Source organism: Equus asinus, chromosome 12 (genome assembly GCF_041296235.1).
Source record: "Equus asinus isolate D_3611 breed Donkey chromosome 12, EquAss-T2T_v2, whole genome shotgun sequence".
In the NCBI taxonomy this organism is placed as follows: Eukaryota; Metazoa; Chordata; class Mammalia; order Perissodactyla; family Equidae; genus Equus; species Equus asinus.
The window spans coordinates 10,023,159-10,167,337 of NC_091801.1; the positions used below are offsets into that span (position 1 = coordinate 10,023,159).

General features: G+C 38.5%; 1 protein-coding gene across 10 annotated transcripts; it reads left to right on the forward strand.

Moving 5' to 3' along the window:
* Positions 1 to 44,432: 44,432 nt before the first annotated feature.
* PEX2 (peroxisomal biogenesis factor 2) lies at positions 44,433 to 112,031 on the forward strand. 10 transcript variants are annotated; one of them, XR_011493111.1, is made up of 7 exons: positions 44,543 to 44,685; positions 56,104 to 56,247; positions 57,566 to 58,027; positions 59,067 to 59,231; positions 60,534 to 73,966; positions 88,500 to 88,597; positions 88,702 to 112,031. XR_011493111.1 is itself a non-coding variant. In XM_044765905.2 (4 exons), exon 4 carries the CDS (start codon positions 57,583 to 57,585, stop codon positions 58,498 to 58,500), a length of 918 nt encoding a protein of 305 aa, XP_044621840.1. In that variant the 5' UTR covers positions 44,526 to 44,685; positions 44,818 to 45,000; positions 56,104 to 56,247; positions 57,566 to 57,582; the 3' UTR covers positions 58,501 to 59,439. The 10 variants fall into 10 exon arrangements, 5 of the variants coding, with proteins under 5 accessions (XP_014709225.1, XP_044621841.1, XP_014709226.1 ...); XR_011493110.1 differs by having other exon boundaries at positions 44,433 to 44,685; positions 57,566 to 59,231; positions 88,702 to 111,419; XR_011493112.1 differs by lacking the exons at positions 60,534 to 73,966; positions 88,500 to 88,597; positions 88,702 to 112,031 and adding an exon at positions 44,818 to 45,000 and having other exon boundaries at positions 59,067 to 59,439.
* The last annotated feature ends 32,148 nt before the right edge of the window (positions 112,032 to 144,179 follow it).

The following is a 144,179-nucleotide window of genomic DNA, read 5'->3' on the forward strand; positions in this document are numbered from 1 at the left end:
AAATTACACACTTCTAAAACCTACTAGCAACACACAGCAAAAGGAAAAATTTAGAGCTTGGAGTAATTTACTCAATGCAGTCCACAGACACTGAATCTCATAATTTAAAATTATGCTGGAAAATTTTCAGAAACAGGTAACAGGAGACATGACAAATGCCTTCTCATATACAAAGACTTTTAATGTGAAAGAAGTGGTGGAAAAATGCTGCACTGCCTCAGAAACAAGTCTGATTCATTTGGCAGAAATTTCAAAATGGCAGATTTTCACCCAAGAAAGAAAAAATGTTTTAATAATTTAAAATATCTATTTATTTGCTTGAGATTAGTCGTGGCCTCTTTCAGTTGACGTAGTCACTAAAAGATGTGAAAGATATGATAGCTGTCTGTCAAGGTGCTGTAGAAAAGAGCTCCTCATCAACAGCTGAGGAGGAAAAAGCACCGCTAACATCCTTAGAATTCTGAATCTTGTGGCTTACAGATAACAACTGTATGAAAATTGTAACCTGTCTGGTTTTTCCTGTTCTTTCTTCTTTGAATTAAGAAAAATTGGATGTCTTTCTCAACTCAGAAGAGATTGTAAACGATTAAGATCCATTTGAAATGATTTTAAAATTGAAGAAACAAACAATGTTAGCCAGGATGTGGGGGAATTGAAATTTTCATGTAGCATTGATGGGAAAGTCAATTATTATAAACATTCACCAGGATCCTGTGGTTGCGTGTGAGCATTTCTTGGGCCCAACAATCACATTTCCAGGAATTCTCTCCGAAAGAGATATCACAGGAGGTTATCTCCAAGTTACGCACTAGAAAATGTTCACAATAGTCTTATTTGTAATGGCTATATATTTTAAACAACTTAATGTTAACTGACAACTAAATAAATTGTGCTCTATCAAATAAATTATAGCATATAGAATATCAGGTAACCATTAAATTTAATGATGTAAAATTATTTTTATCTACACACACCAAAAATGACAATGTCCATCGATGTCAAACAAAATGTTTCTTTCTGTGATCGAATATACATACACACATGGACACACATTTAGACTCACAAATATGTGTCCTGATTTTTATCTCTTTTCTTATACTTCTCTGCACTGATAACTCTGTTAAAAGGGCACTGTTATTTTTAATAAACAATTATGGAATTTTTAATGATTTTTTAAAAATGTTCATGATAGTTTATCTTATGGGAAGAGGATCTAAGAAAAGAAAGACAAAGGAAAAAGCTTTTCTTGATATAGTGAAATCAGCATACAAGATCAACATAGAAAAATCAATTGTATTCCTATGTATGAGCAATGAACAATGTGAAAGTGAAATTAAGAGAACAATTTCATTCACAATAGCATCAAAAAAGAAGGAAATGCTTAGGAATGTATTTAACATAAGAAGTAAATATTTAGTGAGCTCCTACTGCATGCTAGGCCCTATTCACACACTGACACACAAAACAGATTGAACAGATAGGGTCCCCCCCCTCCTAGAGTGTCTATGCAGATGATTAACATTTTTTAAATATTCCACATAACTTTGCAATGAATTTCCTCTACTGGTAATTTTCTGTGTTCTGTTAGGTGGTTTTCTAGAATTGTTGTATTAAAAGCTTGCAAGTTTTAAAATCTTCATCAATATGGCTAATTGCCCTGTGAAAATCTGGTACCAATAACACTCTTGCTCACAGTCTTCGAGCACTAACATTTTAAACAATAGAAAACCGAGCATACAACTCTACTTAAATCTAACAGTTCTTAAATAGTTCAAATTTTAGAGTAAAATTGATATCGAAGGGAATGATATATATTCTTAATTTAAAGAAAGAAATTTTTAAAAAACCCTGCACTACGACTGTTGTTCAGATAGTCCAAGAAGTAAAGATCTTCCTTGTTGAAAGCTAGAAATAATTGCCTTTGCTACTGAATTTTCCAGTAATCATTCCTCAAGTATGAAATGAGAAGGGTTGAGTCATACTTCTTTTCAAAACTGAATCCAGTTAAAAAACTAAATCAGATCCTTAAAAGAAAACTGCCCACCAAAAAGGAAATTGCCTTCCCTTACTTGAAAATATAGCAGTACGTTACCTCATTAAAATGCCAATATGTAAGGTATATGTGGTTGGTGAAGGAGACATAAAAAGCCTTGTCAACTCTGAGGTTAGCAGGCTTTGTAAAGTGACGCAGTCTAGAAGTAGAGGATTATTTAGAGCTCTAAAAGGTAAAAGGAAGGCCGTCAAAAATAAAACCTTCCTGTTAAGCACGAATCAAATTCCCAACTTAACAGACACATTCACAATCAAGCAGCTTCAAACGTGCAAGGAAAAAATCAAAGTCTACAACAGAAAAATCTGTAAACGTTTATTCCAACATCGAGTATACGACACATAATATTACTTAAGTCCCCAGAGATTTGGTTTAATATATTTTCCTATATTAGGGCTTGTAAATATAGAGGAAAGTAATGTGTTTTTATATTGCTTTTGGAATTATTCCCAATTACTACACAGCAATTTTTTGTGTTTAGAAACTATCTTTAAAATATACGTACCCTGGAATTATTATGCCAATAATTATTCTTACAAGACTTCTTTAAAAGATGAAAAAAATTGAAAGCATTTTGTGTAGATAGTCCACAAAAACTAACGGATATTACCATAACCACTATTTAAGAAATAAACCAAGAAGCAGACTTCTCCACCCCACCCATTTCAACTGCTGTCTACATAAAAGGAGTGGCTAACACAGACCTCAAAAAATAACCTCATGACCTTACCATTTTCTTACCAAAAACTGATGTGGCTTGTCTGAGAAGTTACATGTTGCCACTGTCTTTGGATACTCTGTTTTGGTTATTAGTAAGAGTTAGTCCCTTCATGCTTCTACCTATTGACACTTACTGTGCTACCAATTTCCTGCTGTGTCACTCCATTCCCTGATCTCCACTTCTGGACACTCTCCTATGTTATCTTTAAATATAAAAAATTATTTCTCTCCTCATCGATGGACATCAGCCTCCTAAAGTAGAAAAGGCACTAGAATTGGAACAAAGGCTTAAATTTTAACTTCCTGCCCCTTCCATGAACTGATGAACAAGGTATAAATATTCACTGCGTATTGGTTTCCTCATCAATACAATATGGTCCATATCTGAACTAACCTATCTCTCTAAACAGATTGTGAAAACAAATTGATACACCTTATACAAATGAGTGCTCTTTGAAAACAAAAACATAACAATACATATATGGCTTTTTTGAATAGCACAGCAATTTCAACCTGACTGTGGGACATTTATTCCAGCTTGTAAAATTCATTGGGCCTTAGGTGACCCTAACTGAGTCAATTATATAACACATCAGAGAAACAGACAGGACACACTGTTCCTTTCACCAATGTCTTTTACAGGCAAAGATACACACACACACACACATATCTGTATTCACCTATCAAGATGCTCCCAGAAAATTTATAAAATTTATGGTGACATTGAATTCCATCTATCACTCAAAATACATCAAAGCAGGGGCGTGAGGGGCCTCTGCTTCCACCTGTGATGGAAGAATTGATCCTGAACTAGGCATCTCCTCCATATCTAAAAGTTCACAAAAACATATATCATAGAGCCAAAGCTAAAGGCTCAATCTATAAAATTTCTAGAAGAAAATGTAAGCAAAGTTATTTGCAACCTTGGAGTAGGCAAGGACACTCAAGTTACTAACCATAAAAGAAAAAATACATATATTGAATTTTTTCAAAATTGAAATTTTGCTCCTCAAAATTCATCATTAATAAAATAAAAAACATGACATAGAATGGGAGAAAATACTCAAAATACAAACATCTGGCAAAAGACTTACATCCCAAAAATAAGTCATTCCTCCACCTCAGAAATAAGAAGACAAAACAGCCCAGTTTAAAAGAAAAAATTGGGCAGATGATTTTAACAGACACTTCATCAAAGACGGTGTAAGAATGGTCAATAAGCACAGGAAAAGACACTAAACATCTTACCTATGAAGAAAATGACTTACTTACAAACAAAATGAGGTATCAATACATAACTAAAATGCAAAAATCAAAATATTGACAATATAAAGTATTGGTAAAAATGTGGAGCAGCTAGAACTCTCATATATTGCTGTTGGGAATAACGAGTGGTACAATCATTCAGAAAACTGTTTTGCAGTTTCTCATAAGGTTAAATATATGTTTACCATATGACCCAGAAATTCCACTCCTAAGCATTACACAAAATAAATAAATATAAATATCAACAAAATATATGTATACAAATGTTGTTGGTACTCTTATTCATAATATCCAAAAACTAATACAACCCAAAGTCCATAAACAGGTGAATGGATAAGCAAACTATGATATAGTCATACAATGGAATACTACTCGGTCATTAAAAATGGAATACTACTCAATCATTAAAAGACCACTGATACAGCAACATGAGTGAATCTTGAAATATGATGCTGAGCAAAAAAAACTAGATAAAAAAGAGTCCATACTTCACGATTCCATTTATATGAAGTTCTAGGGCAGGAAAAACTCATCTCTAGTGACAGAAATCAATGATCCCTTGAGATGGAAACAGGAGTTGAGAATTAATTGCAAAGTGTTACAAGGGATGTTTTGGAGAGATACAAATGTTCAGTATCTTGACTGCGATGTTTGTTTCACTGGTGTACATATGCTATGTATACATTTGTTAAAACACATCAAACTGTATGCTTAAATGGGGTGCAATTTTTGGTATGTAAATTATGCCTTAATAAAGTCGATTTTAAAAGTCAGCAACAAAAAGTGAATTAAAAAAAGGAATAGGAACAGATCTTCGGAGATGACAAAGAGTCACCATTCTGCTATATATTAGACCCCTGACCAGTATGTATTAAATGGATTTATTGCACACAACCATCTGGAATGTAAGTAGGCAACCACTGTTCCTCACATTTTTTTTCCTGAAGATTGGCCCTGTGCTAACATCTGTTGCCAATCTTCCTCTCTCTCTGTTTTTGTCTCCCCAAAGCCCCAGTACATAGTTGTATATCCTAGTTGTACATCCTCCTAGTTCTTCTTTGTGGGATGTCACCTCCGCACAGCTTGATAAAGACTGTTTAGGTCCATGCCCGGGATCTCAACTGGCAAACTCCGGGCTGCCAAAGTGGAGTGTGTGAACTTAATCACTACACCACCAGGCCAGACCCCTGTTTCTCACATTCTACAGATTGAGACTAATATATTGTGATTCAGGGAGCCACAGAATTAGTCAAAATAAACACTTTTCATAGTCCAAAAGGCTAATAAATTATATATTACATATTAGAATTCAAGTAATTCCTAATACAGTGATGTCTGCATGGAAATTTTCTGCCTAGTTCAAACCCAATTATAAGTAATTACTTCTTAGATTTACCAAAACACTTAGATTGATATTGTGTTAAAAAAGAGTATTGCTTGAAATAAGTCAGTTCTGGGCCTTGGAAATCTTTCATTATAAAAAGTATCTTTAAGAGAATGGTATTTGTTAAATTGCAATTTTTAACTGTAGGCCCAAACTGTGAATACTTAAACATTGACTATTTTAAATATTTAATAGAATTGTCCATTATAAAGGTTGGAATAAACTTACTCTAATCCCTATGTAATAATCGAATATTTTCCATGTTTAATTTAATTTCTAGAAATTGAGAACAGAAAAATGAAGGCACGGCTACTGCAATCAAGGAGCTTATGGTCTAAAAAGAATAGAATGCACGTTCGCAAATAAATATTGTGAATGGCTTACAGAACATTCCGGATTTAGAAGAAAGCAATTTTATTCTTCCCCACCTATGTATTCACGTCAGCTTTCCTGACCTGTTTTGCTTACACATGGATGAAATTCTGAGCAGTTTCATAGTTTATTCATTCTGGTTCAGGTAAACAAAAATCTGTGTAGTCTAATTATTACATAAATTCTGAAATGACCCATAAAAGCCAATTGTGAAAATAGATGCACATTTCCAGCTTTACTAGTAATTTCAAAGAGAGAAACAGCTGCAAGACACAAGCAGAGAGAGGCCTGGAGGGTGAGGCTGTCTCCCCATGTCCTTTCCTGAGTCTGACACACACCTCTGGCCTAGAATAATCAATGAAATCTCAAACATATAGCATGGACCATTTAAATTATGAAATATTGTCATTTTATACCATGGAGGGTTGTATAGCTTACATGACATTCTTCATGGAGACACGCCCCATGAATTCATAGATTCCAGGTTTATTTATTATAAGTAAACAACTCTGTGGACTAATTCTTCCCATGCCCCTGAGGACACCTGAAGCAAGTCCTACAGCTTTTCACCTTAGATAATTAATAGTCCTCTCATCATTTATTCATATTAACAGTCTCATTTTGGTAATTAAAATGTCCAATCCAGCATAAGAATCAAAATTCTGAACTGTCAACAATTGACTTCTTTCCTCATCTAGCTTCATGTTACCACAGGCTGGGAAGTTTGCAGAGGGAGAGGTCTTTACTTAGCCGGCTGCTTGACTGAACCCCACTCCCCAGTCACAGTATCCAATCCCAAGATGAGGCCCAGGGAGAGAGGGACCAAGGGAAATGATCCCTTCTCACCAGGCTTCTGTGGCGGATTGGAACTGTCATCATAGAGCATTGACATATTTTGGGCTTCATGTGTTCAATGCTGACTCTTTCTTGGGGAGTGTTTAGCGGATTTCTTGGAGATTACCCCATTAGATATCTCCAATTGCAATTTCCATGATGTAGACAATGACTCTCCTTCTTCCAGAAATGTAAACTTTGAATCTCAGTCTCTGGGGCTTCTGGTGGTCTGTTCCTCCACTTGGTGACTTTAACCCCCCTCCCCTGGTGGCCTTTGTGGATGAAATCCTTTTTAAGGATTCCCCTAAATGTCTCTCTCCCATGGGTTTAACTCACAGGGAAAACTTACACAAACTTTCTTCAACTATGACGGTACCATGCACTTGCAAGGCAGTCTTCCTTCCCTTTGTCTTTGCTGCCAAACATGTGCTTTTAGAATTCTCTTATTGAGAATCAGACACCAGTTCCCTAAATATTAGGCATGCAAATAAACCTTGATGTTCTGCTCACTGGCTTGAGGTAAGAGTAAAGCACCCTCCTCCCCTTACCTAGTGAACATTTCCAACAACATAGAAGTATCTATACATTATGTAGCAGTTCATCTCATGTTTCAGACCTTTCAGTGGAATATGATTTTTTATATTGGGTTCAAATGTGCCTCTATAACTCTCATTGTTTCTGGTTTTGCCTTTGGAAATCACACAAAACAAGCTGACATTTCAGCCATAAGATAGTCCTTCAAAATATGTATCATATTTCTATGAGTATTTCTCTGTTTGAGCTCAATACCACCCCCAATACTTTCAGTCATTTCTCAAAGTTATAGTTTTGACTCCCCTCAACATAGTATACACTCACTTCTAAATCTATCACGTTCTGTCAATGTTCCTAAATGTAATGTGCCTGAAAACAGAAAAGTGTTTAACCTTACAGAATTGTTCCAAATACTATATTTCTAAAAATGCAATAAAAATTACGCTATTTTTTGTTAGATATGTCATACAGTTGACTTTTTTGGGCTGTTAACTCCCTCAATTTATTTTGTAAAAGGTTATTAAGTAAATAAAAGTAGTAATTCTACTTAATAAAGATAATGTTAAAATAAGCAATACTAAATGTCCATGTAACTTTGAGTTCTGCATTTCCAATATGAAGTTTTGTCCTGGTAAAACCATAGAATAAAATCTCCAGATATAAACTTTTAAAATAAGAAATTGAGGAAGGGCAGGTGTTTCACAAGTTGACCTCTCCCTACCTGGACACTCCAGCATGCAATCCTGAACCACTGCATAGTACTTCAGAAAAGAGAAATCAAAATTTCAAAAATAACGGTTTTAAGGATAAATCTGGATCTGAAGTAGGGTATGAAACTGATATGAAACTAAAATACAAGCAGATTTATCTATTACATCAAACCAAATCATACGCAAATTAATACAGACAATGGGACTATGAAACTCCTAAGACACCTCCCTCAAGGAACTTACATGATTTTTGAGAAGAAAAATTACATACATCTAAGACAGTGTGTATTAATATTTTGTCTTGACAATTTTGTGAAATGAGTGAAAGGAGGTCTTTAGAGTTTAAAGAAAGAAAAATCACCAACAGAAATTTCATGAAAGAGGTGGAAATTTATTCAGATGGATGAAAGAATGATTAAAGAATGACTAAAATTCAGATCAATGGTGATGATGAGGGTTATCACTCTAGGCGAAGCAAATCTTGTGTGCAAAGCTCAAGAGAACAGTATGTAAGGCATATCGGTGCATTACAAACAAATTATTGTGTTTGGAAAGAGCAGGTGGTGTGTGATATGTGGGAAATATGGGATGGGCCCGGAATATATGAGATTTTAAATGATGAATAAGGAGCATGATTCCAACCCTCAGAGCAGAGATAGTCATTCATGGTTTTGATCTAGACAGTGATATGCATACAGCAATGCTTTAGGAGGAGTAATCTAGCTGAAGTACACAGAACAGATTTAACTTGAGAGACTTCAGTTGGCAAATTTGTTGGTGAATTAGAATTAACAGTCAATAGATGAGGTGAAATAAGCAAGGACTGGTTAAGAAGTGTCATATCTAAGAGAAAATAGAAAAATAGCAATCTAGTAACAGCCTGAAGGTGGAACAAAAAAGAGAACAACTTAGAGAGATTACAAAGATAATACTGATGTCATTGACAATGATATAGAAGAATGGGAAGTAGGATAAACCTGTTAACTTGAGAGTGAAACTACCAAAAAATGTCTGGCAAGTGGTTTTAAATGTGGGGTAGAAGCTCAGGAGAGAGATCAAAGATGATATGGATTCAGGTGTAATCAGGCAACTGAAGCTGTGAGCCATGATGATATGATGAAGGAGGAGAAGAAAGAAGAAATACATGAGTCAAGCTTATGAAACAGAAAATAGTCAGCGGAGCACTCCAAAAAGGAATAAGGCCAGAAGCAAAGTATTATCTTGGACCCTCTCAAGCCAGGGCATGAAGAGAGAAAAGGCACAGCCTGCTAGATAGCACGCAAGTCAGACAATTCATAACAAAGCTTCTGAGACCAATCTAGTAGTCAATTACTATGTGATCAAACTGCTAAAGCCATAATCAAGGAGGTAAATCAGTGAGGATCAGATGCCATAAGATAGTCTTGAGACTTGGTTGTATGCATTGCATTGAGAGAGGAGAGCGGATTTTTCCCCCCTGAGGAAGATTCTCCCTGAGACAATATCTGTTGCCAATCTTCCTCTTTTTGCTTGAGGAAGATTTGCCCTGAGCTAACATCTGTGCCAACCTTCCTCTATTTTCTGTGGGTTGCCACCACAGCACGGCTGCTGACAAGTGGTATAGGTCCACCAGGGGAACTGAATCCAGGCCACCAAAGTGGAGCATGCCAAACTTAACCACTAGGCAACACAACCGGCCCCAGAAAGTGGATTTTTAATATTGCCAGACAGCAATGTAATGCCACAGACTCCAGAAGAGGTAAGTGTTCAAGAAAGAGTGTGTTTAACAGGGCTAAAGACCTAAGGAGATGAACGAAGATAGCCTATTGATGACCTTTCTAAACAAAATTACTATATATTGGAAAGTGCTTTCAAATTATTTCAAGTTTGTTCTATTAGTTGGCTTAATGTTTCTATTGTGGTGCAATTTTTGCTATTCACAAACCTTCTGTGCACCTCATCCAAGTCCTGATCAAACAATCAAAAATGCTGAATTGGTGATGTAGAAATTAATAACTTCATCAAATAAAAGTATAGCATAACTTCAGTGGAGTTTTAATTGAGTAACAATTTCAATATTTAGACAGTTACTAAAACTCATATTTTAAGGGTGGAAATGCATTTATTAATATGCTACCTTTGAATTTTTTGGAAAATTTAATATACATCTTAATAAATAGGTGTCAGAATATATCAACTATAGGATGGAATATGCTATCAAATGCCATCAATGAAAAATTGAATGACAGCTTTCCTAAACGTTTTTATAATTCCATAAAGTGTCAAATATTGCAGAATAGAAGAAGAAAAGTATTGTTCTTCCTTCTTTCTCTGCCAAGGGACAGTATAATAATCTTAAGGAGTTGGATAGTGTAGAAAATGATCTGATTAATTAACACTCTTCTATTTTGCTATGTATGAATGACCACAGAAAATCCTTGCCATTCTTCTATTTCTTAAAATTGTCATGATATTATTTTTCTTCCAGATTCAAAATAAATCCATTAGGGTTACTTGATCTCCTTACTTCAGAATATTTGTGTATAGCAAGAAGACTTAAGGGAAACTCAAGATTTAAGGAAAAGATATTTAAAATGAGGTGAATTATCAAATACCATGAACTAATACCACAATAACAAGAATTCTAAACACAATAAAATAATGGCCACCCCTTGACCAAGTTGATAGACAAGCTACTTAAGCAATTAATTATCATAAAACAGAAAACTTCAGATTATGTTATATAAGTGTTATATGTTGAGGAAAAAACACATTAGACTATTTAGAGGATTTATTTTAGACATATGAAAAACTAAACTTTCCTGTATACAGGAAAAGGTATATTTATTGAGAATGAGTGGATATTGATATTGGAAAATATCACACATCTTAAAAATGTATACTTGGAATCAGTGATGAAAATGTATTTACTTAGGGTGATGGTTAATTTTACGTGTCACCTTGACTGGGTCATGGTGGCTTATGACTCTGGGTGTGTCTGTAAGAGTGGTTCTGGATGAGATTAATATTGGAATCAGTAGACTGTGCAAAGCAGATTCTACTCCCCAACATAGGCGGACTTCATTCCATCCACTGAAGGCCTGAATAGAACGAAAGGCTAAGCAAGAGAGAATTTGCTCTCTCTGCCTGATGGTCTTCGAGCTCGAACCTTGGTCTTCTCCTGCCTTTGGACTCAAACTCAGACTGAAACTTACACCGTAGACTCTCTTGGTTCTCAGGCCCCCAGACTCAGACTGGAACTAGACCATCCGCTCCCCTGGGATTCCAGCATGCCAACTGTAGACACTGGAGCTTCTTAGCCTCCATAAACACATCAGCCAATTCCTTATAATAAATCTTTCTAGATAGATAGATAGATAGATAGATAGATCGATAGATAGATAGATAGATGAGAGAGAGAGAGAAAGCTACAGATCTTCTATTGTTTCTGTTTCCCCAGAGACTCAAACAAATATACCCAGTAATACTATTTTTTCCTCATTTCTTTCTTACTAACCCTTTAAAAGAAATTTTAGAGAAATTTCTCTTTGATTAGCACATAGTTTTCTTAGCAATTTCTCTTTCGATTAGCGCAAGAAAAAATCACATATGTTGTCTCCATTCCTGAAGTAATTTAATTAAAGTGAAACCTGAAGTGCGACTGAGAAGGAAATAGTGGAAATATCATATAATTTGGAGTCAGAATTCTGCTGACCTGAATTCCAGTCCTGACTGCTTCATTATTAATTTTCCTGGGCTTCAATTACTACATCTGTAAATTAATGAGTTTGGACCAAGTAGACGTTTTTTAGCTGCTCTTAGCAACACAACTCTTTCTTCAAATGAAAATTCATGTGGAAAAGCAATATATTTTACACGCCCATAAACAAATAAAGCAGAGAGAGAGTGCCCATCCAATAATCAAGCACCATGGGAGGCAAATTGAAAAGCACTGAAACAGCTGGTGCCACCCAATCCTACCATTGGGGAATCCTCAAACTGGTAATGTTTTATTAATCATAAAAGCAACATTTATTGACATCTGGGCTGTACTGGGCTGTACCCTTTACATACTTTATTTTATTTATTCATCTAAAACTGGAGGAAAAGGAGGTCCAGTTCATTAATTCACACAATCATCATACAGCTAGTAAAGGATACAGCCAGAATTCAAACCCAGGACAATTTGACTCCCAAGTCCATAGTGATTGCTACCAAATGAAGGGTTACCATTTGTTACATATTGTCTAGGTACTAGGCTCTGTGCTTCAGTAATACTCATAATTATCATTGACTATTATTATTCTTGTTTTACAGATGTGAAAACTAGGACTAGGGTAAGTTAGGTAACCTATTCGTGGTCACACTTTCAAAACTTATTTACGTCCCCCTTTTCTTTGACATCAGTAAGCTATTCTCCAGCAATTTTGAATTTTTCAAGCCCACCTACATTCTATGATTATCAGTAATAAGCGTTTGCTGTTGCCAAAGGTTGGATATGCATTGTGAAAATTTGGTCATGTGTGCGTGCACGTGTGTGTGTGTGCACACGGGTTTCAGATGTAAGCACCATTGTGCCTAAAGAAAGCACAGTTCTCTTTCAGGAACACACAGCCTCATTTCTTTGTAATAGTATCCATAGACTGCTCAAGAGTTTAATCATTAATATTACTCTGAGTCTGTAAATAAACTAATTCCATTAAAAATACAAAATGATTATCTAATGAATGGAAACATTTAGTATGAATTATCATTTTTTAAATTGGTAGACATTTAACCTTTGTTCCACATTTTCTATAAATATTAAAAGAATAATTCCCATTTTCAATATTCCAAACATTGAAGATTAACATTCTAAACCAAAATACAGTTAACAGCCTGAAGAAAGAATAGTTGGATCTCCAAGAGTAAACAAACATGTCAGACAATCTGAAAAATTATTTTTAGAATTCATAAATCAGAGAACATTTTTGTTTTAGATTTTTCCTAACTTAGAGCCTCTTCGGTTTCTCACAATGGAACATAAACAGAAAGTGGTCTTAAAGAGATATTGAGCCTCATATATTAAAAATAAAGTGCTGGACTTTATCCAGAAGCAAACTGGTAATTGTGTTAAAATGTGGATGCTGAAATCTCTCCCGAGCTGCCTCTTGAAGTTGACCAGGTCATGCTAGCGACTGCCAAAAATCCAAAATTGGCGCTTCTCAAGTCAGCGTATAGGGGTGGGCCAGCTGGAAAATTGCCTGAGAAGTTCCAATAATTTGAAAATCATCAACATAAATTTTCTCCCTAAAAAGAATGCTTCTTCTGGAGAAACAAAACCCTATTCCACAGGGCTGTTGACACATAGGTACTTTACTGACAGCACATCCAGGAACTGGCCTGAATTTATGCTTACAGGTCCAAAGTTGACACCCACTTGGAAAGAATGGAAATGAGCACAGCCCCATTTCCTAGCAAATAAGGAGTCTTAGTAAAAAGAGAAACAAAAGAAAATCAATATGTGTTTGACAAAGGGCTTAATTTTGGGTGAGTTCTCTCTCTGTGGTAGAATCTTTCACCAACGGTTCTTAAAATAGCTTTTGGTGGAAAATTACAGCGATTTCCAGTATAGTTGAGAGTGGAAATGAGGAAGCCACTAGTGTTGCCTAGCAAAGTTGCCATTAACTCTGCCAAAAAGACTTTACCAAAAGCAACTTTGTGACTTGAGCAAATTGCGCTGTACAGTATATTAAACACTAAACCAACAACATCTTTAAAAGGCCTCTTGAGGGTAGCCAAGATCTTTATCATTCAACTGGTAGAGTGCCCTATCGCTACAATCAGATTACGTAAGCTATTCATGGGACAATATCTTAGGGCACTCTTTGATCAGCTTGTTACCTCCTATCAGAGAATTCTTAACACAAAGATAGATTTGGGGGAGTTTTTTGTTTGTTTTTACTTGCTCTGTGATCTTTTCAACCCCAAGAATTCATATTCATGAAGCAGATGATAATCATCAAAGTTTTCTAAAACACTTCCCTGGAAGACACAGCCAGCCAAAGTGATGACAATCAGCCGAGGAGACAAAAATCTTCTGAGAATTATTATTCATATTCACTCACAAACTACATTTTAATGAAATGCTAGGAAACGGTTTTTATTTAATGGTTGGACATGCATTTAATTAACCAGAAGTGCAATTGTTTTTCCTATGAAGGAAGCAGTGAAGAATGTCAACAACATACCCATTTAATAAATTATGACACCAATGCATTAAAATGTTCTACAAACCCAGAAAAATAATAAAATAAGGCTTTAAGATAACATAGTATTTTCACATAAATCATGACAATTGATTCTTACATCAGTCGTCTGAGTAACTAGTAAGGAATGATTGGTCCAAATTTATAGATGAAGAAACAGGTATTGTTGCTTAATTGTTGGTATGAAGGGCGAGCTATGTGGATGAAGTCACCAAGAATGATGACACTAAGCAGTATCGGAAAGAAAGAGAACAGGGCAGGTGATGGAGTCATTGGAGACTGGGGGAGAGCAGCCAGAAGTAGGAGCCACAACATTTACATCTGTGGCTAATTTCATCATTTATGATAAAGTTCTACTTCTTTTTAAAATGTCCTGCTCTTGGGGCTGGCCCGGTGGCACAGCGGTTAAGTTCGCATGTTCAGCTTCTCAGTGGCCCGGGGTTCGCGGGTTTGGATCTTGGGTGCAGACACGGCACTGCTTGGCAAAAAGCCATGCTGTGGTAGGCATTCCACATATAAAACAGAGGAAGATGGGCATAGATGTTAGCTCAGGGCCAGTCTTCCTCAGCAAAAAAAGAGGAAGATTGGCAGTAGTTAGCTCAGGGCTAATCTTCCTCAAAAAAATAAATAAATAAAATGTTCTTCTCTTTCAAAAAGCTGACAGATTGAGCTGTCATTCTGCCTGATGTCCAGGAATATGACTTGATTTAGATCACAAAAATCTTGTGTATATGGATTTAGTGTTATTTGAGCCTTTGAGAACATTTTACTTTTGACTTCATGGTGCAAAATGCATTTAAAGATCAACCAAAAAATAAATAGGAAGTGCATTCACTCAGTAAACATTTATTGAGTGTTCTTTGCATAACTTGCCCCTCTCTTCGTCACACAGGTGTCATTTCAAGTGCTGCCTTCTCAACTATACCATGCCTGTCTGGCCAAATAGTCAGTCCCTGCCCCCTTTCAGTCTCTTTCTAGCTAATTCACCTGTTTACTGTCACTCATTGCACTTATCACTATCTGAAACTATCTTATCTACTTGTTTATATGTTTATTTCCTGTCTCCTGCTTGCCATCCACCCCCAACCAGAAGGTAAGCTCTTTGAAAGCAGAGAGTGTGTCCTTTTCATCAATGCCACATCCCCAGTGCCTTGAATCATGTCTGGAGGCTGTAAGTTCTCAATTTATATGTGAGGAAAACATAAATATCTACCAAAGATTACATAATATTTTATACAAAATGGTAATTTTGCGTATATCATTGCTGTTGATGCTCACAAAAATACTACATAGTGACCACCCTTAGAGTATACGTTTAGGAACATCCTTTTATAATTTCCCAAGCTCATAGTTCATACAACATAAAATCAGTGTTCACAGACTGCTATAATAATTGTTGAAAGACACCCATGTTCTCAAGATGTCTTCAGTGCCATACACTCACCAGATGGAGTTCTGGCTGCTTTGTTCATTCTATGTTCCAGATGTAGGAGCCCACAGAAACTTTCAGTGAAGTTTTGTTTCCTAAACAGTTTGAAACACTCAGAGCTACTAGAAAATCCACCCACTTAGCTCCTCCGATTAGCTCAGCTGCCCACGAATGCTAAAGCATGTTTCTACACACTGTTAGCCTAAAAACAATTAGCTTCTCTCTGAAAGATAGTATTTCTTAATCTATAAGGGAAAATCTATATTTTAAAAAGCATTGATACCCCACAGTTCATTTTATTGTTAAGTTTTCTTCAAGACAGATACAGTAATATACATTATGTACTTCAGAATTTATATATTTTTTCTGATTATGAAAGTTTTGCCAGACAGCTCTGTTTTATCAAAATATACTTCATGTTCCTCCTGTGTGCACAGCTAGATTCCACTTCCTAGTTTCACAAACAGTTAAGTGAGATTATATGTCTGAGATCTGGCCTGGGGATGAGGCACGTTTATTGGCAAAGATGTTAAGAAGCAACTCTAATGGGTAGAGCTTCGAGGACTTAAAGGAAGATGGAGCCACAAGACAGCAGGAGCCTGGATCCCTCAAGAGACATATCCAGTGAGGTATGACCCACTGGACTGTGACTTAAATGAGATATAAATTTCTAGTATACCAAGGCAGGGAGAGCTTAGGGATATTCTGTTACCTGGTTAATATTATTTTCCATTATACTATTCATTGTAGAAATTTGGAAATACAAAAACACCTTACCTATTCTCACATATTTATTATTCTAGGTGAACTTCAGAATTACTCTGTTGGGATTTTAATTGAAACTACAATAGATATATACATTAATTAGAATAATTCAACATAGTTATAACACTGTATGTTGCTATCCAGAATAAGGTATATGTATCCATTTATTCAAATTTTATTTTTCATCTAGGAACTGTATATTTGTTACATTTATTCTGAGGCATTTAGTTTATTGTTACATTTCTTCTTATCTGCAACTATAAGTGGAACATTTTTTATATCATTTTCTTTTTTATGGTTTCATCAAAGTTGTTTTATATATTTTGTGACCAGTCACATTATTATATTCTTCTATTCCTTCTAACAGTACTTTTTCTTATTGACTCTCTTGGGTTTTCCAAATATATAATCATCTTATCTGCAAATAATCACAACATTGCCCCTTCTTTTCTAATGTTTATGATCATTATTTCACTCTTCAGTCTCATTTATCTATAACAGTTCCAGAAAAATATTAAATAATAATGGTGAAATGAGGCACATCTGCCTTATTCCTGACTTCAGTGGGGATACTTGAAGTGTTTCATCACCAAGAACAATGCCAGCAACTGCTTTCAGATATGCATATAATTTTATTTAAGGAAGTATCATTCTCTTCCTGTTTTATAAAGGATTACTCTTCTTTGACCTGTAGTCAATTGTACTAGGCCATTTCATATTGTTCAACATTCTGCATTCCTGAAATAAGCCCTACTTGGTCGTGGCATATTATTCTTTTAATGTAGTGCTGGATTTTATTTTCTGGATTTTATTTACTGTTTTGCATTAATATTCATAAGTGAGATGATTTATCGTTTTCTTTTTTGTGGCGTCTTTGTCAGATTTTGGAGTGAATGTCATATGAGTTTTGGGTGTCTTTTTTTCAGAATTGGAATGCTTTCTTTATTTTCTATGCCTGAAACAATTTAAATTGCATAGGAATTACCTGTTCTTTGAAGGTTTGAAAACATTTATCCATGAAATTCTTTGGTATTTTTACAGGCAAGGCCTTCATTTAACAGCATAATAAATTCCTTTCATGATCATTGTTTTATTTAGTATATCTACATCTTTTGAGTCAATTTTCGTTATTTTCAATTTCTTAGAAAATTTATAAACTGGTTCCTAAATTTTTAAGTTGGCTATGCATTGTATAATATTGACCTGAAAATGGAAAGTTAATATTTTTTCAAACAGATTTTGTAAAGGAAATATTCTCAAAAGTATGTTTTATGGATGTTACTAGGATAACATAAAAAAAGGATCCATGATCAATATAATTGGGAAATGCTTTAAAACAAATATTAAAGATTTATTTTCCACAGGACTTCCCAGAGTCCTTAATATTCTTATGTGAATCTTGACTCTTTAAGAGTTGGGGGTAGACAGTGTATATAACACTTTTCATATTTGACTCCATAGTCTCCCTCTTTTCAAGGAGCATCTCACGGGATTTGTGTCCCCAGGTTCACACTTCAGGAAAGAGGTCTAAAGAAATCTGAAGAACAGGGTTATTAATGCTGAAATATTTCCAGGATTGATGAAAGTAGGATGTTCTGGAAGACTACTCGTTCTAGAAAACTCATAACAATACAATAAAAATATATAAACTTCAATGGCTCAGAAAGATACCTGGTTTTATTTGATTCAAACATTTTTCACGCTCATATCTTTGCTTGTATATCACTAAGAAAAATACCAAAGACCTTAAATATCATGTAAAAGATGAAGCTGCAATTATTTGAATATTTAGAAACACTCAAACAAACTTTGCCTTACATAACTAGGGACTTTGCACAATTTTTACTTATATTAGCTAAAATATTGCTTATTTAATCAGGAGGTCTTTTATATATTATAGATATCGACTATAAAATCAAAATTGTTTCTCTCCACAATATTACACTGTCTCCAACTTACACATGAAGAAATTTCATGTTCTATCTAAGCAAAGCCTTTGCGCAACTCTTCAGAGACTTGATCTTAGGAACTAACTTAAAATGGCATCTGGAAAAGTTTCAAAAAGCTGAAGAAACAAAAGAAAGTATTAATGTGTGACTACACCTTGTCAATTATATATGTAAATTCAAACAGAACATGCTCAGAAGCTGATAGTTTCTCATTTTCTGAGACCTATCATGGAAAAGAGACTATGGGCCCCAATTTAAGAGCTCAGCTCAAGGAACCCAGATGACAGAATGCATGGGTGAAACCTTATTGCATTTGAAAATTTCAATACAATTATTAGAAAATTGCTACAACCTCGGGCCTAGTTAGCAATCAATCAACAAACAAACTTGAACTCTATTGCCTACAATTGCTTGAGGAAATTCAGAGAGAGAAAAGCAATCCTTGACTATAACTCTTCAAGGTAATCCATTTCCTTATAATGGCTTCTTTTATCATTTTATTAAAAGCAGTATCTAAACAAAACAGTGAGCTTCTATTGGAAATAAGAAGCATAAGAGTTTGGCAGTGGTGTGCTGGGGCTGGTTTATACAGTTCCCAAGAGCCAGCTTCCCTTCCCAACTTCATCTTCAGTAACCTCATGTTGGAAGCTGGAAATGAACTGTGGTCGGAGCACTTACACCATAGAAACTGGCAAACACTACAAACCAGGACTGTTTTTTTCCCCAGAGAGTTGGTTATTAAACATTTACCAGCACACCACTGCTAATTATGCAAAACATATCAATAAGATCAATATCAACAACTATGAATTATGCTGTTTATGATAAATGTGAATTATACAATAAACTATGAATTCACTCATTCTAAGAGCTCCCAAAAGTTACATGTTCACACAATACTTTTTATTAGTTTAACATATTGAAAATTCTACCACAATTTATATATATTTTAATTAATAGATTATATGATAGACCTCTTTCATTATTATTTATAAAACTTTGAAACACATGCCAATATTTGACAGAATTAGTTAGCTGTCTTTGGTGTAAAAAGAAAATTTACCCAAATTTAGGATGTATTTGAGTGCTTTCATATGTGTTTTTCTAGTTATTCTGTTTCTATATTACAATGAATTTGTATATCTTAATGTTTGTCCCTAAATTTCTCAAAAATCTAGATCACAGACCTTAGACTTCAGTGTTTGGCACAATACTATTTATGTATTTGATCTAAATGTTTGACTAGATATTTGCAGGAGCCATAGATAATGTTTACGTCAGGAACATTTTTTAAAGTTTACAGAATTAAATGTATATTTATTCAAGATATTCACATTTCTGTGCACTAATTTGAATCATAAATTTCAAAAATGGGGGAATTTGCTCTCGGTGCTGGAATATACTTTCCTTCACGTGAAAATTTTCTTTCGTATGAAACGGTAATCTTATTTACTTTACAGCATGTTGAAAAACTTTGATAATCTGGTGCACCTACAAGTATCAAAAAGTGTCAAGGAAGATATTATTTTCTGAAATAGCACCTGTTGAAATTATTTATTTATCTAGCTCTTTCTAAACACACACATACACATCCCCCCTTACTTTTTAAAATCACGTAGCCTAAGGTTAACGAAGTAAAACTTTTGATAGAAGAAAATAAAGAATTCAAATATACCAACAGTGAGGGCTAACATAGCTAATAACTTTTGTTCTCACACTTGATCCTGTATTTCCTAGTAGCCAGAAAAAAAGGCAAGGAAAGAAGTTGAAAGTCTCATACGCCTTAATATTGGAAAAATAAAAATTTGAATTTTTCCAGAGAAGTGTTACTTCACTTGCTCAATTCATTGAACAAACTCATCCAATAAATATTTATTAATTGCCTACTACACTTTAGGCAGTACACTGATGCTGAGCATATAGAAATTAAGCAGCCATGGAAGGTGGATACAAAAATCAAGTAAATGGAAATGAGGATAGATGTGCCTCGCTGTAATGGATATAGAACACTGTGGGGCAGCAAATGAGTGAGTAAGACATTTAATCTAGAGGAGTGATTGTGAAAGTTTACACAGAAACTTCTCCCCCAAAGACTTAAAAATTAAATATATCTCTGTATGACAGGTATTTCAAGTAGAGAATGACACAAGCAAAGGACCAAAAACCAAAAACAGCAGGGCGTTCAGTGAACTTCCAGTCCTTTTAGTTCTGTTGGAGTACAGAGTGTGGGGAGAGGAACAGATAACAGGAGAAGAGAACCGGGGATATTGACAGTGTCTACTTTGAGAGAAAAGAAGCCTACACCATAGGCGGGAAAGAAGAGAGGCTAATAGGGAGAAAGAAGGGATTTCTAGACACAGTTTTCAATGACTGAGTTAGGAAACTAAAAGACCGAGAATGAGAAACTACAACAGAACCTTTTAGAGGGAGAAGAATCCAAAATTCTTCTAGACACAGAAAATTTCTGTGGTGTGGGATGGCCATGATGAAAATAGAGGTGAAGGTAATTAGAAATGAGGAGCTTATGGAATTGAGAATCTAAGATCTGGTTAGAATACCCAAATTACTGGTAGGAACTGGGGCAAAGGGGAAATGGGAAGCCATAACTTGTCTATGCTCTTTTTGAGTTTTAAAACGTTGCAAATTATTTGCTAATTAAGTTCTTTAACTTTTCCTCAGAAACTTTTGAATAAAATTGGTCCTGGAGGATGATGTACCTTATGTCCGTTTTGACTTGTTGCTCATGGCAAATTGCCACATGCCCTAGTGAGTGTTGGCACACTCCAGCGTAAGATGTACCCAGGAGGAGGAGAAGAAAGCAGCTCGGTATTTGCAATCAGACAAATGCAAGAGTTTGTTATGGGCCATGCACGGTCTGAGCCTCCTTACCTGTGTAATGATTGAAACGAACTTGACCCCCAGGTCTTTGTCTATTCTAGTCTTGCATCATCTATGACCTGATATATAAATAAATTAAAATGACTATTTCACATTATATCCTAGTTTTGCTCAGATGTCATTCCTTCTCTAACCATTTCCCTGATTCTGACCCTGTATTATTTCCACATAATGAAATCAACAGAGAAAAAAGGGAGTACAAAAGGAAGGCATAACCAGTGGCATATGGCAGCGCTTAATTCTTGATCTGGCACTATTTTCATGAGACTGTGAACCGCAGATAAGTTACCTAAATAAAAGCTATTCATTCTTTATGGAAACAATCCAAGTATGTTTCTTCATGTTTATTACAAAATAGTTTATGTTAGAACTTATTATCTAAACTTAAAACCACAATAAAGTCCATACTAATTAGAGCTGATTCAGAAAAGTTTATTAAACATAACATATTTATTAAACTTATTTACATATCACTCAAACTGGATCTCTTTGGGTCTCATGCCTGGTGCTTTGCTCCTCACATTAAACACTCCATAAACGTTTGTTAAATTAAATTAAAGGAGTTGCTTTTACTGGAGCTCACATGCCCTTCCATGATTAATGAATCGTCACTAAGTGAGAAATTAATGAGTGTGCTTTGCACATCAGGAAAAAAAATGTGTTCTGTTTTGGAGAGGGACAAAATTTCACAGCAGGGGAAGAAGAGCAGCAACTTCAGGAATTAACAAGAAAGAAACTTGCAATTACAGCTACTGACATGTGGATAAACTCAAATAGCTGCCAAAATCACTACCTATGAGCTAATGTATACACTAGCTTCAAATTAACCAATACTTCACATGCCCCTTCTCCATACAATTAGAAAGGAACAGAGGAATGGAAGAATCTATCCAGGACAGCTCCGAAGCAGAGACAACTCTCAAGTTCAGATTTCTCACGGCTGCCATATTTCTTATTCTCAGCCCTCATTTTTCTTTCTCTTTCCCATAATCAGAGAACCAGAGCTCACAGGGAAGTTCAGACAGCAAAACTAAGCTGATCTTAATGAAAAGAGGAGGCAATGAGGGATGGATCCCAAAGTGGGAAAAGAGGGTAATTCTGAATCTATATCTGTCATGTTAGGGAATTACAGCAAATAGAGAAATCTAAGCAGTCAGTCAATTAATGGCAGGAAGATCCTGGTATGACGCAGCTTCTCCTGAAGGTGGAACATAATTATCAGTGGGAAGCAGCTGCAAGCAATAAGAAGTCTGGATAAGTAAGCAGGAAAGGATGGGAAGGCATCCAGGAGTCTGGTATTAGGTAAAGTTGGGAAAGATTCAGAGAGAAGAATAAGTCATGGAGAAATTAAGTAGGAGACAGGTCACATTTTTATTAATTAAGTAGGGAAAGGTCACATTTTTGGTCAAAGTCCTGACAACATCACTTATTGCAACTGGGGCACAAGCCTGGGGCCAGACCTTACACACGGATGGCCTGATGCTGAGTCAGCATGTTAGTGTCCCAAGGCTCACTGATATTTCTCAACTATGAACAGAATTGGTCTTGGGTCTGGACCAGTGGAAAAATGATTGAGACAAAGTGCACTAAGTGTCTATCAAAGAGGAAACCCTCCACTAGTGCCATTTCCTTTTTATTTTCTTCCATTATTTTATTTATGGGCCAGAGAGGGAAAAATCGCACAACTAAAACACCCACTGTCCTTCAGCCACATACAGCCGGTCACATCAACATCTGACCACTTGGATTTTTAATGTAGCATATCCATTATTTGTTTTGCTGTTACTGATAGCACCATACTTATAAAATATGATGTGCTGTGAATAGATAATAAATACAGAATTAGAAGCCTTGGGAAACAATAAGTAGAATTAATGAAAGGAAGAAATAAGCAAGAGAACCTGGATTTCAGAATCCTGGCAAAGTAGCTTGAGGGCTCTCTCAGGACACTCAACTATCTCAACATATAGGAAGAAGTCCACTATTACTTCTCATGAACTCCATGGATGCTGCTGAGTGTGGACACTGGAGATGAAAGAGTTTGGTTTTTGTTCAGAAAAACTCACCAATTTACACATGCAAAGAGAGTAAAACAACTGGCTGAACTGGTTAGAAATTTGTGTCCATGTGTTCTTTACCACTTTCCTATTCCAAAATTACTCCTTCACCAATATCCTCCTAACCTCCTTCCCTTTTGGATTTGATAAAATACAGAACTCAAAAATTTCTTTGGAAGTCTGTCCTCATTGCGTATCAGTGACCAACAATCATGAATGGCTGAATGTTTTGGTCAAGGGATGTATGGGGGCAGAATATAGTTTTCAGATTTGACAGTGACTAACACTGACATTATCATATAATGGCAATTAAATATACAGATTCTAAAAAAATAGAAAGAATAATGATCTAATGAAACAAATTCCTCCTACCCTTGTCAATTAATCATAGTCTAACAAGTTTCTCCTTTGCCACAGTTATATCCACCCACAGCAACCTTCACATAGCCATGGACTTTTAGTATTTGAAAGTTTAAAAATCCATGTGAACTAGTTTTCTTCAATTATACCGGAATTTAGTTATCTTTTATAGCAAGATACAGTCATCATAATATTTTTAAACATTACAGTCTTCATTCTTTCCTGATTAGGACATGATTCTGTTATGAGGATTTGATTTGGTTAAAATTATAACATATGTTAATTTTATGACTCTCAACTCTAAAAATGGTGCAGAAATTTAAATCTACAATTTTTTTAAATACAGACTTGATATGAGATGAAAGAAAACTTGTTAAATTTTACATCAAAATAGCTGCTAAAAAGAAACTATGAACACATTTAATATAGGACGTAGTAACAATTAGTGTTCATTCCTGCCAATAGGTTATTTTCCCCATTTATGATTTTAGGTTTTACAATGTAATCACCAGGCCAGTAACAGCTAATCTGGGCATACAACAAAGTTAAAATGTTTTACCAGCCTTCTAAACATTTGTGCTGCTAGATTTCTCACTAGTTGAAAGCACCAAGACAGCCTGTTAGGTGGGTGAATATAGAGTATATTGGAATTGCACCATATGCTGTTTCAAAGAAACATCTGACTTAGCTAAGAACACGCTTTTGATTTATTAGTTGACTTCTGTGCAGACATATGTGATTTCATGATTCTTTTATTCGTGTCACACTTTTGATGCAATCAACCCTCATGTTCTCTTCTTTTCTTCAATTCCTGGGAGAAAATACAATCAATCACTGAGCAAAGATAGTAGAGGAACAGCCCTTTTTCTAATACAATTTTCCTTTTTTATCCTGCTGTTTTAAAATATATATTTTTGAAAGAGAAAATAAATGAGGTGATTTAGTGGTGATCTTCCACTGTGCACATTTTCAAATTTGGGCTGCCTTGATTTGTCGATTTTCATATTGGAAATTGATAGAAAATGATAAAATTCCTCTTACCTTTATACTAATTTGATCCTAAAAAGAAAAAGTTACAGTTTGTCATATCTTCCAGTAACTAGAATTCCAAAATAAAAATGAGGTTTGAAAGATCAGACAGGCAGTTGATACATGTTTCAGACGCAAGTGGCAAGCCCAATACTAAAGGCAAAGCAAACACATTTTATTATAAGTTAACACTTACTGAATACATCTTACATGCTGAGGAATATTAATGCATTTTACTTGGATCATCACAGGTAATGTTCCAAGTAACCCATAATTCAAATATTGGCCTTAGCCCTATTGTGCAGTCAAAGTAACTGGGTCTCAGGACATAAGTCACTGTCCAAGGTCACAAAGCTGGTAAGTTACAGGGCCATGATTCAGACATAGGCCACCTGGCTTCATGGCTTGCAATACTAAGTTGTTCTCTTTCTTACCAACTTTAAAACATGGTAAATCACCTCGACTCTCTTAGCTTTCATTTCCTGATCTCTAAAACATGAACAATATTGTCTATCTCTTCGACATATGGGAAGAAGAAATGAATGAAGAGTTGAGGGCAGTAAGGCATTGGCATTTATGGATCTGAGGAAACCATAAAGACTCTCTCTTTTCAGAGATGAAATTTTCTAAGTGATTTGCTCAGACAGTCTTACAACTAAGAACTGTCACTGAATCACCCAATTGTTTTAGAAGCAGCACTAGAACTCAGGTGCCCAGAACTACATTCTTTTTCCAACCACCTTGAAATGGAAGCTGATCATTTCTGCACCTTGAATACTGGTCTGAGCGGGCACTTGGTTTGATAGGAAGGCCAACACTCTGAATTGGAAGGGTAAGGCAAACTGTTACTACCATTAAAACTACTTATGGCTAACTTTCATGCTAAGCCATGAGGCAAAAGACAGCCACGGTTCAGAGATTCTACAAACAGACCAGACCAAGGGATGAGAGGGGACAAAGCATTAAAATGGGTATAACTATTCCCATTCTTCCACTTTCTAGGAAGGAGACATCCTCGGCTACTGGGTTGGTTTGTTCTAATTGACGTGATCAGCAGAGATGAAGAATTGAAGAAACAGAAGGAAAGGGAGAGATTTCTTTAAATAATGCAGAAATGAGATACAGATTCTGTTCCCTCTTGAACCACTGCAGTTAGGATCCAACTTTATCATTCCACCCAAACTTGCTCTGGTCCAGGTTACCAATGACCATGTGGCTAAAGCAAATGGTGGATTTCAGTCTGCCTCTGGCCTGACTTATCAACAGCATTGAGCACAATTGCTATTCTTGTCACTTAGCATCCCTTTCCTTGGTTTCTCTCCTCCCTCATTTGTTGCTCCTTCACAGCCTCCTCAGCTGGTTCCTCCTCTTCTCCCTGATACTTAAATGTCGGAGCACGCCAGGGTCAGTCCTTGTTCCTCTTTTCTACGTGTTGTAGCAGAAATAAAAGTAATAACAACAACAACAAAAAAAACCATGAGTGAGTTTCTAGCAGGGTAAACTAAAGCAAGTAGGCAAAAGTGAGGCTCTGACCTGGATATCAGGCTTGTTTGGGGAAATTTTGAAAATGCTTGAGAGGAGAAATGAAGACTTGGAAGCCAGCAATTGTCGGAATGTCCAATTAACAGGATCGTCTGCAACATGGTGCTTCTAACATACACAAAATGCTCTAGTAACAATACTGCAAGTGGGAGGGTGAAGGCTGAAAGAAGCCTGAGAACTCCAGAAAACAGAAACTGGATGAGGCAAACAGGATGAGGTTCAGTGTGGGATTATGTGAGCAAATGCTTTGTAGCAGAATGAAGTAACATCTTTCAGTAGGTCAAAATGGCTCAGGGAAAGACATCCAAAGAAGTGGCTCTCCCAAAGAAGAATGTATTCTCAAGTTACCAGCAATTTAGTCTAGAGAAAGGCACGTCTCAAAAAGAATCATGGGTGTGGCTATTGGCAAATTGAGCCTACCAAAATTAAATAGATACAAAGCTACGTTTTTGCCAGAGTTGTACTGTCACTAGCCTGGAATAAAACAGATTGTGACTATTTGTTGCTTAATATGTCTATTGGTCTCCTAACATTCAGAAGCAGAGCCTGAGCAAGTTACTCAGGCCCCAGAGAAGGCACAGTCTCCAATGCCCTCTTTAGGGGTGGTTAAGAAATATTAATCAGCCATAAAGCAAGATGAAATTCTGCCATTTGCAACCAAAAAGATGGACTTTGAAGGTACTATGGTAAGGTAAATGTTACACAGAGAAAGATAAATACTGTATGATTTCACTCATATGTGGAAGATAAACACATAGATACAGAGAACAGATTAGTGGTTACCAGAGGGGAAGGGGATGGGGGGAAGGCAAAAGGGGTAAATGGGCACATATGTATGGTGACAGGTGAACACGAGACTTTTGGTGGTGAACACAGTGCAGCCTATACAGAAGCTGAAATATAATGATGTACACCTGAAACTTATACAATGTTATGTGTGACCTCAATAAAATAAAATTTTTTTTAAAAGGAGGATATGGAGAAGGAAGAGGAAAGAGCTAAGGGTCATGGGAAACAGCAGAGAGGAAAGCTACTTCTAGGGAGGAGAACTGGAGCCTATCAAAGAACATTTGTGCATCCCGAGGGTAGAGGGCTATGTAAGTCCAGGTCCTCCAGATGCCAAGACAGGATTTAACATGAAACAATTTTATTAGGGAAAATTCCTACGTGAAAGGAAATAGGGAGGGAGCCAGATAAGGCTGAGAGAGCCATCAGATCAGGATACCAGTCTGTCCCTGACTGGAGGAGAGAAAGGGAGAAGGTTGGGTGGAAGTGCTCTAGACTGCTGTGCAGTTTAAGGAAAATTTAACAAAGCCTTGGGGGAGTTGTTCTTGGGCAAAAGTGGGAGTCCATGCTGTTGGGCCCATACATAGCCTGTCTCGGCCACTGTGGTCACTTCATTCACGTGCCCATCATGTCAGTTCTAGAGGGACAACACTAGCTAATATCGACTGGCCAAGCTGTTTTATCTACTGTGTTGTCTCATGCCTCCTCCATGGTGGATGCTTTCTAGTGGTCGTTAAGGGTGAAAATCCACTCCCATTGGTCAATTCACATGTCTCTACTCCAGACCTCCTTGTCTCCAATCTTCCAGTCTTTTCCCTTCCAGACCCCTGATGATCACGAGGCTCCTGGCCACTGCCCAGAAATCTATGAATATTTTCACCTAGGGCCATTTCTCCTTGTACACAAAGTGGATGACCAAGTGCACCACCCATAGTTCTTGCCACTAGGAAGATCTGCCTTCTCATTGTCTCTCAGAGATTCTCCCAAATGCAGCTGTAATAGAGTTGCTTTCTCTTTTTGGCATGAATACACCACCTAGCCAACTCACCCATAATTCAACAGTGGGCTTTTTCTTTCTCTTGCTATATATGAACATAGTCATTTGCCCCATAGGAATGTGAACTGTTTCTGATCCCCTTTTATCAATGCAATGGAAACTATTACATTTGCCAAATCAATAGCCACATTCTTACACCAGAGGCTTTATTGAACTGTTTTAGCAATGATACCATATCTAGCACAGCAGCTTCAACTAGGGTTACAACCATTAGATCAATTAGAACAGTAGTTAGATCTACAGTAGCCTGTAGCCATTTTCTTGGATCCACCAGGTCTCTGCAGGGGTCAGACTAAGCAAATAACTTGATATACGATAGAGAGCACCACGCTACATCATCTGGATCTTTAATGGTAGCACCTATCTCCACTGTCCCCACTGGGATAAAATACTGTTTTGATTTACTATCTTGGCAGGAGGTTAGGGGAGATTAGTTCCAGAGGTTTCCATTAGGCCTTCTTCATTATACTATTAATTACTCCCTAGGCCAGGGACCCAATGTAGCAGTCAATCCAATTCCAAGTATATCAATTCTGATTATGCACCAATGGTCACTGGTGGGTCCATGGAACAAGTGGATACACTGTGAGCTGGATATTAGTCAAGACTCCATTTATTACCTGGTCCCATAGCCCCAATCCAACAGGAGGCCATGATGACCCTTTGGTGTCTGCTTATCAATGTCAACTCAGACCCTGAGTCCAGTAGTCCTGGAATGCCTTTTTATTCTCCTTTTCCCAGGGTACTGTTACCCAGGTAATGACTGTAAGTCCCTTTGGGGAAGGATAGGAGAATTGTCATGGTATATACTTGCCATGGAGTTGAAGAGTCCTTCCTCTTAGGGACCCAGACACCTCATTAGTCAGTGGATTCTAGACCTGAAAATTGATTACCTCTGAGAACTGAGAAAGGGATCTTCATGTTTTATTGGGCAGGACTTCTTTCAGCCTCTTGCTCCTCTATCATTCTCTCTCTCTCTCTCTTTCTGTCCCTCTTCCTCTCCCTCTCTGCCTCTCTTCCTTTCTCTCTTATTGATGATAAGCAGCACCATTATTTGCCCCGGGGGACACATGCTTTATTTACCATCTCCACAACCTCCTGTGACCTTGCCAGTTTTTTACAGAATTGTGACCTTCTGGCTTCTGGTGATTAAGCGTCACCACCTGACTTCTACTACTGATGGGCCCCATTAGTCATCAATTCATGAAATGAGCACCACTCTATGACCACCTACCATCATCGCTGGCCCGCATCTCTTTCACCAGCACATTCCTGATGGTGGTCTGTCCTCCTGACCCTCTCATGGGACATAATCTTATGGTAGGTTTCCTAGCCTTACATAATACATACACTCCAGCATGCCCACTTGTCTCAAGCATTTTGGTTTCCTTCCTCGGAAGAGGAAAACTGCCAGGAAAATGCAGGCGTTTCTAACTTACTGAGAGTTTCGCATTGTTTTTCTAAGTTTCTAAGAGCCACCACAGTAGCACACATGCCCCGTGCTTAGCGTCTTTGCTAGGGTGTTAATCCTTATTTCCCAAGAAAGTGCCCCCAAGTTAATAAATTATTGCTTATTTAGAATTACATTCTGGCACCTTGGCCAAACACTCTTAAAAATCCAATCCCTAGTTATTGGCCTGGCAGCCAGGAATGGCAATGTGGGCTGAATCTGAGGAGGGCACCAGTTGCCCTGTGGGGAGAGGCTTCTGCAGCGTCTTCCAGCACAGCTGAAGGACTAGCCCCTGCTATGGAAGGGAAGGGTGGCCACCTCTGCATATCTAGAGGGTCCAGAGGATTTGTAGAATCAACATCCTCAGGGACATCCAGAGATCCCCGTACCCCTTCTCAGGATCCTGAGTTTTTCCTACTAAGGCTCTGACCTTCACATAACAGATCTACCTTGGCTGAGCATTCAAACATATCTGCCACTCTCACAACTAGTTCTTCTCCCTGTCATTTGAGACCTGCTCTTTAAATATGCTAAAACCACCCAAACTCTCTAATTTTTACACTTAGCCACTAACTATTTGTTAATGGCAGGTGATCTTTCATTATCTTTCTGCAGGGCCTCATTTCAATATAGCTGTAGCCAGCCAACTCCACTGTCTTTGTAGGCAGTGGTTACCCTGTTTTGATCACTTGTGACCACACCTAACCCTCCCAGGCCAATCTCTTATATCTTTAGTATGATGTTTGGGATGTTTGGGGTTGACTGGAAAAATGGTTTCAGTCTAATCCCGCTTCCATCTCATCTAATGGTCCAAAGCAGGGCCCGCTTCACAGGCATGTGAGCTGTGCATGACCTTGCACTCAAAAGGGCTCTGCTATTGCCATGATGAAATTCTCAATAATTTCATATGTGAACCTCTGTTTTGTAAGTGAAGTCCAACGGGACAGTGGAACATACACATGAGCAGAAGAGATACAAGCAAAATACATGTCAGCCTGCTCTGTTCCCTACCTCCCAGTTCACATGCAGTGTTCGTGATGTCCATGAACACAGGATTCCAGCGGACCCACAATAAGTCAAAGTTCAGAGTGATGGTGTTATGAAAAACACGAAGAACCAAGGAATCTCATCATATTCTTGTTTACTCATATTTGTTGCCCCTATTAGTGAACCACTTTAGACTGAAAATGACGACAAAGAAGCAAAGGAAAAAATAGGACAGCCCACATTTCCTTTTCCTTCCTTACTCATCAGTTAGCCAGAGGTAGAAAGTGTTGGTAAAATGCATGTGTGTCAAAAAGTAAAATAAAAACAGTTTAGTTAGTTTTGTGCAGAGTTTCCATTGTTCTGGTTAAAAAAAACAAAAAAGCTGCTCAGGTACAAGCTACAAAAAAAGCATCGTGCAATTGTGGGGATTTCACATACTAGTTAAATGTTCTATATTTGCATTTAAAATAGACATTGCACAAATGGCAAAATTCATGCTAATAATTTACACTTGCAATTTTTCTTTAGAACAACATTAAAGGGCAAATTAAAAATACCAGGGCAAGACAGAGACCAGGAAGGAAAGGAAAAGACTTTATGTTTTAGTACCTTTAGAGATACTTTTCCCCTACTTTTGAACGTGAGGCCCCACATTTACATTTTGGACCGAGTTCTGCAAATTATGTAGCTGGCCCTGGCCACCAGCTAGTAATTTGACTTCTTCCCATCTCACTCATTTATTATTGAGTGATTATGTGAAAAACAGGTTTTGGCTGCAGGTGCTCAAGTCCCAGAATGTGGCTCCCAGCCTCAAGATGAGGGGAGCTGAAGTGCAGGGTAATTTGTTCCTAGGGAGTGTGTCATGGTAACTAACAGCACCAATCCAGAGTCGTGGTGCCTGAATGCAAATTGTGACCTGCCACCATTATGATCCAGAGCAATTTACTTACTCTCTCTGTGCCTCATTTTCCTCACCTGTAAAATGGGATTGGGATCACAACAATGCCTACTACACGGAGTTGTTGTGAATATTGTTAGCACCATTGAATTGATTCCAACTTCTGTGTGACCATGTGTACTGCAGAGTGGAACCCTGCCTGGTCTTTTTGCACCATCTTCTCACCTTCTGGTGCTATATCAGATGATGCTCTACTGCTATTCATAGGTTTTTCATGGCCAATTATTTTTGGAAGTGTTTGGCCAGGCCCTTCTTCCTAGTTGTCTTTGTCTGAAAGCTCTGCTGAAACCTGTCCACCATGGGTGACCCCGCTGGTATTTGAAATCCCAGTGGCATAGCTTTCAGCATCACAGCAACACACAGCCACTACAGTATGACAACCAACAGACAGGTGGTGTGGTCCCCTGACTGGGAAATGAACCCAGGTCGTGGATATGAGTGTTGAATTTTGACCACTGGACCACCAGGGCTGGCTGGCATACAGGGAGTACCACATAATTATTAGCCATTAAGATTATTTTTAAAAATTTAAGGGAAATAGCCTATCCTTAATCAGAAATATGAGTCACCTGTACTTTATTATAAATTATCATTATTTTTAAAAATCATATATGACAACACAGAAACATTTGCCTTCACAAAACACTACTTAAACATACATGGATATGGTATACAATTTTGATAGGTGAGTAGGAATCCATCATGATTACCCCAAAATGAGCATCTTCTAGTCATCTTAACCTTATGATTAATGTGCTCAGAGACTGCTTCAGGTAATCAGCCAGTAGAGAGCCAAGCTACATTATTACTGCATTGTGTTTGAGCTAAAATTACTTGGAAATGAGGAGAAATTTATTTCTTAAATTATACGTTCATTTGGTAACTCACTAAGCAAACAGAAAAAAATAACTCACAGCAAAGCTAGCTGAAACAAAGTTGCCTTAATGTATCCTAGAGACTCACCAATGTTTGGACGCTCCAGCACACACAGATCATACATTATATTGATGTAACACAACTTGGAAGGTTCAATACTATAGAGAATAAAACCTGAACTTCGATAGAACTGGGAAGTAATGTTTGTAATTATGAAGACCTAAGTTCTCATTTCTCTAAACAGCTATGAAACTCTTCCATGTTCCAAATCCCTTTGGAAGTATGCGAATGTAAAAAGGAAATAAGTGCCCAGCCTCAATAATTAAAAATACCACTGCAACATTTATCTTTAAAGAGAGTTTTGCACACTAGGAAAAGAAAGATGTCAACCTGCTTCTAAGTAAAATAATCTTTAATTTAAAAAAGTTCTCACAAAATTATTTTATTAGAAAACCAAAGTATATATTTTCCCTTTTAGGTTAATTCTATTCTCCAGCAAAATATCCTGGGCATTTTGATGCTTTTACTCCTGTTCATGTTTTTATTGCCTTGTGGCTTTTCTCCTCTCCTGGCACACACGCTACCTAAGGCAAGCGTTTTCTCTTAAGTGTTCTATCCTCCCAAAGTGACTAACATCACGTCATATGCAGTAAAAATCTTGTTTCGTTGATAATCATTGGATTAGTAAACCTTATAAGGATGTTCCAACAATGATAATTTAAAATGATAGAATTTGAAAGGAGTAAATATAAACATAATCAATTTTATACTTTTTCTATAATAATGGTTAAAAAGAACACTTTGAAGTTTTTATATCTCTGTAAATTGTATGTTATAAAAACAAAACACTTAGAGATGGTATAGCATTAGGCAGCTTAATTTATATTCTCAGGGCTACTTTTCTCCTCAGAAGTTTTTGGAATCAAAGTGGCTTAAAGCTGTGCTTCTACAACTCTGGGTAATGCCAAAGCCTGGCTACGCAGCCCCTCCCTTTGACATTCATTCACCTCAACGTCTGGGTCAAAGTCAAAGCATCTATAGGCATGTGGCAATTCACTCTTAGAAATGTATACGTTTAGAACTGGAAAAGCTCTCAAAACTTATCTAGCCCACACTCTTCATTTTCACATAAGGTATTGAGGCCCTCATGAGCTCTACCACTAGCCCAAGGGCACTCAACTCAATTATGTGGTGGACATAAGTGATCCGGTCTCCTTAACTCCAAACCCAGTTCTCATAACTCTACAGCATCGCCTTTATTCAACTTTCAGGGAATTTCTATGACCCGGAGATAATCAGGAGCCATGGTTAGTTATTAGATCCTTCTAAAAGGAGCCCCAGGAGGAACAATGCCCTAATTCAGAAACTCAAGAAGAATCAGGCCTTCTGGATGCTTTCCAGACTGCTTAGAAATCCTGCGAAATCCCGGTGCACCTATACAAACCTTTATTCTACTCCTACATTTTTGAGAGAGACAAGAATATTGACTGCAGACCAGTCCTGAACCTCTAATGTAATAAGCGAACAGCTCTTGCTGGAACACCTTAGCATGATTTCAGAGGCTTATTTTTGAAGAAATTCTCTGCCGCTAAGAGTCACTGCAATCCTCCAGAGTTGGGAGCTGTGGGTTGGGGATGAAGCTAGGCATGGGATGCTGAGGTGGCTAAGGTTTATGGTATCAGGTTAAATTATTGCCGTATACTTTTTCTCTTTTCCTCACTGACTTCCTCTGTTATGGCAGTAAGATATACAGTACAAATACTTAAATACATGCAGAAAAGGGAGATATTTTACCTGGAAATGACTTCAAGCTTATTCCTCTAGGGCTGGTACAGGGTCTGTCTGACTGCGAGGTGGAGGCAGTATCCTCTCCTAAATTAAGAGATCAAAAATCACAAGAAGGAAAGCCAAATTGGGGCTAGGCTAAAAATTTAGGACTTTGCCTCTCTTATGGATATAATTATGTTATTGCAGAAAACCTGCAGATACAGAAAAAAGGGCTTCAAAAAATACGTGGAGGCAGCATAGGGGTCCACATGTTTAAGTGTAGGACTGGGTTGAAATGCAGTCATACAAAATTGGCCTTTAGAATCCTGATCCATTAAAACAGAAAGAAATCTTAGAGGACATGTCAAACAGATGAGAGATTAAGAAACTGTGGCTCATGGCAGTTAAGAGACCTTTCAAAGGTCACACAACTGTCAGAGACAAATCAAAGTCAGGCTTCATTATGTATTTCATATTTGCAATCGCGTGCTTAATACTGTTGTGAAACAGAAGTTCAACGCCTAAATTTAGGAACCAAAATGTAAACTGCTTGAATCTACGGACTGGAGAGTTTTGAGACGTGTCAAGGACACAGAAAGACTCCGGGAAAAGGGATTACATATTTTCCCTTTGTCATTATTCAACGAGCTCTCCATTCCTCCATGGCCACTGCTTTTGGCTAGGTATGAGCTGTGGAAACATTTTTCCTGGATTCATCTATTCCCTGGAAAGGAAACTCAATCTGGCTTAACAGAAAAAGTTCCTCTCCAAGTAATGATAAATTGTCTAAATTGAAAGCTCACACCATAAACAAATTTGAACAGTACAGACATCTTACAAAATTAAATTTCCATCTAGTGAATCTGAATGATGTTTTCAGAAGAAGAGAGGCTAATATTTTAAGCCCTGCTTCACATGACTTCCTTCCATCGTACTGTTTTTAAGGTCCACTCCCAGGTAACTGACAACACAATCATAATGATATTTTTTCTTTATTTCTGTACACTCTATTTTTAGTGAAATACTTAATGTGCTTTGAATGTAACCGCTAATAGTATTGTTTTTACAAGGAAATAAAAAGGCCTGCAAATTTTGATATTCATGCAGTTTCACGGAAACTAAATATAGACTGAACACATCTTTGAATGTGTTAGGAAATTTAACTACACAAAATGTTCCGTGTGCATTCCTATTTTTCTTTTGCACTTCACTGGAACTAAATTTCATATTTTCATACAACCCATACAATCACATTCTCCATGTTTCAAATTCATCAGAATAGTATCTCTATAACAGTTCCATTGTATAGTTTAAACTAAGATGTAGCTGATTTTAACTACTAGTCAAAAAACTCAAGAATCAACTTTTTTATTAAAAAGTATTCATAATCTGGAGGGCCAGCCCGGTGGCACAGCAGTTAAGTTTGCATGTTCTGCTTTGGCAGCCGGGGGTTTGCCAGTTTGGATCCCAGGTGTGGACACAGCACTGCTCAGCAAACCATGCTGTGGCAGGCGTCCCACATATAAAGTAGAGGAAGATGGGCACGGATGTTAGCTCAGGGCCAGTCTTCCTCAGCAAAAAGAGGAGGATTGGCAGCAGATGTTAGCTTAGGGCTAACTGTCCTCAAAAAAACAAAAAGAAATATTCATAATCTGGGGCTGGCCCCATGGCCTAGCGGTTAAGTTCACATGCTTATCCTCAGCGGCCCAGGGTTCACAGGTTTGAATCCTGGGCATGGACCTATGCACTGCTTCTCAAGCCATGCTGTGGCAGGCATCCTACATATAAAGCAGAGGAAGATGGGCACAGATGTTAGCTCAGGGACAATTTCCTCAGCAAAAAAGAGGAGGATCGGCAGCAGATGTTAGCTCAGGGCTAATCTTCCTCAAAAAAAAAAAAAAAAAGAAAAAAATATTCACAATCTTTTATGTAACTATAATCAGGCTCCAAACTACCTTTCTAATTTTATCTCCCCCTATTCCCCACCCTGCCCCAGCTCTAGACACGGTGTGGTGGTGTTTTCTCATCTGTGCCTCATGCTTTTCCACCTCTTTTGCTCAGCTGATACACTCCTTCCTCTAATAGCCAAACATCTAAATCCTACCAATCTTTGAGAGCCAGGTCCAGTGACTTCCTAGCACCCCAACATTTCCTAGTACCCCTGACCAGGAGGAATCTCATTTGCCTGTGACTCTTATAACCCTTCCCTCTCTTCCTGCTGCATCCATCACCTTTTGTCTCAGAACATGGATCTTTACAGAACAACTTATTATAGCAATTAAGAGTGAAAACTGTAAAGTTGTACAATCTAGGTTCAAATTTTGCCAATACATTATCTAACTGGGGATCTTGGGCATGTCCTTTAACCTCTCTTACCTCCAATTTCATTATTTATAAAGAGGAGATCATTATAGTACCTATCTCATAGAGTTCTTGTAATACAGCCATGCACCACATAACAATGTTTTAGTCAACAACTCACCTAATATATGACGGTGGTCCCATAAGATTAGTACCATACAGCCTAGGTGTGTAGTAGGCTATACCATCTAGTTTTGTGTAAGTACTGTAGGAAGAAAAATTTTTCTCTACCCTTCTAGGTTCTTCTGGCTGGTCTAAGGATTAAATTGACATGAGACTGATTAACAGGAGAAAAACAAAAGTTTAATAACATGTATACATGGGAGAAACCCAGGAAAACTGAGTAACTCACCAAAGTGATCAAAGCTCTCACCTTAAATAGCATCCTCAGCTAAAGACAAAAGAAAATGCTGGGAGTGGGGAGAGTCAGGGACTTCAAGGGGAAGGAAGGCAATTCACAGGGAGATAAGAAGGAGCAAATATTTGGAAAATAAGTGTTTCTTTGGCCACACAGAAACAGAGGGGAGCCCAACAAACACTATTTTCTAGGTTCCTCCCTGTCTACCATGCAGTTCATGTGATGCTAAGGTGATATCTTGCTTCCTGAGACAGGTTTTTTAATATGAACTCTTTTAGACAGTTAAGGGGAAGGTAACAAGAAAAACTTTGAGTCTTTTGTTTCTTAAAAATAATAAGTCTAAAATAGCCCTCCAGCTAAAAAGACACGTTTTGGGGTGACACATTTTGTTTCCCTTCAGGACATTCTATGATGTTTGCACAATGACGAAATCACCTAATGACAAATTTCTCAGAATGTATCCCTGCTGTTAAGCAATGCATGACTATAATCTAAGATGACACATTTAAAATGATTTGAAAGGTGCCTAACACCCAGTAAGTGCTCAATAAATGTAAGCCACTATCAACATTCTAATTTTATTATTATCATCATTATTTGCAGTGGAAAGAGCTCTCACTAGTAACTAGGAGATATACAAAGTTGCCTTATCATTCCAAGTTTTTTTTTTCCCTCATCTGCACTAAAATACTACTAATATCTTAGTATCAGTTATCTATTAATGCATAAGAAATTACCCCAAAACACTGTCTTTAAAAAATATTTATTGGGGGGCTGGCCCCGTGGCCGAGTGGTTGGGTTTGCGCGCTCCGCTGCAGGCGGCCCAGTGTTTCGTTGGTTCGGGTCCTGGGCGCGGACATGGCACTGCTCATCGGACCACGCTGGGGCAGCGTCCCGTGTGCCACAACTGGAAGAACCCACAATGAAGAGTGCACAACTATGTACCGGGAGGCTTTGGGGAGAAAAAGGAAAAAATAAAATCTTTAAAAAAAAAAAAAAATATTTATTGGGCCAGCCCCGGTGGCCTAGTGGTTAAGTTCAGTGTGCTCTGCTTCCGCGGCCACGATTGGGTTCCTGGGTGTGAACCTACCCCACTCTGTTAGTGGCCATCCTGTGCTGCCGGTCCACATACTAAAAAATAGAGGAAGACTGGCATGGATGTTAGCTTGCGGCAAATCTTTCTCAATAAAAAAAATATATATATATACACACATACTATCTTGTAAGGTCTGTGGGTCAGGAATCTGGTGCGGCTTAGCAGTGTTCTCTGGCTCAGGACCTCTCACAAGGCTGCCGTCAAGGTGTTCACTGGGGCTGCAGTCATCTCAAGGCTCATCTAGAGACGGGTCCGCTTCTAAGTTCATGCTCTGGTTGTTGGTAGGATTCAGTTCCTCGCAAGCTGTTGCACTGAGGGTCTTGGTTCCCTCCGGCTGTTGGCTGGAGGCCGCCCCCAGTTCCTTGACATATGGTCTCTCTATGGGGCAACATTCCATGTTGTGGCTTGCTTCATCAAAACAAGCTGGTAAAAGGGAAAGAGAGAGAGAGGGAGCAAGAGGGAAGTCACAGTCTTCTGCAACCTAATCCCAGAAAGCATACCCTAGCACTTTTGTCCCACGCCATTCAGTGAGAGAGTCACTAGGTCCAGCCTACACTCAGACAGACAAGATTACACAAGGGCATGAATACTATGAAGTGGGGATCATTAAGGGTCATCTGTAGGCTTCGTACCACAATTTATGAACTTAGCGTGGAAATTAAATGGGACTAACGCATCTAAAATTCACTGTAGAGTGCTTAGCCCATTGCAGATATTCAACTAATATGAGTTTATTCTCTCCTCCTTACTAGAATAATAGTCCTTGAAAACAAAGACATTGACCAGCGAGGCCTGCAGTACATTAGCACTCTGCTAAGCAGATATGGCTCTCACCAACCACCAGAGGAATAAATGATAAACAATACTGGCACAATTGTTCACAACTTGGCTAATACTGTCTATTTTCATAAAGTAAAACCTATGTACCTTTCAGCAGTGATTCACTGACAGTACAGAGTGCGGCAGGCAGAATAATGGCCCCCCAAAGACGCCCTTACCCGAACCCCAACAACCTGTGAATAAATTACGCAGCAAAAGGGACTGTGAAGATGTAATTAAGTTAAGGACCTTGAGATGGGAGATTGACCTAGATTATCCAGGTGGATTTAATCTTTAAACTCAGAGAACCTTCCCTGTCTGTAGTCAGAGGAAGCACTCTGACTGCAGGATGGTTAGAGATACAACATTGCTGGCTTCAAAGATGGAGGGAGGGGGCCACGAGCCAAGGACTGTGGACACCTCCTAGAAGCTGGAAAAGACAAGAAAATGGATTCTACCCAACAGTCTCCAGAAAGGAAGACAGCTCCGCTGACAACTTGCTCTTAGCCTGGTGAGAACAGTGTTGGACTGCTGACCTGCAGAACCATAAGAAAATAAACATATGCTGTTTTGTAAGTTACAAGTTGGTGGTAATTTGTTACATTACAGCAGCTAATAGAAAACAATACAAAGAGAAAATACTGTGAGTTACTCATGAGAGGGATCATACACAAGTACTCTCTAAATGTTTAATGAATGTACATGGTCATTCTATAATGTAAGATAGTAAAAATCATGGAGTTTAAAAATCTCTAGTTAAATATCACAATTATGAAACACTGGGCTATTTTTTAATCACTGTATTATAAGGAAATTAGCTATCATCAAAAGCAATGAAAACATAAACTATTGTGTTTATACTTAACAAACACTTACAGAATATTTCCAATGTGGTAGATATTATTATTGACACTTTATAAACATTACCTCGTTTAGATCCATTAACCCTGAGAGATAGTTACTACTATCAGCCCGGTTTTACAAAGAACAGGCACAGGGGTCACCAGCTTGCCCCTAAAGAGTGCAGAGGTAGTAAGTGGCAGAGCCAGAATTCAAAGCCAGGCACCCCGGCTCCAGAGCCCATGCTTTTAACCACCAGTTACACTTTTTCAAAAGTCGTAACTTTATATATTCCCAATAAGTTGCTTGAGATACCTTTTCAGACACAAGCAGAATTTTTTTAATTGTGTGTATTCTGGGTTATTTTTCCCAATTCATTCATTCAACAATTAATTGCCAAGAGCTTCCTACGTCTTGGGCATGGAGGAAAAGAGAAATGAATAAAACAATGAGCCGCCCCCTAAAGAGTTTACAGTTTAGTGACACGAGACAGACATGTAAACAGATGACAAAATAATATAATAAATTCATTTAAGCAAAACTCTCTCTTATTCCCTATCAACGAGTTCATGATTTCGAAGGAAAGACAAGTGCTTACATAAACAATTGTGATACCTCAAATGCTACAGTGCAGGCACCTAACTGGTGGTAAGATACTTAGAAAAAGGAATAATACTTGCAGAAACTGGGGTTGGGGGCGTGGGGGGACACTGGAGAGTATGAAGAAGGAGAGTAACCGAGGGATGAGTGACGTGTGGACTTTTGTCCTTTAGAAAGATTACTCTGGAAAGGAGGGAAGAGAGTAAGCCTGAAGAGTGGTAAGGCTGGAGGCCACAAATTTGTTAGGAGATGACAAAATGCAGAGATGATAAGGGTTTGAATTAAGGCAATGACAGCAAAGATTATTAGAAGGAGGGGGGACGACGGTTTGGAGTGGTAATGGAAGGCCTTGTGGCCAGGGAGCCAGGACACGCCATGGGCCTCCCTCAAGGAATAATAGCAAGAGACCAACGAGGAGTTAGAAATGATGGCTGTGTGAGTACTAGGCAGAGGAATGGCAGGGGGCAGTAATCAAAGTTTGTGCCCTGGTGCTCTTCCAAGGAACTCAGGCATTAACCGGGGGCAACGAGAGTCTGAACAAAGTGTCTAAAAAGTGTGCAATCAGATAACACTAGAAAGTAACACTGCTAGAAAGATGGAAGCCGGACTGGAGTGGGGAGGAAGCAGAGGCTGAGAAAGGAGATGGCACTGTGGTATATTAAAAGGAAAATTTTAATTTTCAGGTTTTATTTCATAAAGAGACAGAATTTATCTAAAGCAACCTTTTCTTTTTAGGACTCATGGTCACCATATCACCAAAGCATGTGTAGTAAATCCAAACGTTCAGAAATTATTTTTACCGTGTTGTGGTTCAGAGCACACAGAGGCCCTGGAACCTGACTGCATAGGTTCAAATCCTCATTCCACCACTTAAAAGCTGTGAGAAGGTAGGCAAGTGACTTCCCCATTCTGCACCTCTCTCCCTGTCTGTAAGTGGGGATAATAACAGTGCTTGTCTCCTAGCGCATTGCTGAGGACTAAATGAGTAAATGCAGAAAAAGGACTCAGAATAGTGTCCAGAACATATTACACATCCAACAAAATTTACCTGTTATTATCAACATTATTCTTCTATCCTATTATTCTATCCTGCTAAGAAATGCTGGATATCCTGCACGGCCCCAGTTAAGATGCGCTGTAGGCAGAATAAGGGCCCCTAAAAATGTCCCCGCCCCAATCCCTGGGACCTGTGAATGTGTTACTTCACCACGGCAAAAGAGATTTGGCAGATATGATTAAGGCTCTGGACCTTGAGATGGAGAGATTATTCTGGATTATCTAGGTAGGCCCAACCTAATCAGATTCCTAAAAGACTGCAATTAGGGAGATGAAACAAGAGAGGAAAAGGTCAGAGGAATCAGAAGGATGAGGGAGTCTCAACGCACCACTGCTGGCTTTGAAGATGGAGAAAAAGGCCCACAACCCAAGGAGTGTGGATGGCTTCTAGAAGCTGGAAAGATCCCTCAGTTGATAGCCAGAAAGGAACCAGGGACCTCAATACCATTACAGCAAGGAACTGAATTCGGTCAACAACCTGAATGAGCAAAATGCCTGATTCTTCCCTAGGCCCTCTAGAAAGGAACACAGACTGGGGACACCTGGATTTTAGCCCAGTGAGATCCCAGTTGGACTTCTGACTACAGAACTGTTAAGATAATACATTGGTGTCCCTTTGAGCCTCTCACTTTGTGGTAATTTGTTACAGCAGCAATGGTAAACTAACATAAGATCTACGATTAACTTTTTCCTAAAAGACTCAAATATATTGATTTAAGAACTAGGTAATATGCTAAAATAAATTTAACTTTTTAAAGTCAGCAATTTTAAACTATGTTAGGGGCATAAATCAGTGTTTCCTTTACATTTCTATTATTAAATTCCTTAGAACCTACAAGTCGCTGAAAGGCTAAAAGAGGGTATCATAAATAAGATGCTATTATAATTTTTTTCATCTTTTCTTCATATTTAAAGGTAAAGAAATACTCAAATTTATTTTTTTCTTAAGTTCTCATGATTAATGGATCAATTAAGTACACTTTGATTTTTTACTAATATATTTTCAGCCCACAGCCAAGTCTTAATAAGACTCTTCATTAACATGTCGGCAGGAATATATAAATTCTAGGTTTAAAACAATTAACGTGTTAAATTTACAGAGGTAAAGCACTTACTCAAAGGCAAAATATACTCTATCTTGGTTATTATCTACTTTTTCGCCGAGTCTGAATTGATACTCATTAGCTCAAAGAGAGTAAGGGCCATGTCTGGGTTGTTCACTTTTACATCAGCACTGCCTAGCAATACTGGCCCCCAGCAGGCTTTTGTTAAATGAACGAAAATAAATATATTTTTAAAGCAAGTATAAAAAACTGGAAACGAAGCTTCCCTGAAAGCTAGCTTACCAGCTCACTGGAAAACTGAAGAGATATACTGTATCCAGAGGGTAAATGATAAAAGCCAGAACTTAAGTATTTTCAACAGAAATCTTAAAAGTTCTGTATGCTTCCTCACATTCTTTATCAGATTTATTAAACATAATTCAAATTTCTGCATAGCCTGGTATGTTTATTATCAACAGCTATAGTGATGCTCATGTGACATAACGCTTGGAACTTGCTTTCTGAAAATCTCCTCTGTGTTTTTTTTGGTCCTTTTTCCTCCTTTCATAAAAATTAAGTGAAGCCCAGTAAATCTGTAGGCCCAGGTGAGACGTGCAACGTGGTCACCTTCCTTCATAATTGAAAGACTGGGTCTTCTTCAAAGAGACTCTCTTACCCTCTGGAACAGCACTATCCAAGATAAATATGATAACATAAGCCACATACGTAATTCTAAATTTTCCAAAACATTATTTCATTCTCATGTAATCAATATAAAACGGAATAGTTTACATTCCGTTCTTTTCATACTATATCTTAGAAATCCAATGCACATTTTACACGTAGAGCAGACTTCAATTCGGTCTGCTCGCATCTCAGGCGACTGGTGGCTCTAGCAAACCCTGTCCCCCTGCACCAGGGCGAGCTGTATGTCCTGTCAACTTGGAGCTCCTACCCTCTCTCACTGGTACTGTCGGTTCCAGTGGCGGCAAGGTGTTTTTTTCCTTTCACGAATTGAAGAAATCATCCTCCTCCTCTTCCTCAGGACAAGATCTCTTTAATGCACGCAAGACAACAAAATTCTAGGTATAAGTGATGTCAACTTGTACACCTTTAATGTAAAAACGAATTTGAACAGTACTAGAGTTCATGAATAAGTGTTCTTTTATCTTGTCCGTAATGTTTCATATTCTGAGTAACAACTCTGTTCCCCAGGACAATTGGAAAAAACAAAGCTTTCCCGGAACCCTGCTTCTCCAGGCTCCGCTTTGACCGTGGGTCTGACAGCACAGCTGCCGAGGACCCAATGCTCCCGGGACGAGGGTGCAGGCCAGAACTCAGATGCTCTCGGGACCTACTGTGCGCAGGCAGCTCCCTTCCTGCCTGCAGTAGGAGGGCACAAGGCCAGAAAGGAGCCCCTCCTAGGACCTAATGTGTGCAGGGAGCTCCCTTCCCTGCCCGCACTAGGGGGGAGCGAGGCCAGAAAGGGGCCGCTCCAGGGACCTACTGTGTGCAGGCGGCTCCCCTCCCCGCCTGCGGTGCAGCCTCGGAACGCGCCGCCCGCAGACGCGGCCGGCCATCCTGCACAGTGAGAAGGCGTGGGCCGTTCTCACCGCCGCCACAGAACGCCCTGGGGGCCGCCCCCGACGACCCGCCGCGGGCCCCAGCCCTCGGAAGCCCGGCTCGTCCCGGGGCGGGCGCCTGCAGTCCGCGCGCCCACGAGCTCCGGGGACTCCGCCCGCCCCGGCGCGCCGAATGCATCCAGCTCGCCGGGCAGGGCCGCTCTGCAGGGCGGGCGGCCGACTAGACGGGGCTTCCGGCGCTCCCGAGCCTGAGGAGGTCGCGGCCACCCACCCGCGGCCCCCAGCTCAACGGCCCCGGGCCCGCGGCCGCCCACCCCAGGGCTCCCCACCCCGCTCCACGGGCCGTCCAGCAGCCGGCCCTCGCCCAGGGCCAGCGCGGAGGCCCGAGGCGCGGCGGCGCCCGGCAGCCACCCGGCGGCGCTGGTCCGGCGGCCCGGGGCGGCGCCCGAAGGCGGGGAAAGCCCTGCCCCAGGAGAGCCCGGCTTCCCCGCGGCTCCTGACCCCACGGCCTCTTCACGCGCCGCGCGCGACCCGGCGGACGGGTTCCCGACTCTCCTGCCAATCAGATACGGCTGTCCCCCAACGGCCAGCCGACCAATCACCGCGTGCGGGGTCCTCCTCGGCTCCTCGGCTCTTCGGCTCCTCGGCTCTTCGGCTCCTCGGCTCCTCGGCCCTTCGGCCCTTCGGCTCGTCGGCGTTCGCGGTGGCTGCGCCCGCCCGGGCCTTCCGCCGCGCGCTGAAGCGTAGTTCTCGTGGGTTTAATTCCTCCTCTTCTTTTTGACACTTCCGGGTCCTGCGTCGCTCCGGAAGCTGCGAGTTCCGGAAGTCTGGGGAGTCCAGGTTCGGCCAAGAAAAGCCGAGCTTCCCAGATAATGTTTCAGAAAAAGTTGCGTGGAGCGGGGGCGTTCCGCAGACTCCGAAGGTCAGTGTCGGCCGAGAGCCGAGCGTAGAGCGGAGGCCCCGGGTACCCCTGGGCGCGCGTGCAGTTTCACGACCTTGTAATCGTCGCCCTTTGCTTGAGTTTCCCTGTTTATTGGCTTCTGTCTTCCTGCAGGAGACAAGTGCAAGTCTGATTTGGGGAAAGGCGATGAAGCCAAGCGAAACTCCTAAAAGTAGTCTTAGGATCGCACCGTTAGAAAGAGAAAAAGAAACACGAGCTAGGCTCGAGCTCCTTTGCATTTCACGAGGTGTCGTTCTGGACACAAACTCCGAAATCTCCTCCTCGAACTGGGCGCCGGTGAGATTTACCTCTTGCGAACGGCTTCAGAATTCTGCAGGATCCAGACCTTACTTGCTATCTGAGCGTTCGTGTTGTGTTATATTTGGCACCAGAAAAACTGCGTGTGCTTAAGTTTCCAACATTTTTGAAAGCCTGTGAACTTAAAAAGCAGTTTTAATTTTCTTGGGGAGCAAGAGCTGTTGAGAATTTTCTTATAAAATTCCTTGCGATGAGTTTGTTATATTTGACACTGATTTCTGATAAGGAGCATGAGGATGTGAGAACCATTAGCATTTTTATTCTGGGGCCTTAAATTAAAAGTCGTTGTTTACTTATTTCTTTGGATTCTGTTTTCCAGAAATACAACATTTAGTGAAAGAGGTTTTCACAAAATGAGACGGAAGTTGTTAAACCTTCATGCCTGTCAAGTTGTGGGATTCTGGGATGCCCCTTGAAAATTTCTTCCCTTGACAATTTCAAACAATTACAGGGAGAGTGGGGCTCCATCGCATCCCAATTTGTAGTCGAAACACCTTTCCCTAATGTGTTACCTTTAGTTAAATTTGAACAGAATAATCTTGGGACGGCTGACTTTTTGTGTTTCTTTCCCACTTATCTTCTCTCTGATCTTGCCCATATTATCAGTTACTTGTGTCCAAAAAGATTAGAGGTGAATGATCTTGAGCCAGAAGAGACTTGAAAGGAGTGAGAGAGTGTGGAATTATTGACAAAGTCAAAAAGAGAGCCCTTCATTTTTTTTTTTTTCTTAAAAAAAAAAGGAAAGGACATAGAAGCAACAGGACATAGTAAAAGAGAATGCTAGACTAAGTCAAGAGAATTGAGTTCTAGTCCTGACGGGTTTTCCTCTGACCACTTCTACCTCTCGGCCTTATTTTCTTCATTTTTAGAAATTAGGGTTTTAAAACTGTTCCACAGAAGAGCTCATGTAGAAATTTCCTGGAGCCACGCAGGGGAGAGACGAAGCACACAGACCCGGAGTAGTATTTCACAAGAGCAGCTATTTTGTGTGTTCTGCTTGAAAAACAGGGTTCTTGTTAAAATTAAATCTGTAACTTAGACTAGATGATCTGTTTCATTATAGCATTAAAGTTCTGTTTCTTAGGATAATTATTCATTTGTATTCAACATGCATTTATTTTTTAAAAAAATAAACGGTATATGTTCACAGCAAATTCATTACTAAAAGCCACAAACATGTCTATCTTCAATCTCATTTGTTTAATAAATACAAATTTCAAGTTTACTTCTTTATGATCAGAATCATAATTCTTCGTATTCTCTCTTCTCCCTACCCTTTTAGCCGTAGAATTTTTGCTTATATTTGAAGTTCGTAATAATCTTTGCAATAGGGAGGGCAAGTATTTTCCATTTTACTTATTTGGTAGCTGAACCTTAAAGATGTCAGCAGTCTTGCCCAACATCAAATTTCTAGTAAAGTTCTGAGTCCTAGCCCCATGTTTTACTGACAGTGTGACAGAATTTTAAGATTTTCTTTCCTCTTGCACTCCACTGTGCTCAGATTCTTATAGCACAAGGAATACATAGGCCACATGCACAATCTTTATTTCCACACAAAAGTTCTGCTTGGAATCACTCATTCCTTTTTTTTCTCCCTTGATTATCTAGGTTGGACAACCTAGGAGCAAATTGAATGTTCCCTTTATCTCTTTACTGTGAAATGACAGCAGTTTCTAAACATTCCATGTTCCTCTTCAGTTCCTTTGGAATGTGGAAGAAATCTCAAGAGAAAAAGCCGGAACTGCTCCATTGGCCCCGTGTCTGTGATTCTGGCACTGCCGATGCCATCGCTGTGATTTCTGTATGTGCAAGTGGAGGCGGGGAAGAGGATGTCTCGAACCTTCTGTCCTTGCCATTGTGGGCTGTTGATCAGCTTGTTCCCAGCCTTTTCCCATCTATGCAATCAAAATGCCCTTTTCTGTATTGCTTTTTATTCTATTTAATATGTTTTCTTTTTATCAGAGCTGTCCCTTACCTGCATGTCATACAGTGAGATAAAATTTTATCCAAGTTGCCTTTTCTTTCTTCCTACTATTAAAACACAAAACCCAAGCTCTCTAGAGTAATTCTGTTTTGATTATGCATAACCGTTCCCTTCTGGTGTCAGATGAGTTGGCCTTGCTCTACTTTGCATATACTAGTGTGTTTTCCTAATAGTTAAGTTCACACCTCACTTTTTCACCCACTTCTTCCCTTTGTTCAGATTTGACATTCTATCTATTTGAATGGTTCTCTGCCCACATGTACAGAATGTGGATGAGATGCATCCCAGGCAACGTGGAAACTTGACCACGTTCCTTTAACTTCTTTCCCCATCCACAGTCCTGAGAGCTTGACTGCCAGTCTGGTCGTATGAATGATCTTGAGGGAAAAAAATTTACTTTGAGCTCTGCAGGATTGAATTTGATCCAAGCTTACCAAATAACCATACTACTAACTTCCTTTTGATGTTCCACAATTTCTCTAGTGTTTACCAGAAATCCACTCTTTGCCAGCTTGACCTTAAACAGGTTGTTAATCGCAAGCCTTAATTTTTGTCTTCTTAAAATGGACTTGATCATATTTACTGTGTTATGAAGGTTAACTGAGATGAAGAATGTAAAGAAAACATATAGTGCCTCACGGAGAATATGTCTCACGTCGTACTGCCTGCTTTTCTACACTAATACCTCTGTTCCTCTGTGGATATTTCCATATTCTCTCGAGTGCCATAAAATGTGCAATTAAAAGTGTGTTCCAGTCATTTTCAAGTCCTTAGAATTCTCTTCTTAGGCAATTAAATCCTAAAGCCATTTTCTAAATTTATAGAGTACTTAAAGACCTAGTTGCTTCGTATGTTTCATGTGGCTCTTTTTTGGGTTCATCATTGGGATGAAGTTTTTGCTGTGGTTCCTAGCTGTGCTCTTAATCTCTTATACTCAGCCCCTTAGAATAGCCCCATCTGCATGTCCTGTTGTGCCATCCTGAAGTTTATGTCCATCTTTTAGGCCTGTCCCCACCCTGTCACTATAGGACACTGGTTCAGAGCATGGCTCTGCCACTTCTGGCTGTGCGAGTTTGCACAAGGCAGCTAATCTCTCTGTGCCTCGGTTTCCTTGTTGTAAAACAGAAATAATAAAAGAACCTCTTTCTTAATATTGTAAAGATTAAATGATTGAATATTTAATTTTGCAGAGGGCACTTAACTATGGTAGTTGCTTGTTAGCACTCAGTAGCCGGTAAATGGTATGAGTTTACTACAGATGTAACTCACAAGTTGGTTGAGATTGTCTACTGGAATGCTTTTCTGCGTTTTTCCACGAGTATTGCTTGTCTGTCTCACGTTTTCTGTTCTGATATTTCCACTTTCTTTAGCCTTTTCCAAACTCATGTTGAACATTACCATTTCTGCAGTTGGAAATGGCTGTTCTTTTATTTTTTTCTTCCTCTTCCAAGGTTTCCTAAAACAGTTCCTGTAAGGATTCTAGACTTTTTACAGTTGCTCTTTTTTTCCTTTAATTTTTTAACTACTGAAGAATATAGTGTGGCAGAATGACTTGTCCAGAGTCACACAGTCTTGTCTAGAATACAGAAGTAATCAGAACCAGTTTAACTCTCCTTCCCTCTATATTTGCTCAAACATCTGCTCCTTATTTTCACAATGTGCTTTCCTTCTTAAAGACTCAGAAGTATCAGCTTTCTGAAAGAGAAGATTATGAGTGCCATGCTGTTCTCTTAAAAACGTATTTGTGAAGCTAGGCCAAGGTATTGGAAATTCTGTTTTAAGGTTTAAAAAAAGGTATTTTTACATTAGTTTTAGATGCTTGAATAAATATTCTGTAAAAGCAATGGGTAAAGTGCTCAACTGTGTAACACTAGATATAGTCTTAAAGATTGTAGTATTTGAGTTGAGTTCCCTCTTCTCTCCAAAGTAAAAGTATTTCCCCTCTGCTAAGGCAAGTTACTTACCATTGTTCATCTTTTTGAGAAATTTATGCTATTTTGAAGTTTATCCTTAGGATATACTTTGGAAACATTTTTGTGTACCCACTACCACCCCCAGAAAGAAAAATTCTGTTTGGATTTGATGCGGATGGCATTTAAATTAAGAGTAATTTTTTTTTAAAAAAGAGTAATTTACAGGTCTAGTGTCCAGAACAGAATTTTAAAATTCCGTATGTTTTGTCTATATTCAAATGAGCACTATTGGGAGTTATAACATCAGACATCTATAAGCTATTGAAACTTAGTTTATATTTGATGAAACAGAGGAACAATAGACTAATGACAAATCACTTAACAAGTCTGTGGCAGAAGTGGGATTTGAACTTACAGTCTGATTTCTAGGTCTGTTCACAGTGCCAGAGGTCACAGTGTTCTAATGGGTCTCAGCCATAGCTTTTTCACTTTTGCTCGTGTTAGAAATGTGTTCTGGGAATCAGTGTCCTGTTAAATCCCTCTTTGATGCATGTCCCATTTATTAGTATTGATTTCAATACAATGGACAGTAAATCTATCTGACTACACAAAGGAAATAAAATAGTAGGGTGTAGGTTCAAAGCTTAAGATCTCCAGTTATAGAACTTTATCCACATCACCTCATGATATGAAATGTTGGTTTAAATTTTTTAAAAACCTAAAAGGAAAAAAATGAATATATGGGCTCATCCATTTTGATTGCTAGAAGCTTTAGGATAGTGTGGCAGCAGCATGGTCGTACTAAAAATTGGTTGATTATTATGGATCTAGAAAAGGACAGCCTGGCAGGGGCTGCATGGAGGGGTTTGCTACCTTAGAGATTACTGGGGAATCACATGTTTCTGCTGACAAAGTTTACAGGACTGTAAATTTAAATGTAAAAATTTTGTGGGCAGCATGCATTGACAAATATGCCTAATGGTAATACATCTCGTATGGAGAGTCTCGGAGCAGGTCAATAATAATGTGTATATTGATAGCAGCAATGTAGGAGATGTTACTTGGTATTATAGCTAAAAATCCATGTTATTCCTTTAATCATAATTACATTAATATTGACAGGCCCTTGACAATACCCACATTATTATTGAATAGATTTCTGTCAATAACATGTTTTTAAATAAAATATATTCATTCATAATTTGTACTATACTCAATAAAAGCTCTGAGTACGTCCTGAAAGATCCTTCCCTCTTTAGTGAGATCCAGTCATTTGTTTTAGTTTTGGAATGTGATATAGATGACAAAGTTTTATTTGGGAGGATGAAAAGCATAAAAGGAAAGCCGTGAGTTATTTAAGGGATAAGGTTATGTATGGCTGCTCTTACTCAACGAATTTTCAGGGTTTTTTTTTTTCTGTGAAAGAAAAGCAGTGTGACATGTCTAGTGATAAAATGTCAGCAGGAGACCTTTTTAGTTGTTTTTAGTGCTAGATCATTTTGTCTTAAACATATTTATGTGACAAGTTAATCACACTAACCCTAGTAGATGCTCTACTTTTTATCCGGTCTTGATTTTGCCTTAAATATCTTCTTCTTATAGTCTTAACTTAGTAGTATCTTTTGGTAAACGCTAATATTATTTACTGCCAATTGTACTTCTACTTAATTATTTTTATAAGTCTCTTTGCATGGCCATAAATGGTTTCCTCCTGGCTCAGTCTTTTAGAATCTTAAAGTAGTACTCTATAGTTTGGGGAGTGGAGAGGAAGAGGGTAATAGGATTGTGTATTAAAAGAATGAGATTTCATGGCAGAATAGAAAAAAGGGTTGCCTATTTTTGGCATTCTAGAAAAATCAATTTGAATTGAATCTGATGGTGTTTGTTTCAATTCAAAACAATCCCAACTTTTAAAAAAACATTAGCTTGTATTTTCTTTTAACTATTCAAGTTTGAGCCTACTTTTGTGAAACTGGATACTAACCTACAAGAAGCAATGATATGAGGATTGTTAAAACTTACTTAAATTCTTGAAAGTAAAGTAGAAATAGAGTGGCCAATAGTTGAGCGTGGATGGCAATCAATGTAAGAGTCGGGAAAGTACTGGTTTACCAAAAGAGTTGGGGATTTTTGATTTGAAAATGTGAGGACACCATAATCTTCTTTTTAATTTTCATAGTTCTCAATGAAGCAAGTTAAATTACTTTGACTTTTTCAGGAAGTTATTAGCACCTTAGTTAAGGCCCTTAAATTGTCTCAGGAGTCCTGTAACTGGGTCTCCTTGAACTGGAGTTTTTCTTTTCTTCAGTCTTATTGAACTCTGCCATCAGATTAATCTTTTAAAATGTATGTCCTTTTATGTCTTTTCTATTTAGTGATTATTCATTCCTAAAAAATCAGTGCAGTTTCCTTAAAACCGGGTCTTTTTACAGTAGGTTGACTCTTCAACCAGTCTCTCCTGCCAACACGTTCTACTCTAGTCTAGCAGATGACTTGTTTCTTTGCTCCAGATAAAAAGCACAACCACTTTGATGGGAATTAGATAACCAAGGACGCAGCTCGTGTTGGCACCCGTCCCCATATCTCCCGGAAAGACTATGGCTTGCGCATTTCTGGGATTCGCACAGTCTGTTCCTTTGCCTTCAATGCCATTTTTCTCTTTTTCTCCCTGAGGAGTTTTGTGATCCTTTATAGTCTTTTCACATTTTGAGATCCATTCTTTGCTTCAGAGATCAATGACTGGTCCTGATTATAGTAGCATCCTTTTTCTTTAAAAATGCTTGAATAATAGAAAGTTAACTGAGGGTTAAGTATTTGGATTGAAGCCCTGGTACCCAGAGAATGCCTGGCATTTGGTAGGCACTCAATAAATATTAGTTAAATTGAGTTGCCATTTGTCAGAGAATTAGAATTCATTAAAACACAAACTTCTTATGTTATATTAGAGAATATGTCCTTTAAAGGCATTTATGGTGTTTTCTCTATACTCTGCTTATTTGGGGCAGATGTTATTGTACAGCAGTGGAGGGGAAGAAGTTCCATTATCCGATTAATTGAACTTCAGGTTATTTCGATTTCATCAGTTTCTTCCACTCGTGGGCACTGCCCTTCTCTAAAGCCAGCATTCTAGAATAACTACCTGCCAGAATGGGAGAAGGGGAAAGGAGAAGGAACTGAATGTAGTGTGTTGGTAAAGAACCAAGGTGAGATGCTCATCTTGGCCTGCCTGTACCGTGCCCTGTTCAGTGAAGCAGCCTAGAGTCAGATATTATCACTGTGCGTTCCTGAGGTTTCTTTGCTTCCAGATAAAAGGCCCAACCATGTCGATGGGGGTTAAGTAACCAAGGGAGCAGGTCATGCTCGACCCATCCCCACTCCATCGTCTCCTTTCGGATGAGATGCAGGTTAAGAGTATGATGACTTCCACTGAACCATGTCTCTGCCCTTCCCGCCTGGCCCCCATGCATGCACACATAATGGTGATATCATGTTTACTGTTTAACTGCCACAATTATATTTTAATGGTGTAGTCAATATTTCCTGGAAAAAAATTCTTTTGCCACAGGTTCATTGAGGCATTAGTATAAGTAATAATGGAGATTTCAGTCTTTTGAAATGAGATTTGCCAAAATCAGCCAGCAGTCTTTTTCTTCTCGTGCCCATCCCTAGCCAAAGCAGCAACAATATAATAATAATACTGCTTTCCAGTTTCCAAACCACTTTCATAACATAATCTGGTTTAATCTCAACAACTTTGTAAAGTGGCTGTTATTTTCAACTTTTTGTAGAATCTGAGGCTAATGACATTTTTAAGATCACATAGCAAGTAAGTGACAAAGCTGGAACTTGAGCCCAGGGCTGATTGATTTTAAATCTGCTTTTTCCACTCAATGGCAGTGCCTAAGTAGGAATGTAGAGCATAGGAGGGGTATTCCACTTTAACGAACTAGGGTGTGTAATGGACAGTGTCTGCTCTGCTTACGACTAAAAGTCACAAAATTAGTAAAATGTTGGAAAATAAAACCTAAAACAAAAAATAGAGGGACAAATTATTCATCTGGAAGAGTAAAGGCTGAAGAGTTTAATAACAGTCTTTTAGTGTAGTAAAGAGTGTTACATAGGGAGGCAATCGGGCCCAGCTGTTCCTAATCTACACTGAGGCCAGGCCTGGGGAGAACAAGAGGAAAGACAAAAATGTTAAACTATAACAGAAGGGATAAGAAAGAATTTTTTGATAATAAGGATTGTTAAATACTGGATTGGTTAGAGAACGTGCTAAGTCTCCTTTTCTGGCAGCTATTAAAAATTCCTGTCTTGACTGAATGTTCTTAAGTATGATTCCTCCAGAAACGAGGCGTTTGAAATAGATGATTCCTCTGGAAAATCACTCCCTCTGACCGGTTTCTCACTCAATGTAAGTAAGGAACCTGAGGAAGAGAGAGCTTCCCTCACCATCCCGTTCATGTAGATGCTCTCAAAATATTCAGTCAGTACATTGATTAGCCGCCAAACTACTCATTCCATTGCTTATAGAGTCAACAAACGTTTCATTGGGCAGCTTCTACAAACGCATCTTTGTGGTAGATTCTGTAAGAGTAATAAGATATTCATCAGCCACAATCTGGAGCTGAGTGTGACCCGAGTATTTAAAGATACATAAATTGGCACAACTGGCCCTCCAACACAAGCCATATATTTCATCATAACTGAATAAAAGAAACATCCATCCAGTCCAATATTGGGAGTGGGGAGGGGCAAAGAGAAGAGACTCGTAGTGTTGGACTTAATATTGATGTTGCGTACAGTCAGAGCTTTGTGACAGTACTTTGGCAGTAAGAGAGCTTCCTTTATCTTGCCGGCCACAGAATATGAAATCTGGGGAAGATGCAGAGTTGTAGACACTGTTACAGTAGAAGTGTTCCATATACCATATTCTTATGAATGATTGTAGAATTTTGTATGAGGGAAACTGAGGCAGGTCACTTTGTAGGTGGCAGGTGCTTTGAGAAATAAGTATAAGGCACTTTTCTGTAACTAGTTTACAGAAAAGTTAGGGAAAGAGATGTATTCACATGACTGAAATCACAGTACAAATGTTGGAGGGCGCAAGTGGGTGGCACAGACAGTTGCTGTCAGAGTTAAAGATGCTTGTAATGGCAGTTGGGGATAGTTATGAAGATTTCATGGAGAATGTTGAAATAAAGTGGAATATGAAGGGCAGATAGTTGAGGGCAGTGGGCCTAGTTGGTAGGGAAAGTAAGTGTGTTAGGTACCTGAGAAAAGGCATAGAGGCAGAAGTGAAGGATTGTCTGGGATTAGAGGCCCACTGGTGAATAATGGGTTATCCAGTTACAGAGAGGGAGACAGAGTCAGGCTAGGTTAGGTCTGAGAAGTTTGTACTTTACCCCAGGGATAACAGTGAGGTAAAAAAAAGGTGATTTGGTGAGTGTGGGCAAATAATTTTGTAGATTTTGGCTTGTTTATGAGGTTTTAAAAATAATGTTTTGGGGGAGGTTTTGTTAATTAGAGAAAATTTGTAAACTGCAGAAAAAATGAGAAAAATAATCTTATTCATTGATGATTTTTTTGTGTGAATTTTGGAATTCTTTTCCTATTGTAATAGTTTGGAAATTTTATGTATTGTCTTCGAGATCCTGCGATACCATCTGCCTCTTATTGCCCTAGTTGCCTACCTCCTTGCAGACCTTGGTTGGTATCCTTAAGTGAGAGTCAGGACTAGTCTTTGTCTCTGCATCCCACGCACCTAGCAGGGCTGGGATGTATGGATGCTCATAAAGTTTGTGGACTCCATGAACGGTCTCTAAACTCACAAGGACTCCTTAATGGAAGAGGGAAAGCCTGAGTCAGCGCAAGATTTGTAACAGCCTCTAGATACAGGGATGAGAACTAACCAGAAATGAGTGGGAGGGCTGGCACGCAGTGTTGAGCTGTTTGGGTAATAGATACACCAAAAAGACCATGAGTTTTGCTTTGAAATGTTCTAGCCCAGTAGTTCTCAACATTACCAGGGAACTTGTTACGAATGCAGATTCTCGGCTCCCATTCCAAGCCTATTGAATCAGAATCTCTAGAACTGAGACACTGCAGTCTAACAGGTCCTCCAGGAGATGGTGGAGGACACTCAAGTTTGAAAACCACTGGACTAGAGCAGTGAGCCTGCAGGACTGTGGTGTTGAAGAGCACAGCGTGGAAATATCAAAAGCCCAAAGGTTTATGTGATATCAGTGAACATAACCAATGAAATGCCATCGTAGCTGGAGTAGGAAAACTGTAAGAATAAGATTATTTTGTTACAAAGAAGGTTGAAAGTTTTGGACAAGAGCTACCTGTCTTGTTTCGATCACTGCCTTCCTGATCTTAGCGTTTAAGTAGACCAAGTACATAGAGGCCAGGAAAGGGGAAGAACAGAGTGCTAAGGGACTAGCTGGAAGAGGCAGCTAACTCAATTGTGGAGAGTCAGGAGGAAGCGATGCCTAAGCCAGTACTTAAAGATTTAGTATGAGGGCCGCCCCGGGGCTGAGTGGATAAGTTCACACGCTCTGCTTTGGCAGCTCAGGGTTTTGCAGGTTCAGATCCTGGGCATGGATATGGCATCACTCATCAGGCCATGCTCAGGCGGTGTCCCACATGCCACAACTAGAAGGGCCCACAACTAAAATATACAACTGTGTACGGGGGGGATTTGGGGAGAAAAAGCCAAAAAAAAGATCGGCAACAGTTGTTAGCTCAGGTGCCAATCTTTAAAAAAAAAAAAAATTTAGTATGAGGTTTTTCAGTTAAAGAATGAGAGCAGACTGTTCCAGGTGGAGAGAACACACAGCAGATGTCCACCAGTGAACTAGAGAAGGGGGCGCTTTATGACTAGAGGCCAAAGCATTAGGAATAAAAGCAAGCTGTGGGTAGGTGTGAAGAAGCTTGTGTTTTAAAAGGATTGCAGTGTGGGAAATGCACTGAAGGAGGCAAGAGGTAAGATAGACCAGTTAGATGTAATCCAGGGGAGAGATGAGAGCAGCCTGAAGTGAGGAAAAGGCTTGAAAGGGGGATGATAGAGTAATGAATGGGTTAGAAAAATATTTTGGACAAAGAACAGACCTTGGGGACTGATTAGATTTGGAGAGAGGGAAAAGGGAACTCTGTCCTCACCCCCTCCTTTCTTTCCTGTAGCTCCTGGCTGGTCTGAGGCAAGGATTTCACAGAAGAACTTGCAGCAGAAATCCCCACTGCCATCGCTAAAGGCTGGCAACGCTTGAGGGAGCCACGGGAAAGGGGAAAAGGTGACATCCCCCAGAAGGCGGTGGGCGTGTGTGGGTGAGAAGCATTTCTGTCATGTGTCTGCTGTGAGAGGAAAAGAGCACTAAACAACCTGTTATTTAATAGTCGTTTTTATTTCTTCCACTTGAGCTTGTTGAGCGTGTCGTCTTCTGCCACATTATCTAGGTCATCCCAATTTCAAGTACAATTTTATTTTAGAATGCATTTTTCAGTCCTTTTAACTTCTAACAAATTACATTTAACATCTTCTTAGTAAAAATCATAAAATAGCAGAATTTGAAAAGACTTTAGAGTCCATTTTGTCTCCAGCCCTTAGTTTTGTGAGTGAAGAAACCAAGGCCGAGATTAGGTGAAATGACTTGTTGGGATCACAGCTGCCACACTGAGGTGGCACTGAGCTTCAGCAGGTCCCTCCCCCTCCCTCTGTCACTCCGTGTCCTTTCTGTTCCTGCATCCTGGATTTGCCAGTCCATTAATAAGATGTAAACCATCTAAGCTGGTCTATATACCCGACAACAGCAGCCACTGGGTGTTTTCATCACATTGGCCTGCATATAATAGGCATTTAATAAATGCATTTTGCACGAGTCAGTCATACCTAGCTAACCATTAATCAGCTTTTTCTATTTCATTTTAAAAGGTTTTTGTCCCTTTAGCACCTATTTGTTTCCTTAGTGCATTTATGAAATTATCTAATTATATATTTTTACATCCGAGTTTTCTTGTCTTAGAAAACTATGATGTGTACCTTTCTAGTACCTTAATAATGACATTTCTGCATTCATGTTGCTTTGTGCTAGTATTTTGTTCTCCTAACTTCATTTCCAGATATAAAACGTATTTGAGAAAGATTAAATGACTTGTTGAAAATATACCTTTGCAGTCAGTAGAAGTGCTGGAAATTAAACTGAGGTCCTGACTTACCATCCATTGCGATGTTCCACATGGTTCATCGTATTTATTAAGTTCGAATATTTCTCCATTAGTCATGTGATTATTCAGCCTTATCACTCTTAGCTTCAAGATTTTACATCTCCCGCTAAAATATCTCACCAGGAAGGATTACTTAGAGGTACATTTGTGAAAATAGGGTGCAACTTACTAAAACCTGTTCTTCTTTTGTTGAGGAGGGCCAACAAAGGATAGGAAAGAAAAGAAAGATGTAAGGGAGGAGAGAGAGAGAAGATAGAGAAAGAATTTCAAGTAACAAGTGACTATTCACTGTGCCATTTGACACTGCTGAAAGGCCATCTTCTCTGTGTCCTGTGTCATTTGTGTATCAGAGTTTTCCAAGTGTAAACCGAGCAGACAGTACAACTGTTAGATGATGCCTCTTAATTCTACTTTTTCCTAGAGACCTTCCGGGAAGGCATGGCTTCCAGAGAGGAGGGGACGAAGAGGACCAGCAGGGTGCTAAGAATCAGTCAGTTGGATGCGCTTGAACTCAACAAGGCCCTGGAGCAGCTCGTGTGGTCCCAGTTCACTCAGTGCTTTCACGGATTCAAGCCCGGCCTGTTAGCCCGCTTCGAACCGGAGGTGAAAGCATTCCTGTGGCTTTTCTTGTGGAGATTCACCATCTACTCCAAAAATGCCACTGTGGGACAGTCGGTTTTGAATATTCAGTACAAAAACGATTTTTCCCCGAACCCGAGATATCAGCCACCTAGTCGGAATCAAAAGCTCTGGTATGCTGTCTGTACGATTGGTGGGAAGTGGCTGGAAGAACGATGCTATGACTTGTTTCGAAACCCTCATTTAGCCTCATTCAGGAAAGCCAAGCAGTGTGTGAATTTTATGGTTGGACTTTTGAAATTAGGTGGGTTGATGAATTTCTTGATTTTCCTTCAGAGAGGCAAGTTTGCAACTTTGACGGAACGTCTGCTAGGCATTCGTTCTGTATTTTGCAAGCCCCAAAACATACGTGAAGTCGGCTTTGAGTATATGAATAGGGAACTTCTGTGGCATGGTTTTGCTGAGTTCCTGATTTTTCTCTTACCGCTCATCAATATCCAAAAGTTGAAGGCCAAGTTATCTTCGTGGTGTATCCCTCTCACTGGTGCTCCTAATGGTGACAGTACGTTAGCCACCAGCGGCAGACAGTGTTCTCTGTGTGGAGAGTGGCCCACCATGCCTCACACCATAGGGTGTGAGCACATCTTCTGTTACTACTGCGTGAAGAGTAGTTTCTTATATGACATGTACTTCACGTGTCCTAAGTGTGGCACAGAGGTACACAGTCTGCAGCCACTGAAGTCAGGAATCGAGATGTCAGAAGTGAATGCTCTTTAGAAACTAAACTTGTTTCCTCTGAGGAAAACTGTATTATGTTTATTAGTCATCCCAAGTATGCCATTTAAGTGTCTCTCAGGAGGGCGTGTGCTTCTCAGCCACGGGCTTCTGTTCCTTTCCAGGCATGACTAAATTCTAATCACTGGAAACCACATGCTTCTAAAAATATTATGTAAACAATAATGTTTTATTTTTTTAAAATATCATTGCCTTCACTTTGGATTGTCAAGAATAATGGACAGTTCTTGTCAGATGGCTACCATGAGTGGCTCCTTCATTTTGCTACTTCCTGGAAAGAGGTTGGACTCTAAAAATAAAAGAATTTGGAGACTCTAGGGAGAGTGTGCATTTATTTTCAGAGAAGGCATTCTAACTTTATAGGCAGGTAACATCAGATAACAGCATTAAGATTTGCTGGCCCAGTTGTGGCTTTTCTCTGAAGCCAATTTTTAAGGGGTTCGGTCAGCCTCATTCTCAGGCAAAATGATGGCCGCCCGAAGCTCAAGACATGTTCTACCAGCTTTCTGATCTCACTAGAATGAGAGCTTCTTGCCTGATTTTTGCAGCAAAGTCCAGGAGCTGGCTGTCATTGGTCTGCCTGGGATTATGTGAACATTCCTGAACCAGCATGGAAAAATACTGCTTCCAGTTGCCTAAATGTGGGTGACTCCCTTATGTATACCACATGAACCTCAGGGAGGAGAGAAGGCCATTCACCACAGGAAACTGAGGTACTGCTATGGGAATGTTGGATGCTGAACGGGTAAAAACAGTAGATCCCTACTCGAGTCTGCATTTACCTTCTTCATACCCAAAGTCTCCATGCAGTCCTTCATTTTACCAGTAAGCTCATTTGGTAAGCGCATTAATAGGTAACTGAATGGTTGTCTTAGATTGCTAATTGAAATTTAAAAGATTAAATAAATAAGGTCAATGAGATTTTGTTGTACCAGCAATTTTGTTATATTGTGTAGATAGTGAATTCTGAGAAGTGCCCATATTGTCTAATTTTAACACAAAAACGCAGTACTTTACATATATGCTAACTAACAGAGTTATCAATATTATAGTAGTTTTATTTTTTTCCCACAGATCCTACTGGCACTTAGTACAATATATGTTTTTTTAAAATTTTTCATTTTTATTTAATGTCTGCCACTCCCACTAAGCGATAACCCCCATGAGGTCAGAGACTATGACAGTTTTGCTCATCACTGGATAACCAGAGCCCACCTCTTAGTTCCAATGTACCAGTAGAGACATTGTGTTAGCCAAAGGACTAAACCTGACTCACAGATTGGGTTCTGCGGAAGCAGATGTTGAAAGGGGTTTGAGTGCAAGATACCCATTAGGGATCCACACCTGTGAAAGGAAATGGCAAAGTAGGAGTGGGCAAAAGAAATAAAATTGTAATGCAGGCCTGATGGCCTCGGCCCACTTGGAGAGAGCTCTGGAGCTAGTCTTGTCTGTCAGTGTCCTGGATTGGGCCAAAGTAGTCAAGCCTTTCTACCTACACCTGTCAGTCACGGGATGTGAGCTGATCTGGAAAGGGCATGACCTCAGGCACGGCAGCTCTCTGCTCCTGAGGCCAACCCTGAAGGAGCTGAAAGCTGGAGGCAGCCTGCTGACCCTGTTCTCCACAGCTGGGCAACAAGTCCATTCTTGAAGGAGGAGCGGGGTGGTCCTCGTAGTGTGTCCCACATCTAATACTGTCTTTCCATTGGTTTTCTTTATAGTTCCCCTTTTTTTGTTTTTCTTGCTTGTGAAGATGACAGGTAGTGTTCAACTTCTAGTCAGTGGGTTTATGACTGACTTGTACACTCAAGTGCTGCCTCAAAGAGCCCCCCTTGCTGCAGAGACCCAGGCCTGCTGGCCATGTTACTGTGACAGCCCCAGACTTCCATCCTGCCTCCCTGTGCGCTGCTGGGAGACTTGCTTTAACACTTGTGCTCCTGTTCCCACTCCCAGCAGCCTCAGGGCTCAAGGTTGAGGATAATTGGGTCATTTAGCTATAGGATATGTTTCCATTTTAGCCTCAAGAACCTACCCATCAGCTGTGAGTGACCCTTCTGGGAAAATAAGAACTCAGTCCTGACTGAGGTGGAGGAGGCAGAAATTCCTTTCTGGAGAGAAAAAAGCCACTTCACCAGCCATGGCACTTCGTGGCCAGCCAGGAACAATCCTGAGGTAAACAGCCTTCCCTGGAGGAGTGGGAGACCTAAGCAGGGGAGCATTACTGCTATGAGCATCCTTTGGACTCAGCACAACCAAAATGAGTGTTATAATGTCTAGCTTTGCTGGCTATTAACAACAACAGGGAATACCCCCAGAAAAGCTATCAGAAATAAGGGGGAAAAAACAGCTCTTAAAGAGCCCATGCCCAAATTCACTCATTTTGGAAAGCAAGCTAAAATCATCAAAAAGAAAGGTGCAGAGACCTTTGGTGAAAAGAGACTCACCTGATAGGCGCTAGCTGCATCTCAGTGAGAGATGAAACCTCTCCAGGGACTGAGACAATGGCAGCAGCTGTTATTGTGACCTGGTACAGGTGTGCTGACACAGAACCCGGCAGACGCCATTGGAATTTTTCCCCTGGTTTGTTAGCCCAGGGTCTGCCCCCACCCCCACTAGAGTACTGATTTAATCCAGCTCAGCCAGGGCAGGCAGCCTGCCCTATGGACTGACCCCACCCATCAGCAAGCCCTTGGGCAACTTGTGGGCGTGCATAGACTGAATGCCTGAATCATCTGCAGCCCAATGAGTGGGTCTGCCTCTGAATGGCAGGCCGTGCATGAGGAGCGGATGGAGTATGTGGGGCATTGGTAGAGTATGTGCGGCCTCTGCAGTGGAGTGACTAGGTCCACTTCGTGGGGTCAGACCCGCTCACAAGGTGGGACTGTGTTGATGTGTGTGGCCCTGTGGGCAGTGGGACTTGTCAGCTGCAGAAGACACGTGATTCTCAAACAGCCACATAGGGCATCAGCCCCACATTCCAAAGCCTAAAACAACAGGGTGCTTCTGTGCTTGGGACCAGCCCTAATCAGCTGCAATCCTGAGAGAGCTGATAACAGCTTTGCAGGCTGGAGGCCTACAGCAAGTGTGAGCCCCTGAGCCTAGCAACCAGCAACACTGGGGGCCAACTCACTTAACAGAAAAACTGCAACAGGAGTGTGATAATAGGCCTTGCAGCCAACTATACTGGGGCTTCCTATGCTGATAAAGTGACTGAAGGGTCCATAGCAGCCACTCACAGCTGAGAATTGCAAACAGCCAGCCAGGGGGACAGCCTGGCCTCCCTGGGCATCTGCCGTAAGAGCAACCCTGACCCAACATAAGGACACATGTAGCCCATACAGGGGTCACTCCTTAGAATATTTGGAACTTGTGACAAGAGGGAAGCACACTGCTGGCCTTCATAAGGCATCTCTTACATAAGGCCACCTTTCCAAGATCAGAATATGTAGCTGACCCACCTAATACATAGATATAAGTGCAGAGGAAGAAGCAAAATGAGGAGGCAAAGGAATACATTCCAAGTAAGGGAACAGGACAAAACTCCAGAAAAAGAACTAAATGAAACAGAAATAAGCAACAATAAACTCTGACAAAGTGTTAAAACAAGAAGTCATAGGGATGCTCACTGATGTTGGGAGAAGAATGGATGAACTCAGTGAGAACATCAACAAATAGTTGGAAAATATAAAAAAGAACCAATCAGAAGTGAAGAATACAATACTGGAAATAAAAAATTCGCTAGAGGCATTCAACAGCAAAGTAGATGATATATAAGAATGGATCAGCAAGCTAGACGAAAGACTAGAAGAAATCACCCAAGCTGAACAAATAAAAGAAAAAAGAACTGGAAAGAATGAGGACAGTTTGAGGGACCTCAGGGACAACATCAAGTGCACTAACATTCATATTATAGGTGATCCAGAAGGAGAAGAGAGAGACAAAGGGGCAGAGAATCTATTTGAAGAAGTAATAGCTGAAAGCTTTCCTAACCTAAGGAAGGAAACAGACATCCAGGTATTGGAAGCACAGAGAGCACCAAACAAAATAAACCCAAAAAGGCCCACACAAGACACATTTTAATGAAAATTAAAATGCTGCAAGAGAAAGGCAAGTGACATAAAAAATAAACCGCATAAGACTGTCAGCTGACTTCTCAGCAGAAACCTTACAGGCTAGAAGAGAGTGGCATGACTTATTTAGAGTGCTGAAAGGAAAAAACGTACAGCCAAGAATACTCTACCCAGCAGGTTATCATCCAGAATGGAAGGAGAAATAAAGAGTTTCCCAGAGAAGCAAAAATTAAAGGAGTTTATCACCAGGAAACCAGTTTTACAAGAAATGCTAAAGGGACTTATTTAAGTTGGAAAGAGAAGACCACAAATAGGAATAAGAAAATTATCAAAATAAAAAAGGCAATAAAGTCACTGGTAAAGGCAAAAATACTGTAAAGATAGCAGATCAACCACCTATGAAGATAATATGAAGGTCAAAAGAAAAAAGTGCTAAAATTACCTATTTCACTGATTAGAGGATAACAGATACATAAAAACACACACAAAACAGGATAGATATGATATAAAAACATAAAAAGTGGAAGGATGGCAGTAAAAGAGTAGTGCTTTTAGAAACAAACTAAAGAGGCCGTCAACTTAATATAGATTGCTATACACAAAGGTCGTTCTATATGAACCTCATGGTAATCACAAGCCGGAAACCTATAATAAACACACAAAAAAATCAAGAGAAAGGAACCCAAACATAATACTAAAGAAAGCCATCAAACCGCAAGGGAAGAGAACTAGAGAAGAAGAAAGTAACAGAGAAAAAGTACTAAAACACCAAGGAAAAAGGTGACAAAATGGCAATAAGTACATACTTATATCAATAGCTATGTTAAAAATGTCGACTAAATATTCCAATCAAAAGGCATAGGGTGGCTGAGTGGATAAAAAAACAAGAGCCATATATATGCTGAGAACAAGAGACACACTTCAGACCTAAAGATACTCATAAACTGAAAGTGAAGGGATGGAAAAAGATATTCCATGCAAAAGGCAAAGAAAAGAGAGCTAAGGTAGCAATATTTATATCAGACAAAATAGACTTTAAAACAAATACTGTAACAAGAGACAAAGAAGGGGACTACTGTAACAAGAGACAAAGAAGGGGACTACATAACGATAAAGGGAACAAAATAACAAAAGGATATAACACTTGTAAATATCTATGCACCCAACATAGGAACACCTAAATATGTAAAGCAATTATTAACAGACATAAAGGGAGAAATAGACAGTAACATAATAATAGTAGAGGACTTTAACACTCCACTTACACCATTGGATAGACCATCCAAACAGAAGATCAATAAGAAAGCATTGGCCTTAAATGACCCATTAGACCAGATGAACAGAGCAGATATATACAGAACATGCCATCCAAAACTGAGAGTACACATTCTTTTCAAATGCTCATGGAACATTTTCTAAGACTGGTTACATATTAGGCCACAAAACAAGTCTCAATAAATTTAAGAAGATTGAAATAACACCAAGGATCTTTTCTGGCCACAAGGGTGTGCAACTAGAAATCAACTACAGGAAGAAAATCAGAAAAGCCACAAATAAGTGGAAATTAAACAAAATGCTACTGAACAACAATTGGGTCAATGAAGAAATTAAAGGAGAAATAAGAAGTTACCTAGAGACAAATGAAAATGAAAATATGACTTGCCAAAATTTATGGGATACAGCAAAAGCAGTTCCAAAAGGGAAGTTGATAGCAATACAGGCCTACCTCAACAAACAAGAAAAATCTCAAATAAACAATCTAACTGTTCACCTAAAGGAACTGGAAAAATAAGAACAAAGCCCAAAATCAACGGTAGGAAGGAAATAATAAAAATCAGAGCAGAGGGCTGGCCCCGTGGCACAGCACTTAAGTTCGCATGTTCTGCTTCAGCGGCCCAAGGTGCTCCAGTTCAGATCCCAGATGTGGACCTACACACTGTGTGTGAAGCCATGCTGTGGGAGGCATTCCACATATAAAGTAGAGGAAGGTGGGCATGGATGTTAGCTCAGGGCCAGTATTCCTCAGCAAAAAGGAGGAGGATTGGCGGCAGATGTTAGCTCAGGGCTAATCTTCCTCAAAAGAAAGAAAATCAGAGCAGAAATAAATGAAGTACAGACTAAAAGAAATAGAAAAAACAATGGAACCAAGAGTTGATTCTTTGAAAATTAAACAAAATTGACAAAACTTTAGCTAGACTCGCCGGGAAAAAAAAAGAGAAAGCTCAAATAAATAAAATCAGAAATAAAAGAGGAGAAATTATAATGGACACCTCACAAATACAAAAGATTATAAGAGAATACTATGAAAAGCTATACACCAACAAATTGGATAATCTAGAAGAAATGGATAAATTCTTAGAATCATACAAGCTTTCAAAACTCAATCAAGAAGAAATAGAGAATTTGAATAGACCAATTACCAGTAAGGAGATCAAAACAGTAATCAAAAACCTACCAAAAAATAAAAGTCCAGGCCCAGACAGCTTCTCTGGTGAATTCTACCAAACATTCAGAGAAGACTTAATACCTATCCTTCTCAAACTCTTCCAAAAAATTGAAGAGGAGGGGAGGCTTCCTAACTCCTTCTACAAGGACAACACTACCCTCATACCAAAACCAGACAAGGACAACACAAAAAAAGAAAATTACAGGCCAATATCACTGATGAACATCGATGGAAAAGTCCTCAACAAAATACTAGAAAATTGAATACAACAATACATTATAATGATCATACATCATGATCAAGTGGGATTTATTCCAAGGGTGCAGGGATGGCTCAACATCCATAAATCAATCAACATGATACGCCACATTAACAAAATGAATAAAAATCACGTGATCCTCTCACTACATGCAGAGAAAGCATTTGACAAGATACAGCATCCATTTATGATAAAATCTCTGAATAAAATGGGCATAGAAGGAAAGTACTTCACCATAATAAAGGCCATATATGACAAACCCACAGCTCATATCATTCTGAATGGAGAAAAACTGAAAGCTATCCTTCTAAGGACGGGAACCAGACAAGGATGCCCACTTTCACCAGTCTTACAGTATTAGAAGTCTTAGCCAGAGCAATCAGGCAAGAAAAAGAAATAAAGAGATCCAAATTGGAAAGAAAGAAGTGAAACTGTCTCTATTTGCAGATGACATGATTTTATATATAGAAAACCCTAAAGAATCCACCAAAAAGCTTTTAGAAATAATAAATGAATACAGTCAAGTTGCAGGATACAAAATCAACATACAAAAGTCAGTTGTGTTTTTATACACTAACAATGAAGTAGCAGAAAGAGAAATTAAAAATACAATTGCAACAAAATATAAAACTATAATGAAAGTAGAATATTAAATTAAGTAGAATATGATCTCAACTATGAGATAAACAGGTACATATATATCTTACGTACATGTCCAGGTAATTCAATTTTATTTTCTTCTTTGTATTATTCTTTATGTCCCAAATTTTCTACAATGAATATGTAATACTTTTTAATTTAATTAGACCAACACAAGTTATTTTTATTTTTTCTTTAAAATCTCATGGCCAATTTTGTTTCAATTCAAAGGTAAAACATCTGTAGAGCTAGTAAACAAGTCTTTTAAATATGTGAATCTAGGAGACATAAGATCCTAAAAGCCTCAGAGTACCCATTTTTGCATTACAGTAAATTAATCCTGCCTTTAATTATAGCAAAGCGACTGTTGAAAAAGTCTGAATTATTTCATACATTTTAAATTACATATTAAATCTCTGACTCCATATAGTATATACATATTTTTAACCACTTAGAAGTATGAAGGCACCAAAAAGGTAAAAAGTTCCCATTCCCTTTTCCAAAGTATTTGTGTGGTGTTTGTAAATAAATGGACAGTAATTGTAAATGAATGTAGTTTCATTGCTTTAAGATGTCTAGAACTAGTACACCAGATCAAAATAATTGACACGAATATATCATCAATTCTCCTAAGCCTGTAAAATGACCATATTTCCTCAACTAAGAATCGAGACACAGGGTCTGACCCAGGATTTTGTATTCCTTCTAGACATGGACACAAAAATGCTGACATTTGTGAGGCATTTTTATGGTGTGGTTGCCAATAAGACGTGATGCAAACTTGAACTTCAGCTGAGAGTTTATCTAAATAGTCACAGTTATGAATTAGCAGAGCCAGAGGCCTTACCGTAGCTCTGCGAGGTGTCCAGGAGGGTCCCCTGGCAAACACAGCTCACAAAGGACTCAGGAAATAGCATCCTCTCCTGACAGCATCTGTTCTTGTAAATCCACATCAATTTGTAGGCGTACCTTTTTAATCAACAAAATTGCAAAATACTGCAGTTGTTTTCTATGAATGGAAATTATGGTTAATTCCTTTAGAAATGCTTAGCTCCAGACCAAACACAAAGGGCAGATAAGTTCTTTGATGGCAAGGGTCCCCATCCAATAGTGCGTGCAGTATTTCCTAGTGCCCTGTTTCAAACCTACTAGAATATTCTTCAGTTTCATTTGGATGACCCTCTTTCTCCAACAGCAAAGCAGACTGAGCTCGGCAAGGACAGAGGCTGTAGCTTTCTCATTTTTTTGTGACACTAGGGCCAAAAATAGTGACTGGTATGATACAGATGCTAAGTATATGTTTGAAGAAGGCAAGAGAGTTTGGGTTTGATCGTGAAGCCCCTCACAAATGTTGAGCAGACCAACCGATGGTGTTAGTGTGGGAAGATTTCTACATGCATTTCTGTAACATCGTAGAGAGGCAGCGGCTCGAGTTCGTCTTTGTAGTATATCTTAGGAGTGCCATTTTTAATTTAAAATGTTCTGTGGCTTTCTTGCTTTGAGGGAGAACACAGTTGGAATTCAGGAGCACAATAAGAGAATTAATAACTTTTCCTTGAAAATACATGCAATTTTGGAGCTGTCAATTTCAGCTATGTCTCTTTAAATACTTTTTCTTCCAGAATCCAACTGGGTAGATGAGATTTTTTTTTTAATTCCATTATAGAAGTAATAGCCCTGTTTTGGTGTTTTGTAAGCAGATAATATTCTGCTAGTGACTGTCTTTGCAGTAATGCATTGCTCTGAATTCTGAATTCTATTATTTTACATCTACAGCAGCTTAAAGTGTATTTTTTATAAACAGCAAACTTCACCTCATAAAAATTCATTACATAAGGGCATAAACAAGTGCTTTTCCTTCTAGTCATTGGCAGTAAGTGATTCATCAGTTTTCCACAGAAAACCAATTTCATTGCAGATGTTCTGTAATTTCCAATCTCCCTGAATTGTGGAACCATATCACACAATCCCAATGCCAGGAAGGTAAGGATTTTTTTTAAGGTCTTTGCTTAGTCTCTTTAATAGAATTGAATATCCTTTGCTGTCTCATCAGTTTTGTTTTAAAAAATTAAGTAATTGGTCTCCTATTCTTTTCTGCATATGTTGATTCCACACATGGATGGATAACTAGTAGAAAATTCAAAACCCACTGGTTAATTGATGTCTGAAAACAATAACATTGGCTCCTTTTCTTGAAATCAAATTAGAAATATTAAGAGAAACAAAATTTTTCGACATCTAAATCTTTTTTCCTCAATAATGTTTGCTTTCATGCTTTTCGACCCCACACTGATGGAGGAGTGTAGGGGCCTGTGGAAAACTGAGCAAATGTTCACCTTTCTACCAGCAATAGAACTCCTGAGAGTGATCTTTGGGAAAATTACCTCCACCAATGTTTGAGTTTAGTTTTGTCTAGTGTTTCAAAGTTGACAAATGGAAAACGGGCATTCAAGTATAAAATGTGGAGTTAAGAGGGAAGAAATGCCTGCAGATTCAGTGATGGTTGAAGGCCAGATAGGATAAATGAAAATTTCTCAGAAATGCTTACAAGGAAAAGGTTAAATGTCTCCTAAAAGCCTTAGGAAATTAAAGCCCAGTCTTTTACAAGACACCTCAATCTGTGGATTGAGATGTTGAATCAAAAGCATGATAATTAAATTTACTAATAATACAAAGTTATGAGGTATTGCAAGGGTGAAGTGACAGATTTTCAAGATAACCAATTAGATTCTGAAGCTGGTCCTTATTTACCCCTCTGCCCTCCACTGCAGCTCTGGTTACCCACATATTTCCTTTAATGAGTTACATAAGGAAGGCCCATGGACTTGTCTCAGCAGGACCATTCCTATGCAGAGGCCTCCAAGTGTTTTGCGAAGTATGAATATCTGCCCATGCGTCTGCTGTGGTGCCTGGAATTCCATCATTGATGGATGATGTCTAAGGGCATGTCCAAGGATATGTCTCTAGGGGCAGGGCATTATCTCTAATATGCTAAATCACATGGAATGTGCTGCACCTCTAGTGGCTTTCTTGCTGGCCCCATGCAGAGACTAGCGGTGGCCAGAGAGAGGGAAAAGTTGGCCCCTAGATATACATCCGTTAACTGTGGAGCCACCAATCCAAACCTACTCTATCTCCTCATTCCCTGCACCCCCGTTATTGTATGTTGTCTCTTTTTACTTACTGTCCTTCAAGTACGTTTAAACCGGCTTCTTTATACAAAGTGAAATTTGAAGTCACAGGAATGATTAAACATAGCCTCCCTCTCTGTTCAATTCAGACAGATGATTATTGAACACTTTCTTCAGGATATTAAACACTAAGAATCCAAAGATACATTAGACGCCAGAGTCTACCAAAGTAGAAGATGATGAAAGTAAATAGACAAAGGGCTTGGAGAGTATAGAGAAACAAGTCATTTATTCCATCAGGGACCTATAGAAGGCTTCCCAGGAAAGGTGACATTTGGGTTCAGTTTTGATAGGTGTATAAGACATCTTCAGGTGAAACAAGAGAAGGACATTGAAATGAGAGAAAAAAAAAATACTCTTGAGATTTGACACATGAGCCCTTAACACCCAAGTTCAGATGAGTAGTCATTCAATAGATCATCATCAAGGACCTAGAAGGTACCAGACACTGTGCTAGGTGAGGACTGAGGATGAAAAGACAGATGAAAACAGGACATGTTTTCTGCCCAGAAGGAGCTCACAGTTTTCCTGAAAGCTAGTTGTCACTGTAGAAAATAGCGTCCAGTCAGAGCAAGAGTTTGTACATGAGCAGGGTGAGGACAAGTTCATAACACAAGGCATCATTTAGAGAAGAATGCGCAGGTGGGTAATCTCAAGTGGGACTCACGTTTTCCAGGGCCAGCAGGGAGGGTTAAGGATGCCTCGGAAGACACAGGGCAGCAAAACGAGAGGAGCTTGGTGGAAGGAGACAGATCGAGTAACGAACAAAGTTTGGGTGAAACAACCCAGAAGTTCTTAGCTCTACTCAGTGGTCAGTACTCTTCTAGAATTTTTTTATTCATTGAGAAAAATGTTACATAGGCCACACCTCACAAAAGAGGCAACTAAGTAATTTACCCAAGGTCACAGTGCAAGTGAGACGTGACCTAAGATCTTTCCGACTCAAAATCCACCCTCTTTGTACAATACCAAACTACCTTTCAATTTTAATTCACAATTTCTTTCAGAGCCCATTGTTCAGCTAGGTTGTCCACACCCTCTGCATTACATTAATCTCACCAAAAATCAGAACTATATCAGAAAAAAAGGGTTACTCAGATGGAACTACCCTTTAGAGTATTGGCCATAATAGAGCAGATGTGGGTTAGAATATCCCACTTGGGTAGCTAAAACTATAATTGAGAAATAGGGAAGATGCAATGTATTCTTGAGACACTTGGTTATTTGAGATGAAAAGTCAATGTCAAGGATTTCTTTTGACCCAAGAAATGGAGATGATGATTCAGGAAGAGAGGGAGGATATTACTGTTTTCTCAGAACTCAGCATCGAGTCTGGCCCATGGTGGTACTCAACAATTATTAATTGAATGGATGTCAAGGGAAAGGTAAAACATCAAAGATGCTCATTTGAACCTACGTATTATCAAGGTTATTCTCTGGTGGTGCTGTTGTTAATAATCATACCAAATATTGTTGGGAGTATAGAGATATCAGCATCTTCTTATATTACTGTAGATGTATAAATTGTTTGGAGAATAGATTGGTTATATTTATCTAAAACTTTAAAATATGCCTCCGTTTTCACAAGAAATTATAATTCTATAATTTAATACTACTGATATATGCAGAGATGTTCATCCCTATTTACTATGGTAAAAATTAGCAACAACCAAAAATCTCCAACAGGAAATAGGTTAAATAAATCATACTGTAAAAGAATATTTAATAACATGATAAGATTTTCATTAAATATTCTAAAATAAAAATTGAAAATATTATAAACAGAATGTGCAATATTATTATATTTTCCTAAAAACAGAGAATTTGTGTGTATATATTTACATGTGTCCACAACAAAGGACCAGAGGAATTTGTAGCAAAATGTTGATAACAGCCATCTCTGGGAAATTTGAGTAGTTTTTATTTCTTCTATGTGATTTTCTGCATTTTTCCAAATTTTCTACACTAAATATATATTTCTTTCTTTAAAAAAAAACCTCAAGCAACAAAATCAGAAAATTATTTTCAAATTATATGAAAGATAAAGGGTTATTGTCCTTAATCCCCACCCTTCTCCCCAAAAAAGAATGAGTAAAAAGACATGAAAAGACGGTTCTCAGAGAAGCAAATAATAATGGCTAATAAACTTATAAAACTATGTTCGACTTGGCCATCAATCAAAGAACTGCTAATTAGAATAACACTGCACTATATGAATGTGAATATTCATTATTGGTGAGGGTCCAGTAACAATATATTTGAGGAAAGCAGCTTGCCAGTATGAGTGAAGAACCTTGAATAACTCATAGCTTTTGACCCAAGAATTCCGCTTCTTGGAATCTATCACAGGAAGCAGTCCGAAATGGGGGACAATGATTGATGTGCAAGTATGTACATCACAAGGTTGTGTGTACTCCTAGGATTCATGAATATATATATTCGAGGAATTACTGGAATAAACCTTAGGGAAGTGTATGTTGACTCGCTTGAGATGTTTTGACTGGGGCCTAAAGAGAGGGGGAGAATTTATGCCCTGGGGCCAAGACAGAGATGATGGAGAAAATGGCATAGTGTCTTGCTATATGTCCTGCTCACCTCGTGGAATAAGTATGACCCTGTGCGTTAGTCAAGATTCTCCAGAGAAATAGAACCAATAGGATTTGTATGTGTATACAGACAGAAAGAGATTTATTATAAAATGGAATTGGCTTGCATGATTTTAGAGGCTGGAAAATCCAAAACCTGCAGAGTAAGCCAGGAGGCTAGAGACCCAGGAGAGCCAATGCTGCAGTTCCAGTCTGAAGGCCAGAAAGCTGGAGAATTCTCTGTTGCTCCTGGGAGGCTGCTCTTTTTGCTCTATTCAGACCTTCAACTGATCAGATGAGACCCACCCACGTTAGGGAGAGCAGTCTGCTTTCCTCGAAGTCCACCAAGTTAAATGTTAATCTCAGCCAAAACACCCTCACAGAAACACCAGGATAACGTTTGACCAAATATCTGGGTACCCTGTGGTACCAGCCAAGTGGACACATAAAATTAACCAACTCATTCTGTCTCTGATGGAGGGACTGCCCGTGGAAGATAAAAGAAATGTTCTCAGGAAGATTCCTTTAGACACAGGCGGAAGCAATGTTACTCTGGGGCCCGAGGGACAAAATTTGACCAGAGTGGAGAAAGAGGCTTTCTGGAAAACATAGCAATGATCTGATGTGATGAATAACTAACAAGTCAGCACCGTTTGGATACCTCAAGCGTTTGCTGCTCTAGGAACTGGCAAACAAGGCCCCATCTTCAAGTGGAAATTTGTTACACAGTAATAGGTAACGAATACAGTAATACCTTACAATACTGAATCTGCTTTTAGCCTATACTCATGCCAAATGTCAATAAACTATGAAAGATTGCCACGTTAGGCAGAGTAAATATTATTTTGATTTTTCCTCTTCATGTTGACATAAAGTACTTTTAATTAAGTAACAATGATAGCATCCTAAATTTCAGTAATAGTTGGTGTACCATAAAAATGCACATTTCTAATCACTCAATAAAGCTACTTGAATTGAGATATTGTTTTAGTTTGTTAGTTAATTAGCTTGTTGGATCAAGCCAACAACAATGATTGATGGGAAAAAAGGGATTGGGTGGTTGTTGCTGCCACCGCTGCTGTTTACATCTTAAATGCCTGTCGCACAGAAGGCATTCTATGAATGAATATTGATGAATGGATTTCCCATAAATGAAATGCGAATCTATTTTTTCAAATGATGAGGTGTTTGTGTTTCACTGAGTTCATGGGTTTACTATGCCACTGATCTTTTGAATGTCTATTTTCCTCTATTTCTTATCATTTGAATTACACTGCTGTCATTAGGAATAGGTTTTGGTATACATAATTGCTACACCCATTGTTCTACTTTGTTAAAAACATTGACTCCTAGACACAGATCTGTTGAGCCTGTTTCCGGTCTCCAATGAGGACCATGAGTTGGAAGGTAGAGTGTGTTCCGAGACGTGCAGCAACCTTCTGAACCAGGAAACCAGATTTCTATCTTCCTGCCCTCCTATTTATCCTTTCAAGGGAGAGAAGCAACATTAGCTGTGTAACTAACCTGCTGGCTCAGGTTCCTCTTTGTCCTTCTTAGTGAGCTGTTTTCTTTTTTGCATTTTATTTCTACATTCTGAAGTATTTATTTCTACATGCTGAAGTATTTGAAAAAACTTTGATTTTTATCAACTTACATTTTTTTCCAAAAAAAGGTTATTTTCTTTAAAATAGTTGGCCAATTAATTTAATATTAAATGAAAACAAGATCTTTGATATTTATTGTTCTTACTTTCTTATTTCAGTGAAATATAGATACTTCATACCTGGACCTTTGTTTACAAAGTCAGGTCATACTGAAGACCCTCCTTTTGAAATAAAATTGATGTCCTAGATATAAAGTGTATCAAATCAAAGCAATTGAATTCAGAAGCACAAAACAAACACTAGCCAGCCAATTACGTACATTAGAAAATCTGGGGAATGCAGACATAGAATCTAGCCAAAGACAAGTCAGGATTTCATCTACAACCACTACTACTAGAATAATTAATTCAAGTAGGACTTTTAGCCCAAAGTTGATCTAGTACCTACAGTAAAATGATAGTCAACTATAGCAAACATTATACAGCTATGCAAATATTAAATCTTAAGGATTTGGGGGTGTCTTCTATTTTTTTCCCCAAATCTTTGTATTTCAGGAAACATTCCTCTTACAGGAACCAAACCAAGTTCAGCCTCTTCAACTCCAGCCATGGTCAGCTCTGCTGTGGTCAGAGATTTACTAGTCACAGCACTCATTTGGTAAGTGACCATCAAATTACAGGCTTGAAAGAATTTTTTGAAGAATTCCTTTACAAAATCTTTATCAATTAGGTATGCAGACTCCATTTTACCACTTCCAATGACTGAATTTATTGTCTCCCGAGAAAGTCAGTCATACTTTTGAGCAGTTTTATTTACTTAAAACGTTTACCTGCCGTTTCAAAATAGTTGTCTGTTGGTCATAATTCTGCCCTGTAAAGCCACAGGAAAAGTCTAATCTTCCTTCCCCCAGAGAATCCTTTATCCACTTAAAGTACAAACGAAACATGGCTGTCTTAGGTTTTTCTCATCTAGTCAAATGCCTATGGGGCTGTGTATACTCTCCCTCCAGGACCAACAGCCACAATGCAAATGGAAGCTGGGTCAAAGGAGTGGATGGGAGCCGGAATGCAGGCCACTCTCTACAGGCTACAGTAGCCACCCATAGGAGGGAGATGTCTTATATAATTTTTACGAAGTCATCTCATCAGGTCCACTTACCAACCTTTCCACCCGTAGGACTTAGTTTATCTGGAGAAGTCGCCTTCTTATTCAGACACAGACGTTATGTAGGTTAGAGGGATCTGTGCTCCTTACATGACATGACGTCAAATCTCCCCTCTGTGGCCCCTTCCTAAATTTTTCTGTAGCTATCACTGTGCCTACATCACTAGCTTCTCAAAGATGGATTTTTCTGAATCTACTTTTTCTTCTTAAAAGTTACATATGGATATGCAATGAATTATATTTTAACACCATCTTTATTATTCCACAATTTAGTTCATCAATAGCTCTTGTCTAATTACTGCAAAATTGAACTCTTTGACCTGGTTTTCAAAGACTATCATAAATTGGGTCTGACTTGAAAATTTAATGCATTTGGTTCAAAACTGAACTGATTATCGTTATCTCCAAACCCACTTCTTTACCACATTTTGTAAATTGCGTTACCATCTATCCAGTCACCATAGAGGAAACTTGGGATCACGTCTTGATTTCTGCTTCTCCTTCGCTCTCCCACTGAGGTCGTCCCCTGGGCCTGGTAGTTCTACATCTGCACTGTCTTGCATGTCCTTTCTACTCACTACTCTCCATTTCCACTTTCCTGTCTGAGTTTCGATTGTCATCTCTGACTTCTTTGTCTCCAGTCCAGCCATCCAATCCATCTTGTACAATCAGGTTTGCTATCTAAATTTCAAGATAACTGGGCCTCTGCAATGCTTTAAAGCCTCTTTGATGGTTTTCCTTGTATGTAAAAGGGAAAATATCTAATTCATATGGCATGGCATTCAAGAGTCTTTTGATTCTGTCCCGTTTGCTCTCCACAATGGGAACACCATCGACTCCCATAGATGTATACTTCAGAGGATTCCCGCTCATTTAGAACTCTGGTGCTTCCTACTTCTTCCCGAATGTGAGCCCCCATCATGGCTATGATAACCTAATTATCTTTGTTTCTAGTTCATGCCAGTTATCAGTGGCCTTAAACAATAATCATGCTTCATAATCAAGATAGAAACTACTAGTAGGGATTAATTTATTAAACTAGAAAAAGTCCCCTCAGAATGGCACTTTAAATTTTACCGTGATTTCTGTCTTTTTTTCTGTCTTTAAATGGCTGACATAAGTGTACCAATTCTGTTCTTAGTAGACCCTGCCTTGTTATAAATGACAACATCATGGTTGAGTATTAATTATTTGTACCTTTGCTTGTTACCTAGCACTTTGTGATTTTTATATACTTTCTTACTGCAAGAATATTTCTCCTCCTGTTCTGCAAATCCACAGAATATAGAATCCACATAAAAGCATAACCACATGCTTTTAACTATGTTGGCAAAACATTTACCAATCATTTTTCCTCCCAACTAAGTAACATCAGAAGATTTTAACCTGTAAAGAAGTTAGATTGGAATCTGTTTTAACTTTACTCCTAATATGTTATGTTAAAATATTAAGATACTGTAATGAAAAAATTTTAAAAATAAAAGTTCTTATCAACAGAAAGCTTAACTGGCTCCTTGTCATCCCAACCTTCTTGATAGTTCAAGTAGAGACAAAGCAGACAAAAAAAAAAACTCCTTAGAATTTAAAATAATTTAAACCCACAGATAGAAGGGGGACTGAGTCAGATATAAACCTGGGATACAGGAGGGTATCCAGATTTCCTAGTTTTTCAGGAGTGATATAGATCTGATGTCTCTAAGCCCAACGCCCTCTTGCTTGACCAATATATTACTTAAAAATAAATAAAGAATCAAAACCAACCAAAAGGGAGGGAGGATGCTACGCTGACATCATTCTTCTCTTTGAGAGCAGTTTCAAAGTTTCGTGAAGTAGTTTCATGGTTGGGGGTGAGCACAGGAGGAAAGGTTTTGCTACACAGTGACACATGTCTAGACAGTGAACATACTTTCTTAGAGCTTAAGTATTTGAGTTAGTTACAAAGTCCACACCTAAATGGCTTTGCAGTTTTCCTGGAGGATTCCAGCCTCAAGAAGGAAGAGCAGCTGGGCAGGTGATAGGTCCTGGGGATGTGCCCCAGCCAGACTGCTCCAGGAAGTCGTGGATAGGAAGTGAGAGGTTGGGAACTCTAGACTGAAGAAGACAGTGTGTGAAAATGAAACCCAGTAAGGCAGTCTGAGCCATCACAGATCAAGAAGGAAAAAAACCACAATCATTTCAAAATTGGTATCTCATTTCCTTTGTCCTTTCTATGGAGTGTGTCATTAATATTTATGATGTTTTAATAATATTTGCCTCATTTTGAAAAAGACAAGTCTCTAGAGTTGGTTTCCGTTGTTACCAATCGATGAGAAGACTGGGGTAGCATTTTAGTTCCCAAAGAAGACAATGGAACCACCTAATTGTGATTAGTCTGAACCGTAGCCTCAAAGTCTCTAAGAATGGGATCCAATCCATCTGTTTTAATGGCTGGCATTCCATTACCTTATCTGAACTCTAGCATTCTTCAAACTACAGATCAGGACCCATTAGGGGTCATTAAAACAGTTTAATAGGTTGAGACTAGAATTTTTGAAAACTAAAATAAAGTAGAATTAAGCAGAACAGAAAACAAATTTCCTCACACATGGAAAGGGTAATGTATTAGTCTGGATAAGCTAACCTATACTTGTTATCTAAGTGCCTTTAACACAATAAAACATTTCCTTTGCACTCATGCAAAGCCAGTTCAGGTTAGGTAAGCCGCCTCTATCTTACGATTCAGAATGTGTAACGGGTGGTCTCCAAGTCAGGGTGCCTCCCGCGGCAGTGAGGAGAGAGTGTCAGGGCCACACAAGATATATTTAAGGGTCAGGCTTGGAAGTGGCTTGTGTCACATCTGCCCACATCCCATGGGCCAGCCTTTGGTCATGTGGCCCCAGTCTAACTTTAAGAAAGGTTATACAACACGTCCTCTTGTGCACAAAGGAGAGAAAGTGGAAATGAAATTTCTAATACAGCACGCCATTTACAGCCACTCTTTATTGAGTTCAACATTTATGAGCTTCTGTAGGATGTCCTTTAGATATTTTAACAAACACCTCACCTTTCCTGGAATAGTAAACATCAAATTTTATTTTCTTTTTCTGAAAAGAAGGTACTTTCTGTCATTATTGGACCAAAAACAGAGGTTCATCTTTATGTATTTTGATTTTCCTATCAAGTTAATTACACAGACGTGTATTGAGCATCCAGTAGTGTATCAGGCCCCAAAGATGAATGTGACAGTAGTTCTTCCCATTTCTGTATGGTCTGTTTCCATATCAGCATCATTTCTTCAGCCATGTGCTCCTCTTGAGCTCCATCACAAGGCCTCAGATAGCCACACTTAGAGATTGTCTTCTGCCCTAAAAATAATTGGAAATATGCAAAATTTCCTAGTCTGAGGAAAAAGTTACCTTATTATAAAGAATTTCAATTCTGGTGAAGAATTACTGGTGGGCTAGACTCCTTGCTTGAGCTTCTGATTCCTTTTGCTGAGCCACTCTCTATGGCTTCTGTGTCCATGTCCCTTAGTCTTTATAGTATTGGTGCCTGCCACTGACTAGAAGCTGCTATGGACTGGATTGTGTCCTCTCCCCCCATTTCATATGTTAAAGCCCTAACCCCCATTGTGACTATATTTGGAGACAGGGATTTTAGGAGTAATGAAGGTTAAATGAGGTCATAAGGCTAGGGTCCTGATTCATAGGACTGGTGGCCTTATAAGAAGAGAAGAGACACCAAAGAGTTCTCTCTCTCAGCACACACACACACACACACACACACACACACACACACACGGAGGAAAGACCATGCGAGCACCCAGGGAGAAGGCAGCAGTCTGCAAGCCAGGAAGAGGGCTCTCACCAGAACCTGACCATGCTGGCACCCTGATCTGACTCTCAGCCTCCAGAACTGTAAGAAAATAGATTTCTGTCATTTAAGCCACCCAGTCTATGGTATTTTGTTATGGCAGCCCTAGTAGACTAAGACAGGTGCCTACCTTGGATCACCAATTATGGTACGTAAAGTGTCAAGGGCAGGTTCCCCTCACTTTCCAAGCTGAGTTCATTGCTCCCGTCTTTCTGTCATTAGAGGACCTTGCATACACACTGCGTACATCACACTCTATCGTCGTTACTTGTGTACACGTTCTCTCATCTACAAAAATGTAAGTTCCTGCAGGGGAGAGATCAGTGCAAAGATAAGGCCTAATGGTGGGTACACCTGAAATAAGAGGCAAGCATTATTATCTCCATTTTGCAAATGAGAAAGCAGGCTCTGATATGACTCTGAGGTCATACTGTGAGTAATCAGTGGAATTAAGATTTGAACCAATGTATGTCGATCTCCAAGGCGCATTTTCTTTTAATATTAGGTTGTAAACTTTCTCTCTTCCCTTTCCCCCATCTTGCCAATATTTTGGACTTGGTTCCAGAACACTAGCTCAGCTTCACCACTGAAGTACTTACTTCTCTGCTTTTTTACCATCTCTGCCCCTTCAATCCCGTCAGCTTTCTTTGTCCTAGGTCTTTAACTCATCGTCAACTACATTATTGGAGCTGACACCTTGATTAAACAATGCAATATTGTAGCATTGAATGCCTCTATTTTTAATTATTTAACAATAATTTCCTTAGTGTGCTAGTTATTATAACATAGCTAATGAATCAATTTAATTAGATATAAACAAATTTATTCTGTTTTCTTTTAGAAACTATAATCCGATTCTTTTCTTCATCATATTTATTGCTACAAAGTAATGAGCTAAGTCTTTTGTTAAATTGCTTAAATTCATTGGGTTTCTGTTATCAGGTACAGATATGTTTGCTGTCACAAGTCTTTAATTACTTTTCCCACTCATAGTAGTCACTCACAAGTAATATATGATATGAATTTCTTAAAGTATTGCAAAACAAAGAAGAGCAAAACATCAGGCTCCTTAAAAGCCTGATCATCATATTTTGATGATTCAGACAATGAACAGCAATGTAATAGATTAATAAACTTAAGAGTAATTCATATTCATTCCCTGACGTAATTGGCTTCACTAAGGAAAGCATGATGCCATTCTAAGGCTGAAAGAAGCCCTTGTAACTGAAGGCTTAAATATGCCACTTCAAACAAGTGCTTTATCTAAATTTGATTGACTGTCCTCAAAACATATGGCCTTAAAATATTCATGAGTCACTTTTGGTCTAATGCAACCCACAGCAAGCCATATTAGCTGTAAAAAGTACATTAAAAATAATTCTAGTAATAACCCATAGTATTATTTTCAAGAGAAGTCTTTTCCTGATCACTGATAATGTTGTTTGTCTTACTCTTTGAGTTAGTATCTTTATTTATTAAAAGATCTCTAAGTTTTAGCTCAAAGATCTTCTCACCACAGTGTTCCAAATAAGTTAATAGCCTGTTGTAAGAACCATGGGAACTAGACAGTATAAATTGAAGCCACCATTCCAATTAATCTTTGCTCAAATCTAGCTTTTAGTTTTTTTCCAGATGCTGGGATTAGGGGTTTCATGGAGAAAAAAGTCAAAATCCCAAAATTGCCAACTGCCCTGCTAAACGTACTCACTGTATTTGGATATGCCAAAAGAGTCCCATGGTTTCAGATCAGCTCCTAATGCAGTATAATATTAAATGAATGACAGCCTAGATCCATTGATTCTGGTGTTTTAAAAAAAAGTTAAAAGAATGAATATAAAGGGACTGGCATTGTTATTGACTTCTATTTATTTTTATAAGGGTTGTTAGTCCTAGGCCAGTTGCCCCAAAATTGCTCAGCAAGGTCTTAGGTGGCTTTCTGTTCAACCTGTGTGTTCCCATGGAATGCAATCTAATTGCAAATATTGCCTACCCATGAATCATGTAAACCTCACTCCATGGAAGGCCACATGTAAGCTTCCTCCACTAGGAATGCATTCACTCCAATTATCTGTTAGTCTAGGTTATTCGCACTGCTACCCTCATCCAGTCATTCAAACACATCTTTTGCGTGTCTACCAGATGGCTGCTATGTCCGGCATGGGAGAAACAGGTGAGAAAACATAGTTCCCACCCTCAATAGGCACACAGGATGGCGAACAGTTATTCAATGTGTCAGGAATTATTGTGTTTTAATCCTTACAACAACTGCCTGGTAGGGTAGGTGTCACCATCCGCATTTACAGATGGGGACAACAGCAAAAATAAAGCTGAGCCTCAGAAGGTTAGGTATCAGGTGCAAGGTCTCAGAGTTAATATGTTATAGAATGTCATTCACACCAAAGATAGATCCATCCAGTCCCCAAACCTATGGTCCTTTTCTTATGTTCTGCTTTCCTTTATCAGTTTAAATGTACAAAAATTTGCTGAATTTATTTTGTTTGTAAGTCTTCCTGAAACCATCCTTATTCATTATTCTTAAAAATTGGCATTTTACTATCTAGTATGCTGAATCTTTAATACATTTGATTCTTTAGCAGGAATAATACTATTTAAAAATATTTTAGGCACTAAAATACCATACAGAGTCTTGTGCCATAAATATGTTTTTACTTCCCCCACATGCAGAGAGAATAGGTCCACAGAGACCACTCCAGAATGAGCCCCATTCTTCAGACCAGTCATGGGGATGAAACAGCTGGGATTAGAAAGAGAGCGTGGTCATGAAGAAGCGTGGCCTGAAGAAGAGCCAAAAAAGACTCTTAGTCATTCTAGAATTTGAGGAGTGATTTTTAACACGCCAGGAAGAAGTGAGTCAATAAGGAAGAATGTAAATCAAAAGGGTACAAGTAAAAGGAAAAACACAGTCACTATTATGTAAATTGGAGGATCTGCTTTTGCCAAGAGGAAATTCTGGGAAAGCTCTCTCCTGCACATCAGCAAATTGCAGGCAAGTTCCCATTTGTTTTCATCCCTCTGTCAGGAGCAATTTTCCCAGACCAGTGGGGCATGGAGGACCAGAATGGGTTGGAACTCATCTTTGCTATGAAATTACTAAAGGGGCAAAGAGGCAGGGATTTTTTTTTTCTTCTTTTTCTTGAGCAATTTTCAAGACTGCCGAAAGAGTTGGAGTATACTCTGGGATAAGACTAACTCTTTTCTACACCATTTCTAAATTAAATAGTAGACTGGAAGCCAAGACATCAATTGTTTTTGATTTTGTCAATCTCCTATGACAATGGAAATTAGTTGCATTTTATTTTCAAAAAATGTTTTTCTTTAATTACAAAAAGTAATGGTTTGTGGGGTTTTTTTATATATAATGCATACAATTTGATATCTTTTACCTCTACGTAACTATCCATCTAAATATTTTCAATATTTTCCCAAAAATCTCCATTCTTTTGTCAGAAAATTACTTTAAAGTCTCAATTTATTTTTGTTATGGCCCCTGTATTCATTTTTTATTGCTGCTGTAACAAATCACCACAAACTTAGTGGTCTTAAGCAACACAAATTTATTGTCTCACTGTCCTCTAGGTCATGAGTGCAGTAGGAGTCTCACCAGGGCAAAATCAACCTGCTGGCAGACTCTATTCCCAGCTCGAGACTCTAGGGAGAATCCGTGTCTTGCTCATTCAGGTATAGACAGAATGCAGTATTACACAGCTTGCAGGACTGTGATCTCTGCTTCATTGCTGACTGTCAGCTGGCGGGTGGGGGGCCTTAGCTCCTAGAGAAGACCTCTCTCCAGTGCTTGCACATGGCCCCTTAGGTCCAAGAACCAGCAGTGAGGTGTCGGATCCTTCTCACACTGCCATCTCTCTCTGGCCACAGCCAGAAAATGTTCTCAGCTTTTAAGGCCCCATGTGATTAGATTGGGTCCACTGAGGTAATCCTAAATAATTTCCCTATTTTAAGATTGTTAAGCTTACTCACATCCACAAAGTGCTTTCTGGTTTGTAAGGTAATATATTCACAGTTTCTGGGGGTTAGGATGTGGACATCTTTGGGGCGCCATTATTCTGCCTACCACAGCTCCTCCACTGTAAATGAAAACTAGATTCCTTCAGATCAGCCAGCTTTCCCAGTAACTTAAAAGTTAGGATGATCCATTGCCTGAAATTTGTAATATTTCAAACCCAGAAGATACGGTACAGATGCACCTCCTTCCCTTTCTCACTGCCACTTCGTCATCTCTGCTCGCCCACTATCGTTTAATGTTTCTTCTCGCTTTTTTTGCCTATATGATTCTGTTCCTATTCTTACCGTCATGATTTTGCTTAACTTCAGGATGTTGCCCTTCATGTTTGGAGTTCTGGAAACCTGCACCGGATTTTCTCTAGACCCACCCTTCATCATTCCTGTAGACCACCCACCCAATGCTCAGTTATCATCGTTCCTGGACTAAAACCAACACATTTTACCCCCATTCAATTTTAACTGAGTCGCACTTTAGCACCTGCAGTATTTAGAATTCTTTAATCTTTAAATATTGAATTCTAAATTCCTTTTCTCTGACCCTTACTGTTGAGTTTCCACTGTCGGTACTGCACAACCACCAAATCCACTCTTTAATTCCATCCCACCTTCCCCGTCCAATTCCTCTCTACTCTGATCATTCATTTATATCAGACTCATTAATTTTTATCAGACCAACTGCATTCATTAATTTATCGATCGAGTATTTATTTAAAACCTGTTTTCTGCTAGACACTGTGTTAGTCAATGCAGATTTTACAGAGAGACTTTCCAGTTGTTCCTGATCTCACTGAGTTTGCAATCTGGGTTCACTCTCTTGCTACCCAGTCCAATTCCTGTGACAAGTTTCACCTGTTCATTCACAAGTGTTCAAAACTTTCTTAACTACTTAACTGTGTCCTAATTTCACTGTACGATCAGTTCCCCAACTATAGGTTCTGTGCTTGTCTAAATCGTTTAATTAGGCAAAACAATAAACATTAGATGGTGGAATAAATAAACATGAGCAAACCCTAAAATCCACTTTCTCTTTTTGAATTCCCTGACTTTCTGAAGGATGCTCTCAAGAAGGAGAGATGAGACTAAACCTGATTTGTTTGATGATAGGTACATATATCAGCCTTTGCTAGGCCAATTCCGCTCACTAATTCATTTAAATTAGTTAACTTACTTCTCTCTTTTTTTTTTTTACAGTGATTATTGCAAAATTTTTCTTCTTTTCTTAAGTCACCCACATATCCCTACTGACAACCTGTGCTATACATCGCACACAAAAAATAAGATCACCAATTGCAAACTCTTAATTTTTCCCATTTATTTCCTTCCAAATTTACTAATAACGACAGCCCCCACTTTCTAGGCTGACTCTGCCACCCACTTTAACCCACTTTATGGCCACTACTACTTCCCAAGTGTCTTGAAACTTGCTCCATCAATTATCTACCCTCTCCTTCATCTTCCATGCCTTCTACACCATGGGCCAGAAGTCTAATTGTCTCCTATCCTAATGAAAACTTTCCCATTCATTTCTTTTCTTCACTACTAAATTTTTCAGGAAAATGTTCATTACTTATGAACTTTACTTTCTCATATCTCCTTTCCTTCTTAATCCCTTGCGATCTTATGACTGCCCATAAAATATCATTGCAACAATTATTTAAAAGGTCATTTAGAATCTGTTGGTCACTTCTCAGTTCTCATCCAGCTTGACCTCTCTATAAAAAGACACTATTAATAATCCTGCTATTTTTGAAACCCTTCCTTGGCCTCATGACAATGTTCTACCTTTCTGACTGCTTATCTGAGCAGCCTTCTCCATTTATGACTGCTCCAGCTAAGTCTCATTCACTGACTACTTTCTTTCTGCCTATCTCACGTCCAATCCTCCATAATGTCTTCTCAGTCTGTGCTTGGTGCAGAGGAGACTTCCTCCGTATCTATGGTGTCATTGCTGGTTATTTGCGACTCTGTATCTCCACTCCTGATAACAGATGCCCCATATTGGATCTTGAAGCAAGCCTTCTCTCATCCTTTTTGCAGAGCTGAGTTAGAGTTCAAATGAAAGCTGGCACATCATCTTTCTAAATATTTTAAAATTATGAGTCAAGCTAACAAGCTGCTAGATAAAATATAACTGGCTCTTCTATTCTGAAAGATACTCCTCTATAACAACCTGGAAGGCCAGCCCCAAATTTTAACTTCTTAGATTTCTGGGAATTCCTCCCAAGAACATGACAGAAAGGAAGAACCATTCCTGACCTGTCACCTCTTCTTTTCTGTTTCACCTCCTGGCTCTAGCTAACATCACGTGGGGCCCCATGTGTAGGCGTGGGGACCCCCATACCTCAGGCGCAGGTCGTGACCATACCCTTGTAAACAGCTGTCCTTTGATCATCTCTTGGGCCTAAGGGAGGCACATCAGAGGATGAACCCAATGAAGAGGTCTGCACCAAGTCCAATCCCAGCAGTAGACATGAGCCCATTTGCTCATGGTGTCTAGGGTCTCAAGAACCCAGAGTTGATGTATTAATGCACAGTGGACTCAAGGGCACATCCATTTTCGACCTGTGGATTCCTCATCTAGGAGGAAGCATATCCAGCCCAGGGACAGAGTAAAGTCCTCTAAATCATGGGTTCCAGAGAAAGGATTCCTGTGCCAGGGCCTAAGGGCAGGACTGCAATTATTACTTGCCAATCGTCTCCATAATAATATTATACAGGTTTATCCAATTTTCATTTTTATTAGTCTGAACTTATCTCACCACGATTATTCTTCCTGTTCCTGGTCCCCTCCATGGTCATATATATATACATATATATATATATATACATATATATATATATATATATATATATATATCTCACATCTGCCTAGTCACACAGGCCAGAAAAATTAAAGTCATCTTCAATTTCATCACATTTCTTCTCCTCTCATTCAAAAGGAGACCTTCCTTCGATGGTCACCCAGCACTACTGCTTCATTCTCTGAAATGTATTTAGCCCTTTTCTTTTTTCCATTCCAGAGAATGCTTCATTCTCTGAAATGTATTTAGCCCTTTTCTTTTTTCCAATTCCAATTGCCCTAGCTGAGACATCCGTTCTCTTTCCTGAGTAGCCTCTCAACCAGTTATTCTCTTCCCAATCTCCTGACTCTCTAGTCCATCCTTCAAATTCAGCTCATCTTTCAACAGGTCAGAGAATGACACACCCCTTCTCCAAATCTTCATTGCTTTCTCACGGCCTACTCAATAAAATTCTTAGTATGTCATTAGATGTCCTTTACGTAATACCTCACACAGTCCTACTCTGGCCACACTAACCAACTTATCATGCCAACAACATCGAAAAACTTTTATGCTCTCTTGCTTTTCAAAACTTATCTCCCCTTCTTTCCGCTGATTTTCAGTCTATTCTATTCAGCTCAAAAGCCATCACCACAAGAAAGCTATCTTGAGAATACTTACGAAGTTAAATCAGCTCTTCCTCTACTTTTAACTCATCTTGATAACTCCTCTATCATTCATTCATCCTTTCCTCCATTCCTCCATCCATCCATTCATTCAACAAACGTTTATTGAAAACCTATTATGAACCAGGCACTCTGCTCAGTCCTGTGTGAGTTTCTGCTCTCATGGAGCTTAGATTAGTGGGGGAGACAGATATTAATCAAAAATCACCTTAAAATATAAGGATAAGCTGACAAGAACTAAGAAATGAGCTCTGTGAGAAAGGAAATTGTTTTGTGAAAATGTTTAACTACTTTTTCATGAGTTATTGAGATGAACTTTCCTGAGGAATTGACAGGTAAACTGACATCTGTAGATGAAGAGGAGAGAAGAAGCCTCCTAGGTAGAGGAGACTGAGAATGCAAAAGCTTCCTGGTGGGAGGGACCTTGGCTCATTTAAGGAACTAAAAGAAAGTCAGAGAGCAGAAAGGTAGGGTTGAATGACATGTGAGAGGATCTCTCGTGATAGGGAGTGTCCAGATTTTGTCTTTATTCTGAGAGAAATGGAAAACTTCTGATGAGTTTTATGCAGGGGAGTTGACACAGTTTTGTAAAGAACTTTCTGGTTGTAACATGGGAAATTATTGAGGATAACAAAAGTGGATACAGATTAACCAGTTATAAGACTATTGCAGCAATTCAGGTGTGAATTAGTGGCTTGGGTTATGGTGGTATTGGTACCGACCCTGATATCAGTTTCCCTACATTAAACCCAGCATACGTGGGGTTAAAACCAAAACACTCGTTCCCTGCTTACTCTCTGGCTTCCTGGCTCCAGAATCCACTGTCCTCCATGGAGACAGACACCGCCAAGGACAGGCACTTGGTTTCATTATCTCCTCCCCACACAGAGATACAGGCTGGTGAAAAAGCTGCTGATCAGCAAGGTCATGGGCTCTCTCCTCTCTGCAAGTAGTCTCAAGGCCAAAGACAGGCTGGTGGGAAAGCTCTGACCAGCAAGGCCATATGCTCCCCTTCACATACCTAAAACCCCAAATAAAACCCTTCCTTTTTGCTTTTCGGGGAGTTTGGGATTTCAGCATCAGCTGCCCTCTCTCCTTGACTAGTGCTGTGCAATAATAAAATTCCTGCTTTTATACCCAGTGACAAAGATTGTCTTGCTGCACAACAGGTTGAACGAAATCGCGTCAGGTTCCGTATCATTATCATTGGTGATAAGGAGAAGTGTACGCATTTGAGAAATACTTAGATCATGAAATCATCTAGACTTAGTGATGGTTTGACATGGAGGGTGAGAGAGAGGTGATGTCAATGTTTCAGGATTGTGCATAATGAGTGGTGGTGCCATCCACCGAGACAGAGAACACTGGAAGAAGATCAAGTCTGTGGAAGAAGATCCTTTCAGTTTAGGGAAACTTCTGTGTAAAGTACACTTAAGATAAAAAGAGAAGTCTGTGTTTGATGTCAGTTTGAGATTAGAGGTCTAAAGATTTCTTAGAAAATATATAAAATTAGAGGAGATAAGAGCCAAGGACCCATCCCTGAAGAATATCAATGTATAAACATCTTTAAGGTGTGAGTTGGTGTATGCAGGGAAGTGGGCTGGCATGGAGAGGAGATGCACCTGCAAAGGAGTCTGGGAATTTTTTCTGCTTTAATTTATATTTATTTGTACTCTGTGTGCCTCCCCCACTGAAAGTTCCTTAAAGATAGTGAGCATTTCTTCCTTATAGCTATAGTCCTTCAGTGTCTAAGGATACTGTGTTTATGATATAATACTTGAATTGAATGTTGGTGACTTTTTGACAGCCATTATATTCTTCCTGTGGAATAACACTGTGTTTTCAATCTGGAATCATTTATTCTCAGTTAATGTTTTTAAACTTAATTCAAAACTTCTTAAGCTCTGGTTTAGGATAATTACTTCCTAAAGAAAAGTTATAGTTTTCATCCATTCATAAGAGAATGAAGACAAGGTCATAGTAATATCTTTCTCTCTGTTTTGTTCATGAGCAAATAGAGTCTTCTGTACTGATTTTTAATGTGGCTGTCACAAAAATTTGAAACTATCATAAACTGAAAACATAAAGAAAATCTAATAAGATTAATTTTCCAGAAGTCATAAACTTCATTCTAGGTCAATTCCATTCCAAAATAACTCTGAAAGATGGTTTTTAAAACATTTTCCATAACAAAATGGTGTTAAGCTTAAATAGGTTGGTTTGTACATCTTCTGTTATGTCATTCTTTTTTTAGATAAATAGAAATTTTCTAATTGAGGTATTACTACCTACATGTCAAGCTAAATCCTAAATCTAGGGAAATATACTTTGAAATTAATAATGTCTACTTAAAATACTCTCTTGTCACCTTAACTTCCTTTCACAATTTTCTAACAATGATCTTGATATAAGTTTTCTTCTCTATTTCTAATTCTATTTTTTTCTGACTCCTTCCTCCAATTGCAAAATTATATGCAGAAGAAGATGCCTATTTAAAATCTCTAAAGCAGAAGGACATGAGTAATACTTTGCAAAATATTCTGTTGATGCCAAAGATTGAGAGTAACATTATATATGTTTCTTGAGTTCGGCTGAAACTTTTCATCTCCTTGGTAATTCTTGATCAGATTTATGTAAGAATGTAAATTATGTGTGTTCGCTTTCAAGGTTACAGTTCTCTGTCCCCAGAGTGGATCATTGACAAATGAGGTCAGCGTTTATTTCTACATCCCTGGCAGAAATTGATAATCACCTGTGTCTAGTGAGTAAGTGCCTATTTGCAAAAACAATAGGATTTTAAAAATTCAATCTCCCAGCATCTGTTCTACGTGTTCCTTATCCCGTTTATGTACTACTCTCATATTTTCAGGTCGTGAAATGCAGGCCAGGAAACTCATGGCTCATACATTGAATGTTTTGGCTAGGCACTCACTGTGTGAGTGTGAGAATATCGTTTAATTACAAGAAGTTTTTAAGAAGGGCAAAATCAAGAAGCTACACTAGTTTCATTATCTGTGGCACATATACTGAAGAAAAAAGACAGAGATTTTAATGGTAAGTGAATATTGACCTTAAATCACTGGCTCACAAATTAGACAATAATTAGAGACTTCCATTCATATTTTGCTTATAATTCACTTTCTAAGACTTGAATGGCTCATTGGTTTTTCCTACGTGAAATAATAAACATCTTGACAGCAATGTTATTATTCCAAGCTGTTCTGGCCTAGAAAGGACTAATTCTGCTCTTCCAAAGAATCTCTGATTGTCTCTACTCATCCAGGCTCTCAGGAGTGAATCTTATTGCAGAGATTAAAGGAAAACCTGAGCAAAGCAGAAGATAAGAAAATTATTGAAGAAAATATCACATAACATAAGATAATCATAAATATTAATAAAACAGTACTTTCCACAATACACGTGTGCAAGTCATGGGTCCTCTGAGGCAACAGAGCAAGTCTTGCAACCAAAAACGTCTAGATTCAAATCTTTTCTCCATGTGTTACCAGATGCTTTATCTTGGGCAAATCACTTTATCTCTTTTAGCCTCAGTCTCCCCATCCGTAAGTTGATTATAAGTGTATTCCTAGGGGCCGGCCCAGTGGTGCAGCGGTTGAGTTCACACGTTCTACTTCTAGGCCAGCCCAGGGTTCGCCGTTTTGGATCCTGGGTGTGGACATGGCACCGCTTGACAAGCCATGCTGTGGTAGGCGTCCCACATATAAAGTAGAGGAAGATGGGCATGGATGTTAGCTCAGGGCCAGTCTTCCTCAGCAAAAAGAGGAGGACTGGCAGTGGTTAACTCAGGGCTAATCTTCCTCAAAAAAGAAAAGAAAAAAAGAGTATTCCTGATAACTTATGATAGCATCTATGACTGTTTCAAGGATTAAAGCCAGAAAAAAATGCATAAATGGTTGGCACAGTGCACATAATAAGTATTCAATAAAAGTGACTGTTACTAAACAGTAAATTGAAACAGTTAAATTTTATAACAAGCAATTTGCACATTGTACCTAAAACTAAATGACAGAAAAGGGCTAAAAATTAAGGCCTACCCAAAGATATTACTAACAAAGCTAACATACAAACCAAAATCGCCAGTAATCAACAATACAGAAAATAAGACAAATAATGATGACTAGGACAAAGGAGGACAATAATCTGATTTTCCCTTTGAAAGAGTAAGTGTGACTATTATGTTGAAAATATGTTACGGTGAGAACAAGATGATAGTGGCAAGTTTATTTCTCCCTTATTTGAAAAAAATTCCAGAGGTAAGCATCCCAAAGCTGGTTTGCAGGTCTCATAAGACATTAGAGATCCAAGTTCCTTCTCCTATCCCTCTGCTTTACAATCTTTTGAAAATTGATTCCATTCTCAAAGTCACAAGGTGGCTACTGGATTTCTGGCCTTCACATCTACATTCCAGGAGGAGGAAGTAGAGAAGAAAGTCAACTCCCTTAAAAATCCTAACTGCAAGTCCCACCTGCCACCTTCCATTTACCTTTCATTGGCCAGGCTTTAGGGGCATCATCACACTGTATTTCAAATGAGACGGAAAAACATAGTTTTCAGACAAAACATATTGCTGTCCAACTTAATATCAGGATTCTGTTATTTAGTTAAAAAGGTGAGCCTGAATACTGAGTAGGAAATTAGTAGCCTCTGCTACAAATCCTAGTCCACGTAGAAGCATATTTGGAGTAACCTATACCTTTACAGATATAAGTAGAAATGACATGAAAACAAAAAAGTAAAATTAATAAATCCAAAAGCTTGCTTTTTTTTTTTTAAGGCAAAGAGAGAAACATCTAACGAAGCTCATCAATGGGAGAGAGAGAGAAAGTGAATGAGATTGAGAGGAAACATACAAAACAGGGAAAAAGAGATATGATATAACCAAAGTTATAGGGCAGATTTTTTAAGTATATGGAAATGTCACGCATAACATTAAGTGATAATAATTTTTAATATCTTGATGAAATATAAGATATTCATGGAAGAAATAAATTTTCAAAACTGAGTCAAGAAAAAAAATCTGAATAGATCAATAAACGTGAAATTTAACATCCTATAAAAGAATTATCTTCAAAAGGCACATGAGCCACTGTTTTATAGTCAAATTATTCAAAACTTTCAAGAAAAAAGTAAACCCTGTTCTTAACTATTCCATAGAAGAGAGAAAAACGGGAACAATTCTCAATTAATATAAATATTAAATATAACAGTGAAATTATTAGCAAAACCTAAGAAAAGATAGTGACGAAAAAATAGAACCATTTGTCTTCTGAAGACAGATGCAAATCCTAAAGGAAATAATAGCAAATAAGCAACACATGAAAAAGAGAGTCCAACTATGATTTAATATTAGGAATCAGTATAATTAATTTTCCTAATAGGTCAAAGGAGGAAAATCAAAGATCGTTTTGATGGATCATTCAAACGCAATTGATAAAGTGAATATCCATTCATATTAGAAATAAAACTCTCGGCAAAAAAGAAATAAAAGAATAGTTTCTTAACTTGATATAAACATTTATGGCGTCTTGATAGCTGTCATCATGCCTAATGCTGGAATAGAAAGTAATTCCATTTAGAGTTCAGAATAAGACAGGGAAGCTCAAATCGCTGTTAGTTGTCTTTCTGGAAATGCTAAGTAATGCAATCAGAAAACGAAATGAGGGCTAACAATACTGGAAAGAGAAGGGCAATTTCTGAAATCTTCAAATGATGTGATTTGTCCAAATGGAAAAAAACTCAACAGAATCGCCTGAAAAACCATTAGAATTAACAAGAGATTTCTTTAAATTGATGATGCAAATAAACTCAATAGCTTTCTTATATACAGTACCTATAGTGATGCTAGAATCTAAGTTCCTTGATAAAAAGAAAAAGTGTTGAGACAACCTCAGTGACCTAGTGGTTAAGTTCAGCACACCCTGCTTTGGCGGCCAAGGCCTGGTTCCCAGGCGCGGATCTACACCGCCCATCAGGGTCATGCTGTGGCAGTGGCTCACATTAAAAAAAAAAAAGAGGAAGATTGGCAATGGATGTTAGCTCAGGGTGAATCTTCCTAAGCAAAAAAAAAAAAGGAAAATATCTTTCTTCACCACTAAAAGTTAGTTTCTGATACGTCAGAATATAATGGAAAATAAAATCCATATCAAATAATAAGCAAAATATAAGATATCAAGGAATAAACTTCTCTCTATGGAGAAAACAATAAAATGTTTCCCTATCTATCTATAACTTCTGGGTAATATAATCCTAGATTTCAGCTCATCAATGTATATAAATTATAGGAAAATATCAAAATAATTCTTTCACAATTTGTTTATTTTTATTTTATTTTTATTTTTTTTAAAATTGGCACATGAGCTAACAACTGTTGCCAATCTTGTTTTTTCTTTCTTTCTGCTATTTCTCCCAAAATCCCCCCATCACATAGCTGTACATTTCAGCTGTGAATCCTTCTAGTTGTGGCACATGGAATGCCACCTCAGCATGGCCTGATGAGTGGTTCCATGTCCACGCCCAGGATCTGAACCAGAGAAACCCTGGGCTACCACAGCGGAGCGCATGAACTTAACCACTCAGCCATGGGGCCGGCCCCCACAATTTATTGAGATATAACTAAAATATAATCTAATAAAAGAAAATTGTCTAGTTTCAGTAATCATTTTGATGACTTTTGGTAAATAAGCAGAGTAGTGCAACCACCACCATAATCAAATTTTGGAACAGATCCATTACCATCCAAAGTTTCCTCATGCCGTCTTTCAATCAACCCAAACCTCTCGCCATAGCTTCTTTCTCTTGCTATAGTTTCACCTTTTCTAGAATTTCATGTGAATAGAATGATGCAGAATGTGGTCTTCGGCATCTAGCTCCCTTTGCTTAGTATAATGATTCTGAGATTCATCCATGTCATTGCATTTATCAGTATTCATTGCTTTTATTGCTTAGTAGTATCCCATTGACTGAATACACTATAGTCTGCTTATTCGTTGACTAGCTGACAAACATTTGGATGGCTTTAATTTTTTGGCTATCCTGAATAATGCTGTTATGAACATTAATAGACAAGAACTTCTATGGACATATATACGTTTAACTTTTATAAGAAACTACCAAACTGTTTTCCAAAGTGACCCTATGATGTTGAATTTCTACCAGCAATATATGAGATTTCCATTGCTCCATCCTTACCAACAGTCTTTTTAATTTTAGGCTTTCTAGTGGAGGTGATATATTATTTTGTCATAGACTTAATTTGCATTTCCCTAATGGTCAAAGATGTTGAACATCTTTTCATGTGCTTACTGATTATTTGTATATCTTCTTTTTTAAGCACTTATATATTTTTGACCTTTTGTTCATCTTCTTAATATCAAATTGTAAAGTTCTTTAGGAATTCTTTATACAAGTCCTTGGCCAGATATGTGTTTTGCAAATATTTTCCCACAATCTGTGGCTTGTCTTCTCATTCGTTTCCTGAACATTATCTTTTGATGAGCAAAAATCAAATTTTGATAAGCCTGATTTATCATTTTTTTCTTCTATGATTCATGATTTGGGTATCCTGTCTAAAGGCTTTCTCTTATATTCTCTTCTAGCACATGGTTTTTAGCTCTTACATGTAGCTCTATGATGCATTTTTGAATTAATATTTGTGTAGGGTGTAAAGTAAGGATCAAGTTTTAATTTTTCCCAAAAATACTGAAACAATTTATATTTAAACTTGATGAAATTATTCTAAATGTTATCTGAAACAAGAAACATGCAAGAATAGGCAGTAGTGTTCTGAAGAACGAGAGCAATAAGGGGGACATGCTCTGTCTGAAATGAAAAGGTGGGATTATACCACACAGTGAATTACATCATGGTCAAACAGGTCAGCAAATAGAATAGAAGGCCCTGAAACAGACCCAAATATATGTAACAATACAGAATATGATAAAGGTGGTAATTCAGATGGAATAGCCACAGTTAGATTCAATAAGTGATACTGGAACAACTAGCTTACTACTGAGGGAAAAAAAATTGATGACAGATTTTAAAAGAAAAAGATTATAGGTGTAGAATTATATAATTCTGAGAGTAAGGAAGGCCTGTCTAACCTAAGCATTCATTCACTCAATAAATATTTGTCAAACAACTCCCATGCATACCCAGGCACACCTTTCCAGGCACTGCGGGCTAGGCATGGGTGAACAGACAATGTCCTTCCTGCCCATGTGGAGCTTTAACATTCCAGACTGGGGAAACCAAGAATAAATGTGCCAACACATAGAGAAACAAAGTCAAATGATATAATACCAAAGAAAATCACTGATAGTTTGGGTGACTTGCCTAAGCTCACAAAACCAGAAAGGGACAGAGCCAGGATTCCAAACAGGTCTGTCTGATTACAGACACTATGATTTTATGTAGAAATATGAAAATTATGCTGAATAATATGCCCTAAATATAAATAGCAATTATCTCTTGTGGTAGGATTGTATACATTTTTTTCTCTACGTATCTGTGCTTTATTTTTCTCCCCCACAGGGCATATACTCCTTGTATTTAAAAAAGTGAATAAATACCCATATAGTACTAATGTGGTATTGTGCTGGACTCTTGCCTAAATTCTTTGCACGTAATAGTTCATTTAATCCTTATATGATAAAACCCATTTCACAGATGAGGAAACAGAAACATGGAGTTTAAATGACTTGCTCAAGGTCATGCAAGGGCTTTTCAAGGACTGACTACTTTTATAGAAGGTATGTTGAGTGTCTAGGTCAAGAGGAAAAGATCACTTAACTGCTCCTTCCATTTACATTGATTCCACCCATTGAATTAGTGAAATTTCATCTAATTATCCCCTACTTGTCCTCAGTCAGTGGGGCTCACACTGGAATCGTGCACACCGTGGAATCACCTGGAGAACTTGAAAACCAGTTAGATTCTCCCTTTAGAGATTCGGTGTAATTAGTGTGGTCAAGGCATCATACTTTTAGAAACTCCCAGATAATTCTCATGAGCAGCCAGGGTTGAAAACTGGTGTCCTAGGTGAAAGAAGGAAAGCATTCTGCCCCATAAATGTCCTTTCTATTTGATTGAATCTCTTTATTATTTATTACTTTATTTGATTTGATTGAACACATTGATGAATTTTTAATTTTTTTGATTTTTTATTTTTTGGTGAGGAAGATTGGCACTGAGCTAACATCTGTTGCCAATCTTCCTTTTTCCTTTCTTCTTCTTGTTTTTTCCTCCCCAAAGCACCAGTACATAGTTGTATATCCTAGTTGTAGGTCATTCTAGTTCTGCTATGCAGGACTCCACCTCAGCATGGCTTGATGAGCGGTGCATAGGTCCATGCCCAGGATCTGAATCTGCAAACCCCAGGCCATTGAAGCAGAGTGCACAAACTTAACCACTCGGCCACGGGACCAGCCCCCCAATTTTTAATTTTTGAAAGTAGATATTCATATTTTATATGGGTCTGCAAATAGTACAAACATTTGTTGAATAAAGCTTCCTGCTTGCACATGTCCATATACACATACAAATACCTACTTTCTAAAATCAAAAATTGATCAAAGTGTTCAAATATCTTTTGGTACTTGTTCCAAATTTAAAATTTGTTTTTACTGTACAGTTCGTGTAAAACTTTTATTTGAGAGAAGATATTCTCATTCTTTGACGAGGCTCTTGTTTTATCACGAATATCTCCTCAAAATTAGAAATATTTTTGTATCTTTTAATAGAGGAAAATCACTGATAGCTGAACATTATCATTTGGAATATATATATATATGTATGCATATATTTATTTCTTAGCTTACTATGCTATAGCATACGGTTTCTTGATGCTGTTATGTGAATTTCTAACACTCATTGTATGTTAGTGTTGATAGACTTGGGGACATATATATATGTAATTGCAAAAAATAAAGACCTGAGCAAATTATTAGGCAATGCAAGAACAAATCATTTTGCCCAATAATTTAGATATGTGGGAATTTTATGAGAATTTGGATTATTTACATAATTATTTCAGTTTTCTTCACTGAGTTTTTATTAAATTAGTATATAAGCATTTTAAAATTTTGTCTTGAGATAAACCATCTGTGAGGGATGCGAATTAGTCATGAATGCTTTACCTCTTGTATCCAGACAATTATTTAAGCTCTCTGCATTTTCTTTTTTGTACCTGGGACATTCTATAGAGTCATATGATGCTGCTAGTGTTGTGACCAAATATATTCATAATATTTTCCCAATATTGAGAAGACCTCATAAGTCCAGGGTCTAAATTTTTTCAGATATTATGTTTTTACTTTTTAAATCTACTCTAGTGATCTGAAATCTGTTCTTTTTTCAAATACTAGTGACGAATGATTTGTTTTAACTAAATTTCTAACTTCTCTAAAATGCCTCCCAATTTAAAGGTAAACATTATGAATACATATTGCTAGAAATTTTTATCTTAAATGGAGGCCGGTATGGGTGAGAAATAGGGGACAGGAAGGAAAATATTTAGAAAGTGAGGATATTTATTAGCCAAACTGTCTTCTTTTGTAAAAGAGATTCTAAATTTTAAGTATTTCAGGGTTGGGTTCTAAAACTATTCCATTTTTATTCATAGACAGAAAACAGGCCTGAACCAGGGATTAGGAAAGCTTATAGGTTATTAGGAAGGTCCTTTTTAGGGAAATCATAGCTATTAGTCTGCTGCTGAGAAAGTTGGGCTCCGTTCAGAGAATCTCTTAATTATCTCTCCTATTGCTGAAGCTGCAGTTAACATATAGGAAAGAGTGTTCTTCCATTTAATGAATTCTCAAATGCTATGGCATTTATTAAGGAAATATTTAAGTAGAGCCATTGTTCAGAGGATATTTGATTCTTTCCTCACTACCACTGCCCCTGCCTCAGCTTATTAGTTTCCTAGTGGGAGGTTGAAAGAAATCCACAAGAATATATTGTAGTCTCTGTCTGGCCTTATTCCTTACTTAACTTTGTACTTAACTGCCACAAAAACAGAAATAAGTTCGGACCCTAGTGGATGCTGATTAAGAAAACTCTTAAGCAGGATACAAGTTGGTTAGCTCTACTAAGATTCTATTTTCTTAGCCCTTTCACTTAATCGTTAATATGAGGAAAAGTAAAGTTCATGAGTATTCATTTCTTTTCAGCATGCATTTATATTCAATATGAACGAGACTTGGTATTCAGTTCAGGGATACACAGACGAAAAATACAAACTTGGATCTTGGCCACATAACCTTACAGTCTAGTCAGAGGGGAAGATAAACATGTGCTTATACAATGTTATCAGCACCATATGAGGGAGGCCACACCTGATGAGCACTCGTCTCCACTTGGGAGACAAGCACACTTACAGGAGGAGGCGTGTGGAGCTGCCTCTGGGGGAGACTGGATGAATATAATTGAAGAAGAGTAAAACATTTTAATGTAGCTGGGCTCTAAGAATCTTTGGAGAGGTGAGAGAAAGCAAGAGGATAAATAACATCTTTTGGGGGATAGTTCTAGAATAAAAGCAGAAAGCTAAGTTCATCCAGTTCTGAATTACATTTGCAAGAGAAATATTGAGCGAGGAAGTTAAGAATATTGGTAAGAAAGTGGTCAACATGGAGTCCAACCCGGATCCCTGAAGGCCAGGTGGAGCCCTTGGTCTTCAGAGACACACCTCTTCTCAGTCTGAAACAAATCTAACGACTGTCACAGCCCCAAAGAGGTGCTACTTGCCTGTTTTTCTCACTCTAATGATGCCTACCTGGTTCAATGTCATATGAGACGATTCAAGACCCTACATCTTGTTATATTGATACCTGCACTTGGGGTACTTATCATTGGGACTTTAAAGAAAGAGCAAAAAGGGAGTTGAATTTAATATAAGACAAGGGGGCAAAATTATATACAAAGAAACTATAATGACATAAAACTTAGTTCTACTAATCATTTCATGTTCTTCCTCAATAAATAAAACTCTTTCTTCAGGTAAGTTGGAAAAAGAGAAGGATCTCCTCTTGGACAGCCTACCTTTCTCTTCCCTTTTTGTCTTCCATTGTGACAGAAACTCTTCTCTGTGTCCCACTCTGTTCTTCTTCCACACAGGTCTGACAGGTCCTTGTATCTCCAGGTTTCATAAGGCTTCACTTGGAATCTTCAGATTACTTTTTGCTACTGAGATTAGTAAAGACCTGCTTTTTTTGTAATTCCCTTTGCAAAATTCATGCCACTATTTATTGCTGTTACCTCCTTCTGTTTGCTTGAGATTCACCTCCATTTTCCAACCCAAGCACTCATGAGTCATTCACTAGTATCTCTGTGTTCCTCCTCTGATGTGGAAGTAGGCAAAGTATTTTAAATTCTACCCTTATTTTTGAGAAGATCGACCTTCCAATTGGGATCTGGGGACTTAAAACTGATTTCCTACAGGATTCTCAGTCCATCGTTCAAGATGCATCTATGGTATGCAACACAATTCTGGAGGCTGACAAGTCCCAAGATCTTCAGGGTGAGCTGGCGTGCTGGAGAAGCCAGGAGAGCTCATGGTATATTTCCATTCTAACGGTCAGCAGGCTTGAGATCCCAGAAGAACTGATGTTTCAGTTAGAATCTGAAGGCAAGGAAAAGCTATGTTCCAGTTCAAAGGCAGTCGGACGGGAAGAATTTTCTCTTACTCACAAGAGAGTCAGCCTTTGTGTTTTATTCAGGCCTTCAACTAACTGGATGAGCCTCACCCACATGAAGGAGGGCAAGTTGCTTCACTCAGTCTATCCATTCAAATGTTAATCTCACCCGGAGATGAACCCATAGACACACCCAGAATAATGTTTGACCAAATATCTGGACACTCCGTGGTCTAGTCAAATTGGCACATAAAATTAACCATCATAACTGGTAATAGTAGCTATAGACAGATAAAGGCAGTAGCTCAGAGGGATGAGGTAGGTTAAAGAAGCTAGCATTAAGAAAGAATTTTTATTTAAAGACAGTAAATGTTAGTACATGTATATATGTTGATGGGTGATCCAGAAGAAAGGGAAACAATTGTGTTTCAGAGGAAATGATACAAATGGGAAGGCAAGCCACTGAATTGGTTCCACGCTGAGCTGATAGGCTGAGACCCTGCACTGGATTTGCATCGAAAGCCCATTTAAGCTCAGGACTCAACCTACTTTTCCGATCTCGTCTTTTATCACTCCCCATTTCACTCATTAAAAACCTCTAATTATTCTAAACACACTACATTGTCCATTCTTCTGGGCCTTTGCTCTGCCTTTAACCTCATATAAGAACACCCCTTGTTTAGCTCCCACATAGTGAACTCTACCTCGTTCTTCAAAACCCAGCTCAAATCTCAGCTCAGCTTCCTATGGGCAGCTTCCTCCAGCGTCCTGAGATCAAGCCTGTTGCTCCCGTCCTTGGTACTCTGAAAGTGCGTCACGTGACCGCTTGTAGCTCTGAGCACACTACATGGCAATGATTGTTTCTACATCTGCCTCCTCCATTAGACTGTCACCTCTTTGAAGATTGGGCAACAGATTTTCTTTTTTAATCCCATTATCAAGCACACCACCCACCATGGTGTTTGTTCTCAAATGTTATTTCACTGAGTGAAAATATGAGTAAAATGTAACTCGCTCGGCTGAATCTCAAGACATATTTACATGTAGAAACAACTTCCGGCATTTGATAATAACTCAGTCGGAAACTGCTATACCATTTCAGAACTTGCCTCTGCAAGCACACGAGAATATAAAGTGCAACACCACCAGAGCTGATAGGACAATGCCCCTAGGGTTCAGACCAGCACCTAAAGCGCTGCCTGATGACTCTCGGCAGTGTACAGGCCCTGGCTTTGTCCCCCAGTATCAGATGACTCCCAGAGATGGCATGAGCTTCCCTAGGCTGTTAGCAGTTCTGCTGAGAGGCTGTATAGTTCTCCACGGAGCTATGCAGAAAGAGGAAATTGAGCGATAGTGGCTAAAGGTCCTGCCCGAGGCTAATGAGCAAGCCCACATTTGAGCCCCAATTGTGTGTTTGAAGCGTAACCCTCTGTACTTCAGCAAAGCTGCTAATAGTTTAAGCACTTACAGTAATAAAACAGAAGATATAAACAATGCTTTTCCCTAGGAATAGGACTTTTCCAAGGATGTCAATTTTCTGCTACAATTTTTCTTCAATAAGTTGAGAGAACTAATGAAAGACGTTCTCCATATATATATATAAAATACCTCTTAGTTCTAAAGCTGATCCTAGAATACCATGCCCAATGTGAATCTTCAACTGCCTATTTGAGATTTATAGCCAATTTTGAATTTGCTGCTGCTGCTGTTTGTTTCCCATCCTATTTTTCTGGGCTAGCAAACCTGTAAATAGTTTACATGCAGGTTCAATTTTTTAGTCTATTTCCTTGTCAAATTCTCAGGCTTTGAGCCTTCTAAAATGGCAGAAGTAATCAGAATTGGACTTCGGCAATGGAAAACAGCACTTAGCAAAGGTGTTACTGGAACCCTCTCTCCCATCCCCTTATTCTCTTTGTCATGAAATTTTCTGCTGTAAAAAGTCCTTGGTATTTCAGAAATGGACTGTCCCTCCATTATAAGAGGTCTATTTAGTGACTCCACCCTTGTGTAGTGGCACAATCAGATCCTGAGTTTATTTCATTTCTGTTATAGTCAAAACTGGCTTTGTATATGCCTATATTTAATGGTTTTCTCTTGGGAACTAAGTAATTTATATTTTATGTGAAGTAACTTAATTTTATGATGTGTCTGGTATAAATAGATTTTTTTTCCTCCTCTACTCCTCTAAGACAATGACAATTTGATTTTCCATTTATGGTAACGTTAATGTAATCTCCTGGATTTAAGCACATCATTTCTGTCTAGTTTCTAGCAGCAATCTCATTTGCCAAGCATCAGACTGAGTGCAGTGTTTAATACAGGCCACCAATCAAGGAGCGCTTTGGCTGAGTAACCAATTAGAGATGAAGAGGAGAGCAAAAAATTCTCATGATGGCCTCTCATCTTTGTCACACTTCCAGTTGACAAACTGGCCCCCACCTAGCTTCATAAAAGTTGTAAGACTGTCTCTGCATACAGGCATAATGGCACATGTTAGATTTTCATTTAAGTTCTGTGAACCTCATCTTAGTAAAGGTCCTCATACAGTATTAGTTTAAAAGGCAGAATATTTCTTATAAAAAAAGTACCAAAAATCTTCCACTGCTTGTCATTAATGATACCCATAAATTCCTTCTTACTGCCAATATTGCTGTCAGTCAGGGAAATTAGCGCTAAGAAAAGTACTGTTCTCGAATAAAGGAGCCTGGGTCTGGAAGAGTTCATTCCAGCTCCATTGTTCTTAGGTACCACGCTGCTTGAACATAATAGCAATGAAACTGAATCTCTGACATCGTGCATTTTAACTAGCATATTTTGACATTCTGTTTTACTTTTTATATTCATGTCTAAGGGAGAAAAAAGAGGATACTTTCTATTTTGCACAAGAAAGAATATCATTTTTTAGAAGTCACTTTAAAAAGAGTTAGTCAAATTCAATTTTATAGAACCATATACACCTACAAAAAAAAATGCTCCAGAAATACATGACCTATGTAAGCTCATAGTTTTTATTTCAACTCTTTTTGTCCAGGCAAGATCAATCCATCTTCTCCCACTGACTCTGTAAAAAACCTCTACCGAATTTCTTTGGATCTTCCTGTGAAAATCAGGCTGGGCACAAGGAATTTCTGAATTCTGATTAAAAATATTTATGGGCTCTTAATGCAAATATTGGAATATCATCAGAACACTAATGATGCTCTGTACTACATCTTCTTTTCATCTAGTCTGACAGTGTAGCTTTAGAGCTTACTCAGTGCCTGGCTGAGCTAAGGACTCACATGAAAGCTGACTGGCTGAGTTTCAAGCTAAATAAAACAGAGGTGAGGATGTTGGGGGTGAAGGGTTGAGAAGGGGCCAGGGACATTATTTGGAGAATGTTTAAACCTGAGGGTTTTCTTACTCACAACTGTGCTCCACAAACCTTAGAACTCTGTTAGGATCATGCCCTGTGCTTGACCCAGAGAACTTTACCTATCATCCCAAGGTAGTGAAGCGATTTGAGACCATTATAGTTTCTCACAAGCATGCCTTGTCCACACTTCCATTATCTGTTCTTTGTCATTTTTCAAATGATGCCACCGCCGGACTGTAAATGCCTTGAAGGCACGGTCCTCTATGTTCATTTTTTGCATCTCTGGAGCTTAGTATAATGACTGGCATATAATAAGTAATGAGTATATATGTGTTGAATGGATGGATGAAGGAATGAACACCATGGCTAGTCAATAAGTGGCTCATGTTAATCCTACCCTTCAATATTGTCCTGAAAAATCTTTTGATTCTAACTGCAAATGAAGCTTAATAAGGTGTATTATAGCTTCAGACTTAAACAACACCCAGGACAGCAAAGACCAAACAGAACCTTTGTGCTAAGCGAAGATAGTTCTCCTCCTTCAAGGGCCTAGACAGAGGAAGCCTCATGTCAGGCTGCGTAGCTTGGCGAAGTGAGTATAGTCAGATTCCAGCCCTGACACAGCGCCTTAGCTTCGAGTCCTCGTGTAGCGTGCAACCTGGAGGCCCCACAACGCCTCAGGGGGATTTACCATAGAACACCGCTTCCCCAAAGCCCCATTTGCTGGTATTTATAACTCAGCAGACAATTGTTCTTTGCAGATAGGATAATGATTTAATGTTAATAGATCCTCAATGGCTGTTTAAACTATTGTACCTATTGCTATCCTAAGCTTATGATCTTTAAATTCCTAATGTTTTCCTTTACAAATAAATATTTGTGCTCTAGAGCAGTTTTTCCAAGGAAGTAATGGAAAACATTAAATAGGGATTCTCCTCTGATTTGCCATATGAGACTTCTTGACAAGCCACCATGCTGAGAGACAGTCAAAATTAAATGCTAGACCTTAATAATGAGCCAAGGGGCAATTCATTGAGATTTGCTATAAAATTAGCCATGTTATAGATTTAAGAAAGCTTGCAAATACCTAGGAGCAAGCAGTAGGTCACAGTGAGGTGTCTCATTCTTTCCTGATCACCAGCGCTCCCAGTTTGTCCTTGGTTCTTGGTGTACTATGTTGCAGAATATTGCATTGAAAAACAAAGGAGGGGGCTCTCCCTGTAATCTGAGAGATTTCTAATCATTTCAGACAAGTACAGCAGACACACTCTGCTTTTGGTCACATGGGCAAGTTAGCCCAAGTCAAAACACCAGTCATTTTTTTTGTTTTTTTCTTTTTGTCTTTTTTAAAGATTGGCACCTGGGCCAACAACTGTTGCCAATCTTTTTTTTTCTGCTTTATCTCCCCAACGCCCCCTGTACGCAGTTGTATATCTTAGTTGCAGGTCCTTCTAGTTGTGGGATGTGGGACGCTGCCTCAACGTGGCCTGACGAGCGGTGCCATGTCCTCACCCAGGATCCAAACCCTGGGCTGCTGCAGCGGAGCGCACGAACGTAACCACTCAGCCATGGAGCCGGCCCAAAAGACCAGTTTTTAAGTACTTTAACACACTGTACAAGAAGAAAATCGTGGAGAGATGGCCTTGTCATGTGGAAGTGTCGCCTGCATAATTCAAGGGAGTGCTGACATGCAGAGTAACTTGGAACAGGTCTCAGCTAGAGACACGATTCTTGAGTTAAGTTGTCTGTGTAACCTATGCAAAGAAATCAAAGTGATGATGAAAACAATCTAGAGAAAGAGAGAACTTTTGTAGTGCAAGATGTGCCCAGATGTTTTTGCAGTAAAGCCGACTTTAGTTTTTAATTTAAAAGAACACTCAATAAATATATGGTAATTTTAGAGAAATCAAAAACAAAGAAAAAGAAAAAAAGCAACAAATACACAAAGCAAACCAAAGCATCTGTTGTCCCAGAATCTAGAAGTAACTGCTAGGATAGCCTTGGTCATTATCATTTTGGGATACTTTTCACCCATCAATGTATGTTATTATAAAAGCTAGTTCAACCACTGCATACTGTTCATAATTTGATTTTTAAAATTAATAATATACCACACATATTTTTCTATGTGAGTAGTTAAATATTCATCTATAGCACCATTCGTTGCTATAGTTGTTCTTGTATAATATTCCACTCTTTCTCTCTGATGATATATGATCATCATGTATTTTTAATCAGTACACTATTTATCGCTGAACTTTCAGATAGTATCTGATTGTTCGCCATTATAAACATTGCTTTAATAAACAACTTTGTAGTTCAATCTTTGAGTATAAACTTTATGTTTTCTTAAGATAAATGTAGAAATGCTAGATCAAATATTATGCATATTGTAGCAGACAATTTGACCTGCTCACCAAAATCCATGTTCTCTTCCTTCTGGACACAGCCAGGCTATGTTTCCCTACCTTCAATGAACATAAATGTGACCATGAGACTGAGTTCCAACCAATGATTTCCCGTGCAATAATGGCCCACACAAACCTCCTGAGCACACTTCTTCATACCCTTTTCTTTTTTCAGTTGTTTGGAATGACAGCGATCCCTAGTACCAGGTTGGAAGCCATATATTTAAAGTTGGCAGAGCTTCTGTTAGCCTGGCTACCCAAATGACTGTGTAGAGAAGGGCTCTACCCACGTGTTCACTGACCCAACACTGTAACATGTACAAGAAATAAACCTCCGCAGCGTTGGAGCTGTTATGTATTTTGTGATCTACTTGATACTCCAATCAATACAAACATTTTAAAACTTTTATTGTATTTATTGTCATAACGATGTTGAAAATAAATGATTTCCTAATTTATTTTACACAGTTGGCAATCAGGATTTTATTATCTTTTGAAAATTCTTTATCAAACAAGTGAAATATATGTCCTTGTTCTAATTTGCATCTTCTAATTATTAATGAGGTGGAAGGCTTTTTCATATACTCGTAACTGCACTTGAAATGAAATAATGAATCTTCTTTTGTAATCACTAATCATCCTAAAAGTAGTGGTAATAGTAAGATTGACTTTTAGCAATTTGGAAATTGGAAAGTATTGCAAATAAGCCACCTAATTTTACAAAGAAATAAGAAAAAGATATTATTAACTTATTTGAAATCATCCTGTCCTAATAAGGAGTTAAGGTGATTAATTTATTAATCTTTATAAGACTTGAAGCTTAACATAATAGCATAAGTTATGGGAAAATAAACTTCACTTATTATTATTGACTCATGACCATTAAGCCTTTTATTCAAGGCAGAACTGAAAATTGAATATAAAGTACAACTTTTACAATTAAAAGCTTTAAATTAAAAGGAACTTTAAAGCACATATTTGCTGATTGTTTTTCATGTTCAATAGTTGTGTTGTCTACTTATTACAGAACACATATGCACAAATCTCTCAAAGAAAATAGTAGCAAAATAAAATTTTTCACAAAAGAATTGAATTTTAGTTAATCCCCCCTTCTCAGTATTTCCTGGTACCTGATGGTCTTCCTTTCACTAGGGCAGTGAAACCTGCTGCCCTGTAGCGCCCAGAGCCTCAAGGCACAACCAAACTGTGACTTTGAAATAAACTTTCAAAAACCTAGCCCTGAGGTTACTAAGGATTTAAAACACTCAAATGAGGCCAGAGTAAGACTTTCCCCCTGCTCGCCGAGTCCACATCTTCTCCTGGGATGGGAGAGCGTCTGCAAGGAATCAAGGGGCTCCCTGAGCACCTGCGGGTCCCTGAGAAGGTCTGGGGGAACGCTGAGCCTTTGCGATCACCCCACACCAACCTTCACTTGGGCAAGGGTGACAGCATCTTGGTAAACTCAGAAGAGCAGAAAGTAGAAGAAGTCCATAACCCTTTTCTAGGGACTAGAAAGAATCCCAGAGTGGAGTTGACTTTATAGAATATCTAGGTCAGAGGTCACAAGTGGCACCTGTGGTAGGCAGAATAATGGTCCCCCAAAGATGTCAAAATCCTAATCTTGGACTCTGTAATTATGTTAACTCACATGGCAGAAGGGAATTTACAGATGTGATTAAAATTAAGAGCATTCAGATAGGAAGATTATCCAGCATTATCCACGTGGGTCCGATCTAATCTCATGAGTCCTTAAAAGTGGATAACTTTCCCCAGCTGTGGTCAGAGAGAGCTGTGACAATGGAAATAGGGCCAGAGAGAGATGACATTGCTGGTTTTGAAGATGTAGGAAGGGGCCCATGAGCCAAGGTATGTGGTTGACCTCTAGACGCTGGAAAAAGCAAGGAAATGGAATCTCACAAGAATCATCAGAAAGGAACACAGCCTGCCAATACATGCATTTTAACCCAGTGAGATCCATGGCAGACTCCTGACCTACTGAATTGTAAGATAATAAATTTGTATTGTTTTAAGCCACTGAGTTTGTGATAATTTGTTACAACAGCAATGGAAAACTATTATGACTGTCCACAGGCTAGATATGGCCTGTTGCTGGGAAATTTTGCATGAAATCTTATTTCCACTTTCTTGAAAACCAGAAGATCTATGAACATTGGTCCATATTTGCACACAAAAGCAGTCCACTAGAGCTGAATGCTGGTCTGCCTCTTCCAACAGGACAAGTTCCTCAGGTTGTTACAGTTCCTACAACACACCTACTACAGTTGTCTATTTACCCATCAAGCTACTACAGGTATTTGATTGGCAGCATAGGTCTAGGCACATAGACTCAAAATAACCCTACCTAATTTACCAGACCCTTAGTATTATTTAAGGATAGAAGAATAATTCCATTGTGAACAAAGAATATCTTGGAGATGGTAAAGTCCATAGGCAGTCCCTCTGAGTTTCCTATGCCAGGAGAAGAGTGAGGGGCCCCAGCTAGGAGTAACAGCTGAAGGAGTCTTGTAGTCAGAAATAAGGGACAATGCAGCAGTAACCTGTGAGAGCAAGAACAACTAAAGATAGCAAGAATGAGGACACCTCATTGGGTGCCAGCCCTTGCCATTTCCCCATGCTTTGGCTATATATAAATAAGCTTCTCAGAATTTAGGATTCACAACACTAGGGAAAAAGAGAACCCAAATTGATTAAGATTAATTTTACTTCAGAGTGATGAAGGAGAGTATAGTAAAATACTTAAACAATTAATGAGGTACAAAATGCAATCATGTAAAAGAAGGGGCTTATTAAACAAAGGTTAATGAAAATAGTTTTGAGTTCATCTGTTATGTCAAAAAATAAAGCACAAGAATAAAAGTGGATTATTATGATCAATGAAATTAAGAGCCAGTTTTTTGAAAAGGTAAACAAAATTGACAAATCTTTAGCTAGACTCACCAAGAAAAAAAGAAAGAGGATTCAAATAAATAAAATTAGAAATGAAAGAGGAGATGTTACAACTGATACCATAGAAATGCAAAGGATCATAAGAAACTACTATAAACGATGATGCACTAACAAATTGGCAACCTAGAAGAAACGGATAAATACCTAGAAACATACAATCTACTGAGACTGAATCAAGAGGAAATAGAAAATCTAAACAGACTGATTACTGGTAAGTAAATTGAATCAAAAACCTTGCAACAAACAAAAGTCCAGAACCAGATGGCTTCACTATCGGATTCTACCAAACCTTCAAAGAAGAATTAATACCAATTCTCTCAAACTCTTCCTAAAAATAGAAGAGAAGGGAATGCTTCAAAATTTGTTTTGTGAGGCCAGCATGACCCTGATACCAAAACCAGACAAGGATGCCACAAGGAAAGAAAATTATAAGCCAATATCCCTGATGAACATAGATGCAAAAATCCTCAACAAAATATTAGCTAACCGAATTCAACAATACTTTAAAAGGATCATGCAGCACGATCAAGTGGGATTTATTTCAGGGCAGCAAGGATGATTCAACATTCACAAATCGGTCAATGTGATACACTGCATTAACAAAATGAAGGATAAAAAGCATATGATTATATCAATAGATGCAGAAAAAACATTTAACAAGATTCAATATCCATTTATGACAAAAACTCTCAACAAAGCAGGTATAGAGGGCATGTACCTCAACATAATAAAGGCCATATATGACAAGCTCATAGCTAATGTCACACTCAACAGTGAAAAGCTAAAAGCTTTTCCTCTAAGTTCAGGAACAAGACAAGGAAGCCCACTCTTGCCACTTTTATTCAACATAGTATTGGAAGTCTTAGCTAGAGCAATTAAGCAAGAAAAAGAAATAAAAGGCATCCAAATGAGAAAGGAAGAATAAAACTGTCACAATTTGCAGATCACATAATATCATATCTCTATAGAAAACACTAAAGACTCTGCCAAAATACAGTTGAACTAATAAACAAATTCAGTAAACTTGCAGGATATAAATCAATACACAAAAATCTGCTGCACTCCCATACACTAATAATGAATTATCAGAAAGAGAAATTAGGAAAACAATCCCATTTACAATTGCATCAAAAAGAATAAAATACCTAGGAATAAATTTAGCCAAGGAGGTAAACAACTTATACATTGAAAACTACAAGACATTAATGAAAGAAAGTGAAGAAGCCACAAATAGATAGAAAGCTATTTCATGCTCATAGATTGGAAGAATTAATATTGTTAAAATGGCCATACTACTCAATATGCATATTCAATGAAATCCCTATCAAAATTCCAAAGGCAGTTTTCACAGAAATAGAAAAAAAAACCCTAAAATTCGTAGGGAACCATAAAAGACCCCAAATAGTCAACACAGTCTTGAGAAAACACAAAGCTGGAGGCCTCGTGCTCATTGATTTCATGCTATGTTATAAAGCTATAGTAAATAAAACAGTATGATATTGTCATAAAAACAGACACATAAATCAATGGAATAGAATCAAGAGCCCAGAATTAAACCCACACACACATGGTCAATTAATTTACTACAAAGGGGCCAAGCATATACAATGAGGAAAGGACAGTCTCTTCAATAAATGGTCCTGGGAAAATTGGATAGCCACCTGCAAAAGAATGAAACTGGACCACTATCTTACACCATACACAAAAATTAACCCAAAATGGATTAAAGACTTGATCTTAAGACCTGAAACTATGAAATTCCTAGAAGAAAACAGGTGATAAGTTCCTTGACGTAGATCTTGGCGATGGTTTTTTGAATCTGACACCAAAAGCAAAAATAAATGAGACTACATCAAACTAAAAAACATCTGCGCAGCAAGGGAAACCATAAACAAAATGAAAAGGCAACCTACTGAATGGGAGAAAATATTTGCAAAGTATATATCTGCTGAGGGGCAAATATCCAAAATATATAAAGAACACATAAACTAAATAGTTAAAAAAAAATCAAAAAAACGGGCGGAAGATCTGAATAGACGGTTTTCTAAAGAAGACATACAGATGGCCAACAGGTACCTAAAAAGATGCTCTACATCATTAATCATCAGGGAAATGCAAATCAAAACCACAATAAGATATCACCTCATACCTGTTAGAACAGCTAGTATCAAAATGACTAGAAATTAAAAAGTGTTGGCGGGGATTTGGAGTAAAGGGAACACTTTTGCACTGTTGGTGGGAATGTAAATTGATGCAGCCACTGTGAAAAACAGTACAAAGTTTCCTTAAAAAAAATGAAAATAGGAGCCGGCCGGGTGGCACAGGGGTTAAGTTTGCATGTTCTGCTTCCGCAGCCCCGGGTTCACTGGTTCAGATTCCAGGTGTAGATCTACACATTGCTTGTCAAGCTATGCTGTGGTAGGCGGCCCACACATAAAGTTGAGGAAGATGGACATTGGTGTTAGCTCAGGGCCAGTCTTCCTTAGCAAAAAGAGGAGGATTGGCGGCAGATGTTAGCTAAGGGCTAATCTTCCTCAAAAAACAAAAAAAAAAAAGTAGAAATAAAAATAGAGCTACACATAATCCTACAATTCCACTTCTGAGTGTTTATCTGAAGAAAACGAAAATACTAATTCAACAACATATATGCACCCCCATGTTCATTACAGCATTATTTACAATAGCTAAGATATGTCCATGAATGGATAAATGGATAAAGAGATTATGGTGTATATTTTTGTATACAATAGAGTGTCATTCAACCATAAAAAAGAATGAAATCCTGCCATTTGCAACAACATGGATGGACCTCGAGGGCATTATGCTAAGTGAAACAAGTCAGACAGAGAAAGACGAATACCCTAAGATCCCTCTTATATGTGGAATCTAAAAAAATAATTTAAAAAAATGTTTTAAGTCTAAGCTCATAGATACAGAGAACAGATTGGTGATTGCCTGAGGTGGGGTGGTGGGGGAGCGGGGTGGGAGAGATGGGTGAACTATTTTTGAGTTTTTTTGGTTTAAATAAATTGAATTTTTTTTAAAAAAAAGAATAAAGGTGGTGAAAATTATATGTAAACCACTATACTGAACTGAAACGTCCCATATGTCATCATGAGACAGTTTTTTCCTATCTTTCATACCCATCCTCAAAAGAAGATATAAAAAATATAAAACTTTAGCCCACTCCTCTCCTTCTTTACGATCAGGATCAGCAGACGACAGGAGTCAATTATCAGATGTATTAAATCTAAAGTCATCCTATGTCAGGAAGCATTATAGTGTTGTTTTAATATTGGAAATTAAGTTCAGTTATCACTTCAAAGAAATTTGTATTCCCTGAATTCTTATATTTGTGACAGATTTTTTCACTAAGCTTTATTAAAATAAATTTTATATACAATACAATCCATGTGAACAATTTAAGTGTACAGCTTGATGAATTTTGACCAATATACATACCCTTGAAATCATCTCCTTAATGAAGATACAGACTGTTTTATTCACACCCAGTGAAGATATAGAATGATTCATAAAGTTCTTTCATACCCATCTGAAGTCAATCTCAGCCTCTCACCCTGGGCATTTCTATCATAAATTCGTTTTGCCTCTTCTACAATTTCACACAAATAGAATCATACATTGTGTAGTCTTTTTTGTCTGTCTTCTTTCACTCAGTATAATGCTTTAAAAATTCATTCATGTTATTGCATGAATTTGCTCCTTCTCATTGCTGAATAGTATTCCATTCACTGTATGAATCGAAACAGTTTATATATTTATCTATTGATGGGTTTAGTTTGTTTCCACTTTTGGGTAACTATGAATAAACTTACCACGAACATTTAGGTTTAAGATTTTGGAGATATGTTTTCTTTTCTCCTTTGTTAATACCTTGCCTTATTGCATTGGCCAAAATTGCCATATCTTATGGTAAGCATATGATTCACATTACAAAAATTCGCCAGGCCATTTTTTAAAGACTTTGTATGAATTTACTCTTCTAATAGCAAACAATGAGTGTTTCACTTGCTCCACATCCTCATCGACACTTGGTATTGTCATTCTTTTAATCTTAGCCATCCTAGTGGGTATAAAGTAGTACCTCATTGTGATTTAAATTCACATTTTCCTATTGTCTGATGATGTTGAGAATCTTTTTATGTGCTTATCCTCCCTTTGAAAATCTTCCTTTGTGACACTTTTACACAAATATTTTGCCTATTTTGTATTGTATGGTTTTCTTTGATTGAATCATAAGAGTTCTTTAGATATTCCTGTTACAAGTTCTTTATTAGTTATGCATTGAAGATATTTTTTTTCCAGTCTGCATATTGTCTTTTCATTGTCTCAGTGGTGTCTTTTGAAGAGTAGAACTTTTTGTTTAACAAAGTCTGATTTATCATGTTTTTTCTTTTTCTTTTGTGGTTAGTACATAAGAAATCTTTGTCAACCCCAAAGTTGCAAAGATTTTCTCTTATGTTTCTTTCTTTGAGTTTTATACTCTTAGCCTTTGTTTAGGTATGATTCATTTCTAATTAACTTGGGCATTAGATATGAGACAAAGATCAAAGTTTTTTCTATATCAAAACCAATTGTTCCAACACCATTTTTTGAAAAATCTCTACTTTCCCCTTTAAAGTGGACCTTTTTGTCAAAATTAATTGGCCATATATGTGTAATCTATTTTAAGACTTTTTTTTCATTGTTTTATGAATATCTTTATCTTTATGCAAATATTACAGTCTTGATTATTGTAGCTTTAAACTTTGAATTGAAGAAATATGAGTCATCTTTGTTCTTTTTTGTCAAAATTATTTTGACTATTCTGGCTCCTTTGCATTTCCACGTAACTTTTAGACATAGTTTCTTAATTACTGCTAAAAGGTCTGCTGCAATTGCTTATGGAAATTGTTTTAGATTTAATGGTCTTATTTGGGGAGAATGGACACCTGAATGATATTGTGTCTTCTACTCTATGAATGTGATATATCTAATTATTTAGATCCCCTTTCATTTTGCTCAGCAATGTTTCTAGTTTTTAGCGTAGAAATCTTTAATTTATTCCTAAGTGTTAATTGGTTTTGATTCTCTTTTAAGTAGTATTTTTTAAAATTTTCTGTCTGTTGTTAATGTATAGAAATGATATTGATTTTTGTAAATTGGGTTGGAATCTGATTAACATTGGTGGTTGTGTGTGTGTGCGTGTCTGTGCTTGTGTGTGTATAGATTTCTTATGACTTTCTAAATAGGCAATTATGTCATCTGCAAACAGAGGTATTATATTTATCCTTTTCAGTCTTTATGTATTTTTTCTTGCCTTATTGCATTGGCCAAGACTCTACTACAACGTCTAATCTAAATGATGAGAAGGGGCATGCTTATCTCATCCCCAATTTTAGGGGGAAAGCATTAAATATGTTGGCTATACATTTTTCATAGAGGTCCTTTTTCAGATTAAGGAAGCTATATCCTATTTCTAATTTGCTGAGAATCTGCATCATGAATATATATTTCACTGTGACTGAAATTTGCACCTGCTATAAATCAGTATATATGTAGCTTTCACATTTAAACACAAGTTGTTCATAGTTTGGCTTTTAAGCAAGATGATCTAAGAAAAAGTATTGAGTTTATGAGATGATGCTGCCTCCATCTATTCAGAAATGGGTAAAACAGTAAAAAGTACATTATCATCATCATAATCATCTTCATACATATTAAGCAAGAAATGTCCCCCAAAAAAGAAGTGTATGTATTCCAAGAATTTTGTTCCTCCAAAGGGGATTATAACTACTTACCTTTGTATAATATTTCACAGTTTACCAGATAGTTTTTACCTATAAGATCTCATTTGATCCTTCAAACCTCAGAGATAGGTTAAGCAGGTATTTTAACCATATTCATTCTACCATGAAAGAAATAAGGGCTTATTAAGATGAAATAAAACACCATCAAAGATTTGAAATTTCAACTTGGGAGTTTCTACTTGAGTGCACAACTCCGTACTATTCAAACTTTGCAGTGGTTGTAAGTAGTAGAAACAAGATGGTTACTACAGATAATGACATGCACTCTCCTTATTCTTAGCATTTAGGGGGATTATATATCTTTAGAGAGAATTTAGGACTTAAGTGACAAGTGCTGAAACATAGAATTCCTTTGAATAAATTTCTACCTAGGTTATAAACTCATCCCCTAATAAATATAAGCATCTAAAGGGTCTGATTCTTAGCCTCTTGTACATGCCACTGCATATAGCTCTGTGCCTGGCAAACGGGAGGCCACAATAAAAATGTGAAGATTAACTATCACGAATACTACATGCTACTGCTTCTTCTGTGAGGACATGTTGAACTCAAATCCCATCAACAGGTTTTTAAATCTTATAATTATCTTTCAACACAGTAAAAATAAATAACAAGAAATAATTTTGCCCCTCAGGAGTCATGTTCTAACTCTAAAGTTTCTCAGTAACTATCCTCTACTGACTTCTAAAAAACAATATGGAATGATTCTCACCTATTTATACTTTACTTAAAATTAAAGAACCAAATCTGATTTTTAGGTATGTGTATATACTATATGTGGCTTTAGATTGTTGTGATATACATGTTATGTCATTAAGATCTATAATATATGGCTAAAGAGGAAGGATCTAGATTTCAAATGTGGATCATGACACAGTAAAAAACACTAAGCAACAAGACAGTATTAAATGGTCTGTTTGTTTATGTCTCTTTTCTACTAGACTGAAAACTCCCTGCAGGCCACGGCTGTGTCTGGTCACAACTGAATTATTGTCTAACACATGGTAGCACTAAATAAAGATTTGGTGAAAGAATGAATGGAATGAGTGCCAAAACTGAAAGGTACCAGCTCGAGTTCTGAATACAACTACTTGTGCTTTTTCAATTTAATGCCAGAAGAGCTTGAACATAAGAACCCATGCTGGGGAGCAGGACATTTTTCTATTAGATGCTTTATTTATCCCTACATCTTTCAGACAGGCAGAGGGAATGTGCTCCAGGAAGGAGAGTGGGATGCTGGGTGTCAAGTCTCCAGGGTTTAATTCCCAACTCTGAATCTCAGTAGCTTCAAGGCCTTGGGCAAGTCACTTAACCTCTGTTCCAAACAGAAATAATACCACCTCCTCCCAGGAGCACACCAAGGCAAGTTTGATTGATGGCTAAGCTCTTGGAGTCTTTGATGAAATGTGCTGAATGGCTGCCAAGTATTACTACTGCTAATAATAATAATGTTTTTCTAACACAGTCCCACAGAGCAATATAAATCGGTAACAAGGGACAGATTGCTCCAACAACGCAAATTGTGACCGATTCTTTTTGAAAGAAGGATGATAGGCTGAATTCCACAATGGTATCGTTTTCTGTACTCTGTTCTCTCCTTATTTATAAGGAAAACAACTTGTCATATGTCTACATGAGATGTTTAGGCTTCTTTAGAAAGGAGAAATGAAGGAGACAAATTGGAACCAAGCACAGACACAGTCATATTATGGAAATATCATGTTTCTTGGGTAGGTTGATGATCTATATAAAAAAAATAAAAAATAAAAGGGTGACTAGTAAGGCAGGAATGTTGTCATTTGTTATTTCATCAGCTACATGGTTTTATTGTATCCCAAAAGAAAATTTAAGGAAACTCTAATCCATCAATTTAGTTTCAGAACATCTATTTCTTGAAATAGAAATATTATTCTACATACTTAGGAGCTTTTTTCTTTTCCCTTACAATATCTAATATGATTTAAAAATAAGATTTGTTAGATAATTTTCCTGGTTGTAAAATAATTTATATTTACTCTGGAAAATTTGGACAAAGATGTAAAACATAAGTGAATAAAAATTGAGATGCTGCTATAGTGTAGTAATTAAAAATGCATTCCCTAAATAGACTGCCAAGGTTCAATTCTATAACTGCCATTGTTAGTTTGATCAAAACTCTTAATCTCTGTGTATTTCAGTTTCTTCCTTTTCTAAGTGTGACAACAATACCTATCTTCCTGGTTGTTATGTGAATTAAATTAAATTAAATTAAAGTAGTACATGTGAAACACTTAGAAGAGTGCCTGGCACAGAGAACACTGTTCAATGAATTATTGCTATTATGTAATTGCTCATAATCTCTAAATTTAAAGACAAGTCCTTTCTATGATTATAAAATTTTATATTATGTATATAGCTTCTTTTGCAAAATTGAGATCTGTTTGTGTCCCCCCAAAATTCCTATGTTGAAATCTAATCCTCAGTGTGATGATATTTGAAGGTGTGCCCTTGGGGAGGAGGGTGGAAGCTTTGGGAGTGGGATTAGTGCCCTTATAAAAGAGACTTCAGAACGCTCTCTCATCCTTCCTCCGTGTGAGGGCGCAGAGAGGAGACAGCTGCCTATGACCAGGGAAGCAAGCTCTCACTAGACCCCGAATCTGCCAGCATCTTCGTCTTGGACCTACCAGCCTCCAGAACTGAGAAATAAATTATTGTTTAAGTCAGCCGGTCTATGGTATTTTGTTATAGCAGCCCAGACAAAGACAAGATCATACTGTACAAACTGTTTTTAACCTGCTTTTCATCACTTAGTACATAACAAGAATTTTCTCATGTCATTAGACATTTTTCTACATTTATGGCACGGTCATTTAGGAATGCAAAATTTTCTATGCATGGATTTGTCATAACCAAAAGGACCAGCTTCTTGTTGTCAGCCATTTACAGTGCTTCCAGTTTTTGTTTTTATAAAGAATGCTGCAATGACCAACATTCTGTGCATCTCAACAACTTTTAAATGATGGATTTGGGATTTATCTCCAGAAGTAGAATTTCTGAGGAGCAAAGAACATACATACTTCTAAAGCTTTTGATATTAAATTATCCTCCAGAAAGCCTGGGACGGTAGTATATATGTCATACTAATTTAATGTTGTCTTATTAAATCTCCTTAAACATATGTTGTTTAGCCCTCCATGAGAAATGCCCAGGACAGTCTTTTATTTGAAGTCAAGAGGCAGAGGAATAAATGAAGAGAGGAAAATAGAATAAAAGAGTGTGGATGACTTCAGCATTTTTCCAAGATTGATTTTTACTGAGACGATCTACGGGTATGCGTTTCAGATTGATAAACCTTGGTAAAAACTGACAATCATAGACTCTGCTCCTCTACTCTATTTAGAAAAATTTGTTTTCAAACCTTTCTGTTATTTTTTCTCTTTTTTCTGCTAATACATGATATCAAGGCCATTTTGAAATAGCCGTATCCTGGCATAATTTATATTACATTCTTATAATTTACTCATTTTTAAAAATCAGTTAACAGAAAGTCAAGCTCTCCTTTGGCGTTTGTTCCATCCCAGTAAGATGTAAATCTCTAGAGAAATACTGATGCAAATAAAAGATAGTTTCTGGTATACGCTAGGACTCTGACATCAGCTTTTATTTTTCTCTTCGCCAATTCATGCTTGCCTAACCGTTGGCATCTTCACCTTCTTAACCTTGTTTTTTATTCTCTGGACTGCCCTCCAAAAGGAGGATAATCATTTTTAAACTAAGGTTACAGTCATTGAATCTAGAAAGTAAGCAATATAGGGATTCAGTTTGGTGGAAGGAGAAAAGAGAACGGAGGCTCAGTTATTCGAATAAAGACATGCCCCTTGATGTTAATGTATCTAGTAGCTATGTTTAATAGGAACATTCTTCATGTATTGCAATGAATGGTGTACATCTAAATTCTACATATAAAGCTGTAATTTCATTGAAGGAGTCTAGTGACATTGATAAATTATGTCACAGGTAAGCTGTACTTGAATTACAACTTTGATTATTTACACTTGAGTCTACGTTATTCCTATATTAAACCTGTCATAGCACTATCTTGTTCCGGGCCTGCTAACAGGACCACGATGATAATTTATTCCAACAGTGGGTCAGATGGAACAGCATCACAGCGTCACTCAACCACTTCCGAGAGAGGTGAGAGTAATGCAGGGTCTGGTTCAAGTGTGAGAGGCAGAAATTACCCAGAAGCTATTTTGCAAACTGTCCTACGTAGGGAAAAGAGAGGTTCCGGGTGTCTCGAGGGAGCAGGATCTCTAACCTGCTAACCTCTTAAAAGTGGTAAACTATCTCTGTGATTCTCTCTGTCTCTTCCACCTTCCCCCTCTCATTATTCTTTGGTTTACAAACACCTCTGCATTACTTTGGTAACAAGAGGGAACCTCGAAGATTTATTTTAGATATTCTTATTTTGAATTTATGTGAGCCTGTGAGCAGACCTCATTCCCTTTTAACAAAATCGCCTGGTTTGTGACTTGTCTTATATTATGGGCCCCAGGAAAAAGTAATCTGGTCTGGGCACATGTAGTTGATTGAGAGATTCTGGATCCATTTTATTTATCGAATATTTCACTTATAGGAAATTTTTAGGTTAAAGTTATCCTTACTTTTTAAAGAATAATTTACAGCACAAGAGAAATTAAACATGATGTTTTGACCTGAGTTTATAAATTGTAAAGCTCAATGCCAGATAATGGTATTGTTGGGAATGCCTCCTACTTGCTAAGGATATTTATGTACCTTTTCAAACACTCTCCCATGAAGAAGCTGAAAGAGATGGCGTGGGAAGGGCTTTAATTGGATATTAATCACAGCTAGTATCTGAGGTCACCACGGACCCCAACTAATTCACAAGACTGCCTGAATGAAGTTTGTTGATAGAAAAAGGGAGACACTGGGCATATGTGAGCCTACTAGCTATATGTAAGTGGATACTATTTTGGAATCAGCTTGTGTACAATGCTAATACAGATTTTGTAACAAATAAGTAGTCTTAAAGAAAAGGTACACAAGACTAATGTGGTTTCTTGAGAAAGAACATGATAGAAGGAGAGCCTAGAAGGGAAAATACAAAAATGAAGATAATAATTGGGTTAGGTAATTGAGATTATTGATGCTTCTTACTTATTTTAAAAAAAGCAAGGGTTCCAATTTTTGTTCAAACAATAAAGAAAAAGCTTACCCCATCAACCTACTGAGGTGCAATCTCCTAACAGGACAGTTGCTTTTTATAAACTTTGCCTGTGTCCATTCATCTATCTTTAAAAATAGATATGGTCAATTAGAAAAAAGCCACTGTATAAAGTTCTAGATTTGTAGAAAGGAATATCATACTTCTGTACCATATCTTACAGTTTTCAAAGCACTTTCAAGAAAAATTTCAAAAATGTTACATGCGAATTGGATTCTTACTAAAATACACTGGAAATGTTATTCTTAAAAATCCCCTGGATCTATTTTCTAACCTGAATTTAAAACTCTATAGTTTATAAAATGAGATAAGTCTTACAGATGGGCAAGAAGAACAATCAACATTAGCTCTAGATGGTTAATGTGATTTATTGTTAATATGACCAACATTGCAATGTTGATCAAATGGTTAACTTGTCTGTAGCCACATTATTTACATTTACTAACTGGGGCAGAATACTAGAAAAATCCTTGGGATTTGGTGAACAATTCCCTACTCAGCCTCTTAGTCCTTTAATATCAAGGCAATTCTTTAAAAGCACAGTCTAAAGTGTCAACCTGACCTCATGTTCCCATGAGGGAACTTCTAATAGACTCATGCCTGTGGCCTTTCCCACACACTCACTGACTTACTCCTTCTTATGGGATTTTCTGACTGGCAAGTTGGAAGAACAACGAGGTAATTCCAGGTTCTCTTTTTGAAGCTGCCTGTCTATGGAAAGTCTATATTCTGGTCTGTTCTCTCTGTGTGCTAAGCTTCTTGGGTCAAGAGACTCCTACAGGGGTGTCCTGTGGTGGCCCAGCTCACGGTGACCATGTGGCTAAGTATAAATATAGAGTGAAAAATCAGGAAAATGCATACCTATGCCATATCCTCCAACTCAGCTTTTACCAATAAGAAAGCTAACATTTTGGTCTTTATCCACTTCCTATGGCTACAGAGTGTTGTTTATTGGTGTTTCAAGAGAAGAAAGGAGTGATGCACAGTCTATTAACCTTGAAAGATAGACATGAGGACCGATATTTAGGGACCAAAATAACACGTGATCTTTGCTTCTGATGATGCAGCTAGAGATTTATTTATTTCGCACTTTGTAGACCCAGGGCTTCTATAATTGTATCTCGTTATTTTGAGGAGGCACGTTTGGCTGTTTTTTTCAGTAGTGCAGCTAGTTATTAGCCGAGACAGACCCTGGGGAGCTAACTGTTCAAGCTTTCGTGCTCATGACGTTGCTGCTGCCCATGAATCTCACAGGGGCAGCCTGGCCTAGTATTCCAGGGGAGGCCCAGAAAAGGATTAGAAGATCATGGAAAAAGAGAGTCCTTTTGTCAGTTATCACTGTGCAGGCTCTGTAAGCACTGGTTGAATGGAATGATTTAACGTCATTGTATTTTGTTTTTCGTCAAGGCCTTCAAACTAGGGCTTTAAATTTTAGAAGCAGTTAAGTTTTGTTTGAGCAAGAGAGCTTCATAGCAGGCATAGGTAGGAATCTGAGTCAATCCTTTCCTTGATCTGCATTTAATGTCAAGGGGGTGAAGTGTGAAAGGCTCACACCCTGGATTCGCATGGTTTGTCTCAAAAGAGCTCTGCCCAATCCATTGTCTTCAGGTGACTGGATTCTGGCTCGGAGGGCTGGCGACTGCATCAATGAACAGCCTGCCCCCCCATAAAGGAACACTTATTAAATAAGAGATAGGCCATCTTTGTCTGAGGTCAAGAAGCAAACTAATGAAATTTATTCAAACCCAAGAGCTAAGAAGGCAAATGAAAAAGATCTGTGCCATGCCAGGAATACTTTGTCCTCAGAAACCAAGATTGTTCAGATAACAAGGAGGAACTGAACTGGTTTAAAAGCTATCAGAACATGATTGTTGGGAGAATTAAAGAGAAATAAAGAAAAGTTGGTTAAGGGGAAGACAGAGATTTTCTTAGGGGCAAGGTTAAGCTCTTACAGAAGAGGGTATGCCAATACGAAAAGGACAAAGAGATCCTGGAGGTTAGGCTGGGCAAATATGCAAGGGGAAAGGTGATGTACCTAGGTTTAGCTGGCCTTCTAGACAGGATTAGAGAAGAGTCTTTCAGTTATTACTTGATCAGAAAGGGTGATTGGGGTTCAAAGAAAACTGCCAGAGGAAGGGCAGCAAGATCTTCAGAAGCTCACTGGAATGATTCTTCCAGAAGGATCCTGGATCCAGAAAACCAGGGGGAGGCACACCCCTAAAGCTACAAATAGTCACTCCCATGAGACTTGAATCAACTGTCAACTAGTGGTTTATAAAAGTCTGATGGATATATCAGAAAAGAAAACTAGAGTATCACGTTTAAGGCATTAATAGGTGGACGTGATGCTGCTCTGGTGATTGTAGGTGGTATCCTTTCTCTCCTGAGGTGAAATGCCTGGGAAATGTATGAATAGGAGAAGGTACAGGGAAGGTAACACATAATACCTATTGCCATGTATCACGTACTAATCTCAGAATGTTACAAATGAGTTTCTTCAATATTTACAATAATCTCACAAGGGAAGGAATGTTAGTACTCTCATTTTACATATAAGGAAACTGAGGCACAGTAATTTCAAAGATTTGCCCAAGGATATTTAGCTAGGAAGTAAAGTAACTAGGATTCAAACTTATGCAGTTTAGCTCCAGAATCTGGTTTCTTAAACACAATGATTTACTGTCTTATATTGAAGTTCAGTGCTAGGTTAGATGGTCATCTGAAGAGAGAATGCTGCCTGGCTGGAACCATTTGATGTGTGGATGGGGTGGAGGAAGTGGACACATTTGTTTGAAAAGTGCATCCTTTTGGCAGACTTGTGGTTCATTGAATTCATGCTTCTTACGGGACAGGCATGCTGGCGGTTGTGGAGCAAGCCTAAATCTAGAGGAGGATGTTGGAAAAGCAACAGTCTGAAAAGGAAAGTGGAAGATCCAGCAAACAGAGTGAGCTCTTCAGGGGGTAGAAAAAGAAAGGGACAAGTTTAAGTTAGTTGTGAAAACACAACTGAGTCTCCCTGGAATGAACATGGGAATAAAGAGAACCCAAGAGACACGTTCCACTACTCCAGAAAGACTTATGGCAGAAGAAAATATTTTTGTTGATGTTCACGTTTCTGAGTTATTCAAGATCTGATGAAATCAACAGCAAGGAAAATCCAGGCTCTGGGGAAGGACCCATGGCAAACGTATAGAGCCTGACTGGGCCTTGAGGGGCACAGACTCTCAAAACTGCATCAGCTTTGTGCAGCAATCTGCTAGAGGTGACTCTCCAGGTGAAACAAAACACATGAAATCTAAGAAGTAGAATTCATGGGCATTAATTCCAGTATTAGTAGCAATAGGAAATGCTAGCTCATAAAATTAGAACGGATAGGGCAGTGAAACTACTCTCTGGTATTGTAATGATGGAGGTATATCATTATACATTTGTCCAAACCCACAGAATGTGCAACACCAAGAGCGAATCTTAAGAGAAGCTATGGACTTTCAGTGATTACAATGAGTCAATGTAGGTTCAATCTTGGTTAAGAGTGTACCATTCTGGTGAGTGATGTTGGTAATTGAGAGGCTATGCATGTGTGAGGACAGGGGGCAAATAGAAAACCTCTGTGCCTTCCTTTCAATTTTGCTGTATGTCTAAAACTGCTCTAAAAGAAGTCTTAAACAAATAGAATAGAGACTGTGTGATTAGACAGAAGCCATGGCATATTCAGCATTAGGGCGCTGAATGGTCAAAGACAACACAAAGTCAAAAGATAAGGTCAAAGCACAAGGTCAAAAGATAACACAAAATGAGATTAAATACGATAGCAAAGCAAAGCAACCTAAAGAAGACTTGGGAAGTTTCTAAATTTTGCAGCAAGAAAATATTATTACAAGTCTGCTCTCTGAGAGAGGAGACTATGCATAAGTGCATTTTCCCTCCAATACAATATATGCCTGCCTCAAGCTCAGAGTGGGAGGGTCCTCACAACTGGCTTCAGGTCCTCAAGCCATACATTCCATATAATTGTATAGGACTTGTTGGCAACTAAATCGTTCACTGCTACTGAGTTTCTTCCGGTAACTGTTAAAAGGTCTAGATTTTTACCAAGTACTGGTTTTTAAGAAAAATGTTTTACTTGTGTAATGGCCTCAAAGCCTGGAAATTTGCTTGTGTTTCAAACTTTCATGGGTGGAGGACTAGTGCCAGGGTAATCTTTAGACCCTTAATTTTGGCCAGTGAGAGGTATTCCCATGAAGTGGAAAGTGGAGGGGAAGCCATTGGAAGCCGGAAGCTCAGAACAACAGTGGTGGCTTCCCATGGCTTCTGGGGGTTCCACTCAGAATTATCCGCTTGGCTGAGGCTGGGATCATTTGTTGTGACTTCCCTGTGAGTCACACTTTGACATTTCCTGAAAGTGGCCTTCTGCTCTCAGCTCCTGCAGCTCTACAAAAGGTTGTATAAGTTTCTATTTCCATAACAAATATCTCTTTAATTGAATTAACCTGGAATGGCTTCTGCTTTCTGATCAAATCCTGATTGATAATACCGGTGTCAAAATAACTCCAATTCTAAGGCCTACGGGAACTGTACTACCATACAAGACCAGCCCAAGATGCAGGTAATGAAGAAAACCCCAACAACTCTACTCAGGCATTAGAATAAGCCACGTTTGGTTAATAATGACCAGAATAAGAAAACTTGGTGATAGGGATACTTTTCGGAATTTAATACATTTCTCTTGAACTTAAGGAAGCTGAATTTACTTTCTTTTGATTCACCTAACATTTTTTATCTTTGATTTATTTAGAAAAGTCCAGAAATTTAATTTTTGATCATTTCTTCCTGGAAATTGACAGGGTATTTATGTTAAAATTCTAGACATTTTGTTAGAATGATGCTCTGTTATTGGGAATACTTTTACATTGCCGTTTGCACTCATTGCACAGCCTCTGGTGAGCAAATTGTATAATGTGGTCAGGCATCTTTAGAGATAGGAAATGGTTCTGTAAGCTGAGGCTTCGAGTTAACTTAATGAATGTTCTCATCCAATTCAGAGTCTTACGCATACAAAAGTTTAATTGCCCATGGAACTTCCAGAAGGGTGCACAAAGAAAATGTAGTCCATATATAGTATATTAGTTTCTTAAGTGGTGTGCAGGCCTATCTAATAAGCTACTTCTCCCAATGGATTTCCCACATGCCAGCTGATCATATAACTCTTAAGCCAGGGCAGGTAAGTTGGGGAAGGCAGTGATGTCTCAAACGCTACCCTCTGCAAGAAGAGCGTGCATCGGAGAATTCATAGCCTCCATGTTTCAAGCCTTCACGTTTCCATTTGGGGTCTTCCACTAAAATAACGTTCTAGACCTCTAGTCTTCCTCGCCTTCCCTTGCCTAGATCAGTCATCTGGATGTCTCTCGTTAATTCTACCCCTTTGTAGATGCAAGGAGAAGAACTTACTGGTGAGTTTGGGAGAAAGAATGCTTCTGAGTTCTTTCTTTTTGAATCCCGTGGTCCAGAGAGTCTATCACAAGGTAGGCTCTGACTCCCGTGAGATATGGAGTTGTCTAGCTCTAAGGGCATCTGGGTGGCATGTATCTCTACCACTTCCGGTGTGAAGCATTAGGAAGGCCACTGTGGCCATTTCTCTAAGCCAGGTCTTCACCATAGTGTTATCAGTAACATGACTGAATTTTGTTCTTAACAACGAAATTTTGAACTTAACAACGAAAATATTACCACCACATGAGGTAATTCTCTTCGATGGGAAGACATGCTGCAAGCATCAAGCTTTTCTATTATCTTATAAAGAATATCTGGTCCATTTTCTGGGTGCCGACTAGATGCATCACTCCTCAAACTCTGTTTAACTGCAAGCCATAGTCAGAGATACATTTTACATTGTGATCTTGTACATATACGGAAAACAACAATTTTCATAAACTCATTTTTTTATTAAGTCTCTAATATTTTCTATTCTCCTTTGTGTTTTAAAAATGGTCATGTCCCCTAAATAAATTTCCTGCCCTGGTAATAAATCACAAACTACAGATGAAAAATGCTAGACTAGAGCATAATATGTTCGTGTCCTGGGAAAGAACAGACTTTGAGAACACGTTCTAGATAGAAATGTTACATAAAAGAAAATAGCGTTTCGATTTTCTCCAAATGTTCATAGTGATTTTCTTTGCCCTCCAAAAGAGCAAGCATTCTATGAAACTCAGAGTTGAGTCTCCTTAGGGAGCTGATGACAATCCTGAATGTAGTATTTTCTCCACCTGCTGGGTTCATGGAATTTCCAGAGCGCTAGAATTTGCATCTAGTCACCCGGAAAATGTTGCTTAACAGCTGCAGATCAGCATCTCCAACTGGATCGCACGTTCCTTGAGGGCAGAGACCATATCTTCTCTTTCTCTTATAGCCTTCATCCACATTTAACGTGGCAGACATAGTGCCTGCCTTCAAGGACTACATAGGCTACTTGAAGAGAGATCCTAAACTGCTGTTATTAAGAACTTTTGTCGTGTAAAAAGAGCCAATTTTTTTACAGACTCATAATTGAAATTCTGAGAGTAATGTGGAAGTCGTTGAAATCAAGTGCAATTAGTGCCAATTTCTGGCATAGGTAAATTCTGAATTGACTTGTAAAAGATTGACAGATGATTGAGCGGGTCTCTGTAGGGGCTTTACTTTCTGGGTCTCAGCACATCACCTGTTTAAGAAAAGCAATTTCATTGTGAAGGACTCAGACAGTCTTTTCCCTCGATATGTGCTTTGAACCAATTATTATTCAGCGCCAGAAAGAACTAGAGCTGAAACTCATCTGACGTCTTGGTACAGCATCACTAATCTTTCCTGATCGAGGAGAAAATAAAGAGTGGTTTGTAATTTGCAGGGCTGATCTAGAGAAAACAGTGGCATGGGGTGGCCTTTAACAAATTACTTAAGTAATTGGTTGCTTTGGGGTAGAGAAAAGGAACCAGAAACCCAAAAGCATTATGTCCCCAACTAGCCTGAGCCTGAGAATCTAGAGTAGGGCTCACATTTGGCCATCACTGGTCAAAGAGTAAGTAAAACTACTAAGTATATGCAATAATTGTCATTCAAAAACTAATTACCTTTGGGGCCAGCCTGGTAGCACAGTGATAAAGTTTGCACGTTCTGCTTCGGTGGCCCAGGGTTCACCAGTTCGCATCCTGGGTGTGGACCTACACACCGCTTGTCAAGCCGTGCTATTGCAGGTGTCCCCACATATAAAGAGGAAGATGAGAATGCAGGTTAGCTCAGGGCCAATCTTCCTCAGCAAACAGAGGAGGATTAGCAGCAGATGTTAGCTCAGCGCTAATCTTCCTCAAAAAAAACCCAAACTAATTACTCTTTACTAAGTACTTGGTGCATCGGCATTGCGTCTATGCTATATAACTCAATCTTGACAAAAACTCTACGAAAGAACTACAACGTTCATTTCATAGATGAGGCTTGGAGCCTACTTATTTCACGCAGCTGGTAAGTGGAAGAACCCAGACCTGTCCCATTTCAACTCCTGTGCCCCTTATCAGCAAGGCCACTACCTCCAAAGAGTTGAAATTCTCCGTAGTTTAGCTACACATTTAGAATCTTGCGCTCTGGAGACTAATATGCCTGATACATGAGCCCCGTTTCACAAATAAAACGCATTTTTATATAGTCTCATTCGCCATATCAAGTTGTAGGATCATAGTAAATGACAGTTTCCTCATCTGTGAAATGGGAGCATTAATAGTATCGACAGCTACTAGAGTTGTGAGGGGCAATTGCTTAAAATATTTTAGAAAAAGAAAGGTGCCTTCGTTGGAGGTATCATGCCTTTGTCAGCCTTCAGCAAATGTGAATTCAGAGCATGTGAAAATGATATTACATGTTACTGGGTTTATTTTAATCTTTTCTTCAAAATCTGAAAGACTTTACAGTAAAGTGTTTTCCCCCTTCAGTGCACTTCCCCCATCTTTCTCTGATGAGAGATTGCCATTTTCTCTTGAGAATACAAGATATTCATCCAAAAAAACAAATATTGCCTCAGCACAGCTTTTCAAAACATTTAGAAAGTGTACTAAATTACCCTTCCTCTTACCATATGCCAGAAGATTTTCTCTTACCCTCCCAACTAAAAGTAATGTGTCTTAAGTCCTAACAGATTCACAGGCTTAACTCCTATGACTAATATCGGGCAGGCTCACCCAGGGTTTATTCAGGATCAATGTGACCAATGAGTTTGGCAGCTGGTAGTTGTCCTCCTTTCTTCTAATGCTGTAAAAATAACATTGTTGCCGTTATTACATCATTTCAGCGTCTCCAAATATGTTCATCAGTCTGACCACTGTGGAATGTTTTTGTAAAAAAATCTTTCTGCTTCGCAAAACGTTAGTCGACATCTGAGCGCTGGTGAGTTCCCAAAACACAAATCTCTGTCTCCTTCCTCACCTCCCCCCGGCCAGCTGATGGAACAAGGAATAGTCAAAATATTGGGAGAGATTGGCGTTGCCCACATGAACATCAAGTTTCTCCTACTGATTAATTCTTACTGTCCTGAATTAGCAACGCAATATTGTCCCAGGCGCAAAAGCCGCCAGTAATGGTCTTACTTTTGTCTTAAAGACACCGTGTCTGAAGCTTAATGGCAGCGCTAATCCTGATTTATTCCCCTAAATGCCAAGTCTGGAAGGAAAGGTCAAAATGGTCAGTGGGTTCCCCTTATGGAGAGCTCTGAAACAAAACAAGAGGTAACATGGGCAGAAGATGCGAACGTAGGATGGCTTAATCTCGCCCTCATTTACTCAGACAGTTCACTTACAGCTCATCTGTCACCCAGGATCACCGTGAGCCTTCCTGGGTGGCTTCTGCCTTAGTCCCTGAAAGATTTTGTTCATTCTTTCCCTTTGGAGCCAAGCATCTCTTAAAAAAAATTGCACTGCTCGTGTTCCTAAAACCTCAAGATTACCTCCCCCTTAAAACCATGCCAACTAGGAGGGGCCTCTCCTGTCTCAATTCCCTCCTTCCACAAAAGTTTTCTCTCTCGTTAATCTTTTACATTCAAAACATTTTTGGCATACTAGACCTGCATTTAATTAGTACAGACACTTGGAAGACTAAGTGTCCTGGCCTTACAAGGAAAGGAAGGAAGTAAGAAATGTTTCAGGCCCGAAGATCTGGCACACTGAAACCGAGCAGCTTATCCCCATCATCTCTCAGCTATGGAGGTTAGAGGGTGGAAGCCACACTAAGTTTATAGACTATTTGGAAGCAACCCCTATTAGGATTAGTGCTCTACCTTGTGTGAACAGGAGAGTTATCAGACTCTGACACCATGAACCGAAGCTGATCCAGCTTTCAGTGTTTGAGCAGTGAAAGAGGTACCTTTAAATCCTAGCACTGCACATAATCTAGTTTACTCTTGGTATCTTGTCTCCATCAGCCCGCCAACCTCGATGCCCACCAGTGACCTCAGTGTTGGATGCTCTCTTTTGTGATTTCATGCTTCCCGTATACAGCTAACCTCCTCGCTACCTCACAGACATCACCAGGGTATGAAATGGACCTTGTGCGTTCTCCCAGGAGTGCAAAGGGAGCTTTCAACACCAATTGTTCCAGTGCAGCCACATTATTCTCACAGATGTCCAAAGTGGCATGAGCATATGCAATAGTTTCCCTCTGAGATAAGAGTTGCACCATTGTGATTAATAGTCACATTTCCAGTTTACGATATTCGAGGATATCTTGGGAATTCAATAACACAGAAAATGGTCCTGCCCTCTTTCCACCTCGCCATTTAGATCAGATCATCTCCGCTTCTCTCCTATATTTTAATACAAGGGAGACAAAAAGCCGCAGATACCACTTTGTTTTCAAAGGGAAAAAAATAAATAAATGTTCTAAAGACAATATTTCCAACATTAAAGATCATGTAGGTATTAGTTAAAGTTTCCTTTAAGTACAATATCTTTTGGAAATCTACTTAAGCTGTATTATTCTCTACCTTCCAAGATGTACAGCTGTTAACAAGGACTATCTATAATTTAGTTGCTCTCCTGCAGTTATTAACCTAGAAACACTTGCCCCATTAGAACCAGATACATAGACAATCTCTAGTACTCCTCCCCTTAAACTTGCTTGTTTTTGAGTCGTCATTTGAAAATGTGTTATTTCATTTAACATTTACTCTTTTCTTTCTTTCTGGGAGAGGTCGGTTTCCATTTTCCTTAGCCAGCTCTTCTGTGGCTAATTTATGGCAATCAGGGCACAAGATTTTTCACATGAGCCTTCTTGTACAGGGTCTATTGTGTGTATGCACATTTTTAATTCCCTCTCTTCGTCAATTCCTTTCTTTTATTGCCTTTTTGAATTCTGCCTATGTTTCAATGCATTCCATAAGAAATACACTGTAAAGATATAGAAAACAGAAACATTTACATTAAATTCATCTAAGCAGCTTGACTATAATTTTCATACATCCACATGGCCCCATCCCCATCCCTTGACCAAACCCCGTGGCCCTACCATGTCTTACTAACAGACAAGGGGTCCTTTATTCATATAATATATCCTGTTGTTCCTTTACATGACTTCTGGGTGACCTGGGTACTACAGGAAGTCTTGATCCTGCCTAGGAAGGATCAGAGTGAAAACCATGCTCTGTGTGTGTGGGGGGGAGGGGGGCATGCACATGTGTACATGAGCACATGCATGCATGCATGGATAATATGTTAGAGAGTGAAAACCCAGACCAGTGAGGCAGCCCCTAGAAAGAAAAGTCATACTGCAAATACATCTGGAGCCTTGGTATGTGGGACTCTCGAGGCAGAGGGAAAGAAAGAGAATAAGCAGGATTTACTAACTGGTCTCTTTGCCTCCAGTCTCTGTCCTCCTTCCGCTCTCCTCCACACTGTAGCTGCCAGAAAATAGAAATCTGATCACGATAATCCCTTACTTAAAAGTCTTTAATAGCTCTCTGCTAACCCACAAGATAAAGTCCAGACTCCTTAGCATGATATATAAAGCCCTTCACTATCTGGTTCCGGCCTTCACGGTCAGTTTTATCTCCCTCCACTCCCCACGAAGCTAGAGCCATACAGCTTTGCTGTGTTCCTGGAACGTGCTATGAGAAGCAGGGTCTTTCCTTTATTCAGGACCACTGTGGTGAGAAGAAGCTTCGGGAACTTTGTACCTCTAAGAGTTTTGTTTCTTTAACCAAGGGCTTAAGTATGAGCTAAGCATCTTGCTTATTGAAAAAGATTACTTGATAGAATTATGCTGATGTGGGGTGCTGTTTAAAGATATATCCGTTCAATTTTACTTACTAAGACCACTTGGTCCCATTAAGTGCTCCTTAAAAGTCTAAAATGCACGTGGATTTAGTAAGGTATTATTTGTTATTAGTTTGTTGTGCTCTGCTCGGCTCACATTAAAGTAAATCACCTAACATTCTACCTTTTTGAAGCTTATTGTGTGTGTGTGTGTGTGTGTGTGTGTGTGTTAATATATGCTTGGAAAATTCCCCTCAGCAATTCATCTAGACTGTCATGAAAATTAGAAAATGTGGTGACAGATTTCACCCATTTTTGGAGTACTTTGGTGAATGCGACCATCTAAAAGACTGAGATCGGGACTTCACACAGGGTGATCTGGGTCCTGCCCTCCCAACAAGTAGCTGCAGGACCAGGCCCCAGGTTTCAGTTCTGCCTGGCTTGAACTCAAACTCTGGTTATGGAGTACTGAGCAAGTCTCTAAATTTCTCAAGGGGGAAGCGGCTACCCTGTTTCTACTTTACCCACTATGCATCAGTTCCCAGTCCATTGCAATCGCCCCTTCCTACCAATTTCTTTACTGCTAAGGCCGTCTCTGGGCATTTCTAATCACCAAATTCAATGAAAAATTTCAGTCCTTATCCTGCTGGATTTCTTTATACCACTTAAGATGATTGATCACTGTCTCCTCCAAACTCTGCCATCCCTTAGCTGCTTATTCTCTTTATACCCTTGGCAGTACCTTCTCTTTCATCATCATGGATGCTTTCTTCTTCCTACCTGTTACGTGTTGGTTTTCCCTGTGGCTGAGTTCCAAGCCCACTACTCATCTCATTTTCACCGTTCGTGAGCCATCGACTCTTGTGGTTTCATCCTTCATCCAAACTTTTCTGATTCCCAAATCTTCCTCTCAAGCTTAGACCTGGCTTTAGGCCTTCATCCAAACTCCTGCTGGATTTCCCACTGGCCACTCAACCTTAAAAAGTCCAAAATAGGGGCCAGCCTGGTGGTGTAGTTCTTAAGTTTGCACACTCCACTTTAATAGCCTGGAGTTTCCAGGTTTGGATCCCAGGCATGGACCTATGCACCACGCATCAAGCCATGCTGTGGCAGGGTCTCACATACAAAATAGAGGAATATTGGCACATATGTTAGCTCAGGGACCTTCTTCCTCAAGCAAAAAGAGGAAGATTGGCAAGAGACATTAGCTCAGGGACCATCTTCCTCATCAAAAATTTAAAAAATACAAGTAAAAATAAAGAAGTCTGAAACAAACCTCTTCATCTTCCTCTTCAAATAGTTTTTCCCAACAATCTCTGTCTAAATTGATAGTTCCAGTTATTCAAAGTGGAAATACGGAAGTTATTCATCACTTCTTCCTAGTGTCCCTTTTTGGATTCTAATCACTTTTTAGATTATTGCCAATTTTGACCCTAACATATTTCAAATCTGTCTTTTTCCTTCATCCCTATGATATTGCCCATGTTTTGATGGGTATCCTCATAGACTCCTAACTAATTTGATTACCTCACAGCTGGTATTCCTGCCTTCAGTCTTGTCTGTCTCAAATTCAGGCACCACGATCCCAAGAGTTCAAATCTATTTAAAATTTTTCAATGGCTCTGTCTCTCCTATAGGACAAAACTTAAGAGCCTTGACATCTCCTATAGGGCCTTCCTTGATCTGGGGCATGACTATTCCTTTAGGTTCTTACCATCTACACACTCTCTTTCACATCACATTCAAGAAAATAAAAATCCACCTGGCCCAGATGATGATGTTTCTCACCTCTGTACTTTTGTAACCCTTTCCTGTTCAATCCTCTTTGTATGACTGTGGCAGAAAGTAATGTTCACCAGATGTTCAACATCTTCTTTTGCCCTTGCACTTGAGTTGGGATATGTGACTAGTTCTGATCAATAATCTTGAGTGGAGATGAGGTATATCATTTATAAGCCAAGGCAGATAAGTGTCTGTGTACCTTCTCCACCTCTTGCTCCCAGCTACACGAGAGAACTCAGAGACATAAAGCTGCAAGTTGGAAGCCATGATCCCTGAGTCGCTGTTGGAGGAGAGACACCATGAAAAGCTGTCTAATCTACTTTGGCCTGTGTTGTAATTAAGAAATAAGCCTTTTCTGCTTTCCACATTTGATTCTTCTGTTTAGTTGGTGTTGCTATGTTGCTTATCCTATGGAGACTGTCAGATTTTGCCTTCAAGTTCACATTCAGGAATCACTGACTCAGGAAACCTTTCCTATCCCTACTCAGACTGGGTTAGCTGCATCTTCCCTATGATACCCAAATTGTGATTTTAATTGTTATGGTACTTGCTTGGCAGTAAAAAGTATGTGATGATGTGTCTAAACCTTCTTCCTTAATTGATTGTGCTCTCTTTCAGGACAAAATCTTCGTCTGCTCTATCATCTAGGTTTGTTGTACAGATTAATGAGTTAATATGAATAATATCTTGAGCTGTACCTTTACAGAGTAAGTGGTCGATAAATGGTAAATAAAATCACCACTATTATTGTCATTATTAGTATTATTATCGTTATTTCCTCAGCACCTATCAAGATGTCTGTCACATGGCACGTGCTCAGTACAAGCAAGAATGAGGCAGCTTTGTGATGTAATTCTTTCCTATATTAAATTGGACCAACGTTTTCTCTACTTCACAGGCTTATTGTAAGGAACAGGGTTAATTGTTCACTGTTAAACACAATACTATATACGTCATTTTTATTCCACTTTATGCAAATAGAAGTGAAATTTCATGTATTCTTCCTCATTTAACTCTTTTCTTTAAGGAAGACTTGGTCTTAGTCTTTATCCATAACCATCTCTAGTATATTAAGTTTTGGGGGTTTGATGCACAAGAAATGTAATACTGAAATAAAGATCTTTGATGCTCAGCTATGAACATTTCTCCAACTTTTAATTTTTTAATAAAGTTTAAATAATTTTTAAATAAATTCTTATGGGCGTATAATGTATATGTTATATATATATTACAACTCCTTATAAACTGTATCTACAAAGGCATCATCAAGGTCATAATCAGCTAGAGAAACCTGCAAAATCTGGTATTAAGATGAAAGATGGTAGCATGTTCTACTAGTTTTCTTTTGCTGCTGTAACAAATTATGACAAACTTAGTGACTTAAAACTGTGCGAATTATTAGACTTCTGAAGGTCAGAAGTCTGACATGGGTGTCAGTTGGGCTAAAGTCAAGGTCTGACAGGACTGCATTCCTTTCTGGAGGCCCTGGGGAAGGATCCTTTTCCTTGCCTTTTCAGCTTCTAAAGGCCACTTACATTCCTTGACTCACAGCCCCTTCCTCCCACCACTCCATCCTGTGGATTCTGTCATCACATCCTCTGCTATCGGCTGATCCTCTTGCTTCCCTCTTGTAACGATCCTTGGGATCACATTGGACCCACTCAGATAATCCAGGCTGATCTCCCCATCTCAATATCCTTAGTTCAATCACATTTGCAAAGTCCCTTTCAACATCTAAGGCAACGTATTCACAGGTCCAGGAATTAGGACGTGACATCCCTACTACGCATTTTAGTCTACCATACTCTAAATTTTTTGTACATTTGAGTATTAACTTGAAATTTAAAATGTAAAGGAAAACAATTATTTGTACATGTATTAGGTGTAAGTTTAGAATATAAAGGAGAACAAAGGAGGAAAATGGAAGAAATACAATTTTAAAGTTTTTGTTACACAGTTTTATATATTTAAAGTGGCCTTAAAGAAATCATTGTCTTATTTTATTATTTTTTTAATTTATTTTTTGTTGTTGTTGAGGAAGATTCCCCTTGAGCTAACATCTGCTGCCAATTTTCCTCTTTTTGTGTGTGAGCCATTGCCACAGCATGTCCACTGACAGATGAGTAGTGTAGATCTGCACCTGGGCACCGAACCTGGGCCACCAAAGCAGAGTGTGCTGAACTTAACCACTAGGCCACCACTGCTGGCCCGCGAAGTCATTGTTTTAAAGTGTCATTCCCAAGCACTCCGTATGTACATGTACACAATACTAGAGCTTTCTTGTTCATTTTCCTTATGCAAAAATGATTATACTCTCTCGATAATGACACGTTCAGTTACTTCTCTCCACTAGAATGCATGTCCTTGCTGAGCCTGCCTTCTCCCTCCTGTATTCTCTGTGTCTAGCCTACCCCTGACTAGAGCAGAGGCCCAAGAAGTTGCTTTGCGGCTGACGCTGATGGTAAATCTTTGTAACAACTATCACATTCTTTATCACTAGCAGAATCCCAATTTTGCTCACTTTTCCTTTTGTGAGATATTCAAAGAAAGAGTTCTTTTCTATACCCTGGGGGTGAATTTTAATTAGCCCAAGACAATCCTGGTAATATTACCCTCCACTTACTAGCAATTCATTTAAGAATGGGCATGTGATACTTGTAAGCATGAGAAGTTCACTATGGACTTTCTATGAAAGTTTTTCTTCCTGACAAAGAGATGTGCCAAGAGAAACTGCCATTTTTCTGAGTCTTGATGTGATTGTGTGAGGGGGGTCCCTGGCACTATGGCAGCATCTTGAAACCATGCAGTCATAGAGCAAGGGGTCATCAGGAAGAAAGGTAACCTGATGAGGATGATATTGCAGGAAGATGGAAAAAACATAGGCTTTTGGTGTAATTATAGTTCCTGAATTAACCAACCAGGAGCTTCCATACCACTAGACTTCTTACTGTATACAACAATAAACTACCTTATAAGCCACTTTCATGTGCAGATTATGTTTTATGCAGATGAAAAAATCTTAACTGATACATTTGTTAAATGAATGAATGGATGGATGGATGGACAAGGTGTTATTGCTTATCATGCTACACAATTCTATACTTCACTTTCCTCATTTGTAAATGAGGGAGTTGGAAGTGTTCTATCTCATATACCTGCCATTTTTCATTGTTTCTAAAATTTTTCAATCAATCTACCCTTATTCAACAGATACAGAATAGTAGCTCTCTGGCCATAAAACTGTAATCCAAAGCCAGATTTCAAGAACTGATATTTGAGAAGCTTTTATAAGCAATGTACTTTCCACCCACTCCAAATTCTCCCCTTGGATCAAGTTAAAAAACCAGAAAATTCTATATCACATCTCATCAGGTTAGCCACCAAAAGACTTGCCTTCATTAAGATTCATTTTAATGCTACATCCTTTTCTTTAAATAAAGGTAAATTTTTGCTAACTGCATAGCAAATTGCACGTATTGTTGATAACATTGAATTACACCGTGGCTATCGAATCTGAGATCCCCAGTTGAAATATATCTTTCAGTCTACAGTGCTAGGAAAAGTTTATTTCCCCTAAGGACATGTTCCTTCTTGTAAACAAAAAGAAAAAACCTTAGTGACAAATTTGAGGCAGAAACAGCCATTATTTTGGCTTTTGTGTTGGCAGACATGTCCTCTTTTTCAATTCTGCTTTTATTTTACTGTTTTATTATTTTTTATTGTAAAAGGCCTTAAGTAAACAATTGGTGGAAAAGCCAATGTGTAGTACACATTTAAATGAAAATTTTAATGCTTAAAATAATATTGTAGGCTTCTATGAATGTTATTTTATGTAGCTGCATGGCTAAAGTAAACATTGTGAGACAAAATGTATATAGTTTGTAAGAGCCAGGACAGAAAGCTGCCTTTCTAATCCCCCAGAAAACTTTTCTTTAGTTCAGATTTTCAAAAATGACATTTTTGATTGCAAAAGTAATATTTACCCAACAGATTTTAAATATCAAAAATAGAATATTAAAACATTTAAAATAAAATTACACATACTCTCTCAGGCAATAATCTTTATCATTCTGTGTCTGTCTTCCTAATGTTGTTTATACGTCTAAAACACATATATATGTTTGTTAATAAAGAAAGTCATAAGGAGTTGCATAAATGGTGTTTTCATGTTTGACACCACTTAATTTTTTAAAATATTTTCAATATACTTGAATAACGTGATTTTAATGACTAAATAATTTTCTGTTTTCTAATTTTTAACCAGTTTCTCATTATTGTACTGAATAAAAAGTAGATAGGTTTAGTAGATTAAATCTTAAAAAGATGGTATGTACTGCAAACCTTTAAGAAGCAGAAAAAGTAATAATATACGGAAGGGAAAAGACATAAGTCTTAATCGGGCTATCTAGAAATAAAACTGAAAGAATTAATACCTACTGTGGCACTGACATTGCAACAAGTAGCTTCTTGTAAGAACTGATTAAATCTTACAGTAAAATATTCTTTTTCAATGGGAAAGACTGTGGAGCTGTAAATAAATATCTTTCCAACATTATAAGACACCATAGGCATTTTATCTCACTAAAATGAATGAAACCTCTACTTAAAATACATTATCATACTTCCCAACCGTACTTAACTAAAGATGAGATGAGGATCAAGTAAACCTTTTTCAAAGTGCTCTTCAGTTTAAGGAATCTCTTACTGGGAACTAATCTTCAAACCAGGCATATCTGATAAATCTGGACGGTACATTCACCATTAAAGGCAGGTACAGAGGAGTTCTTTCCTAAACTATAGTTATAGCTGGTGCTCAGTGGGTAGAATAAATATTTGGTTTTATGCCCCATTACTCCTACATAGTGATGTCTCCACATCCTTTACTGCCTCTGATAACCTTTCCAGAAGAATTTTTGAATATATGCTTTCGTTGAGACAGGAACTCTGAAAGTAATCTCCAGAAATCCTAGCCTTTGCTAAGTGTGTGTGTGTGTGTGTGTGTGTGTGCGGTTTGTGTGTTTTACCAGAAGGAGCAACAGATGAAATGCAGGAAGAATTTTATTAGAACCCCACCTTCTCAAAGTCTGACTATTTATTTCCCTTGGGAAAAAAGAGGGGAAGAAAGAATGCTTGACTGGGAATGTATCACAAATCATGACCCTACTCCGCCACATGTAAACTCTTGCTTTAATCATTCCTCACATTGCCAGATTAGAGAAAAACAAAATCAGATGTAAAGCTATTCTCAGAATTCAAGTGTAAGTTGAGTAAATTTTATGTTCAGTCTCTCACTTTGGATCTGGAACACTAATAGTAATGGCATCTCAAGTTAGCTAGGTAACACCTAAGAAGTCACCGCTCTCATACAATTGCATTGTTTATCTTTGTGTTTTTAAGACAAGGTTGTGGCAGATATTCCAACACAAAGTTCACGGATGGAGAAGCAGAAAGACAGTTTATAACTCGAGAGACCCAATGTCATAGGACTTTAGAGCTAGGATCTAGAGTTACAACTGTTCACATTTTGTTCAGAATTCTTCCTTAGATTAAATTTCAGGAAACTTGTCTGCCTCACAAAACATATTCTTTTAGTTGTTCCAAACAAATGCTGAGGTTTGGATGGGCCCAAAAAATGAAGCCCCTCTGTCTGTTCAACTTTTGAATCCAGAGTCAGTGTCTGATTGGGCAGACTGGGAAGTTCAGACTTGACGAGAAGTTATTCACACGCATGCAGACCAAAGCGCTTGCTCTCTTCAGACAGGCACATCCTAAAGAGAAGGAAAAAAGGAAAGATGGAGCTAGGCATGCCTGCTTCTTCCAGATCCACCAGCTTCCTTCATCCTTCGGAAGGAGTAATGAGGGAGCGGAGAGAGACCTGGACTACTACATTAATGATGCTTCACCCAGAGAAACACAAAGCCAAGGGCAAAAGCAGTTACTCTCAGCCTCTTATGACAAGTATTTTTCATGAAAAATTTTGAGGACTATTATATTCAATAGGTAATATAGAGAGCTAGAAGCAAAAATGAAAATAGCAACTGATGTAAATGAATTCTATATTCTCTCAATAATCAATGACCTATGTCAAAGAAGTAACCAGAATTTTTTCTGTGGCCATTACTATAGTTAGTAGTTATGTCTATTGTTAGTAGTTATGTCTAACAAAGAATAGTCACTCAAAGAGGAATGACATATAGTAAAAAGCTCCCTTTTTATGGTGAGAACTACGAAACTTATCAGGAAACCCAGCTCCAGCTTTGATGCTCAGTCATAACAACGCTTTCAGCCTGCATGCTTAGTACATTTCCTCTTCGTCGCTATTTACATTTAAAAGTCTTATCCATATAAATAAACAGTTTCTACATGTCTGTAACAGCATTAAAGAGAAAGGGCTGAAAAGGTTTCTACCGCCTTTAGAGAGTGTACTTGTTATGATCTGATGTGAAAATAATGCTATGTGTAACAGTCTTACTCTCAGGGGTGGGGTCCTAGGGGAAATTTCAATACCATGAGGCTGCCTCACCAAGAGTCCTAGGGATGGTCTCAATGTTGGTCCTCAAACAAAAGCCATAAGGGCAGACACAGAACCGCAGCCACTAATGTGAAACGGAGCAGCGTGACATATAAGCAATTTTAGAGAGACAATGCAGGGTGAAAAGAACAGGATTTTATTTAATTTGGTTAGATTTGTTCTCTTTTCTTAGGCAGTCTGAAATAATTTTTATAAAGAGGGTCAAAAATGAGTAAATTAATTAACCAACCATTTTTAACTAGCCCAAAGAGAGATTCAGCTTTAGTCATGACGTAGGTGAGACACATTTTTAGCAAAGCTTCCAACTCTTCAAGCACATGAAGCCAGTTGCTCCCTCCCCCATACTAAGAATGGAGACTTTTGTTCCTCATATTGTCCTTCCTTAGGCCAACGACTCCCTGTCTGCCTTACCTGGAGAGCTGGGCAAAGAACTGGCCTCCTTCTGCAACATTGTATTCATTTATCCATTCATTCAGTCACTTTACTCTGAGAGTCAGACATACTTGGGTTCACTCTGCTACTTAATAATTTTGTGAACTTGGGCAGATTTCTTGCCTTCTCTGGGCATAATGAGTGTCCAACTCACAGGGCTCTAGAGAAGATTCCATGAGAAATTTCACGTAAAGCATGAAAGCTTTTCTTAGAACAGAGTGAGCATCAATTTAGGTAAATTATCACGTTCGTAAAGATTAACCACAATACTAAGCCTTGTGGATTCAGAGGTTATTGAGAAATTGTCCCTCCTTCAAGGACAGCAGACTGGCTAATCATAGCAGTATGTCAAGCAGTCTAAGGTAATGGAGAGATTGTCAGCCCCGAGACCGTCAGTCTCTCTGGTGCACTGCTTAATTCCCAGAATCTCGAGCAGTGACTGGCCGTCATTATGCAGAAAATACTCAATAAGCTCTTTTTCAAAACAAATGCATGAATGAATTAATGCCTGAATTATTGGACAAATGAATCATAGAGAGATACACATACTACTATGGATACGTTAATAAAGGATCAATTCGTTCTTCAGGGTAGAGGGAATAAGGAATAGATTTTTTTCTTGATAAGAGGGGATAGAAAGAGCAAAGGCTCTGTTCGTTAGTTTAGAGTGTGGGCTGGGGAAGAAAAGACTTCTGAGGTAGACCTTTAAGCCGGAGTGGAAAATGTCCAGGTTGTGTAATTGAGGCAGGATATTTGAATTCAAAGATGTAACGGGATCAAAAGTTCAAGGGTAAGAATGTAAATGGCATTTTTAAAGGCTGGAGGGAACATGGGCATATGGAGCAAAGATAGGGAAAGAGAAGAAGAGGCCACAGAGGCAGATTTGAAACATACCAAGATGTGCTGCTGTGAATTCGAAGGCATTCGGACTTGATCCTGTAAGCAATGGGGAACCACGGACAATTTCTAAGCAAGGGAGACACATCTTAGGTTCTGACAGAGCTTTTGTGTATAAAAGTTTCTGACTTCCACCATGGAGCTTTGCCCCCCACAAATTCTGTATCATAAATGAAAACGCTCTCATTTATCCTGTCTGTATAAGTCCTGCCCCGAGCATTTGTACATGAGACATTTTTCCATTTTATCTTGCAAGATCGAATGCCATCAGCTTTGAAGTAAGCATGCTTTCTTTCAAGTTGCTTGGTATGCTTAATTCTGTGGTTACCTGATAAAGTACCCAATGTTGTAAAGTTTAGAGCTTATTTCTTAACATTATAGATAAATCAAAAGAAGAGCGATCATAGTTTTGAATGGGAGTTCATCAACGAAAGGTTTTTCCAAGAGTCAAGGTTTAGGTACTGAATATAATGCCGTGAATCCATTTTATACCCATTATTAAATGGGAAAAAAATATGTATCTGAGAAGAAAATCCAATTTAAAGACTTCAGAGATGTGATATCTCCTTAAAATAGTGCTGGCAACAATACAGTCTCTCATTGAAGAAATATTTATCTGCCTCATGAATCTTGGCCCTAAGAAGGAAAATGGCAGTTGCTGACATATAACTTAGGACTGCAGAAAAAGTGAACTGACGAAGAAAGTTGAAAGTTGGGATGTTTTACATCGAGATCTTCGGAAAAGGAATACAAAGAACAAAGTCAGAAGTCCAGGATTTTAGACTAATTGCTCACGTTGGAAAACAGGAGTACAAAATTATCCTGCAGAATTTTAGAAGTAAAACTTGATCTTGTGTCTAATACACAAAGCCCCCTTGGCCCTAACACATCTTTCCTCTATCCCCATTTACAGGACAAGAGAGTTCAAGCTGTTTATGGCAGGAATGTCTACCTTTGGGCTTTTTAAACCAGGTTAAAACCAATCCCAATCTCTTTCTGAGGTCTTAAAACAAGATCAAACAACGCAAAATTCCCTTACTAGGATTTAAGCCCAGTTGCCTCTGTCCAGATGACTCCTCTAATCCGGCCAGGCAGGACACCTCACCCTGCTGTTCCTGCTGCTTTTCTGCATGTTCTTTGATTGTAAGTAATTATCTCCAGCTGTCCCTGCACCCTGGCCTCCTTTAACTCCTCAGTGTCTGGCCTTAGAGAGCACCATGCTATAGGAAATTTAGGCTCCTGCATATCTCTGTATGAAGTGCTGGGGCACTGGACATCAAAATAAATATATTTTGGCATCTAGATGGTTCCGTGTCCCAAGAATCTTCCCCAAGGTCCTGAAGGACTTTGATTGTGAAAAGTAAAGAGCAGGAAGGAAAACTCCCAAGAAAATCTTCGCAAATTCCAGTCCAATCTCTTTCCCAGATTATGACATGCCTAGGTCCATCTACCTTTATGTTAATAGAAGAAAAAAAAAAAACACCTCCTAAAGGAATCTTCCTTTTCCTTCATATTTTTCCCCTTTATTTTTTTATTTTTTTTTTGGTGAGGAAGATTTTCCCTGAGCTAACATCCATTGCCAATCTTCTTTTTTTGCTTGAGGAAGATTAGCCCTGAATTAACATCTTTGCCAATCTATCTCTGCTTTGCATGTGGGATGCCGCCACAGCATGGCTGATGAGTGGCATAAGTCCACGCCTGGGATCAGAACTTGTGAACCTGGGCTGCTGAATCAGAGCACGCAGAACTTTAACCACTTGGCCACAGGGCCAGCCCCCATCCGCTTTATTCTTTTTTAAATGACCATCTATAGTTTGTGAAACGTTACTTGAGGTTGAAGTACTGTCTCTTGTCTTTGTATTGATCTTTGCATTGGGAGGCAAAAAGAGATAAAAATTTTCATAGGAACAAATGGGTAGATCTTCACGCGTCTATATTTATAAAGGAGCAAAGGGAAAAATCTAATGTTTCCAAATTTTTACTCTTTAAATTACCTATCCTACTCAGTAAGCCTTATTTTTCAACTTTAAATTTTAAGAAATTTGAGAGAATTCCTGATTTGCATAGATAGGCTTTAGTTGTGATAATAATATATCTCATAAAGCAAAATTATCAAACAGATCTCGAATTGCATCATAATATTTGAGGAGAGTTCTTTTTTTTATTTTCTGCTGAGGAAGATTCACTGTGAGATAACATCTGTGCCAATCTTCTTTTATTTTTCATGTGGGTTGCTGCCACAGCATGGCTGCCCATGAGTGGTATAAGTCCCTGCCTGGGAACCGAGCCTGGGCTGCTGAAGTGGAGCACACCGAACTTAACCACTAGGCCATGGGTCCAGCCCCCAAGGAAAGTTCTTGACTACAAAGAATTGAGAGGCAGAGAGCTTTGAAAGAATTTTTTTTTTTTTTGAGGAAGATTAGCCCTGAGCTAACTACTGCCAATCCTCCTCCATTTGCTGAGGAAGACTGGCCCTGAGCTAACATCCATGTCCATCTTCCTCTACCTTACGTGTGGGACGCCTACTACAGCATGGCTTTTGCCAAGCGGTGCCATGTCCACACCTAGGATCCGAACCAGCAAACCCCGGGACGCCGAGAAGTGGAGCGTGCGAACTTAACTGCTGCGCCACTGGGCTGGCCCCCGAAAGAAACTTTGAGATGAGTTGGATGTTGGATGTCCCGAGAAGATGGCAGTGCCTTTGCTGTTTCTGGATAGAGGCTTATGGTAGCAGGGGAAAAAAAAGACATTGTTGAGATTAATAATAAATCCATATTACTTAAAATGTAGTAGAGTTATCTATTATGCCTGACTAGTCAAAAGTTTGCATTTTACCCTTTTCAATTCAAACACACCCACAAGAAATTGGGTTTAAGAATAAAAGTTTCCCTCTGGCACCAGGTGGTAAAAGATTTCCCATCTGAATCTAACAACAGATGTAAAATTTCATTCCTTTAGATTTTGCACCAGTAATTACACAGACGTGCTTCGAATGAGGCCTAACACTTGCATAAAAAAGGGCATCTCATAGAAGGAGGCTCTCAGGGGGTTGGACCCAGACCTGTCCTCTGGTACCAAGTGGCAGGATTAAACAGAAATGATCACAGAGCCAGGCTTGATCTCAGTGAGAACGAGAAGACCTGGATTCAGAGCGTTCTCTGTCCCTGCCAGGGGGAGAGAGGATTGGGGACATTTTTTGAAATGCAAGCTGGTAATCTATTACAAAAATCCTTAAAAATTATCCAGCTATTCCACTCTAGGAGCTCATCCGGCGAAAACATTGTCATGTGCACAACGATGCGTATACAAAGGTATTCTCGGAGTGTGACAGCACTCAAAGTGTTACAGCAACAACAACGTAAGCATCCAACAGTATATAATTGACTGAATAAATAATGGTGCACTTTGAAGTTGTAATATTATGTTGCCGATAAATATCATCATGTAGAAACATATTTACATTATTTGTAAGGAGGAAAACCTGGATGTGAATCGTGGTGGGTCTCTTTGAGGTCTGTTTTTCTGAATTTCAGCAAGGCATTTCTTTTCGCTTCAGTCTCCTCATCAATAAAAGAGGACTAATTATAAATGCCTGCTGTCCAAGCTGGATTTTGAAAAGGGAGAGGCACATGAGATCTAATTGTGATTATTCATTGGCTGCTGGAATGTAACAAAGAATTTCAGAGGAAGGTTTGTCTACATTTATATTTATACTTTTTATAGGTGACAGTAAAGCCTTAGATTATGTGGATCATGAAAAGCTATGAACTACTCTGAAAGAAATGGGCATGCCTCAGGACTTGATCATCCTGATGCGTAAACTGTACTGTGGACAAGAACCCACTGTTGGGACAATGTGGTGAGACAGAATAGGTGGTTTCCTATAGGTGAACGTGTCAGACAGGGCGCGTTTTATCTCCTTGTCTGTTTACTTTGTACACAGAACATATGCAAAAACTGGGCTAGACTCAGATGAAGGAGGGGTGAAAATTGGTGGAAGAAATATCAACAACCTAAGATGTACAGACGACACCATCTTACTGGCAGAAAGCAGTAACGACTTGAAAGGACTTCTGACAAAAATGAATGAAGAAAGTGCCAAAGCAGTACTGCATGTGAACATCAAGAAGACAAAAGTCAGGACCACAGAAGAACTACACAACTTTAACGCTGACAATGAAGACATTGAAATTGTTAAAGATGTTGTGTACCTTGGCGTAGTCATCAGCTTAAATGGAGACTGCAGCCAAGAAATCAAGAGAAGGCTGAGGCTTGGAAGGGCAGCAATGAAAGGATCAGGAAAATTCATCAAGTGTAAGGAAGCGTCATTAGGGACTAAGGCCAAGATTAGCCACACCCTCATATCCCCAGTTACTATGTACAAGTACGAAAGCTGGACAGTGAAGAAGGCTGATGGGAAAAAAATGGATTCATTTGAAATGTGGTGTTGGAGGAGAGCTCTATGGATACCTGGACTGCCAGAATGATGAACAAGTGGGTCCTAGAGCAAATTAAGCCTGAATTGTTGCTGGAGGCAAAAATGATAAAAAACTGAGGCTGTCCTACCTTGGGCACATCATGAGAAGGCAGGATTCTTTGAAAAAGATGATAAAGCTGGGAATAGTAGAAGGCAACAGGAAAAGAGGAAGACCAAATATGAGACGGATTGACTCCATAAAGGAAACCATAGGCATGAATCTACAGAAGGTGAGTAGAGCTGTTGAGGACAGGACATTGTGGACATCACCCATTCATAGCGTCGCCAGGAGTCAGAGCCGATGTGACAGTATGTAAGAACAACAATCATATATCCCATCACTGTGAACCAGTTGGCTTGATAAAACAGTAGAACGGTCTTTTGAAGACCCAAGTCGTACCACTAGTTAGGTGATAACACCTTGCAAGACTGGGGCAATGCTCTTCAGGAAGCTGGACATGCTCTAGATCAGTGTCCATAACCAGGATTTTGGGGCCAGGAATCAAGAAGTGAAAATGGGAGTGCCACCCCTCACTATTAACC

Excerpts from the sequence above, each read along its gene's own strand:
- PEX2 (XM_014853739.3), top strand. The coding sequence starts at position 57,583 with ATGGCTTCCAGAGAGGAGGGGACGAAGAGGACCAGCAGGGTGCTAAGA.